The sequence below is a fragment of the Grus americana genome, chromosome 3 (genome assembly GCF_028858705.1).
Source record: "Grus americana isolate bGruAme1 chromosome 3, bGruAme1.mat, whole genome shotgun sequence".
Taxonomy (NCBI): domain Eukaryota; kingdom Metazoa; phylum Chordata; class Aves; order Gruiformes; family Gruidae; genus Grus; species Grus americana.
This window is the reverse complement of record NC_072854.1, coordinates 79,930,159-80,074,337: the sequence shown is the minus strand read 5'-3', so window position 1 is coordinate 80,074,337 and position 144,179 is coordinate 79,930,159. Positions and strand designations below refer to the sequence as shown.

Here is a 144,179-nt window from a genome sequence, read left to right as displayed (position 1 = left end):
CTACTGGTTTCAGGAGCAGTAAAACTGCATGGAAAATTCAGGTTGTAGATTTAAAATACTCAAATAATTATAATTAGAAGCCCCATGACCCTTTGAGTTCCATGCCTGACTAGCAAGAATCACATGCAAACAAGCAATAGCGAACCTAAGAAGCATTGTACATTCCTTGCAATGTTATAAGGAAGCATTCCTGATCTCTTTATAAATTACCAAGCTCAGCCCATATCTGAAGATAGTGTCAGGCAACCTGAACTGATAGTCTGATCTGGTGCAGCAAATCCCACTTTGTTTTGATTTCAGCCTCTTTTTTTCCACCACCAATAGTTAATGTTTGATATGCAGGGCACTGGGATAATTATCACTGCATCTGTTTTCTCTATTACAGACTGCATTTTTAGCCATATAATCACTTACAATTGGATGGAGGATTCTCAGAGTGTGTTTACCAAAGAAGTGTATTGAGAGGCATCTGTTTCACTTAGTCTGGGGAAAAAAAAAAAAAAAGTCAAAATTGAATACTTACCCTGGAGCAATGCTGAAATTATGCTACATACTAAAGTCCAGGCTACTACTCTATTAAATCAATTTTTAATGCCTCCTTATTAAATCTACTAACCTTTCCTGCACCAGACATGCCCAGATTTCATGACCATCCTTGCCAACACTAGGAAGCAACCGATGCTAACTAAGAATAGAACGCATCAAAATTTAATTCCCAGAGTAAAAAACCAGCTTGTATTTTGCACTGTTATAATAAGCAAACTCTAATAAAGTGTACTAAGCACAGCCCTGGCTTGCAGAAGCTCTGCACAGACTGAAAAAGCTCTGAAGGGCAGGAGATGCTTTATTTGACAGCTTCTGCTAAATAAACAAAAATAAATGCTTATATGGAACATTCACATAACCCCTTGCTCATTTCAGGGTCTGTGGTTTGCAGATCGCTGCAGAAGACTACAATTGCAATCCTTGGCTAAGTGAATTCCCACATATCTGTCTCGAAGTCTTGTTGTTCTTTGAAGACAAAGGAAGTTTCAAGTATTAAAACCATCTTTAAAATCTTTATGAGACAGTGTGACAAGGTACTTTGTGCTTGTAGGGAGATGGAAAACCAAAGATTTTCCAGCTTTTCTCATGCTACTGGTAAGACACCCTTGTACATGGAGATACTCCCCTCTCACCCATCTACTCTCCTCTCAACTCTCATCTCCCTCCCAGTTCCTGGCACAGTAGCTAGCAGAGTAGGACCTTGGGCTGCAGAGCAGAGACATCCATTATTTGAGAGAGGACACTTCACAGGTCTTGGGCATGTCTCAGCTGTGCCCCACGCTACACCACTTAGCCTGCTTGGAGAGGGGTAGAGGTCCCCAGATCCAAAACCGAGGTGGATCCAGGTGGACTAAGTTAAAAACATCTCTTCCATTGGGGACACTCCGCCCTAACATACCTGCATATGTCTTCTTGTACTTCTTTGATACTGTGATAAACTACTTCTTTCATTAGCTGCCTCCCAGAAGCAAACTGCTAAACAGGTTTCTGATTGCTAGCATTTAATTATCCAATCCAGAGGTTGCTTTGCATGGGTTTTGCATTTGCATTAAAGCTCTGGGATGTATGGTGACTTCCAACAGGATCTGGATCGATTGATCGATTGGTTGGCCGGTCAGTCGGTCATCTATCTATCTATCTATCTATCTATCTATCTATCTATCTATCTATCAATCATCTATTGAACCAAAGCAACCAGCCTTAACTGGTGTTAATAAAACACTGCATAATATTTCAATATTTAGAAAACTCACCAGCATGAGGTGAGATTTAAATAAAAGCACATGTTTCAAAGTCATAAAAATGACCATCAAAGACTGACTTCTCGTTACTCTCTCAGCTGGTTGCTGTCAGTGCAAAGAACTAAGCAATTCCATTTTTTAATGCCATGTAAATTATACCGCTGTGTTGTGATACATCAATTAAGTTCTTTGAATAAATTAATCAGAAAATTCTGTAAGGATGCTTCTTTGCTTTCTAAAGGGAAAAAAAATAATAAACCCAAACACAAACCCAGGCTTTGTGTTTATCTGGTGGTTTGTTTTCCTCTGGAGTTAATTCATGGGTTGAAATCTCCATGCATATATATTCACACATGTAAATAAGGAATGAAAAGCTTCACATTCTGTGTGAAAGGCCTCAAAACACTTCTCATAATTTAACTTAATAGATGTTAGCAACATGCCAACTAAATAAAGTGCCTTACACACATTCAGATGAAGCATCAGTTTTGCAGCTGACTGACTACTGCTCCATTATTTCTACTAATTACATATTTATCTGCCGTAAGGAGCAGTTTTACTATCGATTCAACTAGAAACAGCTTGCACAAAGCCAAAAATAAAGCAGCATTATGAAGTCAGACTTTTACATGCAAATACAGGACCCAGTTAGCAGCGTATAAAGCAGCAGAGTCATGTAACTTCACAAAGAGCTGCACCGCCTCGTCACACAACCCAAATTGTTTCATCTCAGGTTTTAACATGAAAGCAGACAAGTTGGTTAAAATCAGATGAACTTATGAATAATACGGTGCATGTGAACGCCCTCTGGTTAGTGTAAACATATCAGCGCTGCACAAAAGAACAAGAGTCAGATTCACAAATGCTGAGTATCATCGAAGCTCTCATCATGGCATGAAGAGCTTGGGTCCTTTGTAAGGGAGTAATGCTATGTTTTGAACGGAACCTAATTTCTCAAAAACTAATAGACTCTTCTCTCTGCTTTAGTACACACAGAATGAGCTGAGATCAAATCTTGGTTATGCCCAAGTTTTGCTGTAGCATGACCTATGTTAAAACGTTATAGGATTCAACACCCTTCCTACCTAATCCTTGACTGATGCATTGAACTTAGATCCTGATTTTTAATTTAAATCCTGAATTTTATTTATTTAAATTAAATATTTTTTTTTAATGCTTACAGCTTCTCAGGAGTAGCTCTGGCTATGTGAGGAAACAAGTGCAATGTTTATCTGTTGCGCAGAACTCTCAGATGCTGGTTTTGCTCAGCCATCTCCAGGTATAATGTGTTTTCATTAACTAATAAAAGGTGCATCCTAACCCTTCTCTCCCCCAAACAACCATACAAAGCAAAGAAAATTGAAAAATGGAAACGTCATCAAATGTCATGGATCTGAATCTCAGCTGGCATGGGCCAAAACCCCTGATACTGGAAGTCTATGGAGCTGCACTGATCTATGCAAACAAAGAGCCTAGAAGCTGAACTGCTGCAATGGCATGCCCATTCTCAAAACTGGTCCCTGTAATGTTCTCCAAAACTCAAGGCCCACAAGGAAATATCACAGCCAGGTCAGGCAGCTGTAGTCAAGATCTTCCTGGTGACAAGGCAGTGGGAGGCTACCTTGTAGTGTGTTTTACTTTCTTCTTTTTTTTTCTTTTTTTTTTTTTCCTTTTTAAATTTATGTGTTTGGGGATTTTGACATCTAGCATATGAAAGGTGTGTATGTGATTACTGTATGCAGAAGCAGAAAGGGCATATATTGTACACTTCTAGCACAGGTGCTGAAAGCATATGCATGCATGTGTGAGTAAATGTACAATACATGTTATATATTTTCAAGGGAACACACGGGTGTTTCTTTTGGAATAATGAACAGAGAACTAGGTGGTGGGGGCACTTGTCCCCACATCCCCTTGCAAAACCAAGCATCGTCTGTACTGCATTCTGGCAAATAATAAGCATTAATGCCCTTAAACAATGTGCGCTTGAAGAAAAAGGATGGATGGATTGAGGGAGGGGAGGTTTGTAAATATTGCCCACAAATCATTCAGTACTTCTTTCACAGCGCAGTATTAAAGCCAGACTAAATTAACAGTCCACTTCCCCCGCTCTCCTTCCCACTCAAGTCATGTCTGTTTACCCTCAGTAATGACAAAACGTAGACAACTGTCTGCTAGGACTGTGGTGACATTGGCACACACATACCAGACAAGCAGAATGTTGTGGGAAACAGAGATTGAAGCATCTTGATATACGAGAAACAATTATCATGGGAATTGTTGTTTCTCAATGCAACAGCTATAATAAATAGTTGCCATATGCTAAGCACAGATGCCTCCTTGAAAAGCAGCCCCACGATGGCACAGCCCATGTTCTCCAGAGTCTGGGGCTTTGATGAAATGATTGGCTTTTTGCAAGCAGAACTGCTGCCCCAAGGAAAGGTATCTCAGGCCGCTGAAGGGCTTAGGGGGAAAAGGCTCAGTAACAGCTTTGTGTTTTGCTGGTGGGTTTTGCAGGGGAATCCGAAGCCGGCCCCTTTGATCAGGGATACGCCTCTTGGTAACGTGGATTTCACCTCTGCTCGCTTCTCAAAAAACAGATAAATGGAGAGGCACAGAAAACCTTCGTGGGGAAGAAGTACTAGCTGCCTGCTTTATGCACGTATCAGATCTGCAAGAGAATTTGGTGCACTGCAGGCGTTTCAGGCTTTATTTGATTTCAGGACTTATGGGTGGAATGGTTCATATACATATGTGCACACATGCACGTATCTTCTCCCATATATCACAAGATTGTTCTGTCCATCTAGACAGGGAAAAGTTATCTTTGTAGCAAGGGAAGATAAAGAAGCAAATGGAAGGCTATGAGTTTTTTCCTCCTATTTCACAAACACATCACAGGAGGCTTGTGCTGTTCAACACAGAAAGCAAAACAAAACAAAAAACTAACAGGTCAAAATAAACCAAGCAGACCAACTTACACGGTATCACGCCAAGGCTGGCAGGACTGAGGCTATTTTATCACCACTCCTGTTTTTACATCTGCCTAGATCCCAAGCGTTTTAAAACTCTGTCTTCCATGCATTCACAAAACCCTACAGGCACATCTCCAGCCTTTCCCCCTGCACAATGCAAAGGCTAGATTGTCAAAGTGCCTAAAAAGGCAGGGACAGCCCATACCCTGCACCATTAAATGTCTGAAGGCACCTAACTACCAGACTTTGGTGAGAGTTAGAAGGGTAGATTCTTCTGGGGGGGTGTGTGTCTGGAGAAAAAATAGGTTAAAAAAAAAAAAATCTTATCTGAATCATGAGGCTTCAAAAACTTTAAAAAAAACCTGTGCCTCTAGTCTTCAAGGTTTTACAGCACTCAGCAACCCTTGCCCTATGCTACGAGAAACTATTAATAATTCATATTTCTTCACTTGTAGTAAAATGGGATTACAGTCTCAATCTAGGCATCCAGGTGTTACTGTAACAGAAACATCTGTTTAACACTCAGGACTTCACTGCAGGCACACAGGAGAACCGACACTCCAGAGGGCTCCGCTAAGTGAAAAAACTGGATGAAAACCTAAACCTGGCAACGATCTCTGTGTGTGTGTGTCGCTTTAAGAACATGGCAGGGCATATATTTGGAAAGCCAGCTGTAAACCCCTTAGATAGGCTTTGGAAAAAGCCAACCCATCATGCACAGCAGATGCTGGCTTCATAAATGTCACAGAAGGCAATGATGTAACCTGCTGTACTCTTTGGCTGACATAATTTATGTGTGCTATCATACAGAATGCTAATAGTTTTTAAAATACATTTTTTAGAAGTGTTAACCAAATTAATAAAACATGTTACAAAAATCTTGGCTAGTTTTTCATTTCTCATATGATTAACATATGACAGTGATTAACAACTAAGAGAAATTTCCAATAAATTTTCAAATTTTTCATGCATACAGTCCCTTTTAATCAGAAACTCTCTTTTATCTGAATTCAGTTGTATGCTTTGTTAAGAACTGTAACATCAACAATACCAGGAACTTCCTTATTATTATCCTATTTATGGCAAGGATTCTGATTGCTACCCCCCACTCCCATCCCAAATTTAAAGGAAAATGGAAAACTGTTAAGGAGAATTAAACCCTGCCGAGTGGTTGCTATGCATTTTGAATAGCCCTTTTGTGCATGTATTATACATACATACATACTACACGAATCTTTTATTGGCTAAATTTGTATCTAGTGTATGTTTATTAAACAGCCAAAAAAAAAAAGCCACTGTGAAGAGGCTGCCTGTTTTCAGCTCTTGCTGCCTTTGCAGCAACACTTACAAGATAGCTGAATAAAGGACAAATGCTTAAGTGTTAAAGATTCTTTTTTTAGCATACGAAGACTTTACGGCTTCACACTTGGAGTTCTCAGAAGTTCCCCTGTTTCCAGGATCTTTTTGGGCTCCTACTGAAACCTTTGAAACTAATTTCTTTTAAAGCTGACCTACTGGTCATTAAAAAAACCACAACAAAACAGGATTTTGCTCACCAGCCTTGCTGTTAGCCTATTAAAGATACTGTACAACGATGACAATATCAATATATAAGCCATTTTAAGTCTGTGGATTCCACAGCACCTTTTTATCTGAAGGACGTGCAGACCCAGACCCCACTGCAGCACCTGGCTGCTGACAGAGCAGCCTTCTCAGTCTCTCAGAGCTGAAGAGAAGGAATGAAATTCAATACTGGCACCAGAGTCTGCTCTATTTCAGACCTAGGACTGGAGGCATTTTGCAGCCCTTCCTTACTTAAAGCTTCTCCTCACAACATTTGTACTGAAATCAAGGCAAGCACCAGCTGGGGTAAGGACCCCTTGGGATTAAGCCTGTAGGTAACGCCGTGAAAAAACCAAACTCGTTGCTGAAATGAGGCTGCCCTTGGCTAGAGGGGCACAAGGAAGCAGGCGAGCCTAACAGGTGCAGTTTGGGTCCATACACGCAGGAGAGAACTGAAACCACGTGAGGAAGACAGAGAAGTGAAGTCCACTTATTCCAAACTGGAATTTAGCTGCAATGTGCAAGCTAAATTTTCACTTGACAGCTGTGAAAAGTACCAGGAGACATTCATTCAATAAGAAGAAAGAGTCAGGACTCTGGCTTTAAGTTTATTTGACGGAGAAGTTCAGGCACATCAAACAGCATCTGTGGTGGACCTGAACTGTGTTCGCAGAGGGCAGGAAGCTTTCCTCCTCTTTTAGTCCGTGCTCATTAAGGAGGGCAATTTCCTTCTGCTTCCTCTGGATGAGAAGGCTTGTTCTGGAGATATTTGCAAGTGAAAAATCTGACACCCAGATGAAGGGAAGGGTTAGAAAACCAGTAGCTGATGGAGTTAATGACAAGAGGTATATGCTCCTGGATGTTCCCAGGAAGCCTGCCCTAGCCTCCCTGCATAGACCCTCCCAGCCGAACATACTGCTGAACTATCAGTGTATCAGAGCACGCTTCAGGAGCTAAGAGCTAAAGCTTTTAGAAAACATGCAGCTCCAAAGGATTTCTTTATTTCTTCCGACAAGCTAAGGTTGAAGCACGTTTACAAGCACTGTTACAATACACTGCCTCCAAGGACTTCCCCAGGAATCCCCTGAGCTTGGACTCTAAATGTAAACCAGCGTCTCCTCCATTGTTCAACACCAGGAACGATGGACGTGCTTGGAGCACACCCTGCTCCACGTGTCCTCCCAGCTGCAGCAGTGGTGAGGCAAGACAGCTGTGACACCCATGTCTCACCAGCATTTGGCTGCCATGAAAGGGACGAGTATGTGTGGCACCAACATGTCCCGCTATGGCTCCGAATGCCACCGCAATGGAAATATTGAGGGACCGAAGGGCCAAAAAAAGACGATGCAAACTTACTAGATATGTTATTCCTCACTGTTGCCATAGTGCTCCTCTACAGCCAAACATTCGTTTCTTCATCTGTAAGCACCTCAGACAGTTTATTTCAGGTGTTACATCCGTATTTTCTTGTGGCAGATAAGATTTTAAATACTGTTGCACACTTTATTGGCAGCAGATACTGCACAGCACTGTTACCACAGCCATCCACAAGCAACACCTCCTGCTCATGTCGCTCACTCGGCTTGCAGGGACTGAGAAGAGGATGGTGGTTATTTCTGACTCTCCTTTTCTTTCACCTCTTCTGCCCCAATGACTGATTTCTGATGGAGAGTGCAGCCTCCAGGGAGCATGGCTCAGCCCGCGGGGCCCAGCAGCTATTGTTAGTTCCGCTTGCTGACACGTCTAATTCAGGAGAGTCTCTTAAGCTTGTGTCTGGAGTGTCAAGAGGTCCTGTAGAGGGATCTTCATCTAATCTCCTCAGGGAGAATCTTAAGGGTCTTGTTTTCCCTTTTCCTCCTGCCTGGGCTTTGTCCTTTTTGGTTTGCATGCCGGCTAAATTCTGAAGTTGACAGCAGTTACTGAGAATCTGGAGGTAACTTCAAGTATCTCTTTCAGGGCGAGAAATTCCTCCTATTTTCCTCAGCTCTATGTTGCACAGACTGAGTAGTTGCCTTGGCTAATTACCTTAATCGTTCTGCTCAAAGACAGATACAGTTTCTGTGTTTGACTCTCAAGTTTTCCAAGGCATTAAAAAAAAAGAAAAAGGCAAGAAGCAAGAATAACCAATGGTTTCAAGCATGCAGTACATGTTTAAGTAGGACAACACCTCACATTTTGAGAACTATGTCCACTACATTTTCAAAAGAGATAAGCCATTAGAAAAAGTGACCTTCACATCAGATTCCTAAATGCACACATCAGCAGATAAGAAAGTGCCCAAAGCATCATGGATTCACAACTGCAGTGAAGTCACTAGGACCTGATGGAATATTATCACAGAGATAAGAGCCTTATGTTCAACAACCATTTTAAGCCAAGTTTACTAAAAAAAAAGGAGGTTTGTTCAATAATTTTCTGCACGTTTGCCTATCTTCATGTACGCTTGGCTCTCTCAATGGCTTTTGAGTTAACTAGCCAGTTTCCACCAAGTTTGGTGGAGGTTGAAATGACACTCCAAGATGTTACATTCCTGCAAGTCTTATGAAAATGGACACGTGGGTTGAGGAAGGTGGTTTTGTTTGTGCCCTTATTGAAGACAAGTCTTTAGCAGAAGCTAAACCTTACTAGGTGCAAGGAATCCATATTGGAGACATTGTGAATGTCTCGGTCGTGGAGAAATCCCTTGACTAGAGCCAACACTTTATTAAACACCAGAGTATTCAAACACAAAGCAAAAATCCCACAGAGACAGTGGTCCTCCAGTTCCTCTACTCTTGCCAGGAACTTCTTGTCTTAAATTTTAACAAATTTTCTTAGGTTGATGATTCTCAGATTTCCCTGTTTTGGTCATTATGGGCCATTTAAAGCATCCAAATCAAAGGAAAAATAAAAAGTATTATACAGGCAGTCAATCTACATTATTAATCAGATTATTTAGTCTGTTACCACTTGTATGTTTGTCTGCTCCTTCTACTTACCATCTAAACGCAGGTAATCAAAGCAAGGTGAGTGGGAGAACTGTGCTAACAGTGTTCTGCACAGGCAATTGCTTTCGGAGGGTAATATTTATTTCATGTATGGCACTACCAAATACTACTGATTAGGGCTGACGGGGGCATTTGCAAATGCATGAAATTTAGCCAAATATGTTGTTTTGCTAAGAATGAAATGCTTCCCAGGAACGTATCCATTTCAACAATTTTCTGGTCCAGATCTGTCTAGTCACTTCTTATTACAGAGAGAGTGGAGAATGAGCTGAAAGGTTTGAGTTTTCGAGGTTTTATATATATGTGAACGTCCAGTAACAAAGGAATTATTCATCTGGTTCTGAAGGAGAACCAGAAAAATCATAGTAATATCAGAAATTTATGAATAACACAAAGCATTAAATGAAAGCAATTTGTTCTGAGAGGAACCCATCTTTGCATTAGTTTGCTGTTGTATCTTACTGAGTTGTTGAATTCTGCCCTTTTGCTAAACTTTCACACCCTCTGCTTGGTTAAGGAAAGTCAGGGATAGTGTAAAGAATATCTGTATTCCTCCTCCTATTACTGTTTGAGTGCTCACCGAGGTGGAAATACAGCACTTTTCCTCTTAATCAATGACTCTGGGTAGTTAAGTGGTACCATTTGAAGGGCCAAATTTTGAGTTAGGATGGATTTATCTGTATGAATCAGCAGACTCTTCATTATCTCTATGGTTTGGCTGTTACAGAACTTACCTACATGGTTTAGCAGTTTGATGACACATGACTACTGTCAATCTGGTTAGCTTTTCCAAGATGGTCACCAAATAAATGAAAACCTAATGCCACAATATCAGTTTTCATTATACATATGCTCATTCTGTTTATGTTTACATGATGGTGAACTTTGATGCTGCCTCCAATACATGCGTCTTTTATTGCAGATTTGAAATATTAGTGTCACATCAATGAAAGTAAGCAGTGAAGAGTGAACATCTTTGAAACAACATAGAAAATGCACAAGCTTCACACAATTTTGGAAGACCAAGCTCTAACTTAAAGCCACATGTGAGCATGCATTTGCAAATACTCTTCTGAAAGCTTCCTAAATCTGCAACCAGATTCTGTTTCAGGATATTACCAAAGGCTTGAAGAAAAATGAAGCATCACAGATTCAGGATTATGAGAAATATGAATGGTCAAAAATACGTCTTTTGGGATGTCATTCGGTCAAAGGAGTAAGGCAACAATGACTGAGAAGGGAGAAACTTATAGGAAAACAAAGAAAGAGGATCTGAGGAGTATTAATGTGTCTTCCACCAGAAAAAAGCCCAAAACTTAAACCCAGCTCCCAAAACTCTCCCTCCCAAATACTTGAAAAGACAAAGGACTAGTAATCACCTGCAAGATGTAATACAGCATCTGCTGATGCGCAAGTAAGGAATAATGCAAAGAACCAGGATCCTTGCCGTTTTCAACAGAGAAACTGTGGCTGCAAGAATTCATTAATTACTGGTGGTGTTGGTATTTGTACTTTAAAGCAAAGGCAGCCAAAATAGCCATGCTGAAGAATACCAGATAGATAATCCAAGTTCTGAATATTCTGCAGGAAGAAACCCTTTGTATACCAAGTGATCTTTGCATTTATTATAAAGTGTCTTTGTTAATCCAAATATGATAGCAACTTTTACCTCAAAGCAAGAGTGGTTCTATTGAAAACAAAAAAATGTAAACCAATAAATAATATTTCAACTGAGAAAAAAAAAAAAAGACCCACAACTTTGGAGCCTGAAAGACCAGGTTTGAAGGAGACACTAGGTACGTATCAGCCAGGGGGACAAAGGGAAAACAGATCACGTATCCAGACAACTTGTTGATGGATATGCTTGCCAAAGATAATTTAGTGCTTGAACGCAGAGCTGAAAGCAACCAAGTGAAAAATCAATAGGCATCCAAGTGGTGCTGTGTAGAGCAGTTTTACAGAGGACAGCAGACATCAAAGTATGCAGTGAGAGTGAGCTGTGGCCTTTTCAGCCCTCAGAACTGAATTAAGTTAAACGCACATGGCTTCTTCATACAATGCTAACAGGATAGAAGGAAGACTTAAGCCCATCAGCAAGAACAGAGCAACGGATAAACCTCTTTGACTAAGACTTAGTTTATTTAGTCAGATGGGGAAAAAAAACGATCCACCAAAGCCCCCCTGAAACCATCACTATCCCATCTGTCTGTGTTATTAACAAAGACTTGTCCAAAGGCTGAGTGGTGTTAACAAGGCATCTCTGCTCATTTGAACTACATGAAGGTGCAGAAAGTCATAAAGTTAATACAATGTTAAACATTTACCAGACAATAACAACAAAAGGTGATGAGAAATCCAAGAGGATCCACTATCAGCATTTATTTCAAGGACACAACTGCAGGCCACGAAATCCAAATAAGAGACAAATTTTCCTCTTATCCCATCAGCAAGTCAAACCTCATCAAATCCTTGCTTAAAAGATGATGTGCGTGTGTGTATAAATCACAAAGGTAAAGTGCATCACACCTCTGTTCAGCTGCAATCCTCTCTTTTCTTCCTAACCAGAGACCACCACAAGAAGACAGGACTTCTCAAAGTACCGTTAAAGAAGGAAGATGCGTGTTTTACTGCATGCTCAAACAATGGGTAAAATCCAGCAGTAATATAGATCTTGGCTAATGCATGAGAAAGTCAGAAAACAGACACAAAACATCACTCACTGACAGTAATATAATAGTGTGCTCCCCTGGGACTCACGCATGCAGAGTACTGATTGTCCTGCATGTCTTTTTGGGATGCAATGCTGTTAGTGCTTTTATTCAGACAAAGGAAATCTGGGAGCCCTAGAACTCATGCAAAGAAAATGCCATTATCAATATAACTTTTCAGTGTTTGGACAACCCTAGGAGCTTTCATCAGGCTTCTTTCAGAAATTACAAGAATTCACATGCCATCTGTTTGTCCCTAAAAGTGCAACGACTGATGCCATTATCAACCCTTCTCTGCCAAAAGGGATGAAATCGACTCCAGCCAGCTTCCCCCATGCAAAGATTGCTTATTCCAGCATGAACTGCATGCAAACTATTAAGCAGGAATTTGGAGATGATTCCTGCAATGTGAACCCACTCCGCTGGATCCAACAAGTTACGGCTGGACAACTGATGCCAAAGGGAATTTGGACATTCAGTGGATGCCTGAATCATCATCACCCAAAACTGTCTTGAAGCTTATGAATTACAGATGTGTAATGTCCATTCCTGCCAAATTGATGAATGCTTATGCATTAGCAATGGATTCAAATGCACAAAGATATGCAAGTTCCAAGCCATACCAACTAAGTGACTGATGGCAGAAAGGAACAGAGTTTGCTAGACCACTTCAGTGAAGATTTGGCAGAGAAGGATGCAAATGAGAATAATCATGTTATATCAGACCTGTGAAGTAAATAGCTGACGTGCTTCCACGGGGGGAAAATATCATGTTGTTTATTGATGGTATATTTAAACTTACCAGTTCCCTACTTGTGTTCAGTGTCTCTTTTTTACCCACAAACTATGTACTCAGATAAAGTGAGGACTGTCATCAAAAACATGTGAACTACCCCACTGGGAAAGTTATCACATCCAAGCGAAGTCTAGAGGTAGTAACACCTGCAAGGAGCTTCATAAGGATTTTGACCACAGAGGCCATCAGGAAGAGGAACGCCTGACCTTGTCTTACCCGCTGTCGGCTGGACAAGACACTTGTACTCTGTAAGATCTCCTCAAATGGCTTCTTTTGGCAGGTGATCCAGCTGCTAAAAATGGGCAAACTGTCCTTATTAAATGGGAAAATAGACTTCAATGGAGACAACAAACTAGTGCTAACACAGAAAATGTGGTCCTGCTCTCTCCCTGCCTTGGCTGCTCAATTCCATCCTTGGTGGTACCATGTCCTGCCTACTGACACAGTCATGCAATGAACTAGACTGGGGACACTGGGTCTGGCTACTTCCCCTCCACCCACCCACCAACTCCAGCTCTGAAGTAATCCAAAAAGGTTATTTCCAGCTGAATCTGCTCCAGTTCACCATTAGGCTGCAAAAAGAAAAGCGTGATAAAAGGAAGAGAATAGTACAAGGGTGAGAACAAGCAACCAGAAGCAGAGGAATTGTGGAACTACAGCTTTTATCAACGCTGGCAACTTATGCTGGCTTAAAGTATTTGTCTGACTACAACCCTGGGATCTTCCAAAAAGCATCTCATTTCAGCTTATGTATTACCACTCCATAATCCTGTCATCACTGCCTGAAGCTGGTCAAAACACTGCAAGGGAAGAGTTTTTTGGAAAAGAGAGTTTCTTTTTCAAAAACTAAACTCATGCCTTTCTTCAGGTGTGAAAAGGACCGAATATCTGAAGACTACTCCTGCACATTTAGATATAACCTGATCCCTCACCCCAAAATATGTCTTGCCTCATTGCCCTTGACAAGCACTACTTCCCAATTACCAGGCACCCAAAGTCTAAATCAGAGAACATCCTATTGGGAAGATGACTGAAGAGACTGAGAGGGAAAAGCCCAGAATAAACTTGTGAAAGCCAAAGTGAATAAATCGATCGTGTATTCAGAGACCATTTTACCCTCACGGCTGATTAACCTAGCTTCAGCGCTCCTCTCCCAAGCTACAGGAGCAATAACCATTACCCACGCCCCTTTTCTTGCATGCCACGCACAGTTTGTTGTCCAGGTCTGACAGCATGCAAAACCTGTGCAGGTGTCTCACCTCCAGTGGGAAAAACGAGCCTTCTTCACACAGCTCTAGATCACTCATTTCTGCACACCAACGGTGTCAGCAACAAGTGCCAGCTTGAAAGCTTTAGGCCAGGATTTTAAAATAAATGTTTTTCTGTCCATCAGCCCCCATCCCGTGGATGCTTTGATTTTTTACATTGCTATGAAAAAAAACTTCAACATTTATATTATCCTCTTGATTTCGTTCATTTTGGCTCAATGTCTTAGTTCAATTCACTTGTTATTAAAGTGAATTGACTTTTTATATTAGAATATTTTAAACACATTAGAGTAAATATTTAATTTTAAAACTTAACATAATCTGCCATATTTTATCACAATCTAATACGCTTTTTAATAGCGCATTTTTGTGTATTTTAATATAAAAAGCATAAAGAAACTGACACGACAGAAATAAGAATTTAAACCTTACTGAAATAAAAATATTCAATCAATCTGAAGGAATAAAAAGTGGCATCACTCTTCTATGACCAATAGAAATGCTTTTGCGTTCCACACGGATTCTGAAAGTAAGCCTCCATCCCATTCATTTCCCACGTACTTCCCACCCCTCAGGACACTGACTGCGGAGCCGCCGTGCCGGGTACCCCCGAGCCGAGCCGTGTCTGCGTGGTACGGCTGCTGCTGCTGCTGAGCCTTTGGACAAACCGCAGAGCCTGCAGTGCTCTCCCTGAGCTGCAGCTCACTAGTAACTATTTTACTTGTACTTTTTTTGTGAAATTGATTGTTGGGCCAAAACTTTTACACTCAGCACCAGTCCTCTGGTATCTGCACGCTCATTTACTTCACCTGAGTCCAAAGTTTCTTTGAGATCAGGGGTTTTTACCTGTGAAACACACTCAGGCGGATTCAGACGCTGATGTTAACCTTCTCAGCGTTCAGGTGGTGAGAGGGGTCTCACTTCAGTCTAATGACTCAAGCCCACCGTCACTGTAAAAGCCTCCTACCCCAGGCAGCCTGTAAGACTGGCTGAAGACTCCTGGAGCTCCCAGAGTCATTCTCTTTCCCTCGTACCCCTCTCCAGGCACTTAGATCAGTGCTGAAAATAATACCAGAAACAACGGCAAATTCCTACTTGAGGGAGGAAGGGAGGGAGGGACCGCACGTCCGTTGCGGCGGGGGGGAGGCAGGTAACGCAGTTCCCTCCTCCTCCTCCCCAGCAGATCCTCCCCTTGACGGGAGCGCGCGCGAAAGGTTTTATGAAAGTGACATATGTCTAATTGGCTGAAAGGTAATATTCAAAGGCCCGCCGCTCCTCTCTGAGCTCAGGGACTGCAGCTGGCGGAGTGTTAAATCAGTTAACAGTTGGGCCCATTACCGCGCTGCACCACTGCTGCTGCTGCTGTTACCGGGGCTGCTGCCCAGTTTGGCTCATTGAGCTCCACAGTCAATGGAGAAGGCATCTCTATTGTGCACCTCAAAGCATGCTCACAGCCCCTGAAAGAGAAACAGGCCCCAAACTACTGGGGCAGATCGTATGACAGGATTACTTGCTTGTTGTTCCTCTTTCTTTTTTTTCTTCTCTAAAGGACTTCTATTGGACTACAGGAAGGAATTACGTGAGGGGGAGACCGTATTACATAGTGACAGCTGGAAAACTGGGGATTGCAGACTAGTAACAGAGCTGGGTTCCTTCTGTGCCGGCTGGACACCTACCTAAGGCATCTTTTAATTAATTTGTGCGGAGAGTGATCTCCAGAACCCAGGCAGCACGGCGCAAATCCTCGCGCAACTGATGTTAGTGGCAGCCTGCCCCCGCACTGCGGGGAGGACAGGATTTTTTCACAAAAGCACACACAACGGCCCTGCTTTGCAAACCTCAGAGCACAATAGTGCAAGCAACTATTTATTGTTCTTACGGGATCCAGCCATCCAGATTCAGGAAATGTGTTAAAGCTGCGATTAAGCGGAGCTCTGAGTGCCTAACACTCCAGCCGCAGCAGAGAGCAGGTTCTTGGCTGCTGAAAATCACTATTTCTGTAATGGTGTCAATAGACATCGACCAGCTGAGGAACTTCCCTAGCAACCCAACAGTGCTTCTGTAGCTAGTTGAGACCCCTGTCCAAGCAACATCAAATAGGCAATTTAGACCCACCCCTCCGCTTTTTGCAAGCCAGGGCTATGCATACACATCGTGGAAGCCTGTATATGTGCTTGCAATAAAACATCTGCAGTTTGCCTTCCAGTGCTGTAGTCGGGCACGGCACCAGGGACATCCACCACCGCTTAAGATGAGGACAGTAACCGTTACATAGCTACCCATGCAGGCAGCAAGGGCATCGCTAACTGAAATTTCAACATGACCCTTAGCTGCTACAGTCTCCTAGAAACGCGCAGACGTTACAAATTTCTGGTAAAGTTCATGCCTATGCCTCATTTCACCTTGTTAGTAGCATCTCAAAGCTTCAAAACTCTTTAATTTACCATTCTCACTGTTCAAATACCACTCAGTAAAGCCACGCTGTAATCTGTCTTCTCAGCCACACGTAGAAATCAGCGCAACCATTTAATCTGAGTGTAAAAACTGCACAAAACATGCACTCCTGTCCTGCATAAAAATAGCACTTTCAGTTGGGAACTGCAAATCCTGCTGGAGGCTGGGCAGATGGTGGCTCATGCTACCAGTTTTCCTTCATGTTTTTTGATTGAGGGAAAATCAAGTTGTCAAATCTCAAAACAAAGTGTTAAATTCTGCATTGTTTTGATTCAAAATGCATAGTAGTCCAGGCCTGTAAAGCCAGCAAAACCCCCAAGCTTTATGACATTCTTGGAGTGGAAAAAAAGATTGGCCCGATTTTCGTCTGTGTACTGGCACATTTGCACCATTCTGGCAACAAACAAGGACACCAACGTGGATTTAAAAGCAGACTGGCACCAAACGAGTTGCCACAAGAGAGGGTATAAATTTAGAGTGCTCAGGCTCCATTGTGGTAATTGTGATAAACTGCAGATAAATGCCTTTATCATAACCACAATAAAGGCAAGGTAAGAGACCCGGCTTGCCACCCGACAAAAGCACAGCGCACTACCTCACATGTGCCACGGAATAAGACCCAACGCTCAGGCACTCACCACAAAGCAAATGAGGCAATGTAAATCCCCACCCTCGCTGGCCTTGCGGTAATTTGCTCATGTGCTCGTTCCTGGGGTGAAAAAACCAGCCTGTTGTGCCAGAACATCCTGAAATAGCAACCTATGCTGAAGTTGTACGTTATTATTAACACCTAGGATTACGTCAGTATGTATCATATCTTATCCAGCACTAGCACACACGTCATGTAGTCTCTGAGCACACAGCATTATTACACTATTCAGTCATTTAATTAAAACAATAATTGATGTATAGGGTGAAAAATTAATAACCCTTTTTCTGAAAAGCTTACAGCTTGGCCTTATGAAAAGATGGTGCAGATATCTGACAGGATGCATTAAAAATAGGAAGAGGATTTTTGTGCTAGTGATGGAAGAAAAGAGAATTTTAGAAACATGAGAAGCAAGGGGAGCTGGCAGAAAGGCCAGCCAGGGTACGACTGACTGGCCGGGCTACGGGTATGATTGACAGAGGACTGGGGTGGGAGACAGAAAGGATAACCTGGAGGAGAAAAAGGCTGAAAGTTCGCTTGTGCTGCATAGGGACTGCAGAGGGACAACATATCTGAGAAAAGATTTTGGGAAAACAGGAAAGAGGCAAGGCTGGACAGAGGGAAAGGCAGAGAAATGGATGGACGATGATGGGAGAGTCTTCGGCCCTGAGGTTGGGGATGAGGGATCGTGGAAGTGACTGCAGTCATCCAGGGACCAAAACCCCAGGGTCAGCAGGGAAAACACCGAGGAATACTAACACAGAAAATGAGAGACCAAGACATTTCACAACTTCAGAGCATTTAATGCTACCGAGCATCCAGACTTTCTGCATCCTAAAGGCCGTCATCACTTTTTAGCCCAGTCATTGTGGTCAGCTTCACCAACAAAGTTCATTTACCAGACGTTGCTCTATTCCCTTCACATATAAGATGGAGAGAGCTAGAGGATGCTGTCTGCTCGGCTCTGGTGTCTGGTATGTGGCTCCTGTTGGCACCATGGCTGACCTGGGGCTCTTGGTGTGCAGCGAAGGGCAATATGGTCTAGCGATCTCAGCAGGCGAGGGCCGGGAGGTGGGCATGCCGCACTTCTCGTGCCAGCTCTCACACTTTGCTTCTCCCTCTTTAAAATGGGGATACCACCTGCCAGCCCCACAGGCTTGTCATGAGGATTGATTAATGTTTGTAGACATTTTTAAGAGAGGGGGAGAGCTCACCAGACAGAGCTGCAAAAAGGCTGCGTGTGGGCAAACGGTTTTATTATCACTGCTACGGCTCAACATCGCTTTCGCTTCACAAACTGAGGCCTGTGCTGCCAAGGAATGGTCACAGTTGGATTCGGTTATGTCTGGAAGATTCGTGGCTGTCAGGCACAACTACAACGCGCAGCAATTACAGCACAAGTGAGTCTTAACCAAGGGAAAAGTTGCCCATCTCTTGCCTTTTGCTTGGCTCCAGAAATCCCTCTGTAGCCTCGCACGTCTTCAGGGATGTAGGTGTTTCTGCGCGATGACAGTCACATTCTCATCACGCAAACTTTCTAACCACCACCAGCCGTGCTCCGCGACCCTGGGCTCCCGTCGGAAAGCGTGCCTGCCCCTGCGTCCCAGCCCGTAATGCCAACAGCTTGTCATGGGCACATTAGCTCTGCTGCAGCCTTTTACGTTTGCCCTAAAAACTCGTAACTTGAATTTTGACTGCGCTCCCCCCCCGCCCCACGAGTCGAGGGAAAAGGCAGGGATGGGGCAGCCCGTACCACGGCGGGGCTGCCATTCCAGAGCACAGATAAAAGTGAAACCTGAGCGGAAAATGTTTGCGGTGCCACTGGCAATCAAGGGCCGGGTTGTCCCAGCAACGGGAACACTTCATCAGCTCAGCTAACAGATGGTCAGTGAGCAACAGGCAGCATATGTTCCAATAAGCACTGACATCAGCACAGATGGAGGGTGGGCAGGAGGCTGGCCCTGAAACATAACCTGACATTTCCTTCTCATTTGGTGCTGCATTGTTATAACTCACACAGGAAGATTAGCAGGGAAAAGTGAATAGCATTAGGGAATCTGCTCAGGAACCGATTACTAACACTTCACTGCAGTTTTAGATTTTTACTTAACCAGAGTGCAACATTGTTAACAACATTCGGGGCAGAAAAGGAAAATGCAGTGGGTTTTAACGATGGGGCTTTATTTTCATCACAGGCAGGTTTTCCCAAGAACACTAATTAACAGATTGCCACCTTCTAGGACTCTAGATCTCCAGTTCCACTGATTTCTACAGCTTTTTCTTTCACTTCTTCCATCCCTCCCCCAACAGAATGCACCCAAATACCCCACAGGATTAAATAAAGCCTCACAACACATTGTCACAAAGGGTATAACTTTCCTCAGCCCACAAATAAACTTTAATGGTTGCTACAAAAGACAGAAAAACAGCCACAGAAGGAAAAAAAAAAAAAATCAGGCATATATCCCTGCTGATGAGCATTCAGTAAAAACTAGGAATCAAAGGAGACTATAGTCCTTGGAAATCAACAACAGATTGATCTGAGATGCAGGGAATCAGCATGCAAACAGGTTACACACCAGTCGTATATTTATAGACTTGCATTGAGGACAATGTGAAAGCATGCTGGCTGGCTCCGAAATGCCTCTTTGTGACAGACAGCAAGATGTCAAGTAGATACATCCAAATGATGCAAGCATACAGCTGTATCACAGGCAAATATTAAAGAAATGCAACATGTGCAGCAACAACCTTCTGTTAGCTCGTGAGACACCTTTAGAAGTCTTTTCCTCCGCCAACGCGTGGGAAAGTTTAGCAGGCACCTCCCTTCAATGCTAATGGACTTGTACGTACATCCATCTCTTGTGTCAGCAGAAGAACAGACCCTCCAGTGAAGCCAGTCTACAGTCCTGGGGGACTGCCAAGCTGTTTTGGGGATGGCAAACCCTTCCATCTCTGTTCTTTTTGCCTTTCTTTGGAGAGCATGAATTTGATCAGAGATTCGCAGTCTGGATAACCTCTTGTACACCCACTATTTAGTCACACAGTTTCTTCTCTGAAGCTTTACCCAGACGCTATGCAGTCCTATAGCCCATTCACATGAGAATCACCTGCCCTTCCTCAAGCTATAATCTCTCTGAGACGTGAATGAATATCATCATCTCTCTTTTAGCAAGGAGCAGCACAGAGAGTCAATTGACGGTATTTTCAAGTGGCTTCTAGTTTTGCACACCTCGGTATCAGGCCTCGGCATTACACTGTTACTAGGGGTAATATTCCACGCATTTAGTGGCCACCCACTACAGCAATCAGTGCCCAATGGATCTAAGCTTCATAGAGACTTCTAAAGATGGCAGGCTGTGCTCCAGCAGATGACAGTGGGTGTCACAAGGTATTGGTATGTCTTGACCAAGGTCACAGAGTTAGCAAATGACAGGTCTAGGAAGGTGCAGGGGAATTAATCAGGTTTCCTAACTCTGTCCCATATCCTACCGATTAGACAGAATCCTCTTACAACAGACCAAATTAGATACTCATCAACTCTGAAAACATGTGTTCAGTGAGAACTCCCTCAGGAACGATGTATGTCAACGAGCGGACAATCAGACACAAACTGCAGATTTCTGCATAAGTAGCAAGGTGTCCCAAGCACGTGCTCCTGCTGCTAACTTCCAGAGGCAAGCACTGTAACTCTAGTAAAGCCTAAGAACACTTTCAACCTGAAAAGACCGAGTAGCTGAACCATTTTTGATTCATATCAAGCAGAAGGATGCCAGACTGCCAAGAGGTGCCCATTTTATGTTCTGGGCTGCTTTATGCTTTATGTCATCAATGACTTTTAGTGTATCAAAAAGGCAATCTGCAAGCCTGGGATTGCGCTGTCGGAAGCCCATCTCTTTCAGTGCTGTTTAGGGGCACTCATCATAGAGGATGTTTTGTTCCTTTCCTTCACCTCATGTAAGCAGAGCTTAATCACACTCAATAGTTTGGTGCAGCCTCGCTGTCCCAATTACACCAAAGACTTTGTATTTCAAACATCACCATTTAGTTCTTTGGCAAATCTTCACCAAGGTTAAAGCAGCACAGATCCCTTGTGATCAATGTTCTTCTTACATGGAAGTTGAAGATGGTCAAAGATACACAAAGTCAAAAGGAAAAATTCAAAGTATGATGTGTTTTAATTGTGGCAATAACACTGTTTACAAAACAACGGCAGGGTGAGCACATACAGCCAGTATCTACCAGTTAAGGACATTTGGAATGACATTTAACAAATGAAGCCTTTCAGGATCCAGAAGGATTGGTCTAATTTTGTGTCATGTGCTCTTTATCAGGAGAAATACCTTCTGTATCTCTATTTGCACTACATATGTTCCAAAATATGAGACAAGTAGGGCATTGGGATTAGTTATCCAACAAGACAGGCGCTGAGCGTGCCATTTCTCCCCGTGTATATATCTGCCTAAGACAGGGTCTGGACAGAGATAATTTCTCTAGTAAAACCGGCAGCCTACGGCTGTTAGCACTGCCTAGATCTTCAGAAGATTCCTGCCTCCATGTATGTCCATTAAAGAATCAACCTGGCCAAGGTACCTGAGCGTTCCCTTCCAGTAATTCCCTCAGTTCTCTGGAGCAGTACGGATAAGGGCTTGGCCAGGTGGCTAACCTGAGCAAGAAACAGAAAGAGAGGAGATTGCTTCCACCTCTCCTTCACTCTCCAACTTCCTGATCCTCAGAATGAGCATATTTATGTTTATTGAAATAAAGGTTACATCTCTCTCCTGTTCACTGCCTTTGTTCTGATTCACTCTAGCCATCATTCATAATGTAAGGCACCCACTTGTCAAAGCTTAATCTGTATTGCTGATGACACTAAACTGGGTGGTGAGATGGACATGTCAGAAAGGAGAGACATCATACAGAAAGACCTGGACAGGCTGGAAGGGTGGGCTAGCAAGAACAGTATGAACTTTAACAACAACAAGAGCAAAGTCCTGCACCTGGGACAACATAACCCAAGTGCTGAGTACAGGCCAGGATCTGCGTGGCTGGGGAGCAGCCTTGCTGAAAGGGGCCTGAGGGTCCTGGTGGACAACAAGCTGAACAAGTAGTATGCCGTTGCAGCAACAAAGGCAAATCCAATCCCGGGCTGTATCTGCAGGCGCATTGCTAGCAGAGATAGAGATGTGATCATCCCATTTTACTCAGCATTTGTCAGGCGACAACTGGAGTACTGTGTCCAGTTCTGGTCCCCATAATTCGAGAAAGACACTGACAGACTGGAGAGCGTCCAAAGGAGGCCATGAAGATCATCAAAGGACTGGAGAACCTGCACTATGAGGAAAGACTGAAGGAGTTAGGTCTTTTCTCCCTGGAGAAGACTCAAGGGGGACCTCATCACAGTATTCCAGTACTTAAAGGGCAGTTACAAAGAGGATGGAGGCTCTCTCTTCACGAGGAGCCTCATGGAGAAGATAAGGGGCAATGGGTACAAGTTACACTGGAAGAGGTTTCATCTTGATATAAGAATTTTTTTACAGTAAGAACAATCATTGACCAGAACGACCTCCCCAGGGACGTGGTAGGGTCCTCATCACTGGAGGTTTTCAAGATGTCATTGGACAGAGTGCTGGATAATCTCATCTTGGGTCCCTTTCCCATGAAAGGTTGGGCCAGATGATCTTTCAAGGCCCCTTCCAACCTTGGCTTTTCTATGATTTTTATATTGCTTAAAAAAAATAAAGTAAGTTTTACAAAATGCTTTTGGGAAGGGAGGTTGGGTTCACCTTAATGTGGAGCAAGTCCTTCCACTAAAGGGAAGGTCCTGTGCTCCCTCACCTGCTCCCAGCTGCCAGTTTCTGCCCCTCCTTTGTGCTGGCACTAGCTTTTGTGCAGACACAGCAGATGGATCGAGTAACTGATCAAAAACTAGTGTTTATTTTTAGGTTTTAGAGCAGGTTAGCTTTCAGTCAAGCCAACTCCTTGACTTTGTAAACAAGGCATGAGCAAAGCAAGTTTGCAGACATTATTTTTTAATTTGCTATAAAGCAGTCAACTGGAAATTTTCAGGACAGACGACAGTAATATCAGTTGACTTCAACTTCTGTGGACATGCAGCCACAAAGGTGTCCAAGAATTAAGTGGCAGACACTGGGCAATGTGGGTCTTGTCTTGTATTTTCACCATCGAAGCTGCAAAGTACTAGCACAAGCAGGACCTACAGCAGATGCGCTATACCTACAAGTAAAATCTTTGAGAGGGCAGAGAAACGAAACGGGGGCGTTAAAAGTCACTTCGCTGGGGCCTTCCTGAACATTTGCCTTTGGGACATGCAGAGCAGGGGCCATAAAATACAGAAGAATCCTTACTGAGAGCGGATCCTGGAGCCCGTGAAAGAGCACGGCAAACGGCGTGGTTGCTTCGCCGAAAGTCCCCATCAATATGAGGGCTTCAGTGATAACGTTAAAGCGACGCAAGTAGAGGGACCCCAGCAAAATGTGCTCTGAGGAAGCATAAACAGAGCAGTTCTAACGAGGCTCATGCAATGTTAGGAGCATATTTGTGCAGGGACTGGCAGTGTTTTACAAGCAATTGCAGGTGCCTGATCTTAATGCTAGCAACCGCTTCTTTTTGTCTGTACTGTAGCCAGGACTTGTGAGCGTGAGAGAGATTGAATGCTTTGTAATGAAGGTATATTGTAACATTTCTCTCCAGGTGGCACTTTGTTAACAACAATTAGATCCTGATTGATCTTTGAAGGGCTAATTCTTATGTGGTTTGCAAGGGTCCTACAAGGAGCAAGTGTTGAGTGGGGGCACTTTAAAAGTATTAGTGAGAAAAAAAAGAAGAATAGTGCCATAAGAAATTTGCAATACAATGCCCAAGCCTCCTTTGCACCCCATAGTAATTTGTTCTTATTCCTGTTATTATCCCCTCGGGCACTAATGGTCACTTTATTAATTAGTTGAAAATTGCATTCTAGGTCAAATGGCAGCTTTTTTCCCTCCCATTGTTGCAAATTGCTAGTGGTATGGCCCAGTAAATGGCAGTGTTACTGCAAAATGGGAAAGATCCTTTGCTTTTCAAGATAAAGCCCATGGACCAGCTGCACTTTCCATGACATTTCTAAGCAGAGCATTTCCCCAGGCCTGCTTTTAAGCAGTTAGAAATTAAACAGAACTCATTGTCATTGTTAAGATTTCTAATCATAGGCTGTTACTGTATTTGCTCTTGCTCTCTCCTTACCCTCCCCCCATTTTCATTCTGGCTGAGCCTGTTTTCTAAGGTGCATCTCTGCAGTGCTGAACCCCATTTTTCAGGAAAGTAGGCACTGTGTTTAGGTGCCTTCGTTGCTGGTGCTCTTATGGAAATACTTTAGAGACATCTGCTTTAGCAGAAGAGGACAGATGCTTAGCGATTTCTGAGAAATAAGGTCCCGTCTGTGGCATCTGAAGCTAGAGACTCGAAAATTACAAATCGCTCTTGAAAATATTTGCTGGCTACTGAATGTAGAAATAGAGCAAACCACAGTCTCAGAAAACAAAATGGAAAATTACAGATTTTGTGAAAGTTTTTAGTAAAGAAAACTCCGACTGAGGACAATAGATGTTTAGCCTTTAAACCAGAGGATCAGCCCACCAGAAGTGAACATCAAAGAAGCGGCCTATTTTCCATTAACTACTTTCTGCAGCCTACTGTGCTGGATGCAATCTGTCATGCCAGTTTGTACTCCAGCAGTCAGCAAAGCTACCAGAAGTCAGGAGGCCGGGGCTAATTTCCCAGCACTCTCAGCCTAGCGCATCTAAAAGGCTGCAGTTACTCTGAAGGCAGTTGCACAAGCCATCTAAGACAAAACATAGCCCTTAATTTCTATTTTTACAGCAACTCTGGCCTCATATCCTCTTAATCTTCTTCTGTAAAGTTACCTTTAAACTGATTTATCTCCTTTTCTGGTGGGCCCGATTTAAAGTCAAGAAAATTCAGGGGAAACACCCACACCCCCCCCGGCCCTTCGGAGATTTAACTGAAGTCATAAAAAGAGTGAGGAAACTTTTTGTATGGGAGAAAAAGGATACAGAGTCTCTCAGAGAAGGTTCACAGAGGGTGCCCTCATGTACCTGGAAGTACAATTGTTTGGGGGTTGAAACTATTCCCTCTCGAAGGATAGATCATGTCAAGCAGACGGAAAGGCGAATGCATCTTATCCTCCAGCAGGCTGGACACTCATCCTCTCAAAATCTAAATGGTGCGGGCTGGCACCGGCTGTAGCCCTTAGTGAGCGTTACGTGGGGCAGTTAACAGCCCCCTGAATCACCGCACTCCTGGAGCACCAGCAGCAGAAGAGAAACTCCTCTCCCCTCCCCTCCAAATCCTAATTTCTAAACTGACACAGCTATCAGCCTTGCTAGGTCGGGCTCTCTCTGCAGACAGACGGGGGGGGGTGGGGGGGTGGGGGGGGTGTTTATCAGGGAGAGGGATGGTGGATTGATTAAGCAATAACATGAGTGTAAACAAATGCACAAGGAGAAATTTGGGATTTCTTTCCTACTCCCAACAAGTAAGTGTTAGGACACACAAACTGGCTCCTATTAGCACTTAGTATTTTTTTTAATTCTATTTTTTAACTTGCTTGGAGCAAAAGTTTCTTACAGTGCTATTTGTTGCCAAGAATTAATACAGCAATCAGTAAGACAAAGAAGTAAAATAATTTCCTCTTCACAATAAAAGGAGGATGAATTTGCGGGTTATTAATTACTTTTTCTGTTCAACTACTTCAGAAAACCATTCAAAATGTAACCTTTACGTAAAGCATAAACCACAATCACTGTTCAGACTTGCAGAGGTCTCACACATGTTGCAAAATAAGACTAGATATATATTAAAAAAATATAACTACATTAAGTGTATTGCAACCATGATGGAAGTACAGTATGTCCTAGGTTTCTGAGTTGTTTTTAAAACCTAGAACTTTTGGTCTAGATGCACTAGCCACCTTTTTAATGCTCTGTGCTGCTGTCCATCAACTGTGCAGCTGCTCTCCCTCTTTTGTCTGGAAATGCCACGTCGCTAGTGGATTTTTTTCGAACCTCTCCTGTTTGCTCCTTTGTGGAGTCTCCCCTCTGCATAGGGAAGGTAGAGTAGAAATTAAATCACACCTACGAAAGGAAGGCTTTGTTAACGAGAAAAGTATTGTAATTTGCCCAAAGATAGTAAAGATTCTGAGTCAGCCTTATCACCGTATTTAAATGCGGTGATCTTTCATATGCGTATTACGTAACAAGAGGTCTAGCTTTATCACCAGCATGCCTCAAACCTGGATAAACTTTAAGCAAATTGAAAACCCTCCAGCAGAATGTAGATCAGAACGACTAAAGGATCTGATGGGTAATTAAACCAGAGGGTGAAGATGATTATCAAAAGGCAGCACTTATGTCCTTTTAGATGAGCTGAATCATCATCACAAATGAAAATTAAAGTATTCTTAGAAAGTAAATACAGAGCCTGCTGGGGCTCTGCTATCAACAAACAAACAAACCAACCAACCAACCAACCAACCCACCCACCCTTAACTAAAATAAAGCTGGATCTGATAAAGCTTAACTCCAGAATGGTTACCTTCTCTTCAATTTTCCAAATGCCATATGCGACATGTGAGTTTCTCATCACTTTTCTAAAATTTATGATTGCTGTCACTGAACGATGACTTTTTGAGCTACCTACAGCATATTTAGAAATCACATCTGAGATCAGAACAGCTCTTACAGTAGTTTGGCTCCTTATTAAGAGTCCAGAGGCCAGCTGCATACTTGGCTACCTAATTTTTGAGATGTGGCACCATTCTCTATTAAAAAGCCTTCAGTTATCAAGCTTTTTCAGAGGGCTAATATCCAGGATTGGTTTCTGTGCCCGGTATTTCTTGTGTCTTCTGGCATGAAAAAGAGAAGATTAATAAATTTGAAATATCAACATATTTCATATCAAAATTCATGCCTAGATTAAGTATATTAACATTGAATATATCCCTTTTTATCTATGTGACCAGTACTAATACTAGGTCATTCAATAAGTGATCTAATGACTAACCATGGGAGAATAAAAAGAACTAACACAAAGATAAAAGCCTAAAAATGTTAAATGTTGTACGCATCCCTCGTATTCGGTGTCTCTTCCTGGCTTCTCTAGGCTCTGTAATTTTCAGGTTTGTGATTGTATCAGATTAACAAATCAAGTCCTTCAAATATAATCAATGAATGAGGAGAGTCTTTTGATGATGTTTATTGATGACATACAATTTTTATATCAAATATGAACACCGAGTGCACAATACAACACTGTGTGACTGAAATCCTGCAGCCAGAGCAGTTCTTTGTCCCCAGTTAAATGTCTGCCTCCCTATTTGTAGTTTATAGAGATACGGGAGACAGAACTTGAAATTACTACAGCTGAAGCCCTGCCTGCACTCTGATTTCAAGCGTGTTGGAGTTTTCAGTTGCACACTACCATAACTCCTACTCATGCAATGAGCAGCACTCAACACAAGTTCAGGGCCAGTACTTGGTCTTGATTCCTTACCTGAGCAAACAAATATTCAAGACTGTTTTTTTTAAATACAATATATATTTTCCCAGTTGGCACAAGAAAAAAAAAATATAAAATTTAGCCTTTAATTTTGTGGTAAAATGAAATAACACATTTAGGCTGGTGAATACTCAGACAGAATACCCTGCCAGCTGCCTCTTTGTCCTTTACAGATAACTTTTCAACTCATCATGTGTTGTCTCAACTACAGAGCCCCAAGAGAACTAAACACTTCCAGGTAAAAAATCCTAGGCAAGACACTGTAGGTTAAACTTAACACCTGATGTACCACCCAGGACTTCAAAAGCAGTACAAGCCAGGAGTACCTAGGAGTACCAGTTGCAAGAACATATTCTTTAACTTCCATGTTCTGAACCAGCTTCACATTTGTGGTCTGCAATGTTGAAACGTGGTGTACTCAGTAGCCTGATTATGGGTGAGAAAGGTCTGGAGGTCAGCTGCAAGGTCCAGGAAAGCAATGAATGCAAGGTCCTAATTGTATAGAGATACACTAAGACACTTTGCTGGTCGTAGCTGTGTTCAGTTTTTTGAGCTGTTTTCAGCAGCAAGCAATCCCACAGGCCATATCTATTGTTTTGACGCTGCCTAATTACTATGGTAGTTACAGCCAAACTTTCTCACCATCTGTACTGTCAGGGCCTTAAAGCCTATGGTCGTGGAGCAACAAGGGTGGGCTGCTCCACAAGGGAAGGCAAGCCAGCAGCTGAGTGGCAACGCAGGTGGGGAAGTGACCTCACTGGTGAGGGTACCTGAACAAGAGCAGAGCAGGTCTGGTGATGGTAACCACTTCACACGACAGTCCTGTGATCACTGGACAAGTCTCTGGTGATGACAGATGTCCCCGGTCAAACCAGGAAGACAAATCAGCAAGGCCAGGGCAGAATCAGCAAGGTGCCAGGCTGGACACAGGCATACCTGCAAAGTAGATTAGGCAAAGACCGAGGGCAAGGACCTGGGCTGAAATGCAGCTCTTGAGCCAAGGGGCAGAGGCCTCCCATGGGGCTTTTCACAGTTGTCTTACACAGGTCTTTCTCGCACACTAGCTGGATGCAAGGTCACCCTGCTGCAGGCAGCGAAACCCCTTGGGGGCCAGGAGGAGAGCCTGGTAGAGCATTCAGGGTGCAGACAGCCATGTGGCCGTTAGGTACCTATGCACCTGGGACATTAGGAAACACTGGAGCTTGTACACTCACCATAATCACAGAGTCAGATTGGTAGGGGTTGGAAGGGACCTCTGGAGATCGTCTAGTCCAACCCCCCTGCTAAAGCAGGATCGCCCAGAGCAGGTTGCACAGGATTGCATCCAGGCAGGTTTTGAGTATCTCCAGAGAAGGAAACTCCACAACCTCACTGGTCAGCCTGTTCCAGTGCTCGGTCACCCTCAAAGTGAGGAAGTTTTTCCTCATATTGAGATGGAACTTCCTGCGTTCCAGTTCATGCCAGTTGCCCCTTGTCCTGTTGCTGGGCACCACTGAAAAGAGTCTGGCCCCATCCTCTTGACACCCATCCTTTAGATATTTATAAGTATTGATAAGATCCCCTCTAAAAAGCGAAACAAACAGCGCTCTCAGCCTTTCCTCATACGAGAGATGCTCCAGTCCCCTCATCATCCTCGTAGCCCTCTGCTGGACTCTCTCCAGTACTTCCCTGTCTTTCTTGAACTGGGGAGCCCAGAACTGGACACAATATTCCAGATGTGGCCTCACCAGGGCAGAGTAGAGGCAGAGGATAACCTCCCTTGACCTGCTGGCCACGATCTTCTTAATGCACCCCAGGATACCATTGGCCTTCTTGGCCACGAGGGCACATTGCTGGCTCATGGAGAGCTTGTTGTCCACCAGGACTCCCAGGTCCTTCTCCACAGAGCTGCTTCCCAGCAGGTCAACCTCTAATCTGTACTGGTGCTTGGGGTTATTCCTCCCCAGGTGGAGGACCCTGCACTCGCCCTTATTGAATTTCATTTGGTTCCTCTCTGCCCAACTCTCCAGCCTGTCCAGGTCTCGCTGAATGGCAGCGCAGCCTTCTGGTGTGTCAGACATTGCTCCCAGTTTAGTATCATCAACACATTTGTTGAGGGTACACTCTGTCCCTTTGTCCAGGTCATTGATGAATATGTTGAATAAGACCGGACCCCTGGGGCACACCACTAGCTACAGGCCTCCAACGAGACTCTACACCGCTTATCACAATCCTGTGAGCTCTGCCATTCAGCCGGTTCTGAATCCACCTCACTGTCCACTCACCTAATCCACGCCTCCTAAGCTTACCATCACTGAGCCCTTGTCTGTCCTGAGCAACCTCAGCAAGTGTGAATGACCTACACTCAGAAGCAACCTTACCAGGCCATTTTATGTACTGGCCATGTTTCTATATCACCAAAAGATACTCTCTATGAAGGAGGCTGTGCAGCACAGAGGAATCTCCCATCAACCTTCCTAGGGAAGGATCATATACTAAGCCTGCTTCCCAGCTTAGCTGACAAGAGGGAGTCAGCGTTTAAATGTGAACATGTAAAGTTTTGATTGTCTTCTCCATCATTTAATTAAAGACCACCTTTGCAAAATAATACCATGTGTTTGATTATCCTTCTAACTTTGCCCAGACAGCATGGCACAAAAAGATTTGTAGAGCTTTAGCACCTCTGTTCTCCTCCACCTCAACGCAGCACTTGCTAAGGTAGCAAAACAAAACTGTAGGTTCCTGGTTTATAAAACAGGCATAATCTATATGTTTTGATACTTACAATGCCAAAGTATTGTAAGATTAACTCAGTGTTTTCTGCAGCTCAGATTCAGATTCCCAGTGTGATTGCATCCCAGATGAGTAAAGTAATGTAAGACGAAGGATACATAATAGATAAAAAGAGGAAAGTTGATAAATATCTTCCTGTCAGTTAAGTCTTTCTCTTACAATGACCATGTCATAATTTCCTTTCAGTCACAGTTGACTAAGTTAATGAATGTTCTCTGAATCCCCTTCCAGAAGGGGAATAAATAAAGCTAATAAATAAATCCACAACTTCAGTGAACATTTGATGAAAGGCAGCTACCCAGCGAACAGGCTAGGAAGGTCCATCAGCAATATAGTCAAACAAGAAATAAGAGCGCTTTTCTTCACAAACGTAGGTTCCTTCACTTCAAATCCAGATGCCTGTTTTTCCTCTGTCCTGTACCCATTCAAAGTAACCCTGCAGTCCATGTGTTAAGGAAACCCTATTAAACTGGAAACAATTTGAAGTTCAGTGAGACAGGAAAGTAGCACATCTATGTTTTGACTTCGTGCTTCTGCTTTCACTCTATGATTCCTGGTGGGAAAAACAATCTTTTGGCTTGGAAATAGTAATAATAATAATAATAATAATAATAATAATAATAATCTTCTGCTTATGGTCTAACATTAGGAGGAAAACAAACCGCACAGAGAAGCTAACAATTCTTCAATAGTCAGGGTAATTATTACCAACAATTCATAAAATACCACAACTAGCATAGCAAAACTCCCACTCTAATTGTATTTAACTTTGTTCATTGAGGCCAACAGAAATCTTTTCTCATATCAAAATCTGAAGGGGGAATTACCAACAAATTCTGGCACACAGTTACATTCTTTGCAACTAAATACACTATTATACATCACGAGATTCCTGAAACTAGAGAACTTTTCATAAAACTCAGACTACGTTATTCCAAAAGGTTTTGTGGGGGAAAAAAAAGAAAAAAAAAGTGGTAGTACAATTACAGTCAGTGACAAATCCATAGAAAAAGAAAGCAGGAATGCCCCTATCATGACAGGATCCCTGGAACACAAATCAGACACTGCGTTGTGTAAAAAATGTGTCTGTTCAAACTTTTAATAAAACTAGAAATACTGTATTGCTGCCAATTTATTGTTTAGCTGGACTGTTGCTAAATGCAGAGTGTGAAAGAATATATTTATTGGGTTACAAACAGAAAAATACATGTGAGGAAATTATAGTATTGAGTTATCTATGTCTGACAATACTATTCACCTTGACATAACACATATACTAAATAGGAATTAAGTTCCACTGACAGTTGACTCAAAGTTACCTGCACAAGGCCTAATAAACAACATTAACTGAACAATAATGGACTGAAACCAACAGAGTTTAAATTGGTAATCATTGCAGCATAAATATAAGGGCAAGCTGTACAATAGCTATAGTATTTCTTCTGAAAACAGATTTCAAAATTAGAACTAAATTTTCTCTTTGGAATATAAAAATAATGTTTTTTCCTCATGCTAAATACTTCTAAAGACATTTAATTTCAAGTGTACTTATGCACTATTCTAAAAATACACATATCTCCAAAATTGTAATAAACTCTGTGTGATGACTAGACCAGTGAAAATTAAGACGGGAGACACCTGATTGCCATACCTGTACTCTCTCCATTTACTTAGATCTCCTGGGACTACCTTATCAGTATGGAGTGAAATTAAGGTGCCACTAATATCTGCAAAAGATGCACCAATGATGTCATAAGGGAAAAAATTTTACCCTGTGTGCTTCAAACAACCGCCACTTAGAAAATAGGAAAAAAAAAAAAAAAAAAAGAGAATGCATTCAAAATGTCTTTTAATGTCCCTTGATTCAGAATTTCCTCCAAATTACACTGGCCAGAGGCTCACACTGACCTTTACTTTAAAGCTAAAGACAGATGTAAGGTCTGGCATAAACCTTAAACATTTCATAAATGACTCACTACATATGGAGGAGAATTCTAGGTATTCCAGAAGAGGACGATGCATTTGACTCAGCTCTGAAAGGCCCCAAAATAACAGGACATTAAGCTGCAGCAGTTTCGTACGTAGAAAATAATTTTATAACTTTCTGGAATGTTTTAGCTACCCTTTTCTCATTCTCTGGGACTGAGGAACTAGGAAAGTAAGCCACGTAACAGAAAAGTAACATTTTTTTAATCGTGATATGATTGCGAACACTTTAAAAGTACCCTTTTTTGTCTGAGACTGGGCATTTTCAGCCTCATATAGCATCAAGGTTTAACAGAAGAGACATAGTAGTTTTCACAACAGAATCAGGTGAGTTAATTAAAGTTTTGCAGCCTTCTTCAACATGTGGGATTCACCTTGACTTTTTAGACATAATTTTTATAATGATCATATTTCATAACTGTGTCAACAAAGTTTTTGTAATCTGCTCCAAACACTATTATCTAGAACCTAAATTATATAATAATTGTTTCACAACATTTCATAGTTTACTTCTCTAAGCTACAGGCTAGGAGAAAAGTATACAAAATAAAATGGAACTGAAAATGAGGCATGATAGATTTCTGATTAGAGCCTTCCCACCACCATTTTTGAAATACTGATGAAGTTTTTATGATCTTCAGCATACAGCATTTCATAAAAATGTATCTTGTTCTCTTCTCCATTTTCATCCACTTCCAGTAATGAGTAGGGTCACCTGGGGGATCTAAAAGACAAATAGTTGTGAGGAGCCAAGTAAGACACATGAACATCAACACTGAAACAATTTTAGAAGTTATGGCCTGTTGCAGGGTAAGATTTTTTAATCTGTATTATGCAGGTGATTAAACTACCATAATGATGCGTTCTGGGTTTAGTGATCTATATAATAATTATCCAGATCAGCACTTACGTTTCAAACCTTAAGTTCTGCAAGTCTTAAGGTAAACATTAAGTTTCATAGCATCTGCTACTCTGTTAGTATGGGTCATGAAATAGTTTTCAGATATAAATTTAATTTTCAAATGCTTATAAAAATAAAAATTCTGGTGTAATACAATAAGAAGCCTAAGACTGAAATACAGTTTCTGTATCAGTAAAATCTAGAATGATGATTATGAAAACTACACTAACAAGATACTAATCAATATTATTCAAAACAAAAAAGAAAAATAATCCAAAAGAGTGGATTTTCCAACATGATAAACATTAAGGCCACAGTTCTCTGTGTAAATACAAAGTTTTGTCCATGTGCAACACCACTGACTTCACTATTTGGAATAGCCACCATCCTCAATAACTAAACATGTTCTTAGGAAAATCTGCAAACTGTATCAGATTTCCAAACTTGCTCTTAACATTTTGCCTCTATCTTTGGATATCATCTGTTTCTGCTGCTCAGTCTTTTTTGAGAGCAGGAAAAGGACATCAGGCTTTCATTTTTCTTCCCATCATATACCTCCCATATGAGAAGAAAAGAGGTTATTATATAACTTCATGTACTGAAAATGCTGAAGTACAAAACTAAAGATACTGTGATTCCAAAGCACATAAACAGACGAAACCCCATCAGTTCCATAAACATCCAGTTGAGCCAACTCAATTCAAAGACTGCAGAAACCTAAGAGAAGCATGAAATTGTTGAAGATTACATAGATGGAGACAATTTTCAATTAGGTTGAGATGCAGATCAGTAAAGAGATAAACACAGTTCTAAGTGTGTCACCCACTTCCTATGAGACATAAGTGTTGTTCATACTTTTGTCCCCTGGTACAATTTTTACACTTCATGATTTAAAATGGAATGTCTACATAACTGCCTTTTTTTTTGCTGAAGACAGTAATCAAGTAAAGTACCTCTGATGATTTCTAACTGAATGGATACGCAAATAGAAGATGTAAGAAAGTTGTTGTAATCTCTAAAACAGTTTCTTAAAAAACACAAGTAATGACTTGAAGAGCGGCTTTTGTGGTACCAATTTACCAATATATGATCTTATGGTGATTTTAAAAACTGCATGTGCTCTGTTATTTTACATTTCTTTAGTATTATTTATATTAATTCTATTTAAAATGAATTAATTTTATAATTAAATACATACATCACTGAAATTGAATTACAAAGTGAAATATATACATTTTTAAGAAATAATTCTGAAGATAAGTGTTTAAATTAGAATTCTGGACAACCGTTCTATGATTCTATGAATAAATACTTAGCTCTCATAAGTATTATTTATTACAGAAGTAAAGCATGACAGATTCTTTCTGTCTTCAGCAGAGATGTGGTTCACTCCACACAGTCAGCTGAGATAGAAAAAGTTGCTTAACTAGAAATGCCAAAAGTAATAGCAATTTTTTGCTCTTGTAAGAAAGCTCTGCATTTTACAGGAAGGTCACTTGGTTTCATTGGCAGATCATGTTTCCATCAGTGATGTCATGTTTCAAATGGTTCAACAGGTTTCAGTAACAACGGTATAACCCTTAAGATAAAGATAGAATCCAGAATTAAGACACAAAACACAATTCAGCATGGATATGCCACATTATTCATGGTGATCAAAGTCTTGTAATATACACAACTATAACAAAAATATGCAAATCTTATAGTTTAAGTCTTAAAACTTATAGTCAGGAATATCTAATGATGTTGTAAAAACACTTCAGATTTTCCAGTGTCAAACGGACAAAACAATGTAGCTATACTGGGATGCTACTGTGCTTCAGCTGGTACCTTTAACTTAAGTTTTAGTGATTCCAGTCTCATAGCAAGCTTAGACTAACATGACAAGTGATTAACAAGCTGAACAGCCTCAGCTTTGAGTGACTTCTTCTGCAGTCACATGGTTCAGTTACTCTGCAAAGTTCATAGAAAGAGGCTCGCATAGACAAAAATTATCTCAATGGTAATTATCCCATCATCTCAGTTTGCTACCTGTACACATGTATTCTTTACCGAGGAGGAAGGTGGAATCTTCTCCTACGGTCTGGATGTCCCAATCTGTATTCTCTACCTGGAGGGAGCAGGAGAGCAATGAAATATTTTTAATCAACATTAAAGCAGGAAAACAAGAGCTAATTCAGATAGTCTGCAAGAAAAATTACAATGATACATATTTGGAAAAAAGAACATGTCCCTCTCCAGTTGGTGTATAATTATGGGCAGTATTTTGAGATGTCGGAGGATAAAGTCCATGGTGGCATTGCTCTTAAAGCTCTTGGGCCACTGTAACTTTTAAATCTAGTCCAATTAGTGGGTTGGGATAGTGAATCATACAGGTCATACACTGTTGGTAGATCAGACTGTGTGAATTCAGGAAAGGAAAGTACACTATTTAGAACCAGACATAAGCTTTATTAACAAACATGTTCATACTGGTTTAAGTGTGCCTGTGCACAATACTTCTTTAGTTATAGATTCCTGTAAGCAAAGTAGTACTCAACTGTAAATGAAATCTTTTTTTCAGCACCGAAGTTCTACCAAGTTCCACCTACATTACAGTTCTGTCAAAATCCTATTAATCAGAAAAATGCTTGAACACAGAGTATGCAACACGAGTGTGGAAGCCTTGATTAAATACCTAGCAAATGAAAACTTGCTACAAACTCAGATCCTTCAGTATAGTTGTATTATGTTCAGCTACATGGTTTACAGTGTGCTAAGACTGAAGTGAATGTACCCAATGATGCAATTACATTCTACGAAGAAAAGGGACTCTGGATAATTCCCTTTTGTCTTGGACAGAAGAGTTTCTCTTGAGTGAGACATACCTCCAACAATTCTATTTTTTCCATATCTTTCCTTGACACTCATCTTTCCTTTCCCCTGAAAAATTGCTTTCAATTTTCCATAAAAGATTTTCTCCAAGACCTTGTTTTTAAAGAAAAATAATTCACTTTTGAAAAAGTGGTATTTTCTAAGTTGAATTCTTGAAAAAACAAAAGCTGCCCATTTCCATTTTTTTCTTCTTTTCCAATAGAGAGATGGAAGGAAAACAAGGCAAAGGTGGATGGAAACAAAGAAAGCAAAACTATTTTTTTTTGAGAGAACATAATTTTCTTAGGCAGAATATAGTTGACTGCCAAATCCAACAACTTCTAAATGCAAGTATTAAATTGTCAAAACGCTTCATTGTTCCCTGTCTCACTGTTTATGATTCTGGTTGTAGATGACTGGTAGCTGAAATTGTTATCCATTATTTCTAGCTCTCTGACAGCTCTTACTCATTATGTCCTCATCCCTCCCCTGGGTCTATCATACAGAGAGTTCTGATGTTTACCTTATCACTGGCAGAAATTCTACATCTTTGCAACACCTTTCATTATTTGTAATGTATTAGGGTACTCTTGATTTCAACCATTCATGTAGCTGTTACAGCCAGCCCCACAGCCACTCTCTCCCCTACCTTCTTCCTTTTTCTTCAGCTCACTTTTCAGACAGGTTTTCAAATACTAGTATGAGAACCATTGTCCAAATCACTGAACTGTTAAAATATAGCTATAAAAGTATGTAAGACAATGCATAGATAAGGTTAGACTTACTTTTTTTTTTTTTTTGGCTATCTTTTATATGTTGATTAAGATCTAGGTGGTAATTTGTGTGCTATGACAAACAATCTCAGTGTTTATCAGCTGGACTGCTGATGAGAGTGACAAAGACACATGATACTCAATAGTGACTTCCATAGTTCTTCGTGCTCAGTTTATTTTTAGCTATTTGGAGAATGAGGTAACAACGTGATTCAAAACAATGTGTTAGTGGTCTTAACTACTAATTAATGAAGTTTTGTCTACCAACAGGCTATATGGCATGTGGTGTGATGTTTCAGCCACAAACCTAGAATCCATAAAGTCAAGCTTTATTACAGACATCTATGCTACCTCAGGCAAGACTTTTAAATTCAAAGCACACAGATTACAAAGTGTTGCAATGCAAAGTTTTATATCTCAGTAACAGAAGCCTAACCTTAGCTTTAAATTAGATACCTACGATCCGTTTACCAAGCACCCGAATGGACAGACACTCAGAATGGGATACACAAAAGTCAGCGTGCTAAATAGGAAGTCTTCTAAATTAACAAACAAGAAACACTAAGGGAAAATCTACCTCCCTGTGAGGCTTAAATGTCCTGCTCTGAGCTACACGGATGCACTCTCCATTTGTGACACATAACCAAGAAATTTATGAAGAGAACTTAAAATAAATAAATAAAATCAAACCAAAACCCCCAAAACCCCACAGCTGAATTCTCTTCTCTCAAAATACAGTTAGAGGATGAAACATTCATTACAACAGATCAATGGTTAGTATCCACCATAAAATGAGGGATGCCTAAGTTCAGTTCTTGTTCTGCCTGAAGAGATTCAAACCATCACCTCAGAGAAATACCAGTGCTTCTTAGGTTTATGCATTCTGGGTGGAGGCACTCTTTCCTCCACAGTTGAAGTTGAGACATTGTCATGGAATTCTTAAACATTATTTGTTAAGAGAGAACAAAGGCTGCCTAATCATTAGGTACACTCCTGACACAGAAAATATGGGTTCAGTGGTTACTGCTCCATTACTTTTTAATGCATTTAATCCAATGATTTATATATACTATGCAACAGAGGAACCATAACAGTATACCACAGGTAGGTATATAAAGGATGGGATAGACAGATATCAGTAATTTTACTAGGAAGTTTTATCATGTACACTATCATGGAACACAGAGTCACTACTTTTTTGTTCTTTTTTCTCTCTTTGGTGAGACACACACATCTAGCAGAAACAACAGCTACATAATGAAGCAACCCAAACACCTGTCTTAATATTAGCAAACTTAGGAAAAAGAAACTTTGTCAAAATGAGTCATCTTGGCAGATCAGTTTAAACGGAGCTCCAAAACATTGCAGGGCTCTTTTGTAAGGATAGATACATTTTTCCAATAAATCTATTTTACTTAGAGGCAATTTAACTGCACTTATGGGATCATGTTTTAAGAGTGTCCTGAGGGTAGTAAATAGAGCTAGTGTAGAAGAAGTCAAGATGTTTTAATAATGCTACTGAAACACATTTATAACACAGTTCAGCACAGTTGCTGTGGAACATACTTTGTGGAATACATCTAGTCGTAAGATCTCTGGAGCTGGTCAGAGATGACCTGACCCCTGAATAGCAGGCTTCTTAAGATGGTCACAGTAACAATGACCAAGTTTGGTTCTGCTCATGGTCAGCATACACACTTCATATTTTAGCTTTACATTTTACATACATGATCAAACAATCTTATCTGTGAATAAAATATTATCTCACTCTCAAGCATACAACAGTGGCAGCTGAAACACAATAAAGACTTTATTTATTTATTATTAATCTTCCCTAATCACATCATCAATCTTCTTTAAACACAGAAGAAATTTAGACTCTGAAGCATTAATAAAACAATTGATCTTAGACACTTCTCTTCCTTGTGCTTATTTTCTTTAACCTACGCACATATGCTTTAACTCATAATAATGGAGAAGTACAACTGAATTATGTCAGCTCAATAGTACTATCCACAGGGATGCTTCATTGAAATATCTGTTCTGTTCAAGAAGTGAGATTGGTGAATGACTTAAGATTAATGCCAAGACAAGATAGAACTTGCATTTCTATTACTTAGGCAATGATCTGCAAACTGAGACCCTGATCTAGAAAACCACTTAAGAATGTGTTTAACTTTATTCATATGCTTAAGTGTTTTGTTGAAGTATGAACTAAGATCTTCAGCTAAGACGTTTCTGTGCAGCTGCGCCAATTTGGCTTTGAACTATTACAATTTTAAACACAGTTCAGCTGAGACCAAGCATGGAAAGTTTAAATACCACATGAAAACTTTTTTTCTCAGAACACTGTGAGTAGAAGTTGACTCCAGATTATAATGCCCCACTCTACCTCACCTTGCAGAGTTAGCTTTGCTAATGGTAGTACACATCTATAACTGATACAAGTTTTGTTACTGACTGTTGTAGCCACAGGGTAACTGCAGACATACAAGCGCTAACTGCATATATACAAAATGCAAACTGCATATAGATGCAGAGCCACTGTATTGTTGATAAGAGACAATTCCAAATACACATACATGCATGCATTTTTTACCTTGTGGTTGAGGATTTCTCCATAGGAACCCCCTCATCTGGTTATGATATGGAGGAACAAAATAACTCCTGTGTGTTTGTTGGAACCTGGGATTAAATTCTCTTTGTTGTGTTCCTGAAAAACAGTATTTACTAAGCAACTCTGACTGCATATAAGATTAAATGAAGAAAAAAAAAAGACAGCATATTCTTTTTTGGGAAACAACATTTCTTAGTTTTATGCCAAAATACTTATGCACAATTACAATTTTTCCAAACTAAAGTCAGCCTAATAAGCATGGCTCTTGTCCTCATTTCTATCTATCCACATCATGATTACAAGCTGTTAACAAGTGTATTTAGAAACCAGATCAAAATTTTATGACACAGATTTGGAGACTGCAGTCATTAAAACAAAACAGAAATCTCTGTCCAAATTGGAATCACAAATCATAATTAAAATGGTTACGTACAGCTCTCAAGCAATAGCAGATGCTAACAAGGTCTGGTATCATAAATCACCAACAGATACCCTTAGTTTTGAATGTCCAGCACCAGTATGGTGTAGTACCATATCAGAAGTATTGCTGTCACATAATGCAAAGTACTGAACTAGCAGAAAATTATTCTGTCTGTTGTAATTTTTTCAAGGAATTTTGAAAGGGTAATTTTTATCCTCACAGACATTATAACTGATCAGGTATTAAGCAGGTAATAAACATAATACCAGCATAAACACTGAGACTCAGTGTGAATTATTTCAAAGCCTCAAAAGCCTGAACATTCAGGCTGATCTGTGAATGATGCTAAAAACCTTTTAGATGTTTTTTTTTCCTGAAAGTCAGGCAGATCAGGTGGGGAAAACAAATGTCTTTACTAAACTGAGCAATAAAGTTTGGGGAAAAAGAGTAAGGTCTTTGGCCAAAAAACCCGCAACATTCTCTAGGTTGCCCAAAAGCTTTTTCATATTTTGAATTATATCAGGTAGTCCAATACAGAGTATTCTCTCTTCAATGCCTCACTCAGACCTTCAACTATCAACGTTAAAATAGCTCCCCGAGGGGAAGGAAGAAAAAAACTGAGTCATCTAATTCCTCCTATAAAAATAACTTTAGTCACTGAGTAAATAGCAGTGATGTTCCTGTCAGTGAATGATATTTCATTTACTGCATATATCTAACTACATAGCTAGATGGAAATATTATTCTATCCAAACTTGGGTAATCAAATTCACATGAATTCTTAAAACCAAGAAATATTTTCTTAGATCTCTCCTTTGGTTTCTTGGAGAAAGACCTTACAAAGTACTTGGCTTGATGGGCTGCCTATATAAATGCTGCTGCTGTTGAAGGATAATTGAGCTTATCAATATATTGACTTTACTGGGAAAATTAACACAAAGCCAACCTGTGATAAATCCATTCCCTCTTGGTCTGCTCTGTATTGTTCTTTTCTTTGCCATGCAAGCCTTGCAAATGAAAGACTTCAGATTCTGGAAGGGTGTATACAAAGACTCCTGCAGACAATAGGGTTAAAATCAATGACTGTTGTGTTTTTCTCTCTTCAGGTGTAGCACAGTTCAATCACATATACAACAACTAAAGAGTTGTCTTAGCCACACTCATGCACATATGAAGGTGGTAGATCTGGTTCACATTTTTTCAGGAAAAAAGGTTCAAACATTTCATATTAAAAGTGGATCCTTGGAGGGATGAATAGGGGTGTAGAAGGAATGTTTTCCCCTTTGTCAATGAAGTTCATGTTCCTTCTCTGCTCACATCTGTAAATCACTTGCTTTCCTATTCTGTTACCTTGCACCTGGAGGTACGCTTAACTAGATTTCTATCAGCAATAGCTCAGGCAGAGATGGTTAAAGCCTTCAGGTAAGGACTGATGAACTCATGGAAAACACACCAGTGAAAATCAAAGTATCTTAATCTCATACATTAGAAATAAAACTTAACGCAATAGTAAAACATCAGCCTCAACGCCTGACTGATAAAATGTAACCAAGTCTAAAGAGAAATGTGGGAATTAAATAAAAATGTTTACCTTGTGGTGTGATGAAAAGTTCTACTGTCAAAAGGCCAAGCTGAAGCTATCTGAAGACACAACTTTCACTGATATCAGTGAGCTTTGAAGAAGTGTCAGATCTTACAATCATTTTTATTGATTTGTACTGGGCATGTGGGCAGTAGTACACATTGAAAAGAATTATGAAAACACAGATATTAAAGCAATAGCATAATTTGTGATTTTCATAAAACTGAACTGATTTTTACAGGATGACCACCAAGGCGGAGGGGGAGCAGGAAGGAGAGGAATACAAGATAAGACAGAATTCCAATAGGTGGGAAGCCTACAGCAACTACAGAGGTTTCTTAAATTAGAGGTAGAGTTTGAATCCTTGAACTCTCCCACAAACTCTCCTAGAACATTTTTTAGTTAACAAACCTCTTTATAAAGTCTTATGCAAAACCCATAGATTTCTACTTTTCCCCACACAAACTGAGTACAGTTTGTGAAGAACACCCACTAATGGGAAAAAACTTTCACTGTATTCTTTGGAGAATAAATTCAGAATGTGTTTATGAAGGTTGGATGAAAGGCATGATCAGAAAAGGACAAAAATATCACTTATGCTGACCTCATTAGATAATTCAGTTTTAATTTAAAAAAAATTGATCATGAACATACTCATTAGTGAGAAGCACAATAAAAAGCCTAATAAAGTGATAATATCATTGCCTCACTGCTTTATGAGACTATTATATCCAATTTTCTGTGTGGATAAACAAACTAATATGATTACTGTTATGAAAAACAGAGAACTAGCATAATATAAGCTTGGCTTTTTTTTTTTTTAAAGCAAGATGGCTCTATTTTTGATTCTTATTAGAAGCTTTCCATTTTTTATCTTTAACAGCTGCTAGGGCTACAAAGACCTGAGCTACACAAAAACTTGCCCACAAATATATCAACGGCATTTAATTTATACATTTTCTTCTTTTTGATACAAGAATCTGTGGGAAGGAAACCCTAAAATATTGAAAAATTCTGGTATACATGTAAATATTTAACCAAGATTGTATTTCTACTGTAATTTTTGTAAAGCTATTAACTGCATTTAAGCCCATCACAATCAAAACAACACTGATTCTGAGATCTCCTGAACTCCCTGAAGTAGCGTAACTGTCCAGATGATAGAGAAGGGACCTCAGGACTTAGGAGACAAGCACCAAACACCAAAAGAAGTAACTTTTTCCTATTGCTTATCTTTTCTATAACAAAACATCCCATGTAGAATAACTTTTTTCTGAATACAATGCTGTAGCTATCATCAGATTAGATTTATGGTGCTCAAGGGTAGATCGTTAACAAACAAGTGCTGAAAGATCTTGGCTTCCAGTGGTACATTAAGCTCTGCCAGGAACTAAGTACCAGTTTTATTTATCAAAGTTGAACTTACAATAATAGCAAAACCCAATCACATCTGCTAAACTGGCATCTCTCGGCAATTCTCCCGAAAACAGATTCTTGCCTCAAACTGATAAGCTGGAAAGCTATTTTATTAGTCTGGGAGCTATCTCTGTCATATATGTACCATAAAATCGTATCTAAAAAAGAAAAAAATATTTTTAGCTACTCTAAAAATTCTCAGAGTTAGACTATTTTTCCCCCACAACAGAACAGTTTATCTTGGGTTTGTTTAAACTAGAGTATCAGGCTTTTAAAAACCCTAACCTAGATATTTTAGTTGATCAAACAAATTTCCAGCTCTGTTCTAGGGATCTAAGCATCTTCACTCATCTTCCTTCTAAGGCAGGTTAAAATATTACTTTAACCTGACCACATCGGAATTTTCAAATGTTAGCTAAAACATACTAGCTAGCATATTTAAAAATACCTCTCTGCCAACATTGATTTTATTCAGATGTAGATACATGTTGTAAAATTTATTCACTAACCTGAATTCTACACAAATGGAAAAGTAGTATCAGTTTCACATAGATCTGGAGAGTTTTACATTTTCCCATTTATTCTTTAGACCCTCCTATTGTTTTGCAAAAGTCCTGCATGAAAAAATGATGAACCACTAGCCCAATCCAAAATCTACTGAAATCAACAGACCAATTAATGGGAACCACAGGATTTGGATAGAGGCTATAGTCCTAATCACATGATTGATTCCATATGGAAAGGATTATCCTCCTCCTCCACGCTGCAAACACGAACATTCCACCCACCCACATGTGTTCTACTCATCATTCCAGATCAGGATGGTATGTAATTGGACAAAAAATTAGAAAAGTAATTATACAACAACTGATATTGAGATTAAAATAATTCAAAACCAAAACCTTTCTTCTCTATAATCACTTTTATTTATTTTGACCTCAAGTGTTATATGTACCAGCAGGTAACAACATTTCAAAGGTAAAATTTTCAAAAGTAATTAAATGATACAGGATTTTTAGTTCCACATTGAAAAGAGACACATTAATTGAAGATCGTAAGAGCTATCTCTGCAGATGAGTACTGACCTACCCAAGCATCTCTCCACACATTCTGTGCTGGTGGGGCACGAGCCAGGTCTGGTCTGAGGCTTCAGTGGTGCATTAATTCAGCCTTGCACCCAGTGTGGCAGATCCTACCTCTGAGCCTGGACATGATGCCACCCTAATGCACCAGATATGGCCCATACACAGCAAGAGTCCACTGACACCTCCCTGCCCTTGCCTGGACAGACATGTTTTAAGTCATACTGGGTCTTTTTGGCAACACGGCATGCAAATTGTACAAATCCCCAGTTTCTGAAAAGTGAGCTAAATAAGTATTTAGAGGCAAAGGAAGATACTTGGTGAGATTCTAAAAAAATACCTAGATATATACCTTCCTCTGATTTCTAGTTCCTCTTTGAATTCACCAAATCTTCATCTCAAACTTTAGGTTCCTTAATACCTTTAAAAATATGAGTCTTAAACACTTTTAAAATTATACCCAGTATGCTTATTGAAGACATTCTTAATATGTTGCCTAAAATCTCACAGGAAAAAGATCTTATTCATATCTTAGTACTAGAAAATCATTACAGGTGTTTTAACTTTTTGAAATTGACAACCATTTTAACACTTTGTTATATATATTTTGTTATATTATATTATTATTTTGTGGAAACAAAAATAAAGGTAAAATTTTATCTTCCTTCATAGTCTCAGTATTTCTACCTTCTTATGTTTTTTTGGTGGAGATGATGAAAAAGGAATAAGGAAGAGAGGAAAAATACAAAGAAAGGGGACCAGCGTAAACATAAATATTTAAAAAAACCCCAACAACAAACAAACATGGACAGCTACGTTTTTCAAAGAATACAGAACTGTCTAAGATGATGTGATTACTCACATTGCCTTCCAAAAGCTCTTCCAAAGAGCAACCTCGGTGTGACTGCTGGTATTTTTCTTGAAAAAGTTTTCCATCAAACACTTCCCAAGGCATCAAATCATCCATTCTGAACGGAAAGCCACAGGCACTATTCGCCATGAGCAAAGTTGTAAGGCCACGAACAAAGACAGCGCCAAGATGTACAGCTCTGGAGTCCACTTGTGCAAGCTGTTAACATAAAAAAACCCAAACAGCAGGCCTCACAAATCAGGCGATATAAGCAATCTCACCGTCACATATAACTGTGTGAACAGAAGAGCAAATGATAAACAGTCACAAAGCTCTCACAATTATGATCCTCTATTGCACAGTAGAATTCAGCAAAGGATTCTGGATCTATTTTTATTCAATAAAGTGAAATAAGTGAAGTTTGTTTTAACAAATACAGCATCTCACTCAGGTTTTTAAGACAGATATATTCAAAATGAAAATGGAAAGACAAAAAAATGCCTATTCCTCTATAGTATTTCTTGAACATTAGCAGTTCCCCAGAAAAAATGCTGTTAGTGGAATGCAAAACATGAACTGGGAGTATAAAATGCTGTGTACTGTGATCCATTGAGCTTCCACAGTTTGATCAACTGGGAAATGTTACAGCACTTAGAGATCATTAAAGTTATAAGATTTGACAGAATTAAGTTTCTTGTGCCCAGATTTTTATTTTAAATACTCTAAGATTTCCTCTGACTGTAGTCAGAAAGTCAAATTATTTCACTTCAACATGGATGTCTCCAGAAGAAATACTGGAATGGTATGACAACATCCAGAAAACGCAAAATGAGAAACTCAACAAGACAATTAAAACTCATGGCCAGAATAAACTTGACGGGTGAATTTAACATCCTGCTGTGGCAGAGCATGGCAAACTATAAAAGCCTTGAATCCAATATGGGGAAAAGTGTGATTTTAAGTATTGTGTAACAAAGCTCCTGGGTGGGGAATGCCTCTTCCACAATCTGTACTGAAACAGCCTGTCAGGACTCGGAGGGATTCATGACAGTGCAGCCATCAATACTGTAATCCGTGGCAGCTGTTGTACCCTTACAGTGCAGTTTTCCTTACACTATAAGTTATACCAGGAACAGAATAGCATCCAAAATAGTCAAGAACAGAAAGAACAAAAATGTGGCTCAAATTTGTCTTAGCCCTAGCTCCTGGAAAGCTGTGAATTGTTTGTTTGAAATGCAATGGAAAGGGTTAGCCCATTATTACTAACAGTAAGAATACCTTACATCTTGAAAGATCCCCAAAAGACTTAAAAGTTTGAACATAGACCATCAGTGCCCTATTTAAAAAAAATTACAATAGCAGACAACATGAAATGTTGTACTAACAAATCAGAACTTTCCCCCCCCTAACATCCACATAACAAAACCAAGAAACCTTTGCTAGCAACATGGAGCTACAAAACTTCTTCCAAAAGAGACAAACACAATAAATCATTTGGAGAATATAGCTGAATAGAATATAGAACCTGGTCAAGGACTTCGGTTTTCTGTATTATCACGCAATGAGTTGAAGTCTGTTGTATAATTTGACTATGTGAAACTGGCTTCTGTGATAACGTTCCCTCTAACGATAGGCAAGGGGCAGTAGGGTTCTGTTAAGCCAACTTGAAGATTTGAGGTGTACTGCCACTGGCTGTTTTTACTACAGTGTAAGAGGACCTACCATTGATGATGCAGGCAAAAGATAGCAGGCAGGGTGGTACAGAGCCCTCTTGGAAGAACTTCTGCCTGTAGTAATTTCCAGAAAGGCATCAAGCTGGCCACCAGGCACTCACCCAACATCACACTCAGGACTTGAAATTCACCCAATACAGACAACTGAAGACAACCACTGACATCCAGACAAATGCAGCCAACACAAGCTAATTTGAGTAGTCATTTAGAAAATGAAAGGCCCATCCTTCTCTGACCGTGACACTTCATTCTTGAGTAAGGGAGACCTTCTTCTCCCCTCCCTTTAAAATAAAAGTATTTTCAGTATGGGACCAGGCTATTGAGTTTCAGGAAGTTATTGTGTCCAGATGTAAGTTATCGTTTTGCCAGCTGAGACCAGTAACTACATGCACACTCATAATTTTCTTGCTCTGGCAAGTAAAGCAGGTTTTTGCAAACCTTAACAATGCTGAAAGGTACTTGAAAGAGGAATGTGGTTTAAGTGAACCAGTATTATTTGTACTAAAGTAGGTGTAAGAGTGCACGCAGCCCGTTATCGTGTTTCTTATACTGCACTAACCAGATTGTTTCTGGTCATCTGATCAAATCTCAAGACCTGCTAAAGAAATCAGCCCATGTCATCAACTAGCTGAATCCAACTTGGCCAAATTTAATTATTAATATTTATTTAAATTTAATTATTAATATCAATCAATACAATTTATACCACCATTAGTCTCTTTATTATACATCAGTAGAAAACCAGCCTGAAATTCCCTGTCTTACAAATCAGTACCTTCTGTCACTGAATGATCAGTAAGTACTGATAACATCAAAAGATTTAATTGCTGAAAAAACCCTCTCATTAAGAATAATGAAAACAAGTATTAAGCTGCTGAAAAGAAAATAGTAAACCCTGTCATCTGCAGCAAGCAATTTCCCATCTTCTAATTTAACGGCTGTGCGCTACATGACTATTCATACCTTTTCGTCATTTATCAACAAAGATGCTTTTACTGTAATTTTTAATCCCAACCATGTAAAACAACTGTTAGAACAGATTACTAATACTACATGTGGAAGCTGGATGCCATCTGGACCATAAATCTTAAAATAAAGCTTTTATATCTTTATTTTATTCTGAACACTCTAAGCATATCCCCAACACAAATATGTGATTAACCCAACTTTCTTCAGTGATGTTATTCAAGTTAGCACAAATGCATACATACTTGCAGAGCAAGTGTCTAAATGAGAATTTGAAAAATTTTGCTTTTGATGGTGACTCACAAAATAATTAGATTAGAAGAGGACTTTGAGTACTGTCTCAAGCTGGAGATTAGCGTAGTACTGTCATTGATGCTAACTGTTACATCTGCCTAAATATGAAATCTGAGCCACCAATACAACCCCGAGCTGTGCTCTTTTCAACTCCACCTGAGACATACTGGTTAAAAAGACAAAATAATGCTGCTGGTGACAGGTTTTACAGGTAGAAAACATCACTGGCTACGGATATCAATCCAGAACTTTCCTAAATCACAAGAGTATTGGGGGAAGTGGACATTAGGTAAGGCTTGTTTTTTTAATGGAAATCAATATTGGCAAGACCAAGGCAAGAACTATCAACAGTGATTTCTTTCTTTTAATAAGACAGGAAATATATTCACTAAAGGGTAGTTTCTATTTTCCATGTCTGGCAATGAAAAACAAATAAAATGAAAGCACAGCGAGTCTATAACAATGAGTCTGTGCACATGGCAAACCACATACTTGTTTTGCCATGGGAATGCTCACAACTGCTTGGTGTCTGCAATGCAAAGACGTCACGATGAGGAGAAGTGGAAAATTCCAAAAGAAAAGAAGGCTTTGCTTCCAGGGCATTACACCCCAGAGATTACTTCTTATTGGAAACTGTGTCTGTTCTTTTTACTATTTTTATAAAGTCAAGACCCCAGTGAATCACGTGAGATACACCCCTGTGATCCCACTGCTGCTACTCCTACCACCAGCTGATGACATTTGCGTGAGAGAGAGAGGGAGCGTGTGAGAACTGCTTCGCCTGCACCAGCTGCCTGCACTGTGCCCCTGGTGCTGCTTCTACCAACCCTCTCAGCCTTTGGGGGAAAAGATTACTTTTCCTATTTGCCAATGTTAGCTGAAGACTGAGAAGAGAACTCAAAAGTTCACAATCCTCTAGTATCATTGCAGCAGAGGTTGCCAATATCGTGCTTAGAAGGCCTGAGCTGAACTGGGTAAGCCCACTTGAAAAGAGCGAAAGAGAAGTGCTACAGCACCCACATCGCTAATGTATCATGGGTTTTTTTAACAATTTGAGAAATCATCATAGACTTATCTCATGCTTTTTTTTCTGCTCTAGAAACACAGAACTTTAGCCTGTGGACCACAAGTTCAGGCTGATCTCTGTGCTTGTCTGCATCCTCACTGATAACAGAAAGAGGCTTTGCAAGAAGGAAAGTGTTTGCTCACAGGAGCGCTTTGCAAATCTAGACCCAGAGACTATATCCTGCTGAAGAGTTCTTACTTACCGGAAGAAAAATACATGGATCTTTTATCTGAAATGCAAATTTCCAGTTCAAATTACATCTAATTAAATAATAATGATAAAAACAATCAGGATGTAAAAATACCTTTATGATTAAAGGAAATACTACTAGTCCTCTGAGTCTTTGTAGATTCACAAGTGACTTTTTGATAGAGGTGTAAACTTTATCCTATGCACTTTGAAAGCTGCGCAACCTATTTTCAGGAACATACTAAAAAATTCCACAACTCCTTCACCACTCTATGGGGTTTAGAGGGTTCAGATTCTGTTAAAAGGATGAATAGGTTCTACCACACTTGAAATGTGAAGGCAAGTATCTGAACATGCCAGATGTCAGCAGACACAAATGAAAGCCAGAACCATGCCCACCGGCAAAGCTGCCTCATCTTCATTTCCAGAAACTGAGGAGAAAGGTAAAGATATGATAATAACTTTACAGTTCCTTACTTGCGCTACTTTACATGTCCTCTGTCTCAATGCACTAAATACTACATATCATTTAAGAACTGGTTCCTTTAGTAGGATTTTCAACAACATTCTGGGGACACACTTTTCCCACAAAAAAATTTGGATTAATAATTGTAACTTAGGTTAAAGTTGTTCTTATGCATTTAATTTTTTTCCTAATCTGTTGCTTTCTTCCTGTGGTTGAACTGAAGAATATATGACTATGGCTAACATTTTGAAATATAAATGTAAAAAGAAATAATTTAAAAATTACATAGAGCATTTTTTCCCCCCTTCCCTCTACCTCACCCCACCCCCAAAAGAACATACCTGTTTCTGTTATAAAAAGGAAAACACAACGCTCAAGGACAGGTTAGTACTTGCTAATTTCTAGTTAAAATTAATCAATTGAAGAACAATAATTAAAAATCAATGTAATTTGGCCCAAGCAATAAACTCCTGGAATTCAAGTGATGGTGATCAGCATCTGAGTACTTTCCTAGTTTAACCGGTTCTTTTTAGGTCCATTTGAACTCGGTCAGTATATTATCAGTATACTACTTCTTACATTACCTCCCCCAAACCCACCTGTATCTGAAATGATCAAATATTTAACCATAGGCAATTTATGCTTGAGCAATAAAGGCAGCAGGTAGATCCTATCTTGGGAACTTGTCATTAAAACAGCCAGGCTTAACTTTGCCTGGGAGAGGTAAGGCACATTTTGTTCCAAATATAGAGAGATGAACTGTCAACCAATGACAACTTGACTAACGTTAAATTCTCTGCAATGGAAAGTATTACTAAACAGATTCTTTCAACCAAAAGACAGTCCCTTCTTGAATTCCAGATCTTCCTGTCTTCAGCCATTAGTATAAATTCCCAGTGTGAGTTGTCAAAACATGCTAAAACCCCTGTGCACTGGAACTACATGCTCTGTTCTTGAGCAAACATAACCTAAATTGGTGCAACGGTGGTAAATCTACGGAGCGTTATCCTACAGAGATGGGCTGGTGAAATGGTACGTTTACTTGGCATCAGTCAGCTTTAAGCAATAGGCTGCTGGGAGTGCAGTACATCACCCGTTTCCTTGACCTGTCAAATTGAGAGGGGAGAGGAACACCAGTATTTTGAAAACACGACTAAGGTTTATTCTGATAAAAGATTATGGCTTAAATTAAGCTCTTCCTGCTTAAACAAGGTGTGTGCAAAGGAAAATGGGGATTGAAAAGGGATCCTATGAGGGCATCTATTGCAACAGAAACTAGAAAAACCAGTTTTTAAACACGTCTAAGGCTTCACAGTAAATATTTAGCAGTAAACAACCCAATTGTTTAGTGTTTATATGTTGAGGAAAGTTTATTTACTGGGCTTTATCAGGAGTTTGATGTAAAATGATACCTCTCAGTGGAACAACACTGTTATTTACATTAAGCCAAATGAAGTCAACCTAAAAAAGCTTCAATTGCTTTTACCTTTAAGCACCTTACAAAATAATGACGTGAAAGTACTACTGCTAACCAGTCTGCAAACAGATAACAATCTCCTTCACTTCCAAAAAGATTGTTTCTCATTTCTTGTTTAATTTTCAAAAACATCGGCCTTTCTCAGAGCTTATCTACAACAAAACCCAGCATAAATGACATTTCTGTGACTATCAATATCACCAGTTAAAAAGTTTAGCCCCTTCGGTTTACTTGTATGCTATTATGTAATGGACGGCACACTCGCACCTGCAAAAAAGATTAAAATAACATCACTTTTCTTATTTTAGCCACAACTGCTCAACTCTGATCTAAATGATTACTGGGCTAATGAGAGTCCATAATACATATGACATTTACAGAACATTCACATAAATTTTATGTTATAGCTATCAGGCTAACTAGCTGACTGTAACCCAGCCAGCAGCCACATCCTTTCTGCAAAAGTGAATGGATTCATTAGGATTTTTACTGTCTTAAATACGTGCTTGTGTTTTTGGTGACATACTTATCTTTTAATCCCCTTGCCTTTTTCTCATATAGATAATATATATTTGGTAGCAAAATATATTTTATTAGTCTGGGACTCTGAACACTCTTATGATCACACTTTTTTTCCTCTTTTTTTTCATACATTAGTTAAACGTTGTGGAAGTATTGGTACCTCCATCTGCCTTGCAACTAATAAAGTTTGTTCCTGATGGGGAAAAAACTGCTGACAGGCTCCTGTTATGTCTGCACCAGAAACTGGTGGGCTCCTGTACGTGCTATGGCACTCCCATCTTAACTGGTTCAGTAATTATTTGACATTTTTTTCCCATGCCTGTAGCAATGTCTCCCTCTCACATGGATGCCTTACTAATGTGATGTTACATTAAAGCTTCCTCCTGTCGGGCAATTTAGAGTGCCTTCCTCTTCTCCCCAGCTCTCTATTTAAAACAATCAGCTGTAACTTATTTCTCTCAGAGACTCCTACATGTCTGTCAAACGTGGCTGAAATTAGCCATCATATTCAAAAGTTATTAGGGGGCACGGAGAAGAATTTAAAAAACGTACAAAAGGTCACTTCCCTCTCTTAGTTCCAGTAATTTTCCATTGTAAGCCTTCAAAGATGAAACTTCTTCAACTCCCTTACTTTCTGACACTCACTATATATTTCTGTATTCTACCCTACACTGTCCTTTAACAAAATCTTTAAAATGAGGGGCTTCATCTGCCACTACCTGCATCTTGACCATACTCCTGAGCTAAAGTCCTTATTCACACCTTACCCCACCCCTTCCCCTTTGTTTAATCATAAGACCGGTCCGTGGAAAAAAGTTTTAGGAGTAAAAATTCTGCCACCAGCACAACTACTCGGCAGACTTTGCTTGGCTACCTTCGCTAATGCCGTGTGTCCTTTCACAGCCGCAGACTATACTGGCAAATGAGAGCTGGTCAGGCACACAACTGCTCAGGGTGCTGCTGTTTGGTGGCCTATCTTGTGGACATTTTTTGCAGTGTACTGTGAAACCGTTGCTGTGAGTTAAGACATCATTGTTACTACAAAGAAATTTTGATAGGTGGGAGTTCACTGCTAAAACTGTCCAAGGCTTAATTGGCCAAGCTTAAAAATTAGTTTTGGTTTTTTTTTTTCTTTCCAGAGTCAGATGTTCAAGATCTATTTAATTGTCCTAATGTATGACCATTCCTTCTCTTAAGCTGTTTTGAGTATATACTTTTTAAGTGCCTGATATAGTTCCCACTGAAACCAACAGAAAGACCAGTGAACTTCAGCAGAATTAGATCAGGCACAATTTAATATGTCTGAAGCTCTGCAGCTTCCAGAAATATTATGACAACTGTTACTAACGTCATGTTTGGTAGATAAGCTCTTCAAATAAAACTGTCATTGAACCAAGATGGTTAGTATCGAGAAATCCAGGAAAACAAATACTGTTTGCCAGTGTAATATAGGTTTTGTGTTGTTTCTTGTTTTGTTGTTTTTTTTTTCCCTAGGGTTTCTTTGTATTGCAAAGCAGCTGCACAATAAGATTGTTGATACTACGGTTCACCTTTTGAAGTGATATGGTCCCAGGTCAACAGTTCTGGCTAAGGAATTTTCCAGGTGTTAAGTCCACAGGTTGAGGAAGAAAAGAAGAACTGGTCTGCTTGTATTTCACAACAATCCCAAGGTCCAAGACAAATCGAACCATGAGTCACCACAGCAGTATCTCAGATGACCTGTGAAAGGAATTGCCAACCTGCAACCTGTGATCAGGTATGTTCATGATACTAGGAACTGATTTGTATTTAAGCTGCAATAGAGTATTCACTTCCAGAACACTTATTTGTTTTGGAATCAAAAATTGCCTTACATGGCTTGAAAGTTCCTACCTTTTGACACAAGAACATCAAACCCATGCTGTAGTTTAGATGGACATATACGGTGAAATTAGAGAATCCTTTTTTGGGGCACACAGCTGTTGCATAAAGATGGTTTACTGAGATATTCAAGAACTGATTACAAATAAAGGTTTTAAAATAACATTACTTACACATAATATTCTACAAGTTCTTGTATCAGCACTATGAATATTGACTATAAATAGGTAAACAGTTTATGTGAGAGTAACTTGGCTCTTTTTAAAGGTGTACTTAACACGAAGAAGAATGCTGTTTAAAAGAAAATGCACGCTCTGTAATAAGCCAAACTTTGGAATCTCAGAATTTCAGCCAGCATTGCGCTCTGCAGGCGCTTTGCTGATGAAATAAGCATTCACTGACATTCCAGCCTCAGGAACTGATCCACAGCCATTTTAAAACAAAAAGTACCTATTTATTTTGGCACAAGGTGCTGGGCCAAAACGAACTTCCCGCAGAACAGAACCACTATGTTTCCAGCCTCCTATAATTGAAAAATACTACTTGTTGCTAAACTGAAGTATGTCTCTGTTGTATTGAAGCCTCAGCGTACAAATACAATTGTATAATTTTGCTAAAAAGTAAGTAACGCTGAGCAAATTGAGGGATGGATTTTCAAAAGTGTATTGGCATAGCTCTGCTTTTGTTAAATTCAGTAGTAAAGCTGTGATTGACTTTAGTAGGAACTTATGGAACTTCAGCCCTAGTGTAGAAATATTTTCTGCCAAGATGTATTTCTGTATCCTATACACAGAAAGTAAATAGAGAACTATTGCTAAATAGGAAATGATGCTTAGGTAATGCATTAACTGCCCTTGCTAAAACCAATACATACATAATTTCGTATTTGGCAAGGAACTGAACGTCTCTTCTTTTAAATCTATCAGGGGAATATTTGGCAGCCTAGCTGAACGTAATATATCTTTTTAGTTAATATGCATATGCTTCCTACTAGTGCTGGTGTGACACTAGACATGCTGATTAGGTTCCTAAACAATTAACTAAATGTCCCCATAAATCATTAATTTTGTTTGGAGGTAACACACAACCACCTTTACATGTGTGGTGTTTATTGTTCCTGTGTGTTTTTTCCTCACTTATAACACTGGGATAGAATTGTCTTAAAGAGTGATGATGTTTTGAGGTGCGAAGATATAATGCTGGTAAGGGATGTTATAATGTACATGTATCACTTTTCTCTTAACATAGCTCCATTTCTTTATAAAAAGCTCCTTCAGTCACATCTCAGCTGTTGTTCACTGAATGTCAAATGAAATAATCCCAAAATAAAGGTGAAGGGGAGGAGAATATACATGCAACATGAATTTTAATGTTAAGAATATATTAAAAATTCACATTTATACAGCACTTTTGGCTAAAGAACTTCTATTATTGAAACTACTGGTGCATAAGTGTTACAAGTAAGAACTAAAATACGAGAAAGAACTGAACAATTTGACCAAAGTCATAGAGGATGCAACAGATAGGAACTGGACACCATCTTGTTTTTAACCCCTGGACAACGATAATGTCAGTCAAGAATACACTTGAAAAGAAAGGGAACAAATCAGTTCTTGGTTAGCCTTGCTGTTTCTGATATCTTCAAGATGAACATTTCTACTATAGTAATTTGAAAAATTCCAGTACATCCTACAAAACACTGTAACCATCTGCCTAAAGGCTTGTTTTATCTTTTGTCTCCATCCACCTATAAATGGCTCATTAGGTCATTTCAGAAAACATTTCTGCTTCTCCGAAGTTACACATAGCCATCTGCTTCTCCAGAGAAAGCCTAAACAGATGTGCAACTTGCATTCCTGCTCAGGCGTGACAGGGGCATGCAGGTAGGTGCAGGCAGCCCTGAGCAGACAACAGGCAGGTGCCACCGCTTCCTGACGGCACAGCACGCTCCCTTCCCTCCCTGGCTCCAGCCCCTGCATGTCACCTGCCCTATGGGGACACAGGTCAGCCCCTAAAGGCAATGGAGAGCAACCCCACCTACATCATGCAAACACCATCTCCAACCTTCACGTACTGCTTGTTCCTTCTGACATACAATATGCAAGGAAGTGAAAACTATTTATCTCATGAGTAAACGTACACTTTGACCGACACAAGCTTGGCAGGAAAATGTCAGTTGATACCAGAAATTATTACTTTCCCTCTCTGTAATAAGTTATCTCTGACTTTTTCAAAGCTGTCAGTTGCTTAATATTTTGGGAGAGGTTTATTACCCTCACTACCAATAACTGCATTTCACTTTCTGCAGTATTATTGACCATGGATTAAAAATTAACAGTAATTTTGTTATGTGAAATTCCAGATTGTCTTTTACCTTAAACATAATGAAAAATTCTTTATGTTATATAAAGCCTAAAAGCAATTCATAACTGAAACACTGCTCCTATTTCCTTGTTGTTGAAATCTTGCTAAGAATGAGCTGCATGGCAGTAATGGGGAAAACTCACAGAAAAGCAGAGAAAACTCAATTATGAAGAAAAATGCAAGATCCTCTTCCACAAAAAAGAATATGAATTCTGTGATGTAAGGCCCTTGCTCAAATCTTGCTCAAGATTTTCTCCATAAGCAAACTGAATCCAACTCAATGAATGCATTTTTCTCAGAAGGTAGAAGAGCTGATCTAGTCATGCTGGGGTTTGTATTTGTGCCAGTGACACATACATAACAGAATTCACACAGTTATGGGAATTCTGATACTTGAGCTTATGTCAAATGTAAAAAATGTTCAGGGAAACAGACTCTCATAATACTAATAAATATACCCAATTTGGTAAAGAAGAAAATGAGGGAGAGCAGAGAAGAACAGTAATCTTGTCTGGAAGTTGAATATGTTAGCCTAAGAATTTTTTTTAAACCAACAGCAGCAAAGAAACATGAAGCCAGTTGTCCATGCAACAGGACCAAGAAAACTTGAATTTCTTCAGAACTTCAAAAGATGATTAGGAAAATAGCAACAGATTTAGAGATGGGACTTTCAAAGAATACTGTAAACAGTGACTAACTTCAGCTCCTGAGATATAATTGTATTTGCAATAATGCTTGATCCATGCAAATGCAATACTTCACTCTCAGTAACAGAATGGGGGAGCCATACTCACCATTTCAAAGTACTTAGAGAAAAAAAATCATCTCTGCAGTACAAAGGCAGCACACTGAACTAGGCTGCAGGCCCAAGAGGCCAAAACACAGATATTAAGAGAAATGCAGAGTATAGGAGCCTGAAAACTTTCAGCATTAATACACAGATTTAATAGAAGCAGGCTCATTTGATGCAACTTTCTCTTGATTAATCATGTAATTTATTTTTTCTTAATGTTTAAAACCAAACCTAATTTAGTTACTTGAAGACTTGAACTGTTTCTATTTGGACTAGTTCCTTTAAAACTACCTTGAATACATGAGAAGAAAGTTACAGAATCATTTTGGTTGGAAAAGACCTTTAAGATCATCAAGTTCAACCGTTAACCTAGCACTGCCAAGCCCAACCACTAAACCATGTCCCTGAGCACCACATCTACGTGTCTTTTAAATATCTCCAGGGATGGTGACTCAACCGCTTCCCTGGCCAGCCTGGTCCAGTGTTGCACAAAGGTGTTTTCTCAAGTTGAAAAGGGACTGAACCAATCTCAGCTTGAAATCACATCCCATATTGCTGCACTTTTGTTCCCAATTAGCCCAGCACACTTAGAAAACCTAAGGACCGCAGATGAGAGTCTAGGCTGGGAAGAAATGCCACCATCAGTAAGCCACCTCAGTTGCCTCCGTTCCTCACCCCCTGCCAGTTACAATCTCACCTACCATTTTAAAAACACTTTGACAGATGCAAATTTTGTGGGAATATAAAGCCCCGATTCAGTAAAGCATCTGGGAATGCACTCAAATTCCACTTTAGTTAATACCAACGTACATCACAGAAGCGGGTCCTGAATACATAGGAGAGGTTTATCTGTGATATCTTTACAGTGTTCTTACTCATATTTTATGTTTTCCTCAATCCAGTTAGACTTCAAGCAAATATTTATTAGAAAACAGTCACACAGGCACAATAAACATACACTCCCTGAGGGAGAAAGGATTTTTTTTTTTAATAATTATATTTTGAAAAAATATAGATGGCTCACAAAGGCTGTTTGGAGTCTGTCTGAAAAGGATCACATCTAATGGTGTTGACAAATGTAGCTTGGCTTGCCAAATAGGTCAGAAGATTGAAATTCTGGAATGTTCAGAATCTGGGTATTATTTATGCTTTTCTGTCTGCATGGCAAGGGAGAAAGAATACTGAGTTTAAAAATACATAATGGATTTAGCAACATCTTTCTGAAATTTGAGGGACCCTAACCAAGATACCCACAGTCTACTCTAAACCATACTGCTGTTTTGTATATGTGGCTAAGTATCCCTCAGGAAAATGTTCAGAGAAGAATATCTTGTATAATATTGGTACGATACCATTACCAAGCTAATTCTGCTTCTATGGCACTGCACAACAGGAAATATTCAAAGGTTACATACAACTACAATTCTTTCTAAAGCTATTTCTGCCTATCGAACTAGTTAACTAGTTTGCTGAGTGTTTTTTAATTATTCCAAAAGCTAATTAAGTAATACTTGATATATATTTTGTGAAAGTTCATTTGCAATCAAATTATACAGACTCTCTGGAGCTTATCATTTAAGATCTAAAATGACTGTGCTCATTTTATATCAGTAATATTTTTTAAATATCTGAAAACACTTGAAAAATTGAAGGAATACACTGCAGTGCTTGACTTTGTTATACCTCATACACAGCCAAACCATTCCTTTTAAAGGTGGCACAAAAGATGTAATTACTCCAAAGCAGATATTCTGGCATAACTGGATGTTTTATGGCAAAGCTATGAAGAGCTTGCAAATGCCATAAATTCCAGCAGTGATGTGCATGTCCACCCATGCATCTGCTACTAATGTTGGGTTCATATTTTCTGACATACATTTCACTTTTTAAAACCATTTAACAGGACCCAAATTTCATCTACTCATTTTCAGGTGTATTTCCCTTTTAACCAAATTTTCCCAACTCATCTTTGGCCACAACTTTCAGAAGGGATGTGATTCATAACTTTACACCTCCAATACAAATTCTTCATATATTGACATATTTAGAGAAATCTTAGAAAAAATGTATTTGTGTTTATAAGTCATTACGGCCTCTCCTGTTTGGGCAATATTTTACATGCATTAGAGGTGACACATGATCTATAATTGCACTTGTAAACAACCAGGGCCAGCACAATATAAGAAACAAGACTGCAAGCATGACTGCTGGTGCCTCTTTTTCTCCACGGTGGCCTCAAAGTTAGACTGATGGCTCTGTGGGCTTTTTGTCAAAACCACACACCAGGTTAAAATAGAAAGAAGGGAAATAGGCAACCTGGAGTCCAAAATTTAATTCTGACCTTATGTATAAGCTCTACGGGAGGCTTGGGCAAAGCAGAATGTTGATCTACCATATAAGGGGGGCACAAGGAAACTAGGAAAAAATGCATGAGAAAAAGAATGTATAAAATCTCTTCTCTACCGTGTGCACATTTTGGTATTTTGAAACCATCAATCTTGAAAAATAATCAAATCTCCATGTATAAACATTATGTTATTCTCAGAAAGTAACTATTTAATGTGCATTTTAGTTATATGTCCACAGCTCGCTTTCTTTCAGCATGAGATAAATGATATTTTTTATGGCTTTAACCCACTTTATTCAAACCATGGACATTTCTGTTTCATAAATTTGTGGGTTTATGGATCTCATTAACTATGAAATATGGCTAGCATATCAGAAAGCAGATTTGAAAGTGAAGGCTGAAAAGTTCTCTTCATCCTATCAGAAGAACAGGCTCTATTTACATTTTCTCTCATACTTCACGGTGGAAGTTAAGTTTTCTTCTGCTAAAATGTATTTGCTAATGGACTCCTTTGCAGAAACAGAGCAATTTTTTTAAACCACTCTTCTTCACAGAACTGTTTACAAGAAGTAAACATTTTTTCTACATTTAAAATAATAATATAGTGTTAAGTCCAAAATTGCAAATGAGCAAGCATTTTCATAAAATTTTGCAGATGCTGACTAAGTTTAACATAACTTCCTTGAAAGCTCTCTTACTAAGTTATTTCTAGGGATCACAATTAACTTCTCAGTGGGGGAGAAAAAGTATGGTAAACATACTAAACTTTATTCCCCTGTTTTCCTACTATAAACCCCATATATTAATTAGCTATGTACTAGTGTAATTCATTGCACTTGGATCCTTTGATTTTAAACACAAATACCTAGAAAATTAAGCTATTAAATACCTATTGATACGCTATTTACTATTAATATAACTTAACAGCATAACTCAAATTTTGTAAAACTACTAAAGAAACATAGTAATGGGTAAAAACAGTTCAAGCTATTCCGAGATGGAATCTTGAAAATGAGATGCTTGAATTACAATGGTCAGAAAGCTTGCTTTATTGATCATTATTTTTAGAATATTTTTATAAGAGATTCTATTAGTTTAGTCTCCTGCCCTTCCAAGAGAAAATTGACAGGACATTATTAAATTCATCTACACACCACATTTCAGAAGCACAGAAACAAGAAACAGACCATTTTTTACTCTTCCTGTGAAGTGAGATTAACCTCATACGAATCTTCAAATTGATCCCGCTGCTACCACAAAATTACAGACGGCTTATATATGAAGAAAAAAATGAGTATTTTTATGACAATTAATACAACATAACATCCTCTCTTGATATAGCTTGACAAGTCAGAGATACATAATGAGCTAAGCAATAGCAACTATTTTCCACTGGGAGATCCAGGTCATCAAAACACAGGAAGGGAGGTTAATTTGAAGGCAACAGAAGAAAGGTTTGAAACTGTCACTCACCTATTCACAACCTCAGAAAGGAAAAAGGCCAAAATCTTTCCTCACTCTTCTCTTCAGAGGGATTTATTCTGGCTCAAACTACTACCAAAGGCACTACCATGAATTTCAACGGAGTAAGACGAGGAAATGCTCTACAAAATAGCCTGATACAAAAATTTGAACTGCATTATATGAATCTTTTCTTGGATTTTTAGCATTATGCATCAGTGCATGAAGTGCTTACATAAGCAGCAGAATGATGTAACTTTGCAAAGTACCTACCAATAGCACGTTTAAGTAAATTCCAACAACATACCGTCCGCTTCATAGAGTGATACGTGATATAGTGTAAGACCAGCTTCACGTTTCATGTACTTTTACGTCAACAGTGCATGAGCAGACAACATCTGATCTGCCATTAGCTTTGTGGGAAAGTTAAAAAATTTTGTGAACAACTTTGAATTAGTAGAATGCCTGCTAATAAGTAGGATAACTTGATTAATATTACGTGTTTGGAAGCAATGCTCAGATTTATAAATTCATAGAACTGCAGCACAAATGAATCGTACAAAGACATCTAATTCAAACAGAATAAACTTCCAAGCGCTTTAGTAACTTAGATAATAGTACCTGTAAGTGCATCTATAAACAAACTGTTTCAACACTTCCTGCTTACGCTTAGCTTCCTTTATGCTTCTACTGAATGACTGCCACAGCGGACTTCATAAAATAATGATACTCTCAATGTTAAGTGCAACACTGTGCAATTTCCACAGAAATAAATCCTACATTTTTGCTGTGGTCCATATTGCCTTCATCTCATTGCTTCCTTTTTATTACACAGATCTAACACTTGATCACCTGCAGAACAAATTTGTGATGAATTTGGAAAAAATGATAGGAGGATGGACTTTATCTATTATAATGAAGCAAATAATGAAACTGGTATCTATTATAATGAAGCAAATAATGAAACTGGAATCACACGGGTTTTGTTATTTTGGTCCCCGTGCACTAAAAATGAATGGATAGTAACAGGAGTGGTTGGTTTATCTTGCTATCAGCAAAAAGTACTTGTAAAACTGTAACATGGACTGTTTAAAGTAACAGAGAAATATAAGCAAGATTTTCACAGTGAAGATACATTAAGGTTCCAACCATTTCTAACCTTTCCCCCTTACTTTTAAGTAAACCCACAACTCAAATAGCCATTGACATGTGCAGTCTGTGCTGAACACTGCTAATACTTTGAATACAATCTCAAGCTAGGAGATTGAAAATACTCTTGTATAATTAGATACACAAGAAGAACTATTTAGATGGTTCTACTGCAATAACCAAGATTCAAGAAGACAGGAAAGGAAAAAAACAGATTTGCACAGAGTATATAAAAATTTTAAAAAGAACTCCTGAATAATTACAGAATACTGTGAGCCAAAAGGTCTTCACTACAGTAGGTAACAAGACATTTTTTCTGGCTAGGTTTATGTTATGTTTATGTTCTCTCACAAGTAGTAATACTAAACTGTATTTAGCGTAGCAATTTTCATACAACTTATGTCCCAAAACACTATCCTCCTCAGGAAAAAAAGAATGAAGAAGTGTTGCAAGACAGGATTCACCATTACAAATTTTCCATCAGCTGGAAGTCTGGAAGCCAAGTTATGAAGAAATCTGAGACTAATTCGCTCACCCCAGGATTGCAACCACTAGAAACTGTCCTTTCTACTTTTTTTTTTTTCACATGATTAACAAATGCATGTATTCACATGAACTGTAGCACATTAAAAGCCTATATATTTTCCATCACCCTCAGTTCCCATATCTGAAAAAACTTAATATAGAAGAATTTTCTCCAAAAATATTTATCCCAAAGTTACCATCAACATTCTCAATTATTCGAATCAATACCTGCAAACCTGCCAGTTGAGCAGCTGACTTCCCTTTGAGGCAGAGAATGAGCGCCACAAATGCATTTAAGTCCTCCAGAGAGAGGCTACTGACCTAAAATAGATTAAAAAATAACACATTATCTGAAGGCTCTGAAGAAGAACTTTCTGAAAATAGACTACTCTTGCTTGAGCACATCAAACTTAAATCAATGACCTCACGAGGTTATGACCACCATGAATGCATCATCTAGGAAAAGACACTTCAAGGAAACAAAATACTTATTTTCACAACTTGAATGAAGTGCAGACCCCAATACCCGTGTACAGTGTATATACATGGATTTCCACACACCAGACAAAATGCCCACCCTTCATGTATTCCCTTCTCCTCTTCCCTTGAAGTTTCTTAATAACAGGAAATTTCTTCATCTCCATAACACTAAGCATAATAAAAAAATGAGATTTTAAAAAAAAAACTATGAATTGCTTTATAAAGACCCAGAATAAAAACCACCTCAACGATCCACAGATGTGATAACCATTAGGATTTCTCTCAAATGCTTACATGGTTATTTGTTGGAAACTTTAAAAATAATCTAACATATTTCAATTACCTATTTTAAGCTAAATTTCAGGTTTTAACAAAACATATTTTGATTCTTTTAGTTTTTTAGCCTACATATTGAAGTGGGAAGAACTCAAAAAGTATAAGAAAACTAAACCTAAAATTCAAGTGGAAAAACATAAAGAAAAAAAATCTAAATTCATTTAACTGTTCACTTTAATACTTCTATCAGAAAAGGGAGAATGGGGACATTTACTGTTGTGAAAAAGTATTCTGAGATTCTACAGAGGCACATGGTCACCTCAGGAGAAGGACAGTGCCTTTAGACAGCTGGGCTGATTCCCTGACACTACCAGTCCAGTTCCAATCACTTGCTTCCTCTTATAAGAACACTATAGATTATACACGTGCACCCAGACCAAATATCTGTTACAAATGTTGAGGCTATAAAGAGGGCTTTAAGTGAGATCTATAAAGCATTACAATTCTTTATCAATTAGAAGCTGAGGGAAGGTTTCTCTTGCAAAGTGTGGAAATGTGCATTGGGGGCTTACAGTACAGTTAAAAGGCTGCCTAAAACTCTGCATTGCCTTTCTTTTAACAGCTTGATTTTCAGGGAACGTTGCGCACATCCTATTTCAATCTGTTAATAGTTTCTATTAAGGCTATTAAAATAAAAAAGTGACAGAAAAAATGGAGAGAAAAAAACCCAAAAAAGTATTGATATAAATCAATACAGAAAAAACCAAAATAACAGACACTAAGAAGCCATCTATAATTGCTTCATTCATTTATTTGCTTAGGAGGAGTAACCCGTTCTTTCCTCCTCAAGAGAAAAATTATTCAACAACTACTGAGAATTTTTTTTTTTTAAATCAGGCCTTGCTGCTTCTCCCACTGTAAAATACTTTCCACTCTACGAAGCTGTTAAAACTTGCATAAAACCCAAGAATGTGAGGGGAATGAGAAAAGTTTTAAGCTTTCAAAATGCTCCTTGGTATTCATTAACTCCACCTGGCTGCTAAGATCTGATAATGGCCCTACTTTACCCTGTATTTCAAGCCAGGTGTCACCTTTGTGTAGATGACAAGAAGTGAGGTTTACTAAACCTGCATGTTTTATACATTGCAGTAACAGAAAAAGTGACTTTCATCTACAAAGCAATTCTTAATACTTGAACAATGTTGTCCTAAGTAAGTCAAAGATTGCTTGCAAGTACAACAGCAAGGAAATGTCCCTAACAGAGTAGATCAACCAAAATGCTTACGAATATCAAAACACTTCTTTAGAGAAATATTTTATTCAGTAACTGAACTTGGTGAGTTATCACACTTTCACTGTCAGATTTCTTCCAAAACTGTTAAGAGTTTGAAACAGAAATTTCCCCTTTCTTTTGAGGCTCTACAGTTTGATATTCAAACTCATTCACTCCTTTCCCCAACTTTGAAGACGGACCTGTTATTTTGCAATTTTTTCACTATTTTTGTTCTTAATTTGGAGGATATTTGAAAAGTATCCTCACTGAAAAGATTACTCTTCAAATTGACACTTTTCTTTGCATATTTAAGATTTGCTTATTGGAAATTTTTTCTCACTTTCAAAAAAAATGCGTCTGAAGTTTTCATTAAATACTTGCATGTATTTTAAAGAAGTCAGGTGGGTTGATCAGTATGCTGGTTCCTGCAAAAACCTAGGTTTTAGTCTAGATTAAATTATAAGTAATGAAATTTTTAAGAAGTTTATTTCTCCCTCATATGACCTGAAGGAAAGTATGTTAGCCTGCTTCAAGGCAACCTACAACTGCTCAACTTAAGTGACCTTTGGGGTAACAATCCACCTTCTCTCTCTAATACAAATGTAAGACTAAAGTGTAAAGACAAGAATTAGGTCACAGTGAGATAAGTATTGTTTTCTCAGCTATAAAACAAATGGAAGCATTATGGCCAGCTCAAAGCACAGCTGCTGACACTCTTGCTCTCATGTTTTTCTCTTGAACATCCGAAGAAAACAAATGGACAATATCAGAGAACTAACCAAAGTTTAGAACAGCTCAGCAATGAAAAACATTTTCATCCAAATCAGTTCTGTAGTCTGGTTCCAGGGTAGATTTTATCAGTGCAACTCAGAGGGCAGAAGAGAATCAGGAAAATGGGACAGGTGTTGAAAAACTGGCACTGCCATGAAAAACCTTCCATCAAACTAAGCCCTTTGCATGATCTCCCTGCTATTATTCTTGTTGAAAACAGGACCTGCAACACTGTTTTCATCTCTGTTTTTAACATTAACCATTGGATAATAAGTTTTGAAAACCATATCCCTAATGTATTTTTTCCCATTTTATTAACATGATGTGATCAAGACTCAGTAAATCCAGATTTCTGTAGTGTTCTGTCCTGTTACTCCTCTTGATCCCATTAAAAAAACTCCTTCTCAAATAACTTAGTAATCATGCTATGAAAGGATGTACAGGATAGCACAATAAATAAATGAAACAGGGAAAATAAATAAATGAAAATGGAATTTCATATCCAAATATGTTAAAAGCTAAGTACATGATATGTATCTTGCTGAATTGAAACTGCAAGGCATGAAATGATGTTTAATGAGTTTCATCTTCAAGAAAATTTCCATTTATATTCTGCTATACAAAAATTAAAGAAAAAAAAGAGCTATATGGATCATTTGTACTTCCTCAATGCATTATCTAAGTTTGAGCAAACACGTATGAAGGAAAAAGAAAGGAAAAGTCAGGGAGAACTTGTTTTCATGTATCACACACCAGTATAAATCTGTTACTGAGGAAAGCGAAGTCTGAAAAAGCAAAGCAAAAGATAAAATGCAGTTCAGTGTAAGTAAAAGTGCAACAGAGCCTATCAGATCAGATAAAGGTATAATTTTCTCATCCTCAGAGAGGAAGATCTGCTTGTGAGATCAGTATTTGAAAGGTGGCAAGTACAGACAATATATGAAATACCTAAGAGAAATGTAAATAATGAAGCAATATTGCATTTAATCTTGTGTTCCTTTTTATTCCAATTAAAGTAGTCTGCAGGCTGCCAAATGTTTGGAATTATAACAGAACTGCTACCTAATGATCCCCAATTACTCAGAATTTAATGAGAAGCACCATACCTTCAATTCTGGCTTGAAACTGAGTAGACTGACAAGATGGTGTGAAAAAGTAGTGAGAGCTGACTAAATATTTATATTGTCTATTTGCACAGCCTGCATAGTCACCTGAGGGAATATCTTCCTGTGAGACAAAAAGGGAACACAAAAAGAGAAGCTTTTAATTTGCAAACAGGTCCCAAAAAGCAGAGGAAATCCCTCAGTTTATATTCCCTCTGGTAAACTGCCCAAGGGGCTTTGTCATGGGCATGTGAGAGTTATGATTAACTACTAAAAACACCCAAGTGTTTCTTGAACAGGATGATGCATGTTAAATGGAGTCATTAAAAATACTGTAATGCAGTACTATTATATTTGATCAACTATGCCTACAGTAAAGATTAAGAGAAGAATCCAGCATAGGCTAGCAAGAAAGAGTTTATTAGTCAATCACATCTATCAGGACTGACAGATGAAGAAAAAGCAACTGTCCCAGTTACCTGCATTATAAGATAGGCCAGCAAGCAGCAGAATGCTGCAACAGGTGCTTCTAGAGCTTGGAGCTCCTCCATCCTGTCCTGAAGGTGAAAGCATGCCAGAAATGTACTATACCGTTGCTTTTCCACATCAGGTCCTTTGGCAAACCACAGTGTTTTCAAATTAGGTGTTCCACCTACAAAAGAAATCCATTATTTTATCTTGGCAGCAACAAGATAAAACATGCCTACCTCATTACAATCTGAAAGGAAACAACCGATCTGCTCTTGGCACTTGCAGGGACCGCAGATTTGAAAATAAAATGTATTTGACAAAACCTGGCATTTGAAAAAAAAAATTAACAAAAAAATTAAGGTCTGTAATTTAAACAAATTTTATTGAATGCAGGCATGTTTAAGCAGAGTGGACTGAATTCAATTGTTACAAAAATATAAACAACTTTGAGACAGCAGGCTTTTACCCTTTGCAAGAACAAAGTTTGCCTATGAGTGTGTCCTTTCCCTTGGAGATCCACAGCATTAAATGAGATTAGCTTCATCATAAAAGTGATTCAGCAGAAAATAACCGTATCTGTTTCTTCTCTCTCTTTCCCATAGCTAGTGCATCAGGGGTCCTTGAAGGACACTCACATTGCCTCTCTTATAATCAGCTGTTTTAATGAACAAACGGGTCACCCATGCCATTTGCTGGCAAACATGCATTCTCCACAAAACACTGTGCTGGTATGACTCCTCTGCAGTAGGCTCCAGTTTGGGAACAAAAGCCAAGGCTATCTGGTATTTTGCACTCCTTAGGCTACTGTAGGAAATGCTGTTGCAAACACACACAAAAGAACTGTCATGAGTTATGTATCTTTTCAGACTTTCTATAGTATCATTCACCCAGGTCTCTAAATCCTTAATATCTACCCCATGCTGCCATCTCCCAATCTATGACACATGTGAACTAATGTAAAATTTGCTCCTCATTTAAATTACACTTAATCCATTATCAAAAAAAACACTAATGCACGTGAAACAACAGAATAGCTCGCTGATTATGCCCAAGAATCCCAATTAAAGGCAGAATCCTCCTATAAACTACTGCTGCTTCTGTAGTTAAATAAAATGAGGTGTGAATTTTAAACGTGGAGTAATTAAGCTACATTTGGTAACACCTTTTCCTTTTTCGTGTGACATGCAGCAGCTGTAGTCCAGTTAGGAACACTTGGTGATAATAAATGGTTAAAGTGACAAGGTGCTGAAATCTACATAGATGATGTTTATTTAGCCAAGAAAGCCCAGTAACCAAATGGTACTAATTCTTTGGAGAGGGGGAAACTAGAAGAGAAGTTAGTATTTTCTTTCTTCATCTCCCTGATGGATGTTTCTTTTACTATTTTTAAGACTAACTCTCCCGTCAAAAGTTTTAACCATGTAAAGAACTACCATCGTAAAGTCTGTAAGTTTCTAACCTTATTTTGTAGTGAAATATATATATTAAGAAAAAAATACCAGTTGCTTGATTTGAGTTAGAAATGCAGGTTAGTGATAACACAAATACTGGCAGTGAGCGGGCCAGTATAGACAGCAAATAAGACTCAGATTACTGGTTTTGATACTGGTAATTGCTGCCTTAAGAAAAACAAAACAAAACAAAACAGCAGAGACTGACTTCCAGGAAGAAAAGTAAATATAACATGCATAAAACCAAAACAAAGCCAACTTTTCCTACCAAGGCTAAGCAACCTTAATGTGTGGGCTAAACAACCTTAATGTGAGAGACAATTTTTACGCAGGTAAACTCAAATAGTTTTGATGGCTTGTGCTTTCCAGAAGGTTCCCAATCAGCTGCATATGAAGGGACATGCCAAGAACCAGTTAAAGGAAAGTACTCTTTCCATCTGTACAGTTTTTTAAAAATTAATTGCATCCAGGGGTATACCTAATAATAGAAATCCCTCTTTCTTCAGAGTAAAACCATGAACTACATCAATAATCAAGATTACATATCTATATTGAGAGAGCTCAACAAAAAATTCAAGACATCTCTTCCATAAACAGTTTCTTATACTTTCAGAAACAACATCTACTTGTGCCTGGGAAAAAGAGGTAGTGATGAATTATGAGTTATTTACTCTGGGAAAGAAAACTTGATGCTATCGCCTTTTGGAACATACCAAAAAAGCGTTATTTTTCTGAGAGGATCTCTTCTACAAGTAATTAAATTCAATGTAATACCCAAGAGCAAGCCATTATCTTAACCCTTAAATGAAAGACAAGTAAAACAAAGAAACAAATACACTGAAGTTTAATGGCTCTCCCATCATGCGTAGTCAACAAAAGACCCGAGATTCATATACAGTAGATCCTCAAAACTGTTCTTTGTTCTAGTTACATCCTCACTACATACTTTACAACAATCAGAAAACATTTCTGAAAGAGATAGATTTACTTGAATTGGGAAGAGAAATCTTTTACTTTCTGAACGCATCTAAATATTTACTAAATTAACCTAAAAAACCCATGCCTGAGTAACAAAAGGGAAATGGAATAAAACATACTTACATATATATAATCAATACATCTTTACTGTAAAGATTAGTCATGAGAAAATTATCTATCCTACTGGGGTCACAGGAACCACAAGTTCCTATGAATTATAGAGAGATACTCAAACACTGCATATGCTTATGGTTATTCTCAACATGCACAAAACTGTGTGAAAACTATTCAGTACTATGTAAACTCTAGTCCTTGGGAACTCCAAGAAGAAGAGCATCACAAAGACCTCCATGGAGGTCAAGAGGAACTGCTTGCCTAAACACAGAAACAGACAACTAACAAGTTAAGAGAAAAAGCATTGATTGAATTTTTTTCCTTTTCACTCACACATTTAAAGACATTGTCATATAGAAAGCATCATGATGAAGAAGAGCACTTCAAGGGAATACATAAATATTTATTTGTTTGAACTCCAATAACTGATTTGTGAATATGCAATGCATGCAAAAGTTGTGGAATGCATTGAAACTATGATATCGTTGAACTCAAGGCTTATACAAAGGTGATCTTCACATTTATACCAACTTAAAATGTCATCATTGTGTATATCGATATAAATGTATAAAATTAACTGTTCATGTATATTTGAAGTAATGGTTATTGAAATTTCATTTTATAACACCAGTAATAGAACTTTAACACTTCATTGTTTTACATGTTCATGTAGATACTGAGCAATAAAAACAAGTTTATAAAAATGTACTTGCTAGGAACATTCGACATTAACTTGTCAACAGCTGTGGCCGATTTTAAAGATGCCATAAACCCAAATGACAATTAAATCTGACTATTAAAGCAGCATTCCAGAGAAAGCATTTTTGCCATGAGCATATTCATGCAATATTCCTGTAAGATGCAATGATTAGAATACTGAAAGTACATCCAAACTCCTGTGGTATGAAGCTACAATATCCTACACATTTTCAGAAATAAAATGAAAAGCAGAATCTGTACATTTCCACCAAAGACTTTAAAACTTCCTCTGTTCCATAAACTGCACACGTATCAAATAGATCCGCTATGTTCACAAGATATGGATGTTAAACAGTATTTTTTTGGAACACAGATCTTCTAACGAAATTAATTTCTCAGAGACTTTTTTATCAATATAAGTACTGCTCTGTCAATGTGTGGGAAATATCATGATCACATGCATTCAACTGAAAGGAAACATTCCAGAAGGGAGAAAGAGAGACAGAGAATGCAAGCAAGCAGAGATGCTAATTCAGAAGATTGTCTCTCAAGAAAAATACATATACATAATACACAATATATTTTAAATATGTTTTAAGCTGTTATCTCACAGCCTGTAGGATTTGATACTTTGTTTAAAAAAAAAAAGCTAACATTCAAACTATCACCTGCAAGCTCATTCTGTTGTTTTATATACACACAAAAAATGTGGGGGAAATCTACTTTTTTTTTTAAGATCAATGTAAAATTTGAAATATTTACAGTTGTGCACATTACAGTTCAAAGTTCATATCAAATATTCTCTCTTCAGACTTTTTAATCTAAATCAAATTCAATAGAGTCAGGATTTCCCACATATTCTCAGTATACTTCTAAAGTAGTTGTGATGATGACATTGTTATTTTTTTCCAAAAAAGATAAAACAAAGAACCTTCCCAGATTAATTGCACCTGTGATTTTTCAAATAGTTTCTCGTAAGGTTTTTTCTCTTTTTGAGTAACCAGATCTTGATTGACAGCTTTGAACTCTTAACTTCCTATAACAACTTCTTTAAATTTAGCTCTAAATATGATCCCTGTCTGAAAAATGTGATGCGCTGTTGAGAACCTTATTTGGTGAATTAGAAAGTCACGCTGTGGAAAATAAAAGATGCATGAGCGAATGTAAGGCATACAAATATGGACTGCAAAAATTTTAGAAAAATATTTGTTCGCTGAAGGAATGACAACAGAGCACTAAAAATAAACACTAGAAGTTCTCCTCCCCTTTTTTAATAGTCTGCCTGAACAGCCTTTCATTACTGAGTTAGTAAAGATTATGGCTGAGAAGATGCTGTTTTTATAAACTCCTCTTATGTGGTTGCTATAAACAAACAAACATAGTGATTTTAAATTCTGTTTATTGTCAACATGAAGGTAGGTTCAATGTTTGCAGAGCAGTAGAACCAGAGTACATGAGATTAAGTGGATTCCTCTCCAGGAAGGGAGGAAGGTACTATACTATCTGGGAAGGAACATTTCACAACAATAAATACAGTATATTTGCCATGCAAACTGAAATGTAACTACATAGTTATGGTTTATACTTCCTTGAGTTTTGTTTGCTTGTTTTACAAATGCATGTTCCCAGACCATTGTATGCTGAAATAAAACAGTTGTACAGGACAGATCGATCAATTTTTACCCTGCATATTCATATATTCATATCAATTTCACAGCAATTTCATGCTATCGTCAAGTCAATTAGATAATGACTCTCCTGATATTGTATCAGGGGTATCGGACAGTGAAACTAAATGAAACCTTGTTTGTACTTGGTCTGTATAACTCATTTCTTTCCAAACAGTTCCTTTCAAAAGGATTTTGAAAGGCGAATATGTAAAAAGCAACTGTCATCCTTGAATTTGAAGACTCTCATTAAATATACAAGTTTCAAATATGAAGATAAACGTACAGTCTTAGGATACCTTAAAAGGTAATTTACTATAACCCTAGAAAATTAAAAACAAGTAGGTTCTAAAGCAATCCCTAACCAACAAAAAAAAAGTGCATGCATTTCAACTTCTGAATCTGGATTTAGCCCAGATGAGAACAAGGACTGCTACAGAAAGTTCTGGGTACTGAGGGAAGAAGCACTGGTAATTAGTCTCAAAAAGTTGAGTAGCTAATAATTTTTCTAAACAAGATATCGATGGTATTGTATATCAATGTAACTAATTCATTTCATATGAAAGACAAAAAACTCTGAGCTCCTGATCCACATGACAGCATATGACTAGACAGAGAGAGAGCTGTGAGAGTAAAGACAGAGGGGTTATGACTACAATAGCATGGACAAATGAACAATTAGAACAATTTTCCCTCTGAAATAACAGAATTGATACAGTACTGTTTACTTCCTATCCTGAACTTGTATTGCATGATACAATTTAGTGATAAAGAGACGAGTGACATATACGGTGCCCAATCTTTTCACTAAATTGTACGATACTTCCTCGTAAATGTAACACATTCCTCATAACACTAATTTCACTAAGAGTGTTCATGAATGTGTCCTTTACCAAAGGAAAGAAGATAAAAACACATAAAACACTTGATGCTTAAGACAGTAGAAACAGCTTCACAGAAAAAGATAGCCTAATTTTTTTTTTTTTACCGAAAGCTGGATTGTCTTTTTAGGTTGTCACAGGTGATCTAAAAATGACCTTTTTTTATATTCTCTGCCAGTCTCATTAACACATTCTCTCAAAGAGTTTAATAGAAGAATTTTAATATGACCCTATACACCACTTATCCTGGTCTCAGAGCAGTATTTAGAACCTCTGAGAAATAGTTTGCGTTTTAGAACTGATGTTTGAATTAGCACTGGGTTTAACAAGACGTAGTAATAACCTATACCTCAAAGCTGAATCCTATTTTAATTACACAGGGTAATTAAAAGCAATTACAGGCATGCAGCATTTCTACTTTAGCTCCTTGTTCTCCCCACAGTCGTTTTGGATTCCATATCAAACATGTGATGATGTATTGTCTAACCTGATTTGAGTGATATCATTATTTCGGTTCAGATTTAAACACATTTTTATTCTACCTGGAATAGAAGGTTTTACAGGTTGTATCAGCTCTGGCTGCTGGAGAGGATTTCCAAAATACACAAACCACTCTTTTACCAAAGGATAGGCTCCACCTAAAAAAGACAGAATTGGATCAGTAAGTCAATGCAAGTATCGACACTAGTGTAAAAGTTGGAAGCAGTGGTGATCAGGATTCTAAAGTAATAGAAGTCCCTTCATAACGACTTGTTTTCTGAGCTTCTTTAAAAACAAACCAAACCAAGAAAAATTAGTTTTAGTATCTTTATGACAAATCATTAGAACAAATGAAGAGAGTTTGAATTATATACTATAAACATGAGTTTGGAGTTGGGAACAGCAGCCAAAAATCTAAGTACAAGAGTCTGTGGAAAGCATTCTAAAAGGGCTCTCAGCCAATTTTAGGCCTTCCCATTGCAAGGCAGTTCAGGAAGCTGTGGAGGCATCTGGCATAGCTTAGGGACCTACATGAGCTACCTCAGTCTCTCAGAGCTGTCTCACACTGCCACATATACAGGCAGTCCTTAATATGATTCTCCTCCCAACTTGCCCTGACATTTCCTGTGTCAGGGTTTGAGACAAAATCTTTATAAGGAGGCTTTGATGGCTATTTGAAAGCTGATAGCAAAGGAGTCGTTCCACCGTCAGATGCAGAGCTTTTACAGCCCATTGTTCCAGACTTTTTATCTAGTATAAAGGAATTGTTTATGCAGAATAGCTCAAGTGGCTTCCTACCCCCTAACCTCAACTCTGCCCTGCCTCCCAGTAAAGAGTAGGGTGCCCCTTAAATTAAAAGTTTCACTACTTGAGCTGTGCATCTAACTACTTGACACTTAAAAAAAAAATACCCTCAGAAAAAAATCAAGCATTTAAGAATTTTTGAAATGCAGTCTATCCAATTTCCAATAGTCAGCTCATAATCATTCCAATGCAATTCTTCATAAAAAAAGCCTAGAATCATTAATGTTGTTATAAATGGTGCTTCTGCATTCTATCCAGATTTTGCTTGTGGTAACCATGTTACAGTGCCCTAAATTTCCACTCTCTGTAGTCTGGTAAACAGTATGAAGTAAACAGATTTAGCTAGTCCTGGGCACTTGGAACAGTGTTTTAAATCTTTTCCAGGCAAATCTCAAAGCTTTTTTTTTTTTTCCTTCCCGTGTCCCTTTCCAGATTCACAGAATTGCATCTCTAATTCCCTCCAGCTCCCACCCAGTGCTGAAGCCACTGTTCTTAAAAATTCCTGCCTTTTATCATCAATTCCAATCACCCTGCACTTTACTGCACAAGTTTTTCTGATGCCTCATTATGAACTCTAATAAAAAACTTCACCTAGTTTAAAACAAACAAGCAAAATTTCTCCAACACTCTCCTTCCCTTTCCTCCACCAGCCCAAAAGGTTTGGTCACCTTAGTTTCCTGATCTCGTTCATAGCTCAATGCTGCAAATGACTGTTGGCACGAATGAATGAGCAGTGTGCTATGGTGCAAAGCCAGAAATTCCTCAGATGGAGTTCTAGTGTCAGGGATAAGAGAGGGGGAAAAGAACACGACAAAAGCTGTTTTACAGCCTTGCTGCTTCTTCCTTCCTTACTCATGGATCTGCAGCACAAACTCCTCATAAAGGTGAGGGACTGAAGAACCAACAGCTAGACTACAAGGGACAGCATTACACCTGGCTTCCCATGCTTCACTGTTCAAAAACTGATGACATTAAGAATAAAATGAAAAATATCTACACTGGTGGAAAAAAAAAAAAAAGCCTTAAACTGCATTCCAGTAGCTGAATAGTCTCAAATCTTGTTTATAAATCATTGCCCATGAGAATGCTATTTCATGAACAAAACCCTCCAATTTAATGTCCCAAAGTCACTTTCAGAAACATCTTGATGTTTTAGCAATCTGTTTTAAGATTTATTATGTAAATTACTCTGCTTTATTCAATCTATTCAGCTCACTCAGCCTCCCAAATTTTAGCCTGGCTTCTTAAGGAAGCAAGCCTAATACAATTTGGACATCTGTCTTACAATTAATTCACGGATGCACTGCTCTAAATTTGACAGAGAAGTTTCAAATGTATTAAATTCCTAAATATTTTGTGAAACCAGTGACTCAGCTGACAGGGATCCTGTTAGGGCACCAACTGAAAGGAAGGCAGGAAAGTCAAGTTACCTGTTGCATCTGAATGCTCTGGATGGCAAATCAATACACAAGTAGCCATGCAAGAACTAGAGCTGCATAAAAAGCTAGTGGGATTTGGGGAGAGCAGGAGGCAATAGGTAGCATACTTGAGAACACCATATATTGCAGGAGGGAGTTGTCAAGGCCATGGGGAGAAGTTAGGAGGATGCTAGGAAGAAGCACAGAAATATAAAAGCTTTGCTGAGGGGAAGCTAGTGGGAAGAGTTGCTCTTTATGAGTTCCACAACTCACAGAACAACTTATCAAAATGTCTCTCGATTCTAAATGACAGTGAAATACTATTTTTACATCACCCATTGAGCTCAAGCACAGTAAAAAGAGAAGTCAATAGGAAACCTCTAGTTTTGTTCTTCTAATGTATGCAAATGTTGGTACAGGACATAGCACTGCATCAGCTGAGTGCTTTTCACTATTATTATATTACTGTTCACATAAGTAGCCAAATAAATATAGCTGAAAGTAAGGTCCTGCAAACTGACAGCAGATTAACATACCAAGAACAAAATGGAGACATGATTACTAAATGCCAACCCTCCCTGCATGGAAATATCTCTGGAAAAAAGCAGTAATTTTTTCAAACTTCTTTCCCCACAATGCACATACAGAATATCACCAGTGGAATTCAAAAAATAGCAGTTCCTTTGTTTAAATAGATTCTGAACAACCTGTGGAAGCACCACTTAAGCAGCCTAAGGAAAATTTCAACTATGTGCAAAACACCAAAACATGAGACAGGTGGAAACGCTGTTATGTGTGCTCCTGTATGCCTGCAACAATGCCAGCCCTCTGGAGTGGTCACTGGTGATAAGTGGCAAAAATTCTGCTAACGGATTGGTTTTGACAGCATCAAAGCAAGGGTCAGTCTGGTCTGCTAATGTTAGAACCGGGAGCAATGCCAGGACTTCCAGGAGCTGGCCATGGGCTTAGGCTACATTACATAACCTCCTAATTTCCAACAGCCATGCAGGTGCAGGTATTTCCATGGGCTGCGCTAGTGCCAAAACCTGCCAGCTTTGTTCTGAACTCTTTGTACACAAAAGAAAGAGTTTGGCTGGCTTATCAAGGTGCATTATTTACCGTTATTTTCCCCTCCTTCTTTAATTTTTCCAATAGTACTGTTTTTCTCGAGAAGATACTAAAAGTTGACAATTTATATATCACTAGATGCAATATTCCACGTAATGATCAGAAATAGCTCAAATAATCATAAAGATACTTTAAAAATACATAGGCAACAAATGCCACACTATCAGGATCACCATCAACCCCCTGTTTATTTTTGTAGGGTCAAAAATGAGGCTGTGACTCTAGAAACATTTCCATGAGCAAACGTACGCACATGCTACCACATATAAAAGTCTACCAAAGGCATAGATAGTTTCATGAGCAATTCTTTCAGCAGCACTGCTAACTTTTACAGGCGACCACTGATTTGCTCATTCCCACTCCCTGCCATTCCCTCAGGCTGTTTCACCACAGCTGTTTGTGGCTACACAGAGTCAGACAGGGAAACAGAACCAGGTTAGTTACCTGACTGCAAGAAAGGGAGGGATGGGAGAGGGGGGATATTTTCAGTTTCTGGAACTAGGCCGCCACACAGCTGCATGAACAGCTGCACCAGCACAACTGAAAGGTTGTACAGGGACTGAAATGAGTGACCATGCAAGAGAATTACTTAAACTGGCACTGACAGCAAAAGAAATGCTTATCACACTATGGCTTCAGGCAAAGTGGCATGGTCTAGGTGGGTGATTTCAAAGGATATGACAACATCCACCTCCTACGGATTCTTGGGTCTCCTAGGAAATTGAGCACCCTTGGAAATCTCAACCTAGACATTCAAAAGTAACAGTTTCTTGTTTCAGCATAGAGGAAACAGTTTACATTCTTTTTAACTTGTTCTTACTACAACTGTAACTGCTGCTTTTAGTAGATGTTGGCTGCTTTGCTATCCCTATTTAACAGTAAATAAGCAGATTTGCAAACTGCAGAGATGTCAGTTTCCAACACAGGAATCTTGTAATTGAGGGATCTTAAGGAATAAAAAAGAGGATCACTAACACATACATCTCCACTGCAAACTAGAACATTGTGTAGAGTTAGCCAAGTTAGCTTCAAATGAGCTACATCAGCAACTGTATCACAATGACAGCAAACTCCACATGGACTAATTTAATTGGTTGACTCCTTCTGAGAAGCTCCTTTTTAATGCTAATCCAAAGTAACTGTACATTATACTACAACCTACATACAGTGTAGGTTACTTCTTCCCATCCTACCTCTCATCAAATTACAAAAACGAGTCAACTTGACCTCATCTGAGGGAAACTGGCAAAGGATTCTACTTACTTTGCAAAGAACAAAACTTCCTAGTAGGTCTAGAAGCAAATTCATAAAAAATAATGCTGACGTTTACTTATGAATTCCCATACAGACTCTGATTAATGATCTACACTCTTGGAAGCAACTATACACTGGAATAAAAAAGCAACCCATGAACTACTAGGAAGTGACATGGTTAAAACAGTTAAGAGGTAGATACACACACTAAAAATGTAGATTTAATAGGGGTGCCCATGCAGACACACTCTACCTACCTTTCTGGAAGGGTTAAGGATTGAGGGTGCACTATGATTTACTTTAGAAAATTATCTCTTGAATTTGAAGCATGAACTGAGAACAAATAATACACGTTATCTGTGGGTTTATTCTAAAATCACTTTCTTAAAAGAAGACCTCTTTCAGGTTCGAATTTCATTTACAATAAGATTCTAAATTAATGTTTCTGCATTTCAATTCTAATCTTCTTCATCTGAGTACTACAAACACTGCAACACAAATGCAAATCTGCCTACTACCCTGCCATTTCACAGCAACAATTGTTAATTAGAAGTTTTGGTCTGGGTGTTTCTGAAAACATCAGTGAATATCCTGCTGCTTAAAGGAATAAACAAAACCCAACCAAGTTGTAATTGTCTACAAAATTTAGAGGCAGTAGGCCGAAAAATGAAAAATGACAGATGTGCATGATTACTGCTGAGATTTTTGTTACTCTCTCCAAATGACTATGTAAACTCTGATTCAGTTTTTCCTATTTTTTTTTCCTATTATGGCACAACTTCAACCTCTAGTTGCTGAAGGAAGTCATGTACTTAATTACCTTTCTGTGCCTTTCTAAGCACATAGTTTGAATATTAGGTTTGATGGCAGTGCACTTTCATCAATAAAATGTAAAGAGATTACCAAGGAGAAATCAACATGTTAAAAAGAACAAAAGTTCAGTACATTTTTAATTTTCAACTCACTGCCTAAAAGACACTGTAAAGATAACATTTAGCTAATGGAAGTCTTAAGAACATAAAATTTGTCCAAGGATGTGAATAAAGAATTCTCTGTCCTGTTACAACATAAGAATGGAAGCACAGATATATATACCTGCCACAGAATCTGTTTATACCACTGGATAAAGAATCAGATTTTCTTGCACTTTGATGAAAGAACTAATAATCACTGGCATGACTACTTGCATTTGTATTACTACAGTAAGTATATTTGACTATCCACCGTTCTTAAAATTGCAGACTTAAAATCAACAGAAGGTAAACTGTAACAGTGCATTACTGTTTTGCAGAAGTGTATTACAACTCACTAATTCATCAGGAGCTACACTTATGAAAGCAACATAAGGTTTCACATGCTCTCAAACTTTTAAAATCCTCTAAATGTCACTCTTTTGCTCAATCTTTTGATCATTAACGACTTTCAAAACTTCCCATTTAACAAGGAAAAGACACCAAATTTTAAAAATCTCTTTAAAAGCACTGAAATTGAACAGCATGTAGAAAAACTGCAATTTCATTGTCACATTTTCTCTTGATTCCTTAAGAAGTATGCTTTAGCTGCCCACAGTTTTTATCCTAAATGCCATGCTGGTACAGCCACTGAAACAATGAATGCAAGATTTCATATTTCAAAATTGAAAGTATGTTTGAATAATGGTGTAAGTAGTTTAATCCTTACCTTTTCCAGATTCCAACAAGACAGAATAAATATGCTGACGAGCAGGGCGGTAGATAAGTGCTTGTCCAGGAATCTCTGTATCACATTCATCTTCCAAAGAGTTGCTGCACTCAATCTCTCCATTACTCAGGATATTGAAGATTGTATAATTTTCTGATTGGATATGCTGTTCTTTAGCTAACTGTTTGTTCAAAGAAAGAAGGCAGCATTATCTCCAAAATTCAGAAGGATCACAAAGTAACAAAATGTATTCACTGTTCAAGGAAATAGTACTTTCTCTATCAGTGGAAATGGAGGGAATAGCCAGGGAGGGAACAAGTGCTTTTTCAAATAACACCAGTATATTATATTTTTAGACTATTATCCATCTTTTTGTGGACAGAAATCCCCAGGAAACCCATCAATGCCTTTCTTAGCCCCTCCTCAAATTCTTAAAACTTGGGGTTTTTAATGACAGTTTTTTAGAGCGTAATTATTCTTAAAATTGATTCTGAATTCAGACATAGAAAAATGAGTTGCCGTCCTTTAGTCACCTGAAAACGCATCTTCCCTCCTTTAATAGTGAATGAAGGCATGTCAAAACCCAAATTTTTAATCTTATTGCAAGATGAACTATATAAGATGGCTCAGTTTCTTTCCCAAGCTGACTTTGCATAGTTTACATTGTGGTGAAATTAGAATACTTCACCGCACTTCACCCAAGAAAAGAAACACAATTTACTCTAGTGAGGAGAACCAGGTCTGCAGGCTGTTGCTGAAAAGCAGAATCACAGCATCACCCAGGCTGCATATTAACGACACACTGGATGCAAATACATCTGGCTACAGCAGCTGGCTACAAGCAGCCTCAGTACCAACAGGGACCGCTGGTCTGGAGCAGCTTGGATGCAAAAGCAACAGGGCTGCTCTCAGGCAGCACAGAATTTCAACCACTTACACTTGTAGCCTGGGCTGGCCAAGCGCAGAGCCAGACAGACTTTCTACTTCACAACCTCAGATCAAAACTATGGGGGTGCTCGAACAGCTGAGCGGAGTCAATTATTTCTGTGGGGTGCCACTAATAAATTCTCCTGGACCCATGCTGCCTGGTGAGCAGGCACTGGAGTTTCTGGGCTCTGCATTCCCTGCATTTGTCATGCTACCTGTATTATTTCGGTTGTGCCATCCTCACAGCTACCATCTCTTTCACTGGGAACTACCAGATCACTGGCCATGGCCAAATCCACCATTTCTGTGGAATTCCAGTATCTGCAAACCTGGGAACTCAGCAGGTCAAAGCACCAGTCAATCACTGGGTCGTTACTGATCAAAACTAATTCTTCTGAAATGTTCTACTTTCAGAAGAAATTCTCACATGAGCATAAAATCAATGACTGGCTTCTGTGTACAATGCCAATCAACAAAGTATTTTCTGATAGCAATACATTAATGGTTGCCCAGGAGGAAATACTTCAGTATTCCTAATATACGTAACCAATGTAATTCCCCAAATCTACTTTTGTATAAAACAAAAACAAAGAGTTAAGTATTTCTAAGCATGATTTGAATGAAGCATTGAACTATTTCATACAAACCACTGTCACAAATGAGATAATTTGAAAATCCTAGTTTCTTGCAATTTGCCAGAAAATACTTGAAAAAAATACAAGCTGATTTCAGAAGTATTGCTGTATTCAATGCTGTATCTTGAAAAATACTTCTGATTTACACCTACAGTCAGCTAGAAAGTTATGCTCTTCTTTTCTGAGAGAAGCAGCAACATGAGGCTGTCCTCAAGGCTGGAACTGAGCTGTGCATTTCATTTATGTGCAGTTCAGATTATGTGCAAGGTAAGCAGAACTACATAGGGGTTTCAAAACATGAAGCAAAGCATACACATTACATATACAAATATTTAAACACCTGTAACAAAAACAAAAGACAAGTTAACATGTCTACAACTTTGTAATCTCCTTGGCCCAGGGACTGGTTTAACATAGGATTTATGCATCAACAGTGAGGCATTCTTCAATGGAGTTTCTAAACATTATTATTTTATTACAGCAGTAGCTCAGCATGACGCAAGAGAACTGCAACCCTTCAAATGAAAGTTCTAGCCAAGAAATAATGACCATTTGTCATAAAGACCACATGGTACATTCTGTTAAGAAGCAAGGATATTACCACTATTGTTCCTGGCCATAATCCAACCTAGATAATTACATTCTGGCTAATTTTTCCTTGCACTTCAAGCATAAACAGTATTTTTCAACACTTTATTAGGATGTAGGGTTGTTGTTTCTTTTAAATAATGTCTTCCATTTAACTACTACAGTCAAAAGTTACATGTATTGTATCTATGTGTGGTTAATTAAAACCCCGAAATATCTCTGCAGTTTAGCTGAGATGAGCATTGCACAGGTTACAATGTAGTTTTTAAACATCTGAGAGTCTTTTTAGAAAAAGAAAATGTAAATTATAGGATTACTCTAGAGTAATATGAGGAAACAGAAAAATATTTCTCAAGAAAATGCTCAAGATAAGTAAGAGACAGACAAAAAAACCCAACCCTCTCTAGTTGAAGTCTATAGGTACCTAACAAAATAGGGAGTAACAGATGGCTAATATAGGGTCTAAAATACACTACCTTGTATAGACTTTTTTTTAAATTAAATCTCAATATGTTAATTGCCATGAATTTACAGAATTATACTCTAGACTTACTACTATTGTATAAATTCTGATGCAAGGTAGCTCAGTTTTCTATTAGCTAGGCTACCCTAGCTAACACATCCAATCTCTCAGAGTGACCCAACCTGACTGTACCATTTATCACCCCAACACCAGTGCATCTCTGCCCATGTGGGAAGCCACAAGTGAAACTTGCTAGCGCAGCCCTGCCTTTTAAGGATTAACAAGCCACTCAAAGTGCTTTTGGTTCCTTCAGGGACAATGAATCCAAAGGATAATTAACCCGATTCAAAAATCACAAAATACAGATTTATAGGATGCTTCCTCATCTCCTTCACAGGAGCAGTTTCAACTTCTGCATTCTTAGCACAGCTCCCTTTGATACCTTGACTGCATGTGCCAGGCACAGCCAAGCTGACCACTAACCAGCTGTAGCTGACTTGTGGGTTCTCAAAGCAAAAAGCAAGCCATGACATTGTGCAATACATGGGAAGTACGTCTCTATGCCCAGCTATAGGCCTATACAGGAGCTGCTTCCCATTATTTGACCTGCCTGATGTTTCAGAAAGAGAGGAACCACTTTTAATTAAATGTGTTGCATCTGCCCTCATTGTGATGCATGTAATAGTCCTAACCATGGCTGTACAGACAAAAGATTTTGCTCAAGCAAATTTAAATCAATAGGTCCGGTGTACTCATTACCAACTTCCACTAAGTAATCATAGCAATAAAGTGACCATTAAACTTTAAAAAACACAAGGTACCTGAAAGATTTCCTTATCTTGACACATGGCTGTTTGGTGCTGATGGGAGAACATTTGGCAATTTGTTACATTGGGAGGAATCCATGGAGACTGCTGGCCAGGCAAAAGATAGGACTCCACTCCTCTGTAAAGTAATGTCTTGTCTGATCCCAACGGTAGCATCTCTTCCAAGTGTTTTAGGCTGCTGTATGAGCATGGAACTTTAGAGATGTAATTTGCTACAGCTAGAAGTATATTTGTTCTTCTGTTGTAGCTGTTATTCTTGTGGGGACTGGTGACTAAACATTTATGCCAAAAGCCTTCCAACAAGCTTTCCGGAACAACATCATTGCCAAGCAAGCAAGCAAAGAGAGGGAGGTGTGTCAAACTAAGGCCCAAGGCACGGCAAAGATCTTCTCGAGAGTACATAACAGTTACTAGTGTGTCCAAACGGAGCTTCTCAATGGAAAAGTAGGGGCATGTATTATAGATGAGGTAGTCGCTATCTTGCCCGAGAATTCCTATGCAGTTCTGTTGCAAACCATATGCAGCCACCTCAAAGTCTGCCTCTTGCAATGTGCATACTGTTTTTTGACCAAGCGACTTCAGGGCAAAACGTGTAAAAGTAGGCAAAGCTGAAGGAACAACGAACATTCCTCTCCCTGGTTGTTTCCTGTGAGTCTTGATAAACTGAAATATTCTGGCTATTTCCTTGTTATTCTGCAACCTCCGTTTGATCCACTCATCTCTCTTTTTCTCTTCTACCACTCCGTCAAAGTAAAACACCAACTTGATGCCAGCTGCCATAAAAGCTTTAATAAAATCCTCTAAAACGGCAAGGTACTCTCGCCACTGGCCACCGCACACCCAGGATTCTGGTGTGTACCAGTATCTAACACAACTCATGGCATCTACTACGATAACAGGTGGGAAATCAGGATGATCGATGCGATGTTTTTCTGCCATTTCTCTCAGATCTACCATTCTGCATGCATCAGGGCAAACTCTTGCCACAAATCCCTGCAAACCTTTAATGCCCATGGCTGATCTCTGAAACTCACGGCAATCTGAAAGAAATAAAAACAAGATTCTAAAATGCAATACTGAGGAACATAACGAAATTCTACAATCAAAAAAAAAATGCAGCTTGGAAACTGAACTGTTATTTTTCTGCTTTTGCTGATAGCTTGTTTTGTTGTTCTGGCCTTTAAAGAGTTTGAACCAGTTTTCTTCCCATCAACTAACTGGGCATAAGTGCCAATTCACTGGGCCTTCCACTTCTGCTTTTTATATCAGTGAAAACTGCAAATATCAAAAGGTTTTCATAAATATGACTTTAAAAATTTCAGATTGATAGCATAAAATATAGAAAAGTACACATTGCTAGAAAAAGTAGAAACCTAATTAAAAGCTTTATAACAGTGTACAACACAGGAATTAATGGTTTGATTTTTCCACTAAAAATAGACGGATCTCTTTAATTGAGGTCAGTGAATAACTTTGGAAATCAGTCTTGTACCTTGACTGTACCAAGATGGTAACTTGGCTCGTTACCATCTGAGTTTATAGACAGTAGTCCATTGATATGGCACCAGATGCAATACCTCTACTTCTACAATGGTTTTGGTAGTATCAGTTCTGCTTTGAATCAGAAATTCAATCCATTTTACCAACCTGTGATTTGAAGATATAATTTTCAAGACCTATTTAAAGAATTGGAGGTTTACCTGTATTTTGTGAAACCACAAATCAATCATTAATAGTGACGTTAGTATATTAAATGGGATTTCTAACATGCACAGCAATTTTGAACCAATCTATTTTAAAAGACACAGATGGAAGCATTAGCTAGACATGAAATAATTAAAAATGGAATAAGCCTATTTTCAGTTTAGGAAATACCAAAAGATCGAAGAGAGTCTCTGAATTCTGTGGCAGAACTTAATACAATGCCAAATGATCCAATTGACACGTTCCATAGAGAGAGAGTTGTGGGATAAAAATTAAAACTGTTGATTACCTCAATTTTTATTTCTAGAAATCTCAATGCAAAGAAGTTTGGCACAACCTCTACGACAGATGTGCTCTTTCCTCTACTAGAGCATCAATTTCCTCTACCACAGCAACATTTTATTTTAAAGGACCTTCCAATGAAAACTGGAGGTAACAACGTCCATCAAGCTTTGTTTTCTTTATTCTCAGAAAATCTGTTTTGGTTTTATTTTGATTTTACTCAAAAGTCAAATCCCTTCTCAGTTAAACAGTGAAGAAATTCACTATGTTTTAATTAAACAGGTACAATTTTTCCTGTTTTTCACACTGCTGATTTCTGACATTTCAGTTACAAACTGTCTCAGGAGTGTTACATTACAATACACATGTTTATGGTATACCAAAGAAAAAAAGGAAGTTGAATTCACAAAAGTATTTTGAATGGACAACTTTTAAAGGTACTCTTGAGTCTTCGGAGTTTAAATATCTAATACCCTCCAGGTACAGTTTTTGAATACCATGCTCTTTAATCATAGAATCATAGAATAGTTTGGGTTGGAAGGGACTTTTAAAGGTCACCTAGTCCAACGCACCTGCAATGAGCAGGGACCTTTTCAACTACATCAGGTTGCTCAGAGTCCCATCCAGCCTGACCTTGAATGTTTCCAGGGATGGGCATCTACCACCTCTCTGGGCAGTCTGTTCCAGAGTTTCACCACCCTCATCATAAAAAAATTATTCCTTACATAATGCAGTATGAAATACATATGAAATAAAGCTGAGAGCATACAGTGGACCTCATTGTTATAAAATCAGAAATAAATGTGTATGAAGCTGCTTCACTGCTGCACACGGATACAAGCTAGGGCACTGCTCTCTCTATGATGCTACTTCCAGTGCCACCTGGGTGCCCTTCAGACTCCTAGCAATAGGTGCGAAGGTTGTCTTCTTTCAATCACTAACGCATGTGGTCAGACTAAATGATCTGAGGTCACAGACACAGTATGCCACGGTCTTACTTCTGCAACACTGCACTGCATCCAAGCAAGTTTTAGTTAGGATTCAGTACACATTCTGTCAACAGTGGCTACACACCTAGAGCAAGAAGTGTTGTAAGCAACTTACCAGCTATACTGTACTGCAATAAATGGAAAGAAATGTTTTCATACCTCCTCACACCTGCATTTGAAGCACTCCTCTTGCCTAACAATTTAAGCAAGTCTATGAGACACAGATTATCAGAAAAACTTCCACTACTAGTTTAGCTTAATCAATCACAAGTTCATACCCAAACATATAAGCAAGCACCTTGGCCACTACTAGCATTTTAATATTAGTATCAAACACATTCACTGAAACTATAATAAAAACTAGTTTATATTATGGCAACCATCCTGTTTCACTACTAAACAGTAACAGTCATGTTAAGGAAATTACTCTCTAATCCATCACAGTAGCAGAAAAGATAACAAGTAAAATCTCCTGACTTGAGAAATACTTTCACCAGAGGCACCCTAATAAAGCTGGCAGAATCAGGACTAAAATGTTTTATGTTGCAACGCTAGGTTTCCCAAGAGTGGAAAACATGCACATTCTGTGCAACGGATGAACAGTTTGAGGCTGGATGCTTATTTCTAAAGTTACTTGTGTGAAACGGAGATTTCAGGTTACCATAGGATCTCAACTGTACTACTTATCAAGTGCATGAATCTGCAGGGGAAAAGTTTTCTCCACAAACTGAAATAATCAAAACCATTTCCCCCCCCCATTTTATGCAGACATAAAAATTGAGAGATAACCCCTACAACAGCTGATGATACAACTGAACTTCATCTTGTCAGCAAACAACTACCACGATACAAATTTTATTATGCCCATAGTAACACACAGCATTGCAAAGTGTTGTTAGCAGAAATGTTCACAGCAACCGCTCCAGCCCTCACGAGAGCCCTCTAGCCTTGGCCCACAGAGGGGCAAAGTCCTCCACTTCCGACGCGCCGCAGCGCACAGACAGGCCCCCAGACCGCTCTCCCTTGAAGGGCCGGAGCCTGTCCCAGAGGCCGCAGGCAGGTGAAGGACCGGCGGTATCTGCCCGCCGCTGAGTGGAGGGATGAGGCCTGCACCGGGCGAGGTGCGAGGGCCGCTGCGTCCAGCTCCGGAAGGGACGAACCCCTCCTTCGGGAGGCCGTGCGGCACCCGGGCCATGCTGCGAGCAAGAACCGGGGCTCCCGTCGCCCTCAGCACGCACAAGACCCCGCCACCCCCGCGCAGTGTGGCCGTTAAACGGCCGCCCACCCCCTTCTAACGGCACCCCGGCACTGACCCGAGCCTGCGCTTCCGCTTCCCACAGGGGTGGGACTGCGCATGCGCCCGGGGCCCGGGCCGGGCCTGAGGGGACAAGGCTGGGGCTGTCGCCGGGTCTGTCGCTGTGCCTGCCCGCCCCCAGCCCTGCTCTCTGGTAGCGCCGTCCCTGCCCGCCCTGCCGGGGACAGCCGGCTGCAGCGGGCCCCCTCTCATGACGGCGGCGGGGGGCGAGGGGGGGCCGGGCTGGTTTGAACCGCGGCTGTCCCCGCCCGCGGCCTGGTGTCCCTCGGCTTTGTACGGCCACAATGGGGCCGGAGGGTCCATTGTGCCCCCGAACAAACCCAGCCGGGCTGGGGGGGGCGTGGGGAGATGAAAGCGTCGCGCACCGAAATTGCTTGAAAACCCCCAAGTCGTACATCGGAGATTTATGTCGCCCCTTGGCTGCGCGGCCTGCGGAGCGGCGCTGGCCTTGGGTAAACAAAGCGGCCCACGGCAGCCAGGCGGGCAGCTCTGGCAGGACCCGGCCCGGAGCGGGGAGGGAGCCGAGTTTACTTTGCTTTGCTCAGCACTTACAGTGGAGGGGAGCCCCCGTTTCCCCGAGGTGCACCCTGGCGCCCAGCCCCGCATAACAGCCTGGCCGCAGGCGTGCCGGGAACGCGACCCACTTCCACCCTGCTGGCAACAGGTGGGGACCTGAATAACTTCACATCTTTTCAGGGGGGAATGGGGGACATGGGGGAGACGATGGGAGGATTAGATCAGATGTTATTGCTGGTGAAAAATTAAACAGGGCAGTACTCTGGGGAGCACAGATTAATATATTTGGTGACTCCGTGTGCACAAAGCCTCACCATTGTAGCCGTGTCTGAATGCCTGTGAATAGGATGGAGCATATGTGGCCTGTCACCGCAGGTGCCCACATCTGTTCGTCTCCGGGCAGATGCTCTCAGAAAAGGGGAGAGCATTTCCAAAAGCTCAGGCCCGCCCCATCCATACCCATCCTCTTTCTCATAATCACCTTCTGTAGAGGAGTTTGTGCCCCCTTCTCCCTCTACCCCCCCACCTTCCCTGCACAGAGAGAGATGGGGGGAAAAAAAGAAAAATTACGCAAATTGGAAGTGGCTCAGGGAGCCCTGGAAACATACGATCGAACTGCTCCCCCCCCCGCAAAGTTTATTCGCAGCAGGTTTTGCACTGCAGCCAGTGTACAATGTGCAAGATGCGCACACCGTGCAAAGGGGGTGCAGGCCACAAGGGGAACAGAAAAACCCTTCATGCATGAAATGCGGTGCAGTACCATACAGCGGCACGCTGTGCTGGCTGTCATAGGGGAAGAGCTGTCTGTGCGGCTGCTGTCTGGAGTGGTAGTTTGCAGCCACTATTTAGAGTTCTGGCTTAAGATGATGATTAATAAAACCAGGGAAAAGAGAAGAGGGGGTTTCCCTATGAGAACTGGTGAACGGAGCGAATATTGCTACTGAAGTTGGTAGCAGAAGGGAATATTTCTAGCCATCCAGCAAAATCTCATAGCTGGAATTCAAAACATTTTTTGAGAAGTGCTGTCATGTTTTTCATCCCATGTACATGATCTGAACTCTATCGCTCCCCCTCCCTGCTCTGTGACAACCCAGCAAGACAGGCCTGGCCTCTGTGCGCTACATGGGGTTATGCCGGGCTTGCCTGATGGGGTGGATGGGGTGCTGGGGCCAGAGTAAATCTCAGGATCACAGGATATTTTGGGTTGGAAGGGACCTCAGAAGGTCATCTAGTACAAACACAAATATGTGGTTTCTAGCGTTGCAGAGATTGTGAGTGTCCTTGGAGTTAAAGGGGGGGGCAAAGAGGCCAGTTCTCCAAATGTGGGCAGAGCTGCTCCCCAGAGGGGTGTGGGCGGTGAGAGCATTTGAATCCTGTACCCCAGAGCAGAGATGGGGGAGGCAGCGGGACCCATCCAGACAGGGCACCGATGGGAAGGTGCTGTCCCAGATCACGGGGAGCCCGAGGGCCCCGGGGGAGAGCAAGGCGTGGGGAAGCCACCTTCCTTCGGGCCCCTGATGTCCCCTTGTCCCCGGGGAGGCCCTGCGGCTCAGCCTCCCAGGTGGGTGGTGCGCAGCCCTTCACCCTTCCCACTTTGGGAGCAACGGCAGCTCATGGACACGAGTGACCAATTTTATCCCTCGTAGTTTCCCACAAGCAAAATCCCGTCGGAAGCAAGCCAGGGAGCAAACCCAAACAAACAAGTAGCGTAGGGGAGCAGGGCGGGGGGGGGGAGGCTCGCTTTCTCCTCGTGTGCAATCAGTAAAACACGTATAGGGGCCACTTCGGGATTTGCCCAGGGAAGGGTTGGAGAGCAGCTGGCTGCGGTAATCTCGCCGGGAGACAAAGGAATGCCCCGTCGGTCCCAGGATCACAGGTAAACACACAACCATTGTCATGAAAATGAGGGGCTAGGATAGGGCCGGAGCAGATGATTTGCGATTTGAAAAAGGGGGCTGGGGGGGGAGGGAAGGCCCAGAGCTGCTTATCTATCATCTGGCCTCGCTGTGTGCCAGCTGAGCCACGCGACTGCCCTTTCTTATTCTAATCAGCACATGCCTTTGCAACTTTGGGCTAACCTACACGCTAAACTTCTTAATCCCCTCCCCGCACACGGCAAGGGCGGCGGAGCGCCCCTCCGGCCCCGCGGCACCTCCGCGCCCCCGGCCCAGCCGCCTCGGGTCGGGGCGCCCGGCGACGGGGCCTCGGGCAGCGTCAGCACCCCGATCAGGCCGCCGAGCCCGGGGCCGGCGGGGGAACCAGAGCCGCGGCCCGGCGGCGTCCCGCCCGCGCTCCCCTCCCATCCCACCCGGCCCGGCCTGGCCCGGGGGGACAGGTGAAGGGGGCGTGCGGGGAGGGCTGCGGCGGAGGGGCAGCCGCGCACACATACCTCCGTAGGGACTATAGACCTAATTAAAATATTATGCACACTCGGCTACACATAGCTCCACACGTACACGTCCCTCCGCCGACGCACCGTTCGCCATATGCCCGGAGCCCTCCGTCCCGGGAAAAATCCGGGTTGCGTGCCAGCGATGGCAGCGCGTCGTCCTAATTAACAGCTCCCCCCCCGCCTCGAAATGACTTTTCCCATAATCTGGCTCGCTCAGAATTAAAAGCCGCGGCTGATGGGGAGCTCTCGGCCGCGCTACTGCGCGGCGGGACCGTAAATCCTCGCTGGGGCAGGAGATGGGGCCCGGCGTTGCGGGAAGGGTATCAATTAGGGGCAGGGAGGGAGAGCACAATACCCCACCAGCCCCAGCGAGCCGCTGGCAGGCGGGGCCGGGTCCGTCGCGTCCCGGCCGTGCGGGGTCACCGCGCCCCGGCGGGGCCCCGGGCACTGCGCCTGCCCCCGGGGGTCCCGCCGCCGGCTCACCCGGCGGGGCGGGCGCGGCCGGGCGGGGCGTCGGGCGGGACCGGCCGCCCGTCCCCGGCAGCGGGGGCCGGTGGCGGTGCGCGGGCGCGGTTAACACCGCGGGGGCGGCGCGGGGGGCGGGGGGGGGACGGCGAGCACGGTGCGGAGACACGCGGTTGGGAGCGAAAAAGCGCCATTTGGTTGGGAGCAGATGGCTGGCTGGGGGGCTGATCGCGTCTAAAGGCGTGTCATCCCCCTTCAGCGAGAATCCCTAAGGGCTCCCCTTGTCTTCGAAATCAATGAAAATTAAAGTGCAGAGAATGGATGAATAGTTAGACCTCGAGTCCCTCCTTTGTTCCCCTCAGCTACTGGTGGGCAGGAGTTAAACTACAACAGCCTCCTATAGAAACACTTAAGTTAAACAGTCTCCCCGTTAGCCCAGCATCTGAAAGAGAGAGGGAGAGGGGGGAAAAAAGCAGAAAAAGGAGCTTTCTGCTTGATTTCCCCAATACAGAATCGCGTGGCATAAATTAAGCCGGAGAAGAATGAGCGCCGTGGGCAGGATCCTGCCGGCTCTCACGGCGCCTTTCAGTCACGCTCAGCAGCGGTAATCGAGAAATCTGTGCCCCGTCAATTTAACAAATACCCGGTACCGAAGGGGGGTTGTTAAGGATTTGGGGGCAAGTTTTTTCGGGTCTTTTTTTTTTTTTTTCTTTCTATCGCTAGGTTAAAACCCTCGCGCGTGTAACTTTTTATTTCCAGTTTTTTAAGCAAGGGGATGCTAATGGCCCAACTTTCTATCTCTCGTAGATTAAAAGATCCGCGGTGATATATCACTTCTCGCCTCCACCGACGGGCTACCCCCACATTTCAAGACAGATATTGCCCCCCCCCCGCCCCACTCGCTTAGTAAATCCCATACGAAGTGATTCCCCCCCCCCCCCTTTCTCGGGGATAACGCCGCAGCAAAGTTTGCGAAGCAGCGGCAACCCACTTGAAAAGATGTTGACGCTAGGTGGCAAAAGTAATATACAGTTAAATCCGGCGTTGCTGCGGGGTGCGGCCCCCCCCGCCCCGCTGACTGCTGCAGAGGCTGGGCACGGCGGGGGCGGGCGGCCCATCCTACGGGGACCCGCCGCCCGCTTCGGTCCCTCCCGGGCCGCCTTCCCTGCGCCCTCGCACGGTGCTTGCGGGATCGTTGCTCCCCTCTCTGCCCAGATAAAACTCCGGGGTAAAAAAAAAAACCAAACAACCAAACATTCCTGTACATTTAAGCTTTCGTTTAAGCGTTGAGGGGCGGGGAGAGGGGAGAAGAAGAGTACCTGCATGTAGATGGCTCGTTCGACCAAAATTACATGTAAAGGACGCACACATTGAGGGGCGAAACGTTGCAAAAGTCTGGATGCTTGTTTAAGTACCGAGGGTACCTGCCTGGGTTTTGGGTAGGTGCCACAAACCCCCAGTAAATGAACGTGGGCAGCTACAGTCCTGGAACAGTCAAGAAGAGCTGGGCTGAATGAACTCATTAGTGATTTTCTTTTAATTGGTATTACCCAATGCTTTTACTTTAAGAAGTCTTTAAGATTTTTTTTTCTAGTGCATTGTAAGATAATTTGTGATCAAGACATCTGCTTCAATGAAAGTCACATTTTGCCATGCAAATGCACGTTTCAAACCAATAAAGTCGCCATAATAAGGCTTTTAGCACGGCATACCTACAGTGAGGTTATTGTAGCCAAATCCTCTCCTTTCGCACGCAAGCTTAATCTGTGCTGAAATGATCTGTTACAATTAAAATGACATTTACAGAGACAGTTACACCTTGCATCCTAATGAATCCGCCTGCGCCTACCGAAGGTGTTTAAACAGAAGGCCCGAACAAAGTGGAAAACCCCGTTTCGAGTGACATGCCAGAGTCGCCCTCCAACTTTTATCCCCCGCTTCCATCCATCATTAAGAAACTGCTCAAATGGTAATCATCTCTATCCCTCTTTCACCGCACCAGTAAACTCCTTTCCATGTTTTTAAGATCAAAACAAAAGTTCTAGTGTCTGATGGATATGTAAAAAAATAATAAGGTGACGGTTGGTGTAAAGTTGGTGTTTCTTTTTTTTTTTTTTTTACGGAGGGGGGAAGTGCTGGAAGGGATTTTTTTAAAAAATGTGCGGACATTGTTGTAGAGGCAGTAGCGTGCGCCGAGGGGAGCTCTTTCTCTCCCTCGCATTGTGCAGGGAGCAGGTGCTGTCTACATTACCATACAGCTGAGAGCACAAAGAGCTAACTGATTCAGCCCTCACACAATAACAAACGGCCTTAATGACAGCCACGCGAACGACACACACCAAACTCACTTTTTACTAAGCTGAAGGAGGAAAAAAGAGAGAGAGGGAGAGGTTGCTGGTGATGATGATAATAATCATAGAGGGGTGCGGGACCCGGGCGGAGCGGGTGGCTCTCTCCGGCAGCGGTGGTGGCGGGGACGGGGACCGCGGAGCCCCGCAGACGGGTCCCCTCCACGGGTCCCCTCCGCGAATCGCCAGCGCCCTCCCCCGCCGCCGAGACCCTCGGGGACCCCCCTTCCCTCCGCCGGCGGGATGAGCGCTGTGAGCGGAGCCGAGGGATGAGCGAGCCCCGGCTCGGTTCGCGCAGATTCATACCCCCCCCCCCAATTATCCCGGTTATGCCAGGGGAAATGCGGCGTGAATTTCAAGGGATCAGCTTCCCCTTGCTGTGGCTCGCTGGCTTCCACCTCCCTCATTCCTTTAAAGCCGAAGATGCCCCTTGGAAGTGGTCATGATCACCGAGTTACTTTTTGGGGGCGCGGCGGTTGCTTTGCACGTTTCGGGAGGTAATTACAGCCCACCGTCCCCGGGGTTGTTTTCTCGCCGGAGCGTGTTGCGCTGCCTCTCTCCGGTGCGGAGGGGGTGTTACCCTCTCCCCGGAGCAGAAGGGGGATTCTTGCGGTTACCAAATTTGCAGGAATGTAAATGAGCACGTTTTGTGAGCGCGGAGGGGAGGGGGAGGAGGGTTGCACATTTTACAGCTCACTGACCATTTGGCGATCCATTGAGAGGAGGGTTTGGAAAAGTGGCTCCTTTGTGACAGCTCTAGCCAGATTGGGGGGCTGCTCATTTGCATCTCATTAGGCATGCAGGCGGCCGGCGGGATATAAGGGAGGCAGGCGCCCAAGGAGAGGCAGATCCTTAGCGCTTCACCCTCGGAGTGAGCCGCCGAGCCGCGGCGCAGAGCAGAGCAGGCACCCCCCTCCCCCCCCCCATCCCCCGTAGGAGCACACCCGGACACGCTCAGTGCGCCGCTATTGAGACACGAGCTTATTTTTGTTGGCTGGGATTCCTCTAAAAACAAAAGTAAGCCCACAACAAGGAAAGAGAGCTTCGCTTCTTTTGCAAAAAAAAAAAAAAAAAAAAATAAAAAGGAAAAAAGGGGATCAAGGCTCCGACGTGACCTGCTGCCCGCCGCCGCTGCCGTTTGACACCCATCAGCCCCGACGTGCGCAGGGCGAGCGCAGCCGCGCACAGAGCAGCTCCCGCATCTCACCGCACCGGGAATTATCGCCGCTGCCACCGCGTCCGCCGCTGCCTCTGCAGGGATTGCCAGATCGCCGATTTTTAATCTTCCTTGGGAAGCCTTTTCTCTGCCTCTGTTGGGAATTAAGTTGCTTTTATTTTTTATTATTTTTATTTTCTTTTTTTTTTCTTCCTGGAGAAAAGGAGGAGCACCGTGGATTGGGAAAGAAAAAGAGTTTAGCAGATTAATCTTAACTTTTTTTTTTACTTCTTTTTTTTTCCTTTCTTTTTCTTTTGCCATCCGAAAGAGCTGTCAGTCGCCGACAGACTACACCTAGAGGTACCGACAGAGGGGAAAAAAAAGTCAGAGACACTCCTGAAAGAAGGAGACCGTGACACTAACTCTTCCAGCTCTGCTGGGGCGAGCGGCTTTGGCCGCTGTGTTTTTTTCCCCTTCCCCCGAGAGACACTTTCCCCTTTCCCCTCTGACGAGAAGAAAAGGGGGAGGAAAGCGAGGGCACCCGAGCTGCCCCTCCAAAATGGGAGGTCGGTTCCTGCTGACGCTCGCCCTCCTCTCGGTGCTGCTGAGCCGCTGCCAGGTAAGTGCCCGCGGGGTGGGGGGGCAGAAATATCTGCGGTGGTCCCCGCACCGGGGGTCCCGCGGGGATGCCGAGGATTTGGTGCCTGTTGCAACCGGGAGAAGCGGGGAGGGGCGTCGGGGAGGGGGGGTGTCAGTCCCTCTGATGCCCGGCGGGGCTGGGGTCGGGCCAGGGGAGCGGGCTGCTCGGCGGGCTGACGGCCGCTGTCCCCGCCCCGCAGGTCGGCTGCTCCGGGGTATTCGAGCTGAAGCTGCAGGAGTTTGTCAATAAGAAGGGGCTGCTCAGCAACCGCAACTGCTGCCGCGGGGGCGGCGGCGGGCTGCAGCAGTGCGACTGCAAGACCTTCTTCCGCGTCTGCCTCAAGCACTACCAGGCCAGCGTCTCCCCCGAGCCGCCCTGCACCTACGGCAGCGCCATCACCCCCGTCCTCGGCGCCAACTCCTTCAGCGTCCCCGACGGCGCGGGTGGCGCCGACCCCGCCTTCAGCAACCCCATCCGCTTCCCCTTCGGCTTCACCTGGCCCGTAAGTGGGGGGGCGGCGCGGGAGGGGGCGGCCCACATCCCATCCCACCCCACCCCACACACCGGGCCACTCCAGCTGGGTGACCGTCCTTCCAAGGGGCCACCGATCCCCCAGGAGTGTCTAGGGGGACTGATAACTCCTGGGGGGCTGGGGGTGCTACCCCTGGCCCTGCCTGCTCTCACGCTCTCCCGGTGGGTTGTCTCTGCTCCTTTCCCCAGGGCACCTTCTCGCTCATCATTGAGGCTCTGCATACGGACTCGCCTGACGACCTCACCACAGGTAACTGTCCTGAAACAGACCCTTACCTGGAATAATCCCAGTCCTGTGGCCCCACTCAGTCCCTCTCTCTGCGTTGTGCAGTGTGTTCCCCCCATTCCATCCCTGCTCTTCCTTGGGAGACCAGGGGAAGAGAAACCAACCTGTTGGCATGCAGCCCTATCATCCTGCCTCTACGGTTCCCCTCCTACCAGAGACCCCCCACTGAGCATCTTCCTATGCCCCTGCCCGCTTTGGGCTTCCTAATCATGCCTCTCCTCTCCACTTCACACAGAAAACCCCGAGCGCCTCATCAGCCGCCTGGCCACCCAGAGGCACTTGGCAGTGGGTGAAGAGTGGTCCCAGGACCTGCACAGCAGTGGCCGCACTGACCTCAAGTACTCCTATCGCTTTGTGTGTGACGAGCACTACTACGGAGAAGGCTGCTCTGTCTTCTGCCGCCCCCGGGACGATGCCTTTGGTCACTTCACTTGCGGAGAGCGGGGCGAGAAAGTCTGCAACCCGGGCTGGAAAGGCCAGTACTGCACTGAGCGTGAGTGTCACATCTTTTCATCTCCCCAGGCGCCGGTTGCAGCAGTGTCCCCTGAGCTCTTGGGGGGGTGTTTCTCTGACATCAGGCCCCACGGGAGAGGGGCAAGCAAGTGACAGTGGGTGGAGGTTTGATGCTGTGTACAGGATTTACTGGTGTGGAGGACAGGAGATCTTCAGCATTACCACAGAAAGTTAATGCAGACAGCCCCTTCTCAAGATAATAAAATGTCAGTGCCAACATTACACTCTTGCTTATCTGCAGTAGACATCAAATCTGACAGCAAAATGTTCAGCAGTTGCTTGAGGATTTATTAAAACATATCATGACTACTTTTTATACCTAGCCACCCCTTCAACCATGGTACATTGATATCATTATCTACAGGGTACGTGGCTTCAGGAGAGGGAGCTAGGCTTTGGCAACATCCATACAGCAGGCCCGTTGATCGGCCTGTTATGGTCTGATATCTTGCCACCTTGTATTGGGAAAATTATTGGGAGGTCCAAGATATTCTCTGTAGCCTCTAGACTGTAGATTTCTCATTTGGGGTACTCATAAACTGCCACTAACAGAGATTGTTCCACGAGAACATTCAACTTCTTCCCCATCTGTCTTCTGTGCCATTGCCATGATCGTGAGGGACATGAGTTTTGCAGTACGCCTGAGCTTGAAGTTGTTGAGGAATGTGGTATGTTGCTACAGCAGGAAAAGCTGGGGCAGTAAGCAGATCGCAGAGAGTATAGTCAGGGATGTCAGATACCTCCAGCTTTGTACAAGATTGCTGCCCTTTGTAAATACATAGCGGTGTACACCCAAACATGCACACAGAGGTCCTGCTGCAGCATGTGATGGCATTCCCTGTTTGTGTGCATACACGGATCTGAAGTACGCTGGCAGATGACGCACTGGGCGAGTGCTCCTCTCCAGTCATCGAAGGGCCAGGCAGGCAGGGAGAAAACAGTTACAGGCTGCAAAGCAGCCTCTTGGTTTTCTTCTTGTTGTGTTTTTGTTTTTCTTAAAGCCCACCTACACTGCAGTCTCAGCTGAGCTGCTATCAAATGAGCCCAGATTGATTATTCACACTGTTAGCGACTGCTAGGATGCTTTTAGCAATTCTTGCTCCAATGTTGCACAATAAACAGCAGGCAGAGGGGTTCGCATTTCCTTTGATACTGTTTTAAATAGGAACTGCAACCTTTCCCATGATCAAAAGTGCCTAGCCCAGTTGTGTCAAGGGGTGGGGAAAAAGGAAGCATTTTGATAATGAGCTCTTTCGGGGCTGTCAGCACTTTCGGATGCCTGTACATCGCTGCTCTTCCCATAGCAAAGTAGAAGGCTGTCCGTCTTTCTTGACTCGTTACATGCGCTCTTCGCTCTGCTTTCCCTCTCAGCAAAAACCAGCTTATAACAGCAACACAAACCTACTAGGCAGAGGAGATGTGTTTATGTGTGCATGCAAAAAGAATGTTTTGCTGTTAGCGAGCGGAGCTGCCAGTCGCAGATTGCTTCTCGTCGCCTTGTCCCCAGCTCCATTCTTTCCAACTTGGAGGCGATCTGATTATCAGCACCGATTCTTTCTTTCTTTTTCTTCCCCCCCCTCCCCTTCCCCTCGCATGCCATTGTCTCCGGCTGGCTTTGTTGAATTAAAACTTTGCAGTGCCTGCTTAATGAGTTCCATAACCAGGCGAAGTAATGAGCAGAAGTCCCTTTTTTCCCTTCCCTCATCCTCCCTCCCGCTGCCCCGCTTACCTCTTTTACCAGGGCTTCACCCACCCGCCCGCCCCTTTTCGGAGCGGGGTGGAGGGGGGGGGGAAGGAGGGAGGAAGAACTTTAGACTTATTTATTTGAATAAGAAAAAAAAAAAAAGAAGGAAAGTTTTTTTGCAGCGAAATCACGCGCGTGCCATAGATTAGCTGTGGGCAGGGATAGGCTGCCCGGCCGCCGGCCCCATTGGCTCCGGGGCCGGGGTATTGTTGCAGTGGGGCAGCTGCTGGGAGAGAATAGACAATAGAGCAGCTGTCTTGCACTGGCACCCTGCACACCAGCTGTCCACTCTTATCTGCACACACACTTTCGGGGGATATTAAGAGGTGGAGCTGTGTGCATAGAATTGGAAAAAAGGACTTCTGACCCTCACTGGGAAGGGAAGGGGGGTGAGGGGCTGTGGGGAAGGGAGCAATTGTGAGCCCTTTTTTGTCTGTGTGCAACTGTATTAAGAAGAATGCTCATCCCCGGCGATAAGTAAAGTGCCCAGTTACGGGGCGAGATCAATACTCCTGCAGACTCCAGAGATTAACTCAGCTGCGCTTAACTACCCCGACCTAGTAAAAGGGGCTCGCTCCCCACCCGCAAGGTGCTCTTGGGATCAGACTTGTAACAGGGAGGCGTTCGGCCCCGGTGCTGATGTCTCTCCCTGCTTGGTTTGTTTACAGCGATTTGTTTGCCTGGATGCGATGAGCAACACGGCTTTTGCGACAAACCTGGGGAATGCAAGTAAGTTTTCCGCTCCCCTCCTGCTCCCTTCTTTGTCTTTAACGTTGATGCTCTGCTGCTAAGCCAGCCATCGGTCATTTGAAGGGTTGGTTTAAATGCCTTTCTTCATATTAGATGGTAATTTGAGAAATCCAGGTGATGCCAGATCAAAGTATTAATCTACAAGTCAAACATCAGTGCCATTAATATTAACCTAATGAGTTTACAGTGCTGTGTGTAAGGTTTAGCTGTTTGTTATTAGAGTAAACAAATTAACTACCTGGAACCATGGCTCTATCTAAGGAAGTGGAAGAAATAGCTGGGACCGATGAAAGCTGATGCTACATTGGACTCGGTGACTTTCTCACATGAAGGATCACTGAAGGCTTTTAGGAAACTTGATCCCTGGCATCAATGTGTTTGCAGAGTTTGCGATAGGGTTTCCAACTGTGAGAAGTCTAAATCTGACGAGACTTTGTTGTTGGTTTTTTTTTTCAGATGCAGAGTGGGTTGGCAGGGGCGATATTGTGATGAGTGCATCCGATACCCAGGCTGCCTTCATGGTACCTGTCAGCAGCCATGGCAGTGCAACTGCCAGGAAGGCTGGGGTGGCCTCTTCTGCAACCAGGGTGAGTTCTCAGTCCTTGCCTGAGCGTCTGTTTTAAAACGCAGAAAGCAAGCAGCTATTTCCAGCTCACCCACCCTGTGCTAGCCTTGCGAAGTAGCAAGTATCTTGATTGCCCTCTTTTTAAAAACAAAAAAATATCTTTTACAGACCTGAACTACTGCACCCACCACAAGCCCTGCAAGAACGGTGCCACGTGCACCAACACTGGTCAGGGAAGCTACACTTGTTCTTGCCGACCTGGGTACACAGGCTCCAACTGTGAGATTGAAATCAATGAATGTGATGCCAACCCTTGCAAGAATGGTGGAAGCTGCACTGTAAGTTTGAGTTGCTTGTACCACCTGAAACCCCAAGGGAGGAGTTAATGTCAGTTTTACTGATTTTTCAAAATCCCTTTTTGGATTTCAAAGCAACTTCAGGTAAATATTTTGACCATTTCTCATTTCCTCCCTCCAGGATCTCGAGAACAGCTATTCCTGTACCTGCCCCCCAGGCTTCTATGGTAAAAACTGTGAGCTGAGCGCGATGACTTGTGCTGACGGACCATGCTTCAATGGTGGGCGATGCACCGACAACCCTGATGGGGGATACAGCTGCCGCTGCCCACTGGGTTATTCTGGGTTCAACTGTGAAAAGAAAATCGATTACTGCAGCTCCAGCCCTTGTGCTAATGGTAAGGCCAAACATGCTACAGTGACCTTCTAAAAGGACACCATCCAGTCACTTTGCCTTCCAGTCTGGAGTTTATAACAAGGCCCAATGATCAATCGTGGTCCACATCATGTCAATAGTTGACTTGGTGGAGGAACTGTACTTAAAAAGTAACGGTGTGGTTTGGGTCACTGCTGCAGATCGCATTTTCTCAAGGGGTGATTGTGGCCAGGTAACTTGGCCCGAAGCTTCATGCATGCAAATGTGGAGGATTATACTTGCAAATGTTTTGCAAAGACTCTTTGAGGTCTGTGGATGCAAAATGCCATACAAGCACTAAATATTATTGCTTGCAATCTGGTAACAGTAATCTTCCTGTTTCGATTAAACTAGTGAAGACTTTCTTTACTGCAGTCCTCCTCATTCATTGCCACTCAAACTCTGTAACGTGAGATTGTGGTGTCAACCTGATCTGGGCTAGCTTTGTTCTCCAAGCTGAGTGAAATGTTAAAAAGGGAATAGGATGGAGAATGAAAAATAGACCTGATTAACAAATATCTTCCTTAAAAAAAACCCCTAGTTTTTATGATGGATCAGACTTGGCAAAGGTTGAGCTAACCTCTCAAAAAGAAAGCTTTTCTCAGCTGCGGGTTATGATGGTTGCCCCGAGAGTGGCAGGTGGGAAGCTGTCGGGTCTGGCTGCCCACCACTCAGCGCTCGTCCCCCTTGATGTCTTGCAGGAGCCCAGTGTGTCGATCTAGGGAACTCCTACATATGCCAGTGCCAGGCTGGCTTCACTGGGAGACACTGTGATGATAACGTGGACGACTGCGCCTCCTTTCCCTGCGTCAACGGAGGGACCTGCCAGGATGGCGTCAATGACTATTCCTGCACCTGCCCCCCGGGATACAACGGGAAGAACTGCAGCACCCCGGTGAGCAGATGCGAACACAACCCCTGCCACAACGGGGCCACCTGCCACGAAAGAAACAACCGCTACGTCTGTGAGTGCGCCCGGGGGTACGGCGGACTCAACTGCCAATTTTTGCTCCCCGAGCCACCTCAGGGACCAGTCATCGTCGACTTCACCGAGAAGTACACGGAAGGCCAGAACGCCCAGTTCCCCTGGATCGCCGTCTGCGCCGGGATTATTCTGGTCCTCATGCTGCTGCTGGGGTGCGCTGCTGTGGTCGTCTGCGTCAGGCTCAGAGTGCAGAAGAGGCACCACCAGCCTGATGCCTGCAGAAGCGAGACTGAGACCATGAACAACCTGGCGAACTGCCAGCGTGAGAAGGACATTTCCATAAGTGTCATTGGTGCCACTCAGATTAAAAACACGAATAAGAAAATAGACTTTCACAGCGATAACTCCGATAAAAATGGCTACAAAGTCAGATACCCATCAGTGGATTACAATTTGGTGCATGAACTCAAGAATGAGGACTCTGTTAAAGAGGAGCACAGCAAATGTGAAGCCAAGTGTGAAACGTATGATTCAGAGGCAGAGGAGAAAAGTGCAGTACAACTAAAGAGGTATCATCTCTCACATCTGAGTGCGGGGGGCAGCTTGACTCTGAAGGGGGTGTGTGTGTCTCATAGGTAGTGTTAAGCAACAGCCATCTGACCTGTGTTGTCTCTTTTTGTCTTCAATAGTGATACTTCTGAAAGAAAACGACCAGATTCAGTATATTCCACTTCAAAGGACACAAAGTACCAGTCGGTGTATGTCATATCAGAAGAGAAAGATGAGTGCATCATAGCAACTGAGGTTAGTATACTGCCTGGCAGCTGGAACAGTAGAGAAAAGTCTCGGTGTGCAACCCTCATCTAACAGACGTCAGGGCAGCTAAACTCTTTTCTGTGGTGCCACAGCGATTTGTACCTGTTGAAATCCAGCCAGCTTGTTTGTCGTGCTGTGGATGTTGTGAAGGCAAGCTCAGTGACTTGCTGCTGTGGATGTTACGGGTACGACGGCTTTTGCAGACAAGGGTACAACGACAGTGTGGTTGTGGTCTGCTGACGTACCCCTTAGTGTGCTTCATGCAGGGTCCGTTCCTGCCCGGCGTAAGGACAGAGTCCCGACCCTCCGCAGCCTTACAGCCCTCTTCTTACTTTCCATTAACCTCTCCTGATCTCTGCTCATGTTTTCTCTCACCAGGTGTAAACCAGAGGTGATATGACAAGGTGGTTGTTCAGAACAATTTCAGAGGAGACGTGCCCCAATGAATGCTGCTGAAAGAGGAATGGGAGATAGATTCCTTCACTGACTGCTGCTGAGAAACTAAATTCAGGCTTGAGCTGGTTCTCTACTGAAGTTAGCAAAGTGACTGCAAAATAAAGAAACAAGATGGACACCAGGCAAGGGTCTGTGTTCAAGGATTACTGTTGCACTGCCTTTTACGAATTTTATCATTGCACTATGGTCAGTTGCTTTTCTATATATATTTAAATGAATGGACTTAAGTACTACATAAGAAGCATGCACTGCCTGAAGTGTATATTTTGGATTCTTATGAGCCAGTCTTTTCTTGAATTAGAGACACAGACACTGCCTTTATTGTCTTTTTTGATACTAAAATGTGTTTTTACTAGGTGAGAAAAAGTGTGTTATTTTTTTGAATCTGTAAAAATATTTTCACGATAATTGTAAAGCTTGAGTATTTTGTGATGTTCATTTTTTTATAATTTAAATTTTTTGGTAAATATGTACAAAGGCACTTCGGGTCTATGTGACTATATTTTTTTGTATATAAATGTATTTATGGAATATTGTGCAAATGTTATTTGAGGTTTTTTTTACCGTTTTGTTAATGAAGAAATTCATTTTTAAAATATTTTTCCAAAATAAATATTATTAATGATAATCAGAGTGCTATGTTTATTCCATAACTGATGATAAACTGACTGAACCTTGCTACCAGGCATCTGACAGGCTTCTGTGGACCCATGGGTGGATGGGGTAGGACCGAGACCTATCACAAAGAGTGGGGAACAACTTGTTCTGTGTAGACACCCCCTCTTTTCCCTCCTAACCTTCTGAACTGTTGACCCCATGGTTGTGGTTGTGCTCACTCTTAGCCCAAAGGCAAATGTCTGTCAAAACCTTGAGTAATGTTTGCTCAGTCATGTTGGGCTGTGTATATATAAACACATTCGGCACCATTTCCCGAGGAAGAGCAACGGGAGTACACTCCGTCGCAATCCAGACACAGGGCTCGTGGTGACTCAGCTCTTCATTTTTCACAACCTCAAACAGTTGCCTGGAGCCCAGGGCAGTTTGGGACACCCAGGGCGCGCCAGCGCAGCCCCCTCGGCTCAGGCCCTTGATGCACACCCATGGGATGTGAGCTCCTTCAGTCACACTTGCTTGCGGGGGGGGTGGCACTTCCCTCCCCCGGAAAGGGTGACACTGAATCAACTGGTGGCCACAACTCTTCTGGCTGTGATACCTGTCTAAAGTATTAGTTGCATCTTTGGTTTCAACTTTGCCCCTAGTGCCTGCTGCCTTCATACTGGGGCAGGGTGTGATCCCATCCCCTGGCTTGGCCCCAAACGCTCAGGCAATTTCCCCAATTTAGTTTGCCCTAACTAGCTCTCTTTCAGGTTGTGCTGCGTGTTAAAACAGAAATGGGCAAGGTGTTCTTCCACTTCAGGAAGAAAAGGAAAATCTAGGAAATAATTTATTTTTTGAAGCCACTCCAATTGTTGTGGGCCACCTCCTGCCTCTTTTGGGAGCTGATGAAAATATTCTGTTCCTGTTCCTTTCAGGGGAGGGGGATGCTATCCGAAATGCAAAGAATAGGTTAGCAGATATAATCAAGCAATTGTTGCAGCTGGTGATCTATAACTCTAATGTATATATGTGCTCCCCTTGTTTTAGCATACCTAAGTACGTGAACCACTGGAACTGTATCTCGGTGTGAGGTCAGTGGAAAAATCACACTGACTGCAGGGGCTTGTCTGTCTGTAAGGCCTTCTCGCTAAGCCAAACCTTAAATGAGATCTACTGATTCACTTCTCATGAAGTGACTCAACAGGGTAATCCTCTTCTTTTATCCCAAAGTGTCTTTTTAGGGAAAGTTTTCATGAGAAGAGTGATGTATTAAAAACCAGCCTGTCAGTGATGGTCTGAACAGCATTTTCAATCTGAGCAGTAACATAACAACCTGCCAATAACCAGTCAATGCATCATACATTAAATGAGGCACGGCGGTGTGTATGGCAGCAGGTGTTCAGAGCAACATAATCTCACGGACTGGACAAACAAGTCAGCTTTGTTAGGTTTTATTGCCATCTCTGTTGCCAACTTGCTCTTCAACCTTGGTCAAATCACTTTATTCTTCTCTGTTTCCTCTTTTTTCCAAGCTTTTTGGAGCAGGCTTGTCTCTTACAACGTACTGCATTTTGCTTGGTCAGTGCCATGGTCTTAGCTGGGCACTTTTAATGCTGCTTCTGTAGAAGTAGCAATTACGAATGAAAGGTCATTGATGGCTGAGAGCCTCTATAACATCAGGTCTTTAGTGCTACAAGTAGTACTACTTTAATATGGTGTCAGGTAAAGGTCTGGAAAAGCATTTGGCTTTTGTAAAGAGGCACAGCATCGGCATCTACCTAACTTCACTTAAATATAAAACAGCTTCGGAAAGTTCAGTTTCTCCAAGTGTGCTAATTACCAGAAGTGCTGAGCTTGGTGCGTGAAGGAAAACGTACTGTTGGCAAAGAGAAGGGCACGGTCTTGCCCTTCTGAAGCACCTTCTGAAATGATGGCTTTGCAGATGAGCCCAACGGCTTCTTCCATTTCTGTCTTGAGCAGGGTTGGGGCTACTGCCACATGCAGGATTTATTTCTTGTACAGGATTGCTGAGTCCCCCAAACCTGAGTGTGTGCGTATACAGGGGCTCTCGGTGACCACAGCAGGTTGAGGCCTGCAGTATGGAGCACTGAATCCACACTCCTCACCTTTAGTACCTGGGCTTTTCTGTGGAAAAAAAGAAAGGATGATCTGAGCAGGGGGTGAAGGTCATGCATATGTTTGCTTGAGACAGAGCAGGCGGCACACGCACGTGCCGAGCCGTGCGTGCAGGTGGTGCACGCTGCGGGCAAGGGCTGGCGATGGTGCCTGCCTGGCCCAGCCCTGCCAGGGCAGCGCTCACCCCAGGATGGGAGCTCTGCTGCCAAAAAGTGGCAGGAACCTCCCTGTCAGCAGGGTGTACGAAAGGCCTCCTCAGTCTAAAATGAGAGGAGAGCCTGCCTGGAGAGGCCATTTAGCCAGGACAGCTGAGAATTCAGGGCCTGATCCAAAGCCCATTAAAATTAATGGAAAGGCTCCAACAAGCTGCAGGGACACGTGGCACCGTGCCCCTCCTGACACAGCACATCTCCGGCTCTCTCTGGGGAAGCTGCGTGTACAGATGCAGCATGCGTCCCCATGGGAGGGGACATGAAAGCCCATGGCCGGTCTAGCCGGGTCTGCTCCCCATGTGGTTCATCCCCCAGGTACCAGCCTGCGCGCTGTGCCAGGACCACGGGGGCCCGGGGGCCCTCCTCGGGCTGTGGCTGCAGCACCGTCCCTTCATGCCCCCACCTCGACCTGCAACATCTCCTCATCTCCTCCTCTCCACCCTGCAGCAGCCAGGGAGGGTTTGGCCTTATTCAGTGCCAGGTCTCAACAGGGTGGCTGGAGATGGCACCCCTCAGCCCATGCCTCTGGCTGTGAACCTGTTTCTCTGCAGCAAGCGACAAAGTATTTTGCAGGGTGGGCATGGACAGGACATGGTGGGAGCGTAGCAGCACTGAGACAGCCAGGGAGGGTTAGCTGCAGGGAGGTATTAGCTGCCCTGTTTGTGGAAGGGGACTTTTTAAATGAGGCGTGTCACAGATTTCGAAATGTAGGAAGCTTTGGGTTCAGCCAGCACGTCTTAGGTTTAATTGCAAGACACAGGTTTATAAATTGCTTTAAATTGATATTTGTGCTTACTTTGTACACAGTGCGGGAGGACAGCTTGGGCGTCAGGAAACATGGGTACTATTCCTGGCTCCACCACAGACCTGATGTGTAACCTTGGGAGAGGAAGGATGGTCTTGTGGTCAAGGCGCTGTGGAGGGACTCAGGAGGGCCCCCTTCTATTTCCAGTGCTCCTTCCAGACTTCCTGCGCAACCTTGGACCCGTGTCACTTAATCTTTCCAAGACCTGAGGAAAATGGGGGCCTCCTGGTTGTGCTAAGAGGGAGAAGGTCATTTGTGCTTGTGAGAGGATACTACGGTGGTGGGGAATGTTAAAATACCCTCCAAGGCAAGTAAGGCTGTTTCCTATCTCTGCATGTCAGATTGCTTGTCTGCAAGGTGGTGAGCTATTTTTGTAAAGCGCTTTGAGATGCTTGCATGGAATAAAGACCCCTATCACAATTGAAACATCCATCATCTCAGAGAGGATACGTAAACCCTGGACTGGCAGCAAGGAGATAAACTGGTGGGGGAAGGGATGCAACTGCGGTGGTATAAGTGTGTGCGCAGGGTGTGCAGGGGGGATGTGATATAGCTGCGTGCCCGTGGCCCAGAAAGGATGCCACGCATGGCGGTGTTAACGTGAGGGGCCACAGTGCCATCAGCCTCCTCTCACAGATCAGCACCTACAATCAAGCTGGCTTTTTGCTGTAGCAGACTCTCCATTTTGTAGGTAGAGATACAGATTGAACTTGGCTTGGGACTATGGAGGACAAGGAGGAAAGCTGTAGAAATGATACGGATGGAAATTCTCTGCTGACAGGCCCTGGGAAACTTCCCTATTGTTATGGCCTAACGTCCACAGTCATATATTTCAAAGAAAATGACCTGAGAACTACTTCTCCTTGGCCAAATCCCAAACTAAGTAGTGATCTCTCACGATGCCTGAGATCTACTTGTGTCCGACGAACGGGGAGACTCTCTGTTCCCTTCCCTCTTCAGGAGCCACTTTTTTCACCTGGCTGTTAAGACCTGGCTTTCTGCTTGTGTCTCTGCTACATACTATGCAAGTCAAAGAAATCAAGAGCCTGGCTGGAAAAGACCTGATGTGCATTACGGGGCAGATTTTCAGATGAAACATGGAGCCTTCTGTTGTGAAAACACGATGGCTGATCCTGCTGCCGGCAGTGAGGCAGAGGTGGATGACAGACTCGCCGCTGTGTGTGGGTCGCTGCCTGGCAAGCAGGGCAGAGAGGCAGGGGAGATGGGGCCGGAGGTTGCAGCATCCTCGTGGCAGGGTGGCTTTTTTTCTTAGGAAGAAACATCCTTGGTCTTTCTTCTGCTGCTGAGGCCTCATCTCCTGCACCAATAAATTCAACGCTGCTGGGGCTGCTCTCTGGCCCTGCAGCCAGTCGGTATGGAGAGGGCTGCATCCATAGTGTTAAAGGGCCTTACTCTCCCAAACTGACTGCTTACATCCACGCTGCCTCTGGGGGACGGCTCCTGCTCTGTGCCTGGGAACAGCCTGGGACACTGCTAACTGCGGGGGCAAAAGCACGACAGGGACCACAGTAGCAATGCAACGATACAGATGATTGCGCTCCAGAGATCAGGGGCTGCTTAGTTTCCCAGCACAGATGTATCCAGAGCATCTTAGTTAGTGCCGTGTTCAGGAATGCCTTACTCCTTGGCATAGACAAGGAAGGCTGTGTGTCAGCTGTGGGGGTAACTGTGAGGGTCAGTGCAGACTCATGTCACCTGCTAGGGGCAACTATATAAACTGGCATTGCTTACTTTAAAGCCTGCTCTATGCATGGGTTATATATGATCAGGATGATTTTTTTCATGATATAAAACTATACCAGCTGAATGGCCAGTGTGGACGCAACTACATTGACAGAAAGGTCACGTACATCAGACACCTTCCCTTCCCTGGTTTATTTATCTAAACCACGCTAGTAAAAGCAACTTCACACCACTGTGTTCTCCAGAGCATGGCTGTGCAGCCGTAAAGACGCAGGTATAATTCAGAAAACACATGGCTGTTCGGACAAGGCTCGAGTGCTTACAGCTGCATGGGCTCAGGACTGCTAGTTACTGCATCCGTATCCACGGGGTAATTTCTCAGGGTGCTGAAGGCTGAGCAGGAGAAAGGATCAGGACTGGGAGGTGTCCCATGTTCTCTTTTGTAACATGAAACTGGAACTTTGCGAGGACAGCACTTTCTGTGGGAAAGGACAGAGCAGATAGACAACTCTGGCCAGCCCTTAGTGCCGGGAGGACACGTGCTGCAGAGCCATTTCTGCACCCAGCTCCCACCACTGCCAGGATGTTCATGCTGGAGGCAGCTGATGATAATTTCTAATCACAATTTTTACTTAGCAGAGAATTATATTTTCCCACAACACTTCAAAGTCATTATTTTTATGAAGGACATTTTCAGTGGGGAAACTGTTTTTCAGCTGGTAAACTGAAATACCCTCTTGAAAAGCTTTGATGAGTTTCACTTTCTTCATGAAGCAAGATAGCAAAATTACAAATAAATGCTTTCCGGCAGACAGTAATTTGACTGAAAACTTCTTCTCTTTTGCCTTTTTTTCTTTTTTTTTTTAAATATCCAAAAAAAGAATTGATCCAGGAATTTTCTCTCATTAAAAAGTTGTATATTTTATCTTTACATCTTCAAAGTTCTCCCTCTCATCTCATTTTCTGGCCCTAAGTAGTACTTTAGTGGCCTGAGGAAGCTTGTATTTGACACAACCAAACTACAGGATTTGGACATATGTCAGAAAATACTTTTAATAGCAACTTGCACAAGGAAAAACCTGTATCCTCAAGAACAACTAATCACATGGGGCACAAAGCATGAGATATGAACTCCTAGCATAAAAGGCTAATACATTACTGTTAATATAAATAAATTAAACCTCTTCAGAACATTTTCAACAGGCATAGAGTAAAATACCTCATCTACATTTAAAGGAAGAATTGTATGGAGGAGAATCAGGCCTCCAACACTTGGATCCAAGTTCCGCATCCAGGATAATTTGGCTATTAGTTATGTGCTTTCCTTTTCAAGGCACTAAGAGATTTTCCTTCACGAGGTTTTCCGTATAGGCAAACGTGGGTGTTTACAAAGGCCACCTGTCTGAAAAATGTAAGCCCCTCGCTTCGGTCTGGTTTTACCTTGGTTTGAATCAAAGGGCCCGTGGAATTCTCCATTGCCCCACAGTGGTGACGGTTTGGCACAGCTGCTGCTGCTGCCGCGATTGCGGCCGTCTTTGGAAAAGTCAGTCGCTCAAAGCGAGCGGGATTGTTCAGAGCAAAAAACTAACGTGGAACGACTACATATCGTGCTTGTTGTAGCCTGTATCTTAATTTTCCTTCTTTCTTTCTGTATCAGTTTAAAGAAAGGAACCGTGAAAAATGTATGATGTTGTGTAAGTTCTTCTAATTGACTTCAGGAAGTGTTATCTGGAATGGCAGTTGTGAGCACACAAACTCAGCAGACTTATCTGCGTTATCTAATTACCAGACTATAAAGTTCTGCTGACATTTCCTTTTGATAAATACAATACACTGCTTTCTTTATCTATCTGTATTAAAGAAACAATGTTCTCCTAAATCCAAACCCATGCATGCTTTTTACTAAAACAACGTTATAAACCCCAAGACTAACAGAAATGTTGCCACAACTTCAACAGACCTAAATGAAAACAGTGGCTTTCAGATGAAAAACATTATCTAACAGTGGTAGGAAACCACTACAAATCTCAATGTTTAAACTGTGAATAAGCGTGAAACAGATTTGACAGATATTTATTAAGCAAAAGGAGAGAGCTGGAAAAAGAAAAAGGAAACAAAGAGCAGCAATATTACAGGTATGCTTGCATTTCTTCACCGCTGCTGCTGTGTTTAACTATGTGCAGAAATATAGAATCATTTAGGTTGGAAAAGACTCTTAAGATTATCAAGTCCAACCGTTAACCTAGCACTGCCAAGTCCACCACTAAATCGTGTCCCTAAGCACCACATCTACACGTCCTTTATATTAACTATTATTTTATATTATATATTGGTGTTTGCCATAAGGTTTTCAAACCAGGATTGCCAGAGCCAGTTGGACTTCCAGAGCTCACTTCTGCAAGAGCACAGGAGGGTTTTGGATGATCGTGGAAAGCAGGACTTCCCACAGCAAGCTTGGGCGCTGGAAGCCTGCAGGTAATGCATATAAAGGAAAGGTGCCTCTAAACAGTGCTTGTTGCTGTTTGATCTCTGTTTTCTCCTGCTATGCGAGAAGAGGTTTGGGTGCCTCCTGCACCGGGAAGGGAAGGGGCAAGAGGCAGCCAGGGGCTGTTGCGGGAAGAGGGAAGGCTGGGCATTGTTTTGCCTGGGGAATCCCGCTCCTCCGGCCGGCGGTGGGGAGCTGGGGCAGCCGCAGAGCCGTGCTGGTGGGGGAAGGTGGGTGAGGAACCTCCTCGCCAGCTCTGCAAGGGACCCTGGCTGGGCTTGATCTGAGCAGGGAGGTGGAGGCTCCAACAGAAGTGACACAGAAACACTACAACACCTGTAGCACTGAAATTGCAGCCTGTAAGCCCTCTGAGTTTCCATTTGCCTCAGTGAGAATTAGGTATAGGGGGGCCGTGGTGGTTGGGAATCCTTTGGCACCTGTACGCACCCCACAGTCACTGTGTGCCCCTGCTCCTGCGACCAATTAACCAGGGCATACCGAAGATTAGAGGCCGCACAAGTATTCAGCAAAAGATATGGGATGTTCAGTGCTTTTTAAACCCACATTTAGGATAAAGAACCCAGAAGTGAAAAAGAAAAGCTGCGATACCACGCTGGGGTAAGCTGTAAACACGCATTGTAGAGCAAACATAGTTACCAAGTTCTGGGGATGTTCCAAAGAGCACTTTTCTATCAGATAGAAAAGATACCCATTTCTGTCAGAAATGCTAAAGGAAGTGTTAATGACAGGAATAAATAACAGGTGCTGGGAGCAGCTGTTACTGATTAATGACTTGTCTTTTTTTAAATAGGTTTTCTGTTGGGGGAATCAGAAGTTTTCAGTAATGCTCCATTGTCAGACATTTGAGGAATGTTTTTTCCTTTTTCTAATAAAGTGCTCCCCCATTATTTCTAAGGCAAAACAGATTCAAGAGTCAAGCTAAATTAATATTTGAGTTTCAGGCCATCAATAGTTGAGGAAAATCCAAACTATAATGCTTCTCAATTGCACAAATGACTGGCTTCCTTTCTTTCTTTCTGCCCCTTTCCATCTCGTGTTCTCTTACCCTTTCTGTTTTGTTTTGTTTTTTTCTCTCTTCACCTCTCCATCTCCCTCTTGCTGTTTACCTGGGGTATCTGGAGATGGTGGTTCCAATGCTGTATATATTTGGCCCCAAAGCTGTCTTTGTATAAGCATATGAGGGATGATGAGATTGACTGTTACCAGAAAGACTGGCACTGTTGTCACTTTTCAATGATGAAGTAATTGAAAAGTCACTGAGGACAGCTCAGTGAAAACATCTGCTTTGTGCCTTGGGGCCATCAAAGAAGCAAACAAATAGTGTGATGGAAAAAATATGGAAAATACAGTAATAATTATAATTAATTTTTATTTAATAATGTAATTTTTATATGCATCTAAAACCACTTCAGAAACAATGGCAAGTACCATAATATCCCATTTTTTCAGCACAAAAATGAAGGCACGGGGGCCGCTATCCTGGCTCCTTTGAAGTCAGTGGCAATGCTGGTATTACTCAGATGGAGCTGAGATTTCTTACAGAAATCTAGGTCACCCAAGACTGCCTTCCCATTAGTCTAGAGCCCCATCTCCCTGCATCCCAAAATGGACGGAAAGTCACAGTCAGTTCCCATCTCTGCATTTCAAAACAGGTAGGCTCAAAACTGAATGGACTACAGAGATTGACAGCGGAGGTGAAGAGGCATATGGAAAGCCTTCCATGGCATGATAAAATGCTAGGGTTTTCTTACTAAAGGGTAAGTAAAGATGGAACATGACGATATACGGATCAGTGAATTGACTTCTCCTACTTGCTTGCTGGAAAGGCCAAAATATGAGAACTTGAAACTACAACATGTAGTTCACCAGTGCAATTTAGTGCCTGTGAACAACTTTGATGTCATTTCAAGAGCTTAGCATGCTTTAGAAAAGCATTGTTGTTCATATCAATAGTGAGGATCTTGACAGGTATATTAGAGACGATAAGTAATAGAATACAAACCTTAACATGATGAAGCATAACATTACCATAGCTGGGACATGTCATGTGTTACATACCCTTCCAGGGCTAGTTGCTGGCCTTACTGTTCATTAAAAACCTTTGCTGCTTTTTTTTTTTTTAAGTTATTTTAAAACCATCACCAAAGACAAGATGCAGTATTAAGTAAACACAGTGATTCATTCTGGTTTAGAGACAGAGCTGAAGTGAAGAGTCGAGATTTGCTTCTCTGCTGTCCGCGAGTTTTCAGAAACTCTGAGTTATCTTCATCTGATCTTGATTTTTCATTCGTCTGAAGATAATGTTAAAAATAATGCTATCATGCTATGACTTCCATGTACTGACCTCCTTAATTATCTTTGCTCATATATGGAAAACACATTTATTTTGCAACGGAGCCATAACCGGGGAAGAACACAGCGCTATTCTGTACAACACCAGTTACCTATGACAGTTTTGAAGAGAAAAGCAGATATAACTGTAAATACGAGGGGAAGAGGAGAAGGTTATGGTTAGTCAGAAGGTAATGGTCCTCGCTGATATGGGTGACAAGGGCCATTAGCTTATGGTCTGTGAGGATAAATCAGTCTCCGTTCTGCGCTGTGCACAGCAGTACCCACTGACTGTGGTTCCAGGTGGAGCAGTGCCACTCGCTGCATCACCACTGCCACCTCCTGAGCCCTGTGACATCAGGGCTGTGTGTGGAGTGGTCCCACTGCAAATCTGGTGCTGTCTTGTGCCCTTGGCCCATTCGTAAGATGTAGAGATTGCAGTTCAAGGTAGTACAGACACATGGTATGGTCCCAAGGAATTCTAGAGCATCCATGCACAGCAGTCTCTTTTTATCATCCACCCACTGTATTTCTCATCTATGACCACATGTTTTTCAGCTGACATGACCGAAACAAAAAGTGTCTCTTCTTTTAGATTTGCTGATTGTTATGAACAAGCCACTTCACAGTGGTTTCAAGGAAACATCCTGGGCTAAAACACTTTCTGAGAACAGGAAGTGCCAACCGTAATGGATCTGTTTGGTTTTGCATGCTGGTCATGACCATCCCTGGCTGGTTTAAAGATCTTCAAGAAGTATTCCCTCTGCCCAAAGAAATCCATTCCACAGTTTTCAGCATCCCTCTCTGACAACCAGGATTTCAAATCCCTTTATCTGGAGACAAACAGAAAGAGTGTGCTTGTGGTGAATAATTTGAGCCGATATTCTTGCCAGCTGTTAAGGGACACATGCAAAAAAAAAAAAGAAAAAGTCAGTGACATCTGGTCAGCACTGATATTTCCTAACAGAAGTATTTGTTTCGGGGTGGGGAAGGGGTGGCAGAGCTAAAGAGAAATACCATCTCCAGGCACCCCTTTGCCCCCTTTTGAAAAGTGAAAGCGATAACATTGACCACAGCAACTGGAACAAAAATTGCAACTTACATCATGGGGAAACAGTGACATTACATTAGCCCGTATTACACAATGGTTGAGCAGTTGCTTTCACACACTAAGCTTTCAACTTTAACTTTTTTTTCCCCCTTAAGCTACACAATGGATTTTTTTGCTGAGTTGGAAAATATCAGGAGACAGGCAGAAAGCCTTCCTTTTGTTCCTTCATCCTGCCAAGCACCTCATCATAAAGATTTTTTCCCTTCTGTTCTGTTTTGCTTTCTCAACTTCCTTTCCCCTTTTCACCCTCCCCCACTTTTTTCTCAAATAAATGTGACTAATTAAACAGCATGACTTCTTTCCACTAAATTGTAAAACCACCTTCTTTAACTTCGCAAAGGTGATAACACTGCATCCTAGTTTGTTCTTGGGAAGTAGGCTTCTAAACTACCTTATAAGTGCTTTGCTTCAAGTGATGGTTTTCTTGGGCTTCAGACTGGAAGGCAAGTTGACTTTAGTTCAAGAGTAACTTCAGCTCTCTCCTTCTCTTTTGGGCCTTTTCACGGAAGTACACCCAGCTCAAGTCAGTAGATAATAGAAATCCCAGAATGGAAACACATAAAAAAAGTTGTTTCCTGGGGTCAACAAAGGACAGGAAAAGAGCCAACAATTACTTAAATAAACAGTATTCAGAGAAACAAAAAAAAAAATAAAAAATACATGCCTGTACAAACTGAGTTACATATGAGGGAAGCAATGGTTTAAAGCAACCCAATGCTCATTCTGCTGAAGTTCGATACTGCTAGGAAAAGGAAATCAAAACCAAATAACGTTTTGGAGGGCACTTATTCTCAGAAAAATCTTCCTTCCCCCTACCTCTAACTTCATAATAATACTCTGCTCTTATATAACACTTTTCATTCTAAGAGCAGTAATGACTGCAGGGTGGACATTTCCTGGGGATTAATGACTAGCTGAAGGTTAACGACTTTCTGCTGTACCTCAAACCAACAACTCTTCCTGACTTGTCAGTAACTCTTCAAAAATAATCCCTACACCTCAGCCGCTACTGGTTATTAAGATTAGGAATAGAAGAGTGGTAGAATAATTGTGAGTTTTGTACCGTATAGTTATCTTAGAAGCAGCATGGCAGGAAAGAAAGTAGAGAGACGAATAATGTCTTTAAGGTGCAAGAGAAAGATGCAACATGGGGAATTAAGTATTTGCTTACTAATGACTATTACTTGCTGTCAACATGGCAAAAATCAACCATCCTAGCAATCACTTTAGGCATTTCTGGCCTCTTAGAGAAAACACAGGCCAACTGCAGGGGAGAACAGGCAAGCAAATTTGCCCTGCTGGGAGAAGGCAAGGAATTTGCCTTCATATACAGAATGCTCAAGGAAAAATCCAGGCTTGACCACAGGCAGATGATCTGTGAATTGAGAGTGCGGGAAGTCATTTTCTCCCCAGCACCGGCTCAGTTGGCAGAAGCAGCCATCCTCTGAGAGTTTCCTGGCTGGTAAAATTTAATGTTCTTTTGCAGAAATCAGTGTGAAGGCAGGAGACGAGAGTCGGGACTCAGAAATCTATGAGAACAGTGGGTCTGGCCCTTCTTGAGTCCCTGTGTAAGGAAAGACATGTGAGGATACGCTATTTATTTTCTTCATTCCTTTGGGCTGTGCCTCCTGCATTTCCCTCTGCACTTTGGTGTTAGAGACCGGCTCTCTGCCCACAAGGTGGATGAGGTGCTCTGAGACAACCCATCTGATACGATAGACCTAAAGTCTCCATTAAAGGAAGGAGCCCTAACTCTCTTGAACAGCTACTTCCAGAAACACAAAACCTATCAGAATACTTGTCAGAATCAGCTGAGCCACTCAATTCTATCTAATCTGCTTCTTCCTAATTGTAATCTCTTCTTGGAAATGTGAGTTCAAATGGGTAAGACGTTTAAGGCCAAGTGAGAAGAGGTATATTTGTGCCTCCAGTTTGCTATGGTGCCACTTTTTACCTTGTGAAGCCTTGTGGATGAAATCCATGTCTTCCAGAAGATCAGTAAAAACCCATAGGTCCTTAGCATTTAAATCCTCAAAGCAAGACTACACTGGTTTGCTCTGGCTGTATGTGCAGAGGCTGTCTTTGCTGTATTAGAAAAACGCAGTGCACTCTGAATCAACATCAAAAGGTCCAAGAAATAGTCCCCCTTGACTCCAGTATTTGGAATGACCTCTTTTAAAAAAATTATTTATTAACACACCTAGAAATAAATGAAGCATTAAAACTAATGAGAATACTTCAGTTAAGGAAAGACAATATATATATATCTACATCTATATCTGTATCTATATCCATATTTATATCTCCCTGTCTCCAGACATGCACACATACACCACACACATCACCATATTCTGTTTCTTTCTATTAACTCCTCTAAGATTTTTTTTAAATTATTATTATTTATTTAATGAAACTGAACTGGTCCTTCAAATATTTTTGAGACTGTCTTATCTCTTAACAAATTAATTCCTGACGCAGCTAGCGACAGTTATTATTTTCGTCACAGCTGCCTTGCCTAGTGTTTATTTTTGGAGAAGGGTGCTCTCACAGTCAGGAGGGAGGTCTGGCACTCCTGGATCATAGTTCTCACACCGCCTAGAAACAAGGAAGAGATTTTGCACTAACTGCTTTGCTCCAACGTCCCCATCTCCAAAAAGGGAATTGCCAAACTTCTACTTCTTGTGGTGGTGTGGATGCATCCCTGAACATTAGCACTTCAATTATTGCCTCCAAAACAAAGTAGAAATAGCAATGGGATCGCTTCTATTTGGAACCAAGTGGCAACCTCACAGAGACTGCAAACAGCCCTGCAGAGAGCACAGAGCACTCCAAGTACAGTATAATCAGCACTTCAGGTGCAATGGCTTGGGAAGAAAAGTGTTGCATAATTAGGTGAGCATAAGTGGTGAGGTTCAGCGGTGAGTGGCAGTGAAAGCCTTTTGGATTATGAGTTCTTTGAGAGCAGTCAGAACTATTTATTTAAATTGTTGATCTTGTGTGGTTGAATTTCAATGTTATTGTCACTGAAGCAGCATTGAATTATAGAGTGTCACAGGTCGACTGAACATGAGAGCAGAGTTAGCAGGTGATCTGAAGGACAAGAAACACTTCTGCAGTAGAGTAACGAAAATGAAGCTTGTCACATCAGGAAGGTTGCTCGGAACTGAACTTAACTTTATGAGGATCAGCCTGAAAGGTGTGCTAACAACTAACCAAATATTAATCTTAATTACATGACTCATTCAACTATAGCACCTTGAGTCGCCAGTGAAGGATCAGGTACTAACACACAATAAAGGCATAGGGCGGGATTGAAACCACCTCTTTCAGAACCTTATACAAGAGCTAAGCAAGACTGAGGCACAAAGAGATTAATTCAGAAACCCAGTTCCTCATTACTGGGGAGGCACCTAGCATCATTCAGCTTCTGAGCTTTGAATCACAAAGTTCCCTGAAATTCCCCCATTGCCACAGGAGCTTTATGATCCTGGGGGCCGGCACTTGCCTCCAGGCCAAGCTCATTGAACTTTGGAGACACCAGCGCTCTGCCTCAGTACCCTGATGGGGCTGATCTCTTGGTTGGTCTGGATCATGCTTAATGCACCCCAAGAGCATTGCGGCCCTTGGAAGGGATGCTAGGTGTGGTGGAGCAGGTGGCTGCTTACCTCACTGAGCACACAAAGACGGACAAAAAAAGTGAGCATAGAAGGATGAAACATACAATTTGCAGCTATAATAAGTTGCTGATAAACTGGCAGCAGCAAAAGTGATGGAAATGTCCTCTCAGCTGGGGAGTTAGGAAATTGTGGGAGAGGAAGGTAAACATATTCCTACATTTTCCCCCCAGAAGAGAGCCCAGTTGAAGATGATGGCATTCATGCAAGCAGTACATCACTTATAATCTGTGATGGTCAAGCTGATAGCCAAAATTAAGTTGAAAAAGATTCTAGTTTAACGAGTGAGAAAACAAACCCTACTTTGATGGAAGTAAAGCCTGACCTATCCAAATCAGAAACAGAAACAAACTCAGATGACTTCTGTGAAATTCAGATGGCATCTGAAAAATGAGAATGAGCTGAAAAAAAAGCCTGCTAGGGACAGTTAGCCAGTAATCTGTGACTATACTATTGCCATGAAAGCTCAGGAACGAAAGTACTATTGCCACGAAAGCTCAGGAACGAAAGTTTTGCATAAGGAGCGAATTAGGCCTGACCTTGCAGAACCCCACAAGCAACCGAGGATTAGCACTAACAGAGGCTACTTTGGGTCACAGAGGGTCTTCAACTGTGAGGTATTTCCCATTTTTCTCTTCCTCTTTTCCTCTTGATGCTTTCTGATCCTCAGCTGCAGCGCAGAGAGCCTGACATGGCAGTGAGGTCAGCTTCAGCAGGTAAGATCAAAGTCTGAAGGCAGAGGCAGCCCCTCACTGTGCTCTCTGGCCAACCCATTTTCATTAGTGGAGGTGCAATCCAATGATTGCTGCAATTCTTGGCGCATACGCAGTCGTGGGACTAAATCCCTCCACATCGATTTTTGCAGAAACACAATGGAGATTTCTGCTCCTTGCTCTGACCTGTCATCTTTTTGGTGACTGCAAGTAACAAAAAAGAAAAGAATGTGTGTATGCAGAGAATACCGTATTTTACAGTAGGTGGATGGGGTCACGGCACGTGTGCACGGCCCGAGCGGCAGTGTGCAGTGTATGCCTGGAGCAATGTGCACTTACAATTAGTTGAATTTCACTGTGTTGGAGATGGAAGCTGACAGGCCACCACACAAAACCTCCCCACAGCCAGACTCATGCTGAGATCCAGAGCGGAAAAGGATTTTAACTGAAAGGCTTTGAAGGCTTTAAATATGGAGGCAGTGAATTCATGCACTGTTTACCTTTGCAGGCCTGGCTTTGACTCTGTCTTTCATTTTGTTTTAATGAACTAGGTGGTCTCATGTAATTCCCAATTACTGCAAAACTCCAATCCCCTAAACCCCATAGCTTACAAGTTATGAATATTCACTGAGGCTCACCCAAATTCTGAGGAGGCGACAATATTGCAGTATTAGATAGAAACAGCTCAAAACAGGTATATCCTCACAGAACTGTCTATTACAGGGGAGTAACGGCTTCTGAACAAGCGTGTGCTGGTGGCTCCACTGGGGTACTGAATTAAATGGACCAGGGGTCTGAGCCACTGTGGAAATTTCTCTGTTTCCAACTGAAACGGCGTTCTTCTGTTTGCAGCCTATTTATTCCAGTACTGATCTAATCTCTGAAAAGACCAAATTATTCAGAGGAACATCAGAGACCTCACAGGCACAATTCACCTCTGGATGATGTTTCTATCTGCCCCTGAACATTTTGTTCTGGTTTGTATTCTAAGAGATGAGGAGTATCGTATAACATACATGTATGTTTTAGTTTACCTGTTGATGCTATATGAATGACATTCCTCTTAATGTAATTCCTCACCTTTCCGTGAATCACAGACCTTATATCCCACAGCATACTATGGAGATGGGCTCATTTCACAAACTCTGTCCCAGCTCTGCCCCTTCTCTTCCTTACCCATGGCAGGACATTCACCCCAGCTCTTTATCCCTGGCAGCAAAATTCACCTTGCACCTACCCTACTGGCAAACCTCTGAGCAAAGTGATCTTAACTTGGATTAAACAGAGAAAGGATCCTAGGGAGTATGAGCCCAGCTAGTTCAGTTGTCATAACCCGCATCTCTCACTTGCAGTCCTGTAAGTGCTTGCTTTTCATACTTCTGCCTAAGGACTGACTCAGGCTGAGGTGGGACCAAGTGCCTGTTAGACCATTACCTCTACCTACGACCTTCCAAATCATTTCAACTAGTCAGAAAGCAGCAGCTCCCTTTCAGATTTTGGAGATACCCTGAGTATTCCCACTCTTCAGACTCTGAGCTACAAGGGAATTCAGTGTGCACAGACAGGTTCGCTACTGGTCAATGTTCATTAGCGTCCAGACTGAAGTTGCTAAAAGTTTCCAGGCACTTTTTTTCTTGACAGTAATATAGCGTATCACCAATGAAAACAAAAGGAATTTCTTGCATGCAGACACATCACTTATTTCTTTCCAGCTCTAGAGAAATGGAATAGAGGGTACATGGGCTGATGAGGACCACTGCCAGCCTTCCACACAGATTGCCTCCAGCCACGGTCTATCTGATGATGGAAAGGGAATGGTGGAAGCTCAGAAGGGCACCACATGAGAGAGCCCCATGTCTTCTTCTTGCCCCTACTTTAGGAATGGAGGTGTTGCTTTCCCTAGTGCCCAGTCTGCCAAGTAACAGTGATCCTTGATGCGGGTACTGAAAAGAGCAGTTGTGTATATGTGAAAGAGGAGCATGTATGGCAAAGAGTTGCACAAGGCATGACTTGCAAAACCCAGGATCCTCCTAATCTTTTCATGTTTCTTTTCTTCCTTGTCCCTATCCCATGTACCTATGTCTCATAGCTACAATATCACACAGTCTGCTTGTGAAGTGCAATGTTGGGAGCAGCTCATTCAGATGTCAGGAAATCCACTCGCAGCATGGATCCTTCTACCTGGAGAGTGCCTGATGGGACCTCACCGTCTTACACTTCTATGTGTAGCCCTGAATGGGGAAACATATTCACAAGGTGGATTTCCTATTTCGCCAGCTTTGCCAGCAGTTCTGACACCCTTCACCACTCTCCCTCTCGTCTGCAGTGGCAGGCACAGATTTACCTTGTAGAAAATGTCACTAGCCAGCACCATCTGGGCAGATTTTGGAGCATCTGTTGATGTCCCTGTTAGCCAGACCATCCTGGCATCTCTGATGTCCCATGGCAAAACCACTGTTCCCAGGAGGCATCTGAGGGAGACAAGGTGGCCGTGGTTTAAAGTGTAATTGAAAGTCCCTCTTCATAACACATTATCTCCTCACAACAGGGGAGGTATCAGCTGCTCAGAGAAACACTGATAAAATTTGTGATTAAAACTGTCCTCTCCAGGGCATTAGTTTTTATTAACCTCTTGAAGTGCATCTTTTATTTCTTCCTTTATTATTTTAACATCTTAGACTCAGCTCACTTTGTCAGGTTCCCCCTCACATGAGCTTGTTTCATTAAAAACTGAATTTCTCTGAAAATGTTATTAAAGTCCTTTGGATATACTGGCATGTCAGTGAGCCCAGATGCACTTCCACTGAAATCAGTGAAAGTTGGACTTCGGCCTCCTTGCTCCTGTTTTGCAGGTGGAATTGTAACTACAGACCCTCAGGCCCCGGGGACCGGGCTTGGTAGCCTGACGGGTCCTTTTGGAGTCCCATGCTTGCACAAACACCCTCCCATGGGGCCACCAACAATCAATGGCATCCACCTGCGATGCACTGCAGGCCTGGGGCTTTACTACCCCACATCCTCGCCAAGAAATCTGTGTTCACAAGAGGTCTTTACCACTTCAGAAGACTCCCCTTTGCCCTGAAGTCTTTTGTTGGTTCAAAGAGCAGATGTGGTGCAGGCAACAGCAGTGCCAGCTTCCCCCAGCGTCCCCCAGCACTCACCTTGAGGGAGCAGATGAACAAGAGGAGGAGGTGGTTCAGCCCTACTGCTTTTTCCATTCTTCAGCCTTTTAGCTGAGCTGGCCTCAAAAAAGTACCAATTACTGCCACTTGTAGCAATGGCCTTGATGATGGGGAGAGCTGTCAGCTGGGAAGTGGACTGACACAACCAGTTCATTTCACATAGGTCAGCAAACAGCCATCAGATTAAAATGATTTTTGTTCGCTATCGACCTGGGCTCGATTGGAACCAGTGACCCGGAGATGAAAGGCTCAGAAAGAAGGGTTTCTATTTTGTGTATGGTCACACATCACTTCTGTCTCCACCTCACTCATTTTCTTGTCCAAAACTCTTTCTTTTCTTTTTATTTTCTCCACCCCAAAAATTATAAATCCATCCTCTACTCTTTTAATTGCAATGCACCATATGGGGATCTGCTGAGGTTTTGTTAAGGCTTCAGTAATCTATTAGTCATTCTCTCCTTTGTGTTACAAAAGATCTATCCTTCAAGAGGCATGTATTGATTTCAGCATTTCTGCAGCTTGTTTGAGTATGGAGGGCACTTTGTGAAGTAAAGCAGAGACTGGTTTGAAATCAACGGTCATAGCAAAATAGCATTAACAGTGTCAGGAATGATCTTATAGAGAATTCAACATGCGAATTATGCAAGGAAAAGTTAAATGGAATTCAACATGCAAATTATACAAGGAAAAGTTAAATGAATGGGAAAGGAGATACACTGGTAGGCCAGATCTGCTTCTTTTGGGGAATAAAGTAATGTTCTCTTGGGTCTGAAATTTCTCTATCCATTTTTAAATTATGGGCAACTCTTTAATTCTATCTTATCACACCTTTCTCTCTCAGTTTTTTTTTTTTCCTTAGCCTCTTCCTGGGACATATAAATGAAGCTTCTAACCTTTTTTTGTTAGAAAAAAGGACATGTACTGGGAAATGAATACATTTAACAATTTTTTTCATGCAAATATATTGTTCCAGACCTTCTCAATTTATTGTTTCTTTGAGAGAGCTTCCCTCTCATCTATGCTTGTGTTTAAGTCCCACTGTAATAACAAGAATCTCAATATTCACCTGAATTAGGATCTTTGTTGCTTATGAATTTCACAAGATTAGCACATAGATAGTTTTTTTCTTTCTATGCCAGGGACAAAACAAAGATGATATAAATGAGACTCAAGTAAAATTTTAGAGCTTATAAAAATGATACCAATAAACATGTGGGACTCTGTAATGGCTCTCCTTACCATGATCATGTGATTAACACCCATTTTTTAAGGACAGCAAAGAGTATCTACATAAAAATGCTACATTCTCTGTTCTCCTAAATGAATAGTGCAAATATGGTAGCCCACTACTTAAATCAATGTAATTTTCAGGCATTCAGAACAAGGCATTTTCCTAGGACCATATTCCCCTGTAAAATTCATTATCTGTGATAAACTATTCATTTTGATTAAACCTGTAATCCGTCCCCTAAAACACTGGTTATTATCATCCTTGCTACAGTTGAGCAGTATCATCATCATCCTCACCACCATCATTACCATATGAATCGCTGGTAATAACTGATTTTGTTGGGATAATTGCTTCTTTGTCATGTCTGCTGTTGCATTTCCAGCACATGGGTGATGGTTGAAGACCAGGAAAGGGCAGTAGTTAATTCCTCCAGACACTTGCATTTAACCCACAGAAGTCTGCAGGCACCAGCCTTTATTCCGAAGCTTTTACCACTGACAAGCTGGAGCTGGCTGGCACAGGTCTTTGGATATTTACAGGGAGAATTATTGCTCTTTTTGGAGAGTGAGCCCTTTTAATTCAGGTGGTAATACTGAAAACATGGACCCCAATAAAATAGTTCTGGAAAGCACCTTTGGAGGTCATCAAGTCCATAGCACTGCGCAAAGTGGGATCAGCTCTACCTATGTGATATATCTCCCCTCCTGAGAGATATTTTCTAATTGCTTCTTTAAGACCTTCAGACACAGAACCTGTAATCACTCCCAGTGACCCAGCTGGGTGCTGTCATGACTGTCAAAAAGTTTTCCTAATGTCTGAATGAGCTCCTGACCTGTGGATAAGGACAGTAGGTTATTCTCTTCTTCTTTACTGGCAGCCTTTCACATACTTGAAGACTCTCATCGTGGTGTCCCTCAGACTTTTCCGAATGTGGCCACCCCAAGTTGTTCTGCCTTCTCTCATCTTCTCTGGGCTGCCTCCAATTTCCACACATCTTGCTTCAACAATGATACTCACATTTGCACAGAGTGCCAGTGGTGATCTAAGTACAGAACTCTCATACACTGACAATACCTGCCGTAAAGTCAATATATGTTTATAACATATAAGATCTATTATAATATTACATATATTTATGAAAATAGATAGAATATATTCTTGTATTTATACAAGTCAAATTAATATAGCAGTGGCATCATTCATTAAGAGCATACAATAACTGCAGTCTGGCACAGTCCCGGCATGGTGTTTGCACCTGTGGCTTTACCAGTTGTTTTTCTTAGGAAGAACATTATTCTGTCCTTGAAAAACTGCTAGGCTAAATCATGTTGCCTCTTTCCCTGGAGAATTCACTTCCAGCATTAGAAGATTTTGACCCCTGTTTTTGTCTAAGTAGAACGAATTCTAGAAACAGGATTGCTTCTGATGAATTGTACAGCAATATTTTTTGCTGAGAGGTCTCAGGCAATGGAATTGTGTTTTTTCCCATATCTCACACACACAGAGTATACATTATTGTATGGTCCGATGGCTGTGTGATACTCTGCTTGTTCAGTGAGGTAGCTGGACATATGACAGCTCCAAACTAGAAGCTGTGGCTAGAGGGATGCTGAGTCTTTGCTAAGTCCTGCTGAGAGATGCAGGAGAAACCACCTTGGATCCATGCAGCCCTAATACAATCGCGTGGCCTCTAGAACAAAATCGCCTTGGTTTTGACTAGGGTGGAAAGAGTTTGTGCTTGCCTGGAGTGTGGGCAGAGTGAGCTTGTGTCAGCCTACAAAGCTTTTTGCAGCCAAACCCTAAGACAGTGATGCAGAGTCTAGGTATTTCTTTAATATGTTCTGATTCATTTCAAAAACTCTGGCCCCTGGAGCTTTTCTGAAACACTGACTAACCAGTTGTTTCCCAGCCTGAGCACAGTGGACCATCAGCTGTCTAAGAAGCTGGTTTATGGAACAATCTTCCCTTTACAGTGCATTCAGCTAAAAGGCGAATGTTTAAGGTACCTCATAGCTGACAGAAATGTGAATGGCTGTCACAAGCCTCTGATCCAGAAAGCCTGGTAACTCCCACACTGAGAAAATCTCCAGACTCTGTATCACCACTTCTCCAACCAGTAGCTGGTTTGCAAGACCACAAAATCTGGTACTGTTCAACAGAGTACTGATGCCTAAATAGAATGGGTCCACAAATAGGACTCTGTAATGCTACAGAAATATGAACAACCACAGTGCACAACACAACTAATGATGGAGTAGTTAAAGCTTGGAAAAGTGTTTATTGCTAGATGTTGTGCAATTCTCTGAAAATGTTACACATATCAACAAAGTCTCTTTATTACCGTGTTTAGTTCCTTTGGTGGCTTATTTTTAGGCACAGCTTCTGTCTACAAGATATTTCTGGGAAAACTGGGGATTGCATGGTATGTGGACCAAAGCAAATTGTGTGAATGCTGGTAAATCAAAATTGCAGAGTTTTGTTCAGCTTTCTTGACTACCTGCTGTGAAGGGAAGTTCACTGTCTCTGGCTGCAGTATATGGAATAGAAAATTATGATGATGTTGTTGTAGTAGTAGTAGTAGTAATAATAATAATAGTAATGATGATGTAATAGTAACAATTGTAATAGCAATAATAGCAATAATTAATAAATAGCAATAGCAATAGTAATAGTAATGATAACGATAATACCACTTTTGCTCCTTCCTCATTGATTTGCAAGGATAGCTTCAACCCTTTGTATAATACTATGTTGGGTTGCAGTTATTGGCTATAACAGGCATTAGTGCTGGACAATGTGGTGACTCTTCTTAAAATCTAATAGTTTCCTCTCTAAGGGCAGTAGTTTTATTTAAAATTTGGCAATGGGTTCCCGAACAGCATCTTGGCTCCTATATCGCCTAATCCGTATTTTGGCATTGTTTCCATGAAGCTCAGACTCAGGGATTTGGCATCAGGGCCCAATATGTTTCTCCTCTCACTTTTCTCCCACTGCTCCCCATCAGTTAAACTGGAAGAAGAAATAATGACATCCTACATGTTCCAAGTGAGGGGGGGGGAAAGTGGTCTATGGTAGGACTGACAGGCCTTGTGCTGTGTAAAGATGAATTCTCTCTGAGGGAAATATTTGACTTGCAAGTAGATCTTGAAATCCTGTTTAAAAAACTCATGACTTTAAGGTATATGGGTGAAAATCTGAAATATTTATTCTGTTTTCTTTTTCTTGTTGAGTTCCTACTTGAGTGTAGGGGATGATATTTCTCCCAGGAAGACTTTCTTCAGTGCAGGGTAAGAACTTCTCTTACCTAGTAGGTGGCTCAAATGCCTGGATTCCTCTAATTAAGAAACAGTTAACAACACGTGCACTCCGATACTTGTTTCACATAGAATTATCCAGGGAAGTCAAGCCCACCTGCGGGGTGAGGAGTGGCAGTACCCTAAACCAGCTGTAGGTCCTGTCTCCCTCACACCATTTTGCATTCAGGGGGTTCCCAACGTCCATCAGCCCAAGCAGAGCAGTGCCTCTGGCCAGATGTTGGGCCACCGCTCACGTGTGGTACGACTATAGCGTACCGAGACAGTCCTGCTGGTGACTGCACACCTACCATGTGCCACACACATCCATATTTCTGCCTGGGATTTCTTGAACTGGTTTTGGTGCCTTCTCTGCATGCTCTTGCCAATGCGATGCGGTCATGAGAATGCAGTGGTGCAGCCTGCAGCTTTGGACTGGGGATGCATTGGAAGTTATCGGCATGTTGGTATATCTCCTTCCCTTTTGGAAAGAGGACTGCTTTGCACAGACAAGCAAAGTGTTTTGTTTGTGATTTCTTAGATTTCCTTTAGGGAGTCTACTGCAGTGTTGATATGCTAAAAATGCAGTACATTTTTGTATTTTCTCTGGATAGAAGTGATATCTTACTATAACTGTGCACTTATCATAAGAAGAAACAACAAAGCACTGGCAAAATATTGAAAGTAGCAGTCAGAAATAAGAAAGTGTAATGAAAAAGATCAAATTGAAAACAAAGGATATAGTTAGGGATGAAATGGAGAAAATTGATACAGGAAAGCCAAAGCATCGTAAATCCCTATCTGGAGTTGCTGAAGAAAACGAATAGGAATTTTTTAACTACAGTAGGAAGAAAAGAAATCCTTATGATGGGATATAAAAATTAGCAGGTGGAGATTACAAAAAAAGGGTTCTCTGGATGTGGAAAAACAAGTATTTCACAGTTGTTTGGTGGTTTGGGGTTTTTTTTCTTCTTTCTTGATGTACTTCTATTGTATGAACCTCATAGAAGCTCCTTTCAGACACTGGATTACTGGAAGGAAAGCAAGGCAACATCTTTTAGTGACAATAATTTATAAGCCGTCAGGGCTCAGTAACTTGTACCCAGAAGTTCAGAAACCATTGACTGAGGAAATGTCCAGCTTATTGACATTCATTTTCAATTAATCTCAGAGTACCAAGGATATTCCAGCTGTACAGAGTGCAAATGGCCTGCTGATATTCAAAGAGGGCAAGTAGGATGGCCCAAGTAACAGTGGTCCAGTTAACCTACCATTTATCTGAAGGGAAATAACGCTTAGACTGATATAGTTTTTAATCAATAAAGAATTAGAAGATAGAAAAATCTTTGGATTAACGACACCAAAGAAAGCTGATCTTGTCAAATAACTGCGAACTCCTTCTTCAATGAGGTTCAAAGTTCAACTTTTAAAGATAACTACAGAGATACAATATATTTCATACAGCATTCATGCTATGGGACACTAATTAAGACTAAAGTTCTTTAAAATATCACTAGATCATGTGATAAATAGATCAATAGCTAGATACTGGCCTGTACTGAAGACAAGTTGTCCCTGGGTAATTATGTTTCAACAAGATTGTTCCTAGTGTGCTTGACAGCAGCCAGATGCAAGCCTCATCCTGCTCATCTTGGCGTAAACAAAATGCCCTTCTAAATTCACATTTACATACAAAGATTAGTAGAATGGTTGACGACACAGCAGTCATATGCAGCAATGTGTCAGACAAACACAATGTGTTTAAAACTGCACAATGGTGCACACTTAGGAGCAAAGAAAGTCGCCCACTCCTTGAGGAAGTGGGGTTGCCTCCTGGGATATGGCAATTTTGGAGAGGGTTGGCACTCACGGTGGACAAGCTGTCTGAGCATGGCTATGGTCAAAGCAATCCTTGGGTGCCTGCACAGGATTAGCAAGTAAGAGTAGGCAATCCCCACTTTACAGCAAAGAAAGATCAAGAAAGTGGCTTCCAGTGAACACCCTAAGAAGTTCAACCAGTTTGTATCGTCAAAATGCAAAGAAATTGTAGATTGCAAAGAAATTTACATACTTCCACAAGATGAAAATACCAGATTCAGGAAGGCTCTTTTATTCCAGTAGAGCCAAATGGGGCAAAAATGAACATTGAAGCTAGGCCCACTCAAATGAGAAACTAGGCATACGTTTTTGAAGAGTGAAGGTCATTAAAATACTGGGACAAACTACTACAGGAGGTAGTAGTTTCCCATTTTTTTATTTCAACTCATTAGGACTTGTTTTAATCAAGTACAGGTAATTAGGCTCAATATGGGAATAACTGGGCAAAATATGATGGCATATGGTATGCAAAAAGTCAGAGCAGATGATCTAACAATCCCTGTGGTCTTTGACTCTGTGAAATTATGAAATCTGTCTGATCAAATTTAGTGCTAGCAAAGTGCTGACCTCCAAATCCAGGCTTGGCCTGGGAAAGTCTTTAACGTCTTTGGACCCAGGCAGGTCAGCCTGCTGTTACTGCAAGCTTCACAGGTGGATCCTGGAAATTCATTGAACTCATTGAACTCATTGATGTCATTGAATCTTGAACTAGGACAAGTTTACAGCATCAACTAACTGTGAATGGGTCTGGGGAGGCTGAAGAGAGTGGTAGGCAGGAGCAGATGTTTGCCACTCAGCAGTGACTGCGTATGGAGACAGTGGTAGGGCCAAATCTAGAAATCAGCAAAATCAATGGGAGGACTCTCACTGACTTAAACTGGTTTAGGATGAGGCAGAACCAGGGTCATGATGTTTCCACTTATTTATATAGGAATAATTCAAATCCAGAGGAAGTGATACAGGGTTTAATATAAATACTATATGCATGCTGCACATGGAAGTTGATGGTGCCTTCATTCTCATTCAGTGGCTATTACCTGCTGAAAGCTCCTCTCTGAGATGTCAGACATATTAGACTTTTAAATGTTTGGCATATCATAAACTCATAGGTTGCAATGTCATCTTTGCTGTTATCTGTGAAACACATCCCAGTCTTTGACTACTAAAAAGCTGGGGGGAAAATATAGAAAAACAAAAGAGCATTTAGGGTCTGATCTTAGCTAACAGGAAGCACAAACCACCAAGCCCAGAGTGATACGGAGGCACCTATCCAGCTGCCCTTGATGCCACAGAGCAATCATCCCTATGGCCTGTACTGGCAACAGGACTGTCTCCTTCCAGCTGAATGATGCTCCAGCACGTGGTGTGGTGTTGAGTCAAGTTGCCCTCTCCAGGACTTGCCAGCGACACTCCCTTCTCCTTCATTTTCAACCCAGGAACATATAAAAACTTATCAAAGCCGTCTCCTTGTCTCCTTTACCAGGCACTCTGTGTCTGTGCAAAAAAAAAAAAAAAAGAAAAAAAAAAGAAAAAGAAAAAAGAAAAAAAAGCAAAAAAAGGAATGAGTTAAAGGTAGGGCATCGGCCACTGTGTTGAATTTCCTGTCTTTTATGGTCAGCCTATCTTACAACATCCAGACATTATTTCCAGGCTGTAGCAGAAACCAATATAGATTTGTATTTATTAATGATTTTAGTGCATGTGGGGGCTAGTCACTTTTGTGTGCAGTTTTGAGGGGTTTTTTTCATGTTCTGTTGTTCTTGCTGCTGCAAACACTTGTGCCTGGAGAAAAAAAGAATTAAAACGGGGGAGAAAAATAGATCGGTCTCTATCAATTGGCCTGTTCAGCAAAGAAGGAATAGATTTTACTCTAATCTGTACCATTAGCATAACAAGAGAAATGCTGGAGCAGTTGTTAATAACAGCAAAGAGGTTGTTTAAGTCAAGCATGTGTTTCAGCTCCACGGGCTGATTAATCTTGTCACTATTTTTTTTTTTTTTTTGTTCAGAAAACTTTTCACTGGAGGCAGAGGGGAAGGGAGGGGGAAGGAAAAAAAAAAAACCCAAAAGAGGCAGCAGAATAGCCACGTCCCCGCCTTCAAACCTGTCTCTGTGTCTACCCTTACTTCTGCCTGGATTAGTCGACATAAAGCTGTTTTCTACAGCCAGGGCCCTCAATGGCAAGTTAAATTCAGACAGATTGTGAGGAGTGGAGAACATGGGCCTGAGAAAAGGGACCCGGCTCCCGCCCTGACCCCGCTTTGTTCCCCCGCCGTGGTCACCTGCCACCCCGCACAAAGGCCCGCGCCGCCGCCGCTGCCGCCGCTGCCGCCCTGACCCGGCCTGGCCCCATTGGCTGCCGCCACGCTGTTGCCGGGGAAGGAAGGCCGGGGAAGGCCGGGAAGAGGCCGGGGAAAGCCAGAGGAGGCTGGAGGAGGCCAGGAAGGCCGCGGAAGGCTGGGGGTTCGGATCCCAGCAAACCCAGCCACCCGGCCCCGCCGGGCACTGGCGATGGGGAGGAGGTGGCTCGGGGCCATGAGGCCTGGGGCAAGCGGCCGGGCAGTGTGCTGCTGCCGAGGTCGGGGGGCTGATCTCCCCTGGCGTGTGATCTCCTCCAATAATCCCTTCCCGATCCAAGTATGGGCCTCTCCTGCCTCTGCTTTGCTTTATTTTAATCTCTGTTTTGCATGGTGGGAGCTGTAGCTGCTTGGCTAAATTAAAAACAAACAGTGGGTGAGTGCGAGCAGCCTCCAGCTCCTGCTTGCTATCAAAACCTACCTGCATGCGGCACGAGGTTTCTTCTAGTTTGCAGATGGATCTGCTGACAGTCATGCTGGAGGGAGGAGAAGAGACAACAGATCCTAGCCTAAATACCCTGCTCACCCGTAATAAAGGAATTTTGTCCATACTTGTTCCTGCTGCTGAAACAAACCGGGAAAAAAATATTGCTGGCTCCTTGCAGTATTTCCTGATTCAGGAAAACATTTATACACATGCTTGTCTGTAAACGTGCCAGTGCTGCTTTTCATCCAGGGAAGCTGCCGGCGGGCCTGAAGTTAGTTCTGGTTTATAACGTTGGTGAGGCTTGGGCCCCTTGTCGGCATCAGAGGGGCAGGGTACGCCCACCACCTCTCGCAGGAGCCGTCTGCTGAATTCAGCGAGACCACGAGCAGAGAGGAGTCAAAATGAAGAGCAACAGAGTCCCTGTGATTGGCCTGAAATAGGAAAAAGGCTTGTTAAAGCCATGTTATGCCATTATTGTGCTGAAGGCAGTGCTTTTGTGCAAACCTGGGGTTTGCTGCATTTTACTGAAGATCTCAGGAAGGTCATAGTGCCCTTCATAGTAGGTCTTACCTTGGTTCACCTTGTTACAGGAAATAATAAACACACAGTTCCTCCTGCAAAAAAGCTGTCAGTAAAGGATGCTGTATCATAATGGAAATAGCAAAGGATATGGTGATGCCTCAGGGAACTACAGACTCAGAAGCGGTGGTAGGTTTGCAGCAGTTGAGCTTCCACAGCCAACCTGGGAGGAATCTGTAGCTTGACATCTGTTGTTCAGAGCATTTGTGTATTGTAATCCTGCTCAATGATTCTGTCACAAGTCATATTATCTGGCTGCTAGGATAATTTTATTGCTTTCCATCTATGGATATTGTATGTTTTATAAAAGTGGGTGATACACAGTTTGCACCTATGGATTCTTTCACATGGACACACTCTCTTCCTTCTTTTTTAAAAAAAAAAAAAAAAAGAAAACATGAATTTCTCCACGCAAATCTGCCTGTGCAGATTTTGCTGCTGTCATGGAGACCAGATGCTGTAAGTATGGAGGTCCAGCTCTAAGCACTCTTGTTGCTTCCCCATGCTCATCCTGTCTTAGTGATAGAAAAGCTGCGAGTCACCCAGCCATGGTTTTCCTTCTGTTATCTGTTGCCTCTGGAAAAAGGATTTCAGAGTGCAGAGGAGAACTCGATCTGGTATTCAGCAATGTACTTTTAATGGTCTTAACCAACAGCAACTTGGCAGATCTGTTATCTAACATCATACCTGGCTTAGCCTGTGAAGTGCCTTATTCTCCCTAGGTTTTTACATGCACAGAGAGAATGTAAAACAGTTTTAAATCAGAGTTCCTCATTTAAATTTATGGTAACACTGAAAATGGACTTTAAATAACTAGCGAATGTGTGAAAGCAAGATGAACTGGTGCCAAAGAGAGTAGTATGTCTGTACAGCACTTGTTCTTTATGTTCCCTCCATGCTGGTACTACAGTTGGCATTATTAGAGTAGACAGGGTAAAAACACAGTTGAAATAAACACGAGTCCCCACTTAAAAGAGGAGTAACAGAGATATAAAATAACACAATTTCCCCCTTCCTCAGAAGCCCTCTCTCTCAGAAAATGTCATATAGGTGATGCAAAATATAATACAAATGAGGCTAGCGGGAACAGTAGCCAAAGGTAGTCTTGTCAATGCTGCCCTGATATTTGCTTTGTCACCATGTGCTGTATTGCTGTGTTGTTTTGACAGTTCCTTAGGACTGGGCAGAAGGATAGATGAAGATTTTGGAGGGACTTAGTTGTAAAAGCCTTCTTCACAAGTTCCATGGTTGTTTTCCCCCCCTTTCTCCAATATTTTGGTCTGTTCTAAGATGGATTTAAAAAATCAGCTAATTATAATTATTGCTTCCAGAGTCAACCCCCTTGCTTACTTTAACTATGACAAAATTGTGGAAGTACCTCTGAGGGGATTTAGGTATGATTCCATAAGTATAATAATATAAGTGTAATAAGTAGCCCGAAATTAATGAAAAGTTAAAAAGGAGGAAAAAAAGAGGACAAAAGATATGTGAATGTATTTGTGGATAGAAAACATCACTCGTCCTATATTTACAATTCTTATACAGATATAGAAATTACCATAAATACAGCTGTAAGTGATAACTATATTATTTGAAAGTCCATGCTGTTACAAATGATCTGAGGGGAATGGGAGGGGTACATACACGTGAGAGATGCGATGTCTATTTTAATTGCACCGATTCTCTACGCAAAGATTTACATGAACAGAATTGACTTAAAAATCCAACCGCTAGGAACCTGGCCGTCTTTTAAGTGGGTTTTGGTCAGAAGGTACATAAGGGCAATAACTTTACAGAATTGTAAACATGGTTTTATTAGTAACATCTGTTGCGCTTTCTTTCTCCTTGCCCCATAGTGGGCTATTCTGAGCTGACACCAAGGATATTGTCGTGAGTTAAAAGTGGCTCTCTGGAGACCGGACCGTTCTGCGCTTGCAGTCTCTTACTCTAAAAGTTCCCAGGAGAAGCACTTGACACACTAACTGTTTGACAGAAGGACAAGGCAAGATGACAGCTTGGGACGCCTATGTCCATCAGAAGTCTCGGTCTGTATCCCACTAGCAGAGGGTATTTAAAGATCAGACACATAAATAATAGCATTCACACACATTTGGTTACAATGCTTAATAGCCGTATCAGGAATCAGGAGAAAAAACAATGCATCCTTTATAGTATTTTTTAAAGGAATTACAACTGCTAGTTAGGACATTTTTTGCTTTTTGTCTTTTTGTTTGTTTGTTTTTAAACCTCGGGTTTACTTAGCGCCAAACCGTCATCATTTTAAAAGCAAAAAAAGACCCAACATAAAAAATCTGTTTCACTTTTCCATCCATTGCAAGCCCTGAAGGTTTTCCTTCCAAAAATGGACCAGCCTATTTTTTTTTTTTAATGGTTTGATGCATAGGAAAAGGGTTAACCGCATAACTCAATCACACAATATCTTAGATTATAGATAGCCTGCAAGAAAAGGTTTTGCAGCGTGGTAATAACTACCACTGCATCGTGGGAACAGGCTGTGGCAGACAATGATGGAATTGACAATGGTGCATACAAAGGCCACCTTTGGGAGAAACCATATCTCACAGCATGCTGGGAAAAGTGAGAAATAGTAGCAGATGCTGTCAGGACTATAAGCAACAGATGCCTCCTGGCCAGCGTTCAGCCAGTACAACCAGATCACACCATTCATAAGCAGGGAACATTTTTTTTTCTCCCTCTCTTTGTAGGAGGGAGGTAGCAAATACAAATATTGCAGAGGAATTAAAAACAGCAGATGGTGGCAGCAGGATTTGATGAGATCAGGGTCAGGTATGGGTATACATTTGGTAGTGGCATTAATCATCCTTTCCCTTTGGGAACTGAAAGTTCAGGCCACTAACACAGCATTAAATTGACCACCTTCAGGTTATGTTTTACTTACCCAGTCACCCTCAATACCCCCTTGTCATCCTCCCCCCACTTCAACAGCATGGCCGCATAGCTCTCCCGCGCAAGGCTCTGGTAGATTTAAGAGAGTTTAAAAGAACATATGTTCAATATTTGGTTAATTCAATTTGTGCTTAAATCATTAATAAGCCAGCCAATCCTGAACAGGAAACGTTAAAAGCCTCCTATTAAACCCACTGCATTATCTCTCTCTCTCTTGTGCCAAGCTGGTTGTTTTCACCTACAAATGCTCTCTGTTTATTATCGGCTTGAATATATTTGGTCACCTTTCATCTTCCATGTATTGCTTGAGACATTTAGCTTGTAGCTCCCATCATAAGAGCTCCAAAGGAAATGAGGAGGTAAATAATACAGCTCCCTTGGAAAAACAAAGTTGGAAGTGTAAATGAGCTTTCTCGCGTGTGTTGCTCAGTGCGTTGGGTTCAATACAGTCAGAGCATTAAAGGAATGTAAATGAACAGTTTGTTTCAGAAAGTGACACAGATTCCTTTTCAGAAGCTTGTTGCAGATTTTAGTTTTATTTTAAGAGGGGTTTGAACCCGTTACAGGTCTCTGTGTGAGGACTTGTCAAATCGTGGAGACAGTTTTTCAAAAACAAAATGTATTTTCTCCCAGTCATTGCTCTATTACCGGATTGTTGAGTAAACAGGATGATGATGAAGGCGTAATCATTCTTCTGCTAGAGCTGTGGGTTTATTTGGCAATTAGGAGAACACAGTCCAGTAATTAGATGATCTGTGTTCTAGCATTGTCTGTGATGCTGGTTTCCTCACCTTAGGTAGGTGATATTTTTTTCCATTCCTCAGTTTTCTCTGTTGTGAAATAGAGATTTTCATTATACCTGCATCAAAGGAGTAGTGTGGATGCTTAAACAAATTATTCTTCATTTGCCCAGTGAGTTTGTGAAGTCTGGAAAACATGCCCAGTAGGCATGTTGTGTCAGATGCCAAAGCCTGACAGTTTGGTGGTTGTAATCTGAAACTTTGACACATAAAATGTTGGTTCTGAAATTCAAGGTGCGGGAGAGGTAAGAGCTGACTTGCCTTTATTGAATTTCTTTTTTGAAACTCGGGTCCTTGGCTTGTGCAGAGTGTTCTGGGAAGACACCCAGCATTGCCCCAGCACCCTGACTTTCCAAGCCAGTGGACCTTTCTGGCCACCCAAAGCACTGATTGTCTAGAGACTTAACAAGGAATCTGGCAACCAGTTGTGGGTTGAATCAGGTCCTCCAGTCAAACCACTAGATTTTACTTTGCATGATTTTGTAGATACTTGCTATGTGGATGATAAACTTCTACATCTTCATTAGAGGTTTTTCTTTTAATTCTTACTCTAAAATTCATCCTAATTATCAGGGAGTTAGGATTTGGAGCATATTGTATCCATATGCTGAGGATAAATTGGAGATTAGGGAGGCATTGTTTAATTTATTAATCTGTCTGTTGCATAAATACGTTGGGATGAGTAAGAATGAAGAAGATATTCTGTGGGCAGCAGGGAAGAAAATGTTTCCAGTCTCCTCTGCATCAGTTTTCCTTCTCCCAGATTGCTATCTTCAGCACCATCAGATTCATTCGCCTCAGGGTTTATGGCTTGATCTTTCTCCTACTAAGGCCAGGTGACTCATCGCTACTGAAATGGTAAGACTGGCCTTACATTATTCAGTATACTCTTCTATTGTAATTATTTAACAGAAATGGGGGAAATTTGTGTGTTCAACAGGAGATTGCACTGCAGAGAGATGTTACTTCCTACTTTTGCACACATAGTACATGAAAAAGGAATTCTCTCAGTCAAAAGGCAGCGGGTGTAAAATGAATGGAGAGGCATGATTCTTTATACTAAGTTGTTTCACAGAGCTCTGGGGCAGATGGGACAACTCGATAGTTTAGTTTGACCTCCTGTTTATCAGAAATGATTACATTTTTCCCAGTTGCTTGTCTCTCAAGCCTGGTTGAATGCAGTCTTGCCTAAAGCATAGCATGTGCTCGGCTGATGCACATATGATTATCTGATGAAACTCACAGGTTTGGGATATTAATAAAATAAAGAAAAAGCAGCAGACATCCATATGGATAAAAATATTACCCAGATGAATGCTATCCGGACTTTGATTAGGAATGATATGGCCCTTCTGGAACATTAACATTCAAAGTATTTACAGTTACAAAATTGAGGGCTTTATGAGGCATTTTATTATTCTTCTGAAGGCTCTGGCATTGGCCACTGTATTTACGAGACTGGCAAAGTTATGACAGAGAAATATTTATTCTGTTACTGGTGTGATATCCTGCTGAGAAAGTATGGCTGACCTCTACTGCAATTCTGTGCAATCTGCTCTAGGTGATCCTGCTTTAGCAGGGGTGTTGGACTAGAGGATCTCCAGAGGTCCCTTCCAACCCCTACCAGTCTGTGCTTCTGTGATTCAATGTGAAATGTTTGTATCAATATCTGGACAAGCACTCAATTTACAACTACCAGCGGCTAAATGCCTAGAAAGTAGCATAATCAGAGAGAGTGCTTTTTCTCCATAGATATGGGTCCTCTGACTGAAAGAAATCAGGCAACCACATTGGCTCTGACTTCTCTGAAGTCTTGAAATGCACATGATTTTGTTGTACGAAGTGCCAGATTGAAAGTGAATTTTTGTGGAGTCCAAACCAGACCTTTCACTACCTTTCTCTTCTGGATAACAAACTAAACTGAGCCCTGCGCCAGACACTACAGAACTCTGTAAATATGAATCTGAATGATGATGTTTTGGAATCCGTGTTTAGTTATGGAGCCAACTATTCAGACATGGGAAAAAACTGTCCCTGAAACTGAGCAATCCTGAACTTTGAAATACTGAAATCTTGCAAACAGTGTTTTAGATTTGTTCTCCTGAAATACCTTTGATTATAATAAAATGACACACTTAAATATGTTGACTAAGTGATCCTATTCCATGTTACCTTTTGACATGCTAAGAAAGATGGTATATATTAAGTACATGCTACCTGATCCTTAAAAAGACATGTTCTGAGGATTGGCAGCAAAGACATTTCCCAGCAGAGAAGGGAGAGCCATGCCCCGGGTGGTGCAGGTGAGCTTCACAGCGTGGAGGCAGAGCTGAGTGCAGGCACGGATCTGGCCAAGGCAAGACATGTCCACGCTCCAGCGGGGATATGGGAATGCGGCTTTGGAGACTTTGGAGCAACTTGGACTGCAGTGCTCTGTAACTCTGGCAAGATACGATCCTGCCTGATCCTGCAGACCTGCACATATTGAGATATGGATATCTAGAATTAGCTCCTCAAAGAGCTGGCCTGACCTTAAGAATACTGACTGCGCTTTTAGCTTAGATGGGGGCTACCAAAAGCATTTTAGCACCTCTGCAGATCAGACCTTTGATTGAAATTCTAATAGCTGGATGGAGCTCTGACCTCCCACACCTGCCTCAGAGAATCAGCAAGATTCACTCTTTTAATTTCCAAATTGTAATGAAAAAAACCTGTTTGGGAACATATTTTTTATTAATACCCACTTGTGCGTGGTCAGTGTGGTTCCCTTGCATTGCTCTTTCAACAAAGTTTGAAACCCCTGTGATTGCTAGTGAAAGCAAAAATTAAAAAATGGTTCTTCTGAAGTCTAATCAAGCTTGTGTATTTGTTTTCCTGCTAGATTTGGGATAAATCTTTCCACCCAATAGGAAGTTCTTTTGTTTTAACTTTCTGTCTCGAGGAGCAAATCGTCAAACTTCCCCCAGTGCCCACAAGTTCAGCTGTCATTAGTCCTTTCTTCTGAAATGACTAATTTCCATCACTCCATGTCATCAATGAATGGGAAAGTAATCAGCACCATTTAGAGAGAAAAACCACTTGAGCTGCAGGATCCTTTTCTCTCTGTCGGCTGATTGTGATTTCATATCTTTTATGTAAAGCAGACTTTCAGAGCTGTTACCTATTTAAGGAATTTTTCAATTAACATTTTTTTTCTTCAAGAGTGACCAGGGCCTTTCGATTCCACCACAAAGGATTGGCTTACTTTTCATATAACACTGTGCTCAGCTCAGTTCCTTCATCCTGAAGGTCTTTTATTTGGCGGTGATAATTTAGTTTAAACCCTCACCAATCAATAGCTGATCAATGCACAGCAGGAGAGGATTTCTATTGAAAACCCATTTCACTTCAAGGGACTAAAAATTTCTCATTTGAACAAAAAGTGCTCCAACCTTATTCAAAATCTGTCTAATTGGCTCTTGGTTAAAAACAAAAATAAGCCTAAAAGGGAAGAAAGTTCTGTATGAACATTAAGGAGAGACCGAGGTTAAGGGCTGGTCCTGAAAGGTAATGAGAACCTTTAGTTTTTGAAGAATTCAGTCTCTCAGGACTTGGCAAGGTTGGGCTCTAATGTTAAAGTGCATTTTATGATGAAGGTCATATTTATTTGTAAATGTTTGCATTAGGATTGATTTTCCTTGAGTGTGAAGTATATTATTTCCAAACAATAAATCCTTCAAAATGCATAGTTTTTCTGCCTGTACAGGACAGGGTAAAATCAAATCCCAAACACCACATGTAATCCATTATTTACCCATCTGTTAGCTGGTTGTTCTAATCAGGGAATATCATAATCATGGGATGTAAATATTGTAAAGCTGGCCTGAACACTAATTGTGATAGAGACTAGTGCTTTCCTGCAGAATGACCCTCAGCTTTCACCTGCCCTGTGAGCCTGATCTGATGCAACTGATGTGGGGAACTTTGTCATTGATTTCTGTGTCATTGCTTCTCTGTCCAGCCAAGATTGCAGGACCACACTGATATGGTCTCACGACCATTTCTAGGGCTGCTCTGCAAAACACCCATTGCAAACTCCTGTTTCGGCAAGCGCTGGCTGGATCCTGGTCTGATTTCCCACAGTTCTGTCTCCATCTCACTTCTGCCTATTCCTCTGCTGCTTTTCTCCTGCTAGAGCAGGATCACCCAGAGCAGGTTGCACAAGATGGCGTCCAGGCAGGTTTTGAATATCTCCAGAGAAGGCGACTCCACAACCTCTCTGGGCAGCCTGTTCCAGTGCTTTGTCACCTTCAGAGCGAAGAAGTTTTTCCTCATGTTCAGATGGAACTTCCTGTGTTCCAGTTTGTGTCCATTGCCCCTTGTCCTGTCACTGGGCACCGCTGAGAAGAGTCTGGCCCCTTCTTCTAGACATCACCCTTTAGATATTTATAAGTGTTAATGAGATCTTCTCTCAGTCTTCTCTTCTCCAGGCTAAACAGACCCAGCTGTCTCAGCCTTTCCTCATGTGAGAGATGCTCCAGCCCCCTGAAACGCTCTGTTTCCTCATCCGTGGTTGTTTCAAACAGCAGAGAAAGAAAGCACGGCCACATTGGAGCTGTTCTGTTCTTGCATGAAGGTGGAGTTGAAAAAGGTACCCTTAGAAAACCGTTGTTCCAATTCTTATGCTAGATGTTTTTATTTTCAAAGCTTTTTAAAGATGGTGAAGCCCCCAAATCATTGTTAGAATGGTCTGACTTTGCAAGCTTCTTCTCCAGTATTTTTTATCAGAAAAATAATTGAATTTTTTAAAATCAAGCACAAGGGATTTTCTTAGTGGAAAATAACTTTTCATCAAATGAAATCTTTTTATACAGAATTAAAATAAAACAGCCTCAGCTAAAATCTTTATTAAAAATTTTGGTAGAGAAAAAGAGTATCTGAAAGATACCCTAGGAAATCAGGCAAGAATGTAGCCACTGAAAATTCTGTAAAACAAACCCAGTTTTGATTTGTACTCCTATTTAGTAAAATAGTTTTCCTGAGTTTTGGTCAATTCTGCTTGAGAAATGTAAAGAAGATAGATTAAATCTTAGAAACTAGAAGTGGAAAAGAGCTTTTGCATCATTTTGTTCTTCTCTTTGTGGAAGACAAAGGATTTTTCTTATTCCTACCATGTGTCTTGCTGCTGCATGCTTTGTCCTGACAAGGACATTTTTTCACAGAGTAATTATGGACATTAAAAAAAATAAAATCTTTATGAGAGTTATCAATTTCATTTTGGGTAATAAAATATAAAGTGAGCTAAGACACTCTGCAGCATTAAAAATACTGCAGGAAGGTGAAGACATTTAGATTGGTTTCATTTCAATTTATTTGTCTCTCTGAAATTTTTAATTTTCTATGTCTCCTGAAGACTGCCTACCAAGATCACCTGCGTGGCAGTCCCTCAGTGTTTTAGTGAGGGGGCTACCCCTGCAAAGAGACTAAACTCAAATGAACCTTTAAATGGGAATGGATGCAATGACCAGTATATTTCCTGTAGATTTTTTTTCCTCATTGAAATCTAGCCAGCATGTAGGTGGCTGGAATATCTTTTTTAAAGAAACGTGCACAGAATGAATTGTTGGAATAAAAGTGTGGCACGGCGTGATTTCACTGGAGAAACCCCAGCTCCCCTGTATGATACAGCACACAGCTGTGCTCCACAGATGCAAGCAGGTTTCTGGCCGTCCTATTTCCCCTCGTCAGCATTGTTTGGGATTTTTTGTCAGGCTGCCTTCCTCTAAAGCCACCTCCCGTGGGACAGGGGCTCTTGGCTGCCTTTGAGAGGTGACTTATCCTGCCGCTGGCCCCAGCTCTGCAGCCCCGCAGCATCCTCCCGCACAGCTCCGCGCCTGCTGTCCACAGCCAGCACTGCTGCTAGAGGGAAGTTATGGCAGGAATGGCTAGTCAAATGTGAAAAAAAAGTGCCCCAAACTCCAAAAAGCCAGAAAAAAACATCTTCTTATTCATTAAGGTCGTGCTTCTCTGCTGCTTCACTAAGGGGAAGTTACACAAGTAATCATGTTCCCCTAAGTGGGTCACTCTGGTGAGCAGGAGTGACTTGCATGGGAGGGTTTGCAGGAACCAAACTTCGGGTTTGGTCCCAGTTATTCTTGTTTAACTCCAGGGTAATACTATGCCAGTACTTAATTTGGTTTGGTTTTAATTAACAATGGACATAAAATATTTCTGCTGCTCTAAATTCAAGTGAATGTCATGTACATAAATACAGTCACTCCCATCCCAAATACTGTCAATAATTATTCTTTTCTGAAATCTTCTCTTAGTGGCTTCCTTGCCTCTCTGCTTTCATTTTAGTGAGCATCAGTCCTGTTCCACGTGGCAGAAGTTTACCCATTGCCGATGTGAAAGGTGAGGCCCCACAGATCCCATTATGGAAAGGCTCTCGTAATCCATGTCCTCTGAAGCTACCGATAAGCCCTGGCTGTGAGACCCACACCAGGCTCACCACCCAGACCTGAACTTCCTTTGTGCCGCGGTGCAGTGCAGATTGCTCCTCCTCCCCCAGTTTGGCTTGAACCAGAGATGGACTTAGGCTCCTCAGTGTGGAGTTAATACCCCAGCTTTCATGCCAGAAACATCTGCTTGAAAAGCATCCCTTAAATGTCATCAGACAGACGTTAGGTAAAATGAGGAAGCATGGGAAATCTCAGAAGGGATCTCGTTTTCGGACTTCCAGATCCGCCCGCAGATCCTCTTGGAGGATATAGATCCAAATAACAGTGGTATAATAATAACAGCAACAGAAATAACAGTCATGTATGATGCCTACTTTTCAGTAATGTACTCAGGAAATCACACTATAATGCCGGTTCTTGAGCAGCTTTTGCAGGAAGTGAGGCTTCACAGGCTGTCATTTTAGTATTCTTGCTCTTCCATGCCACTTCCTCGCCCATTAGCCAAGATTTATTTTGTAGGTAGATGTTTTGCTTTCTTTTACAGAAGAATTGGGTGCCCTCATTTCTTCCTGTCAGTTTTCTGATTGAGCAGCAATCTGATAAAGCCGCTGACATTTCCAGGAACGTAGTCTTCCATATTGGTCTAAAATGGTGGCTATCAACTTTGTACTTAGCTTTCTATACACTGAAAAAATTCCCAGGGGATTAGTCTAAGCATCTCCAATGACCATTAAAAAGTAGATAAACAAGCATAAGGAAGAGCATTTATTTTGACAAGACAAAGTTTTGGCACCTTTACCCAGGCTCCCTAATCCTTTGCACTGAGCACTGACTTCAGCGGGCTCCTGGGACAAGGTACTATTCAAGTGGGTGAAGTGAAAGCAGTCTTACTTTAGCCCTCAGTAGTTAAAATCCAAAAAGGTGCATTGTGCTAGTAGTCCTTTCATAACGGCTGCCTCTTTAATGATAGCCATTTCTCCTTATTGAACCTTTTCTACTCCTTTTCTTCTCTGTTCCTCTCTACTGCTTTTAAGGCTCCTTTGAGCAAGTGCTGTGCCTCTTGTTTTTCTTTGCCTGCTTCCTCCCTCTTATTTGTTTAAACCATTCCCTTGTTCATCTGCTCTCATTTTCTTTCTGCCTCTAACCCCCCCATTCAGTGTTATTCTCCCTTGTTTTTTTCTGTGTGGGTGTGAGCACATTCTCCTGCCTTATCAGCTCTCTGGCCCTTTCTCTACAACATCTGAGTGGATGCTGGAATGATCTTTAGCCAGAATCTCCCTAGGGGTCTCAGTCCCAGGCTCCAGAGCTTCTGAAATGAGATGGAAAAAGAGAGACACCCTGGCAGCAGCTTGTCCCTAATGGCCAGATGGCCAGCACTCACATTAATACAATATCAGGCATTGCTGTAGTTCTGCCTTGGAAACTGCTTGCCTGTGCTGGCATCTTCTCACACTCCTCTGACAGCCATGCCAGTCCCAGCACCCTCTTGGGAAAAGAAATGGAAATGACCACATAAATACTTTGAATTCAAGTCACTGTGCAACAAGAATCATCTAATATTTTCATGCGTGAGTGTTTACGTTAACCCCTCCCCCTGCACACTCCCCCCTCTGTCCCCCTCCACTTCCATTATACATTGTCCTTTCCTGTATGTTTTGCTGATATTGAATTCAGCTCCCTTGCAGCCTGGGACTGATGTTTTTGAATTTACCCTAGCTTTCATGTGTACATCCTTTCACACTGTGCTTTGTCGGGTGGGAGACCAGAAAGCAATTGCACATGTCAGGACTGGAAGCAGCCAACTATCTACAAAGGAACAATCAGTTGTTAATGTTTGGCTATGGGTAGATGGAGGAACAAGCAGGCAGTGCCTTTTTTTTTTTGCCTTTTTTTCATGACCTTGTAATACCGTGGGGCTTTGCTTTGTGTCATGCCATTCCCAGAAAAATACGGATGTGAAACAGAACGTTTTGTGGCCGATGGCAGGATGAGAGGTGGCAGAGGTGGGAAAAAGCTGTCGAGTGCATCTTGCGCTCACAAACGCTCTTCCTTCTCTCACCAGGAGTGCATTATTCAGCCTACCTCCATTGCCAGAGCTGCTCCTCTGGGTCTAGCTTCCCCAAAACCGTGCTGAGCACGATGCAGCGTGAGCAAGGGCTGCCTGTGGGGCTCTTCTTTCTGGCTTCCGACAGATTATGGTGCGGTTCAGCTTTGGCTGTTGTGAGCTCAGACTTGGCCTGCTTTAGAGGAAGACATGTTTGGTGTCACTTGAAAGTCCAAGCCGCAGTTGCTCACCCAGGTGTGCCTGCTTGTCTGCGTGCAGCAAGCTCCAGTCCCAATGCCAAAGGAGAAGAGTAACCTGCCTGTGCGGGAACATCGTCTCCTCCCGTGGATCCCAGAGCTTCCCACGCTCATGTGTGGGGATGGGTGGGCAGCCTGAGCGTGTAGGAGCACCTAACACCTCAGCGCAGCATCAAAGCACAAACCAGTGAGCAGAGAGGTGAAATGTGAGACACGTTTTTATTCTTTCAGAGGAACTGTGTGTGGAGTCCCTCACTCCCGTTGGTAAGGAATGGCTCGCCAGCCCAGTCCTGCTGGGATGGCTCAGGTGGACATTCCCTTGCTGGTGTGAATAGGGGCACCGCCCAGTGCTGTGCGTGCAGCTTTGTTTGCTTTTTAACCTCTGCTTGTCTCTTGCTTGTCTGTCTCCCTTACAGCTTTCTAATCTTTCCTGGTTTTCTTTTACTTGCAGTGGAAAGGGGAGGGACACTTAATCCTGCCCTGCTTCTTTTCTTTTTGGTAGGCTAACCCTTGCTTGTTTAGGATCTGACCCTGTTCCCATTGAAGCAAATCCCAAAACTCCTATCAAGTTCAGTGAAAACAGGAGTAGGCTCTTAAACCATGCTATTATTAATTATGTTATGATGATGCTAATTACTACTGCTAGGACTACTATGTCTACTACAACTATTAGTAGTATTGCTTGTATCACTATTACAACTAATAATATGACATTACCTATTTCTTTTTTCTTTGGAGCATTTTGTAGAGGCTGGGAGCGACATATGCAGCTTAAAGGATTTACAATTTCTGGCTGAAAAGACAGAAATTATTTTGGTGGGAACCTTTAGCCAGGAAATGCTAAAAGAGGCAACAGCATTTAGTTGAGTTTACATCTAGGAAGTGAACAATGGCTGGAGTTAAAAAAGAAGGAGATTGAAACAAATAGAGCTTGGCAGATCTGGCTCAGCTTTGACAGCGACGTTTACGAGCCTCTCAGGCGGCTTGGACATTGCAGGTCTAACCAGACAGTGCTACCTTTAGACTTCGGGAGACATAATGAGAGAGGAGAACAGGTGGCCCGGCGCTTTATGCACAGAGGGTTAGTAAATATTTGTCGGCAAACAGGGTTGGCATTAGTGCACAAGTCTGAGCGGGGCTTCATTAAACAGTTTCTGCTTCAGATCATTAATTCATTTTAATTATGTGTCCACTGGTCAGCGCGGGTTGGGGGGACGCGGCGAGATGAATGGGATGCCGGGAGGTGAGGGGCGCATGCGGGGATGCCCGCGC

General features: G+C 41.8%; 2 protein-coding genes across 8 annotated transcripts; one reads left to right on the top strand and one right to left on the bottom strand.

Moving 5' to 3' along the window:
- Nucleotides 1–27,446: 27,446 nt before the first annotated feature.
- Nucleotides 27,447–86,929, bottom strand: FAM120B (family with sequence similarity 120B). 7 transcript variants are annotated; one of them, XM_054819494.1, is made up of 12 exons: nucleotides 86,887–86,929; nucleotides 82,593–83,638; nucleotides 79,159–79,339; nucleotides 72,937–73,032; nucleotides 66,613–66,785; nucleotides 62,459–62,551; nucleotides 45,031–45,237; nucleotides 41,035–41,143; nucleotides 39,650–39,763; nucleotides 35,477–35,534; nucleotides 34,910–35,003; nucleotides 27,447–33,247 (listed from the first exon to the last, which is right to left on the bottom strand). In XM_054819494.1, exons 1-11 carry the CDS (start codon nucleotides 86,927–86,929, stop codon nucleotides 34,958–34,960), a joined length of 2,166 nt encoding a protein of 721 aa, XP_054675469.1. In that variant the 3' UTR covers nucleotides 27,447–33,247; nucleotides 34,910–34,957. The 7 variants fall into 7 exon arrangements, with proteins under 7 accessions (XP_054675469.1, XP_054675472.1, XP_054675468.1 ...); XM_054819497.1 differs by lacking the exon at nucleotides 34,910–35,003 and having other exon boundaries at nucleotides 35,456–35,534; XM_054819493.1 differs by having other exon boundaries at nucleotides 27,447–35,003.
- A 6,450-nt stretch (nucleotides 86,930–93,379) lies between these two features.
- Nucleotides 93,380–102,305, top strand: DLL1 (delta like canonical Notch ligand 1). The gene is made up of 11 exons (XM_054819492.1): nucleotides 93,380–94,384; nucleotides 94,605–94,907; nucleotides 95,126–95,186; nucleotides 95,458–95,715; nucleotides 98,148–98,208; nucleotides 98,686–98,816; nucleotides 98,963–99,132; nucleotides 99,272–99,488; nucleotides 100,207–100,999; nucleotides 101,120–101,234; nucleotides 101,625–102,305. Exons 1-11 carry the CDS (start codon nucleotides 94,325–94,327, stop codon nucleotides 101,628–101,630), a joined length of 2,175 nt encoding a protein of 724 aa, XP_054675467.1. The 5' UTR covers nucleotides 93,380–94,324; the 3' UTR covers nucleotides 101,631–102,305.
- The last annotated feature ends 41,874 nt before the right edge of the window (nucleotides 102,306–144,179 follow it).

Excerpts from the sequence above, each read along its gene's own strand:
- FAM120B (XM_054819493.1), bottom strand. The coding sequence starts at position 86,929 with ATGCGCAGTCCCACCCCTGTGGGAAGCGGAAGCGCAGGCTCGG. Across the intron at positions 79,340-82,592 it reads AAGATAAGGAAATCTTTCAG|TTAGCTAAAGAACAGCATAT; the intron begins GTACCTTGTGTT and ends TTGAACAAACAG. Across the intron at positions 35,535-39,649 it reads GAGAAATCCTCAACCACAAG|GTAGAGAATACAGATTGGGA; the intron begins GTAAAAAATGCA and ends TGCTCCCTCCAG.
- DLL1 (XM_054819492.1), top strand. The coding sequence starts at position 94,325 with ATGGGAGGTCGGTTCCTGCTGACGCTCGCCCTCCTCTCGGTGCTGCTG. Across the intron at positions 94,908-95,125 it reads CCTTCGGCTTCACCTGGCCC|GGCACCTTCTCGCTCATCAT; the intron begins GTAAGTGGGGGG and ends TCCTTTCCCCAG. Across the intron at positions 101,000-101,119 it reads AGTGCAGTACAACTAAAGAG|TGATACTTCTGAAAGAAAAC; the intron begins GTATCATCTCTC and ends TGTCTTCAATAG.